General features: G+C 43.1%; 4 protein-coding genes and 1 long non-coding RNA gene across 7 annotated transcripts; 4 read left to right on the top strand and 1 right to left on the bottom strand.

Moving 5' to 3' along the window:
- Positions 1-30,404: 30,404 nt before the first annotated feature.
- On the top strand, positions 30,405-32,720 carry LOC142657029 (CARD- and ANK-domain containing inflammasome adapter protein-like). The gene has a single exon (XM_075832079.1). The coding sequence runs from the start codon at positions 30,405-30,407 to the stop codon at positions 32,718-32,720; it is 2,316 nt and encodes a 771-aa protein (XP_075688194.1).
- Positions 32,721-40,442: 7,722 nt separating this feature from the next.
- On the top strand, positions 40,443-43,041 carry LOC142657028 (uncharacterized). Its single transcript, XM_075832078.1, has 5 exons — positions 40,443-40,658; positions 40,902-40,942; positions 41,033-41,107; positions 41,633-41,831; positions 42,574-43,041. Exons 1-5 carry the CDS (start codon positions 40,592-40,594, stop codon positions 42,990-42,992), a joined length of 801 nt encoding a protein of 266 aa, XP_075688193.1. The 5' UTR covers positions 40,443-40,591; the 3' UTR covers positions 42,993-43,041.
- A 1,308-nt stretch (positions 43,042-44,349) lies between these two features.
- MYSM1 (Myb like, SWIRM and MPN domains 1) lies at positions 44,350-75,877 on the bottom strand. Of its 2 annotated transcripts, XM_075832696.1 has the most exons (20): positions 75,794-75,877; positions 74,566-74,644; positions 72,433-72,503; positions 69,623-69,700; positions 68,710-68,739; positions 66,576-66,654; positions 65,682-65,780; positions 64,361-65,013; positions 62,511-62,641; positions 62,322-62,425; positions 59,880-59,957; positions 59,198-59,280; positions 57,261-57,315; positions 56,540-56,590; positions 56,381-56,455; positions 50,953-51,141; positions 49,951-50,083; positions 48,998-49,103; positions 47,357-47,414; positions 44,350-45,604 (listed from the first exon to the last, which is right to left on the bottom strand). In XM_075832696.1, the coding sequence occupies exons 1-20, from the start codon at positions 75,847-75,849 to the stop codon at positions 45,458-45,460; spliced, it is 2,355 nt and encodes a 784-aa protein (XP_075688811.1). In that variant the 5' UTR covers positions 75,850-75,877; the 3' UTR covers positions 44,350-45,457. The 2 variants fall into 2 exon arrangements, with proteins under 2 accessions (XP_075688811.1, XP_075688812.1); XM_075832697.1 differs by lacking the exon at positions 74,566-74,644 and having other exon boundaries at positions 75,794-75,859.
- Positions 75,878-76,019: 142 nt separating this feature from the next.
- On the top strand, positions 76,020-135,174 carry OMA1 (OMA1 zinc metallopeptidase). 2 transcript variants are annotated; one of them, XM_075832698.1, is made up of 9 exons: positions 76,022-76,351; positions 83,959-84,378; positions 85,772-86,000; positions 90,869-91,042; positions 94,808-94,915; positions 100,920-101,048; positions 101,919-101,993; positions 121,683-121,832; positions 134,601-135,174. In XM_075832698.1, the coding sequence occupies exons 2-9, from the start codon at positions 83,969-83,971 to the stop codon at positions 134,790-134,792; spliced, it is 1,467 nt and encodes a 488-aa protein (XP_075688813.1). In that variant the 5' UTR covers positions 76,022-76,351; positions 83,959-83,968; the 3' UTR covers positions 134,793-135,174. The 2 variants fall into 2 exon arrangements, with proteins under 2 accessions (XP_075688814.1, XP_075688813.1); XM_075832699.1 differs by lacking the exon at positions 121,683-121,832 and having other exon boundaries at positions 76,020-76,351.
- Positions 114,310-120,171, top strand: LOC142657027 (uncharacterized). Its single transcript, XR_012849791.1, has 2 exons — positions 114,310-114,893; positions 118,656-120,171. It is a non-coding gene; the product is annotated as an uncharacterized LOC142657027 (long non-coding RNA).
- Positions 135,175-144,179: the final 9,005 nt, after the last annotated feature.

Genomic DNA, 144,179 nt, shown 5'->3' with positions numbered 1-144,179 from the left:
AACTACTATAATACTGCTCCTATATACAAGAATACAACTACTATAATACTGCCCCCTATATACAAGAATATAACTACTATAATACTGCTCCCTATATACAACAATATAACTACTATAATACTGCTCCTATATACAAGAATATAACTACTATAGTACTGCCCCTATGTACAAGAATATAACTACTATAATACTGCCCCTATATACAAGAATATAACTACTATAATACTGCTCCTATATACAAGAATATAACTACTATAATACTGCCCCTATATACAAGAATATAACTACTATAATACTGCCCCTATATACAAGAATATAACTACTATAATACTACTCCCTATATACAAGAATATAACTACTATAATACTGCCCCTATATACAAGAATATAACTACTATAATACTGCCCACTATATACAAGAATAGAACTACTATAATACTGCTCTTATATACAAGAATATAACTACTATAATACTGCTCCTATATACAAGAATATAACTACTATAATACTGCCCCCTATATACAAGAATATAACTACTATAATACTGCTCCTATATACAAGAATATAACTACTATAATGCTGCCCCCTATATACAAGAATATAACTACTATAATACTACCCACTATATACAAGAATATAACTACTATAATACTGCTCCTATAGACAAGAACAGAACTACTATAATACTGCTCCTATATACAAGAATAGAACTACTATAATACTGCTCCTATAGACAAGAATAGAACTACTATAATACTGCTCCTATATACAAGAATATAACTACTATAATACTGCTCCTATATACAAGAATAGAACTACTATAATACTGCCCCTATATACAAGAATATAACTACTATAATACTGCTCCTATATACAAGAATATAACTACAATAATACTGCTCCTATATACAAGAATATAGATACTATAATCCTGCCCTCATATACAAGAATATAACTACTATAATACTGCTCCTATATACAAGAATATAACTACTATAATACTGCTCCTATATACAAGAATATAACTACTATAATACTGCCCCTATATACAAGAATATAACTATTATAATCCTGCCCCTATATACAAGAATATAACTACTATACTACTGCCCCTATATACAAGAATAGAACTACTATAATACTGCCTCTATGTACAGGAATATAACTACTATAATCCTGCCCCTATATACAAGAATAGAACTACTATAATACTGCCTCTATGTACAAGAATATAACTACTATAATACTGCCCCCTATATACAAGAATATAACTACTATAATACTGCCCCTATATACAAGAATATAACTACTATAATACTGCCTCCTATATACAAGAATATAACTACTATAATACTGCTCCTATATACAAGAATATAACTACTATAATACTGCCCCTATATACAAGAATATAACTATTATAATCCTGCCCCTATATACAAGAATATAACTACTATACTACTGCCCCTATATACAAGAATAGAACTACTATAATACTGCCTCTATGTACAAGAATATAACTACTATAATCCTGCCCCTATATACAAGAATAGAACTACTATAATACTGCCTCCTATATACAAGAATATAACTACTATAATACTGCCCCCTATATACAAGAATATAACTACTATCATGCTGCCCCTATATACAAGAATATAACTACTATAATACTGCTCCAATATACAAGAATATAACTACTATAATACTGCTCCCTATATACAAGAATATAACTACTGTAATACTGCCCCTATATACAAGAATATAACTACTATAATACTGCCCCTATATACAAGAATATAACTACTATAATACTGCCCCCTATATACAAGAATATAACTACTATAATACTGCCCCTATATACAAGAATATAACTACTATAATACTGCCCCCTATATACAAGAATATAACTACTATAATGCTGCCCCCTATGTACAAAAATATAGATAATATACAGGCAGGAACAGTAATTCCCACAAGTTGTTGAACTTCTTAGTGAGATCTCAGTATTTCGTTGCTCCGCGCTTTGGCGTATATTCTGGTATTACCTTTCTTCTTGTGACTCAGGCGCTTTAGAGGTGAATCACAGGAAGTTTTTACAGGAAACATCTTTCATTCTTGTTTTGTTGGAGACTTGGTGGAATTTCAGTCATAGTAGAAATATGTGATGTTCTGATCTCGGGCTCATAAGTAGATTCTGCTGTATCACAATGTAGAACGCTGAAGCGCGGCCGGAATCTGAACGTATCGAAAGGGAATTTATAACATTCTTGGTGAAAACTTACAACTTCCTCACGTTATTGCTGCTGCATAAATAAGTTTCATTGTATTTGTTTCAAGATGACCACATTATATACACATCAATTACCGGTATTAGTCGTCGCCATTTTTAATATATGATGGGGGAAAAAATGGTCTGTTCCATATATCCCTGCGTCGCGTGCCCTATTAGGACAGATTAGATAATAGTGACCGATTTCTCCACTTGGGACCCCTTTCCCCTCTGTCTAGTATAGCGAAGAAGCAAGTCATGAACTTCAAAGGATACCATTGGTTTTATTGGGCAGCTCCTCGTGCTTCACCTTCTGTTATCCAGCTTTTTGAGAGTCCTGCATGGCATTTCAATATGGGAAGAGGGATGCCTTGATGCAAAAGTAGAGTAAAGTTCTAGAAAAGCTGGGTGACAACTCGTATAGGAACTGTAATGGGGGCCCCACTGGTTGTCATTTAGGGTTAATTTAGATGACTAATCTACATATGAGGCGTCACTGGGCCTGGTGTTTCAGATTGTACCAGAGGGGTTATTGAGGACAGGTCAAGAGGCAGCCCATGCAGTTGCTATGGGGTCCATGAAGAAAGGGGCTCAGGTGATGGTCCCGCTTTCCTTTCCATGGGTGGTGATCATGGCGACCTTCTTTCCTACAGGAAAGATGAAGGGTTATGAAACCCCCTTTAGGATTTGCTCTGAGCCCCCTCTGGCCCTATCAGATTACATTGGGAAGCGGCTTGACATTATGTTCACTTGTTTAAATCTAATGTAGAAAGTGTTAGGTCCCCTTTAAGTTAACCCTTTATGCTTCACCTTAGATTGTCTACATTGGCAACAACCTCTGTGCCAGGCCGAGGATCACCACACTCAACTTCCCGATTCCTTCCTCTTTGTGCGCACTCATCCTCACCCCCTCTTCCTCCCTCCCCATGGCACGTCCAGCTAACCACCAGATCATTTCCACAGCAGTTTTTCAAATTTCAACACCGGATGGAAAAAAATCAAATGGTAGTAATTCTTTTTAGTGTCCTGTTCTCTGAGAGCCGGGTTATAAACTGCGGGCTGCGATGCTATAAAGTTTACAGAACTTTCTCCAGGTCTCTTGCCCCAGTCCATTGCAATAAAGAGCCGGGTAATGCTGCCTGCAGCCTGCAGGGGGCGCTGTTAAGTTGTTTACTTGCAAATGGGAATTCTACTCCTGCCAAGAGTTTAAAATAATTTCCAGGGATCCTTAGCAGTAAGTAGATAGTGCTGGGCCTGACCTTAGAGCTGCGGACGGGGACAATGACGAGCTGCGATATCTGCTACGTTCTGGCCAGTATAAAAATTAGGACAAAAATGCTTAAAAAAAAAAAAAGTGCCGTCCCCCTTAAAAATAAATAAAAACAAAAAGAGCCCCCAGTACATGTAAGACATCCTTTGGTGACATCCTCCGGTGACATCCTCTGGTGACATCCTTTGGTGACATCCTCTGGTGACATCCTTTGGTGACATCCTTTGGTGACATCCTCCGGTGACATCCTCTGGTGACATCCTTTGGTGACATCCTCTGGTGACATCCTTTGGTGACATCCTATGGTGACATTCTCTGGTGACATCCTTTGGTGACATCCTATGGTGACATCCTATGGTGACATCTTCTGGTGACATCCTCCGGTGACATCCTCTGGTGACATCCTCTGGTGACATCCTTTGGTGACATCCTATGGTGACATTCTCTGGTGACATCCTTTGGTGACATCCTATGGTGACATCCTATGGTGACATCCTCTGGTGACATCCTATGGTGACATCCTATAGTGGCATCCTCTGGTGACATCCTATAGTGGCATCTTATGGTGACATCCTCTGGTGACATCCTCTGGTGACATCTTCCGGTGACATCCTCTGGTGACATCCTCCGGTGACATCCTCCGGTGACATCCTCTGGTGACATCCTATGGTGACATCCTATAGTGGCATCCTCTGGTGACATCCTATAGTGGCATCTTATGGTGACATCCTCTGGTGACATCCTCTGGTGACATCCTCTGGTGACATCCTCCGGTGACATCCTATGGTGACATCCTCTGGTGACATCGTCTGGTGACATCTTATGGTGACATCCTCTGGTGACATCCTTTGGTGACATCCTATGGTGACATCCTTTGGTGACATCCTCTGGTGACATCCTCCGGTGACATCCTCTGGTGACATCCTCTGGTGACATCCTATGGTGACATCCTCCGGTGACATCCTCCGGTGACATCCTATGGTGACATCCTCCGGTGACATCTTATGGTGACATCCTCTGGTGACATCCTTTGGTGACATCCTCTGGTGACATCCTCTGGTGACATCCTCTGGTGACATCCTCCGGTGACATCCTATGGTGACATCCTCCGGTGACATCTTATGGTGACATCCTCTGGTGACATCCTTTGGTGACATCCTTTGGTGACATCCTCTGGTGACATCCTCTGGTGACATCCTCTGGTGACATCCTCCGGTGACATCCTCCGGTGACATCCTATGGTGACATCCTCTGGTGACATCCTCTGGTGACATCCTTTGGTGACATCCTCTGGTGACATCCTATGGTGACATCCTTTGGTGACATCCTATGGTGACATCCTTTGGTGACATCCTCTGGTGACATCCTTTGGTGACATCCTTTGGTGACATCCTCTGGTGACATCCTCTGGTGACATCCTTTGGTGACATCCTATGGTGACATCCTTTGGTGACATCCTCTTGTGACATCCTCTGGTGACATCCTCCGGTGACATCCTCCGGTGACATCCTATAGTGGCATCCTCTGGTGACATCCTCCGGTGACATCCTATGGTGATCTTAGTTTGGTGCAGTGGAACTACAGGGTCGGGGTGTTGGGCCTGTAATAAAGATGGTAAATTATAACCGTATTACAGCCGCCCAATACCGTGATAAATACAGCTGCATAGCTTTTTCAGGGTCCTCCATGGCATGGTACCCAGCTGTTGGCCAGTTCTTAGGTCCTTTGATAAGGACCAGCGGTGTAGCAGTGAGTGCCTCGTGCCTCTCACGTGGTGATGTCTCTTTCACATGTCCCTGACGGCTCCTATTTACATAAATGGAAAGTTTTTGCAGACATGTTCTTCCTTGATGAACCCTCACCCCACTATGGCAGGACAGGGATGTTATATTCTACGTATACAGTATCTGATGCAGTCCTGATGAGGAGCAGAGCGCTGTTCACACAATGCAGCAACTCCCATCAGCCTCAGTGGAGCTCACAATCTAATCTCCACATCCCACCCGCACACCAGGGACAATTTCATAGGAAGTCAATTGAACTTATTATGTTTTTATTTGTGTGGTGAACCCAAAGGGGCGAACGAATCTTAGACCTAAAACTCCAGTGTTACCAAACATGAGGGACCCTAAAAACACAGAATACATTCTCATACGTGACAGCCTGTAAAACTTGCTGGTGGTCTTCATGAAATATGGTCCCTTTACCTCCTGGCCCTCTCCATGTTCAGATGGAGAAACAAGAACGGGTGGATGTAGCTAAAAGGGGCAGAGTTTAGCCTTGCTTGGTCTACATTGCAAGCAGAACAATACAGGGAGGTTTCTGCTACAGCAAGCTGCCTCCTGTCCTAAGATCTATCTATCATCTATCTATCTATCTATCTATCTATCTATCTATCTATCTATCTATCTCATATCTATCTATCTATCTATCTATCTATCTATCTATCTATCTATCTATCTATCTATCTATCGCATATCTATCTATCTATCTATCTATCTCATATCTATCTATCTATCTATCTATCTATCTATCTATCTATCTATCTATCTATCTATCTATCTATCTATCTATCTATCTATCTATCAATTCAATTCAATTCAATTCAATTCAATTCAATTCAAAGAAGCTTTATTGGCAGGACCAAATACATATTAGCATTGCCAAAGCAAGTAAGAAGTAAGGGAATGAGGGATAGGGACTGAGGGATTGGGGGATAGGGACACATCTAGGGTCGGGGTTATACAAGTCCATGGCATATCATGTCTCTCTCAGTCCATGGCATGCAGTGACATATTGTGCCGCTGTGCCCACTGTGGTTTCCTCTTCACACAGCAGGATGTAGAGTTTCTCTTCCTCTTCCATGGAGCTGAAGTCCGGTAAGAGATCAGAGAGTCTCCTGAAGTGAGTGTCCCTCACTGCTGAGTATTTGGAGCAGTGTAGCAGGAAGTGGGCCTCATCCTCCACGGCCTCCTGGTCGCACTGTTGGCACAGTCGGCTCTCCCTGGGCTTGTAGGTCTGTCTGTGGCGCCCGGATTCGATGAGCAGGTTGTGGGCGCTCAGTCTGTAGCGGCTCAGGATCTGTCTGTCTCTGGGGTTTGGCAGTTTCTCCAGATATGGCGCCAGTTTATATTCCCGCTGTAGACTCCGGTATATTGTCAGTTTCTGGGATGTCTTTATGTCGTTCCTCCAGTCACTGATATACTCCTCTTGGCCTTTGTTTATTGTCTTCTTGATTTCGGCTTTTGTGAGGCCGCGCTGGGTGACATTTTCTTCAGGCCGGGTCAGGGTGAGATGTTCTGGGGGGCCTGGTTTACCTGGGACCCCTTGGTGTAACAGGGCTTTATGGTGATAGGAACTTTGCCTGCTGCTGTGTAGATGGGCCCAGAATGATAGCGCCCTCTTCTGGATTGTGAGGTGTAGTGGGAATCTGCCCAGTTCTGCCCGACAGGCACTATTTGAGGTGCTCCGATGGACTTGGAGAAGGTGTTTGCAGAATTCTAGGTGGAAGATTTCTGTTGGGCTGGAATCCCACCTTGACCAGTCTGGGTATGTGTCCGGACCCCAGACTTCACTGGCATACAGGAGGATTGGGGAGATGATGGAGTCAAAGATTTTCAGCCAGACCGTCACTGGTGGTTTGAGATGATAGAGTTTTCGTCTGATGGCATAGAAGGTTTTGCACGCCTTGTCTTTCAGAATCTCTATGGCTTGTTTAAAGCTTCCTGATTGGTTGATTTCTAGGCCCAGGTAAGTGTACCTGTCGGTCGCTGTGATTGTGGCGTTATTTAGTGTGAAGGTCGGGTGCCTGGGGGATTTTGAGTTTCTCTTCTGGAACACCATGATGTTGGTTTTCTTTGCATTGATGGGTAGTGCCCACGTGGAGCTGAATTTTTCTAGGATTTGCAGGTTGTCTTGGAGACCTTTCTCGGTTGGTGATAGTAACAGAAGGTCATCTGCATACAGCAGGAATTTCACCTGGGTGTCATGGAGGGCGAGACCTGGTGCTGAGGAGGATTCCAGAGCTGTGGCCAGTTCATTGATGTAGATGTTGAAGAGCGTTGGACTGAGGCTGCGGCCTTGTCTGACTCCTCGGCTCTGCTGGAAATCAGCCGTTCTTCTCCCGTTCACCTTCACGCTGCATCTGTTCTCTGTGTAGGAGCTTCTGATGACGTCATAGGTTTTACCTCCTATTCCGCTCTCCAGCAGTTTCAGGAATAGGCCCGGGAGCCACACTGAGTCAAAGGCCTTCTTAAAGTCCACAAAACAGGCGTAAATCTTCCCATGCTTTGTATTGTGGACGTGGCTCTTGATGAGGCTGCGCAGGGTGTAGATGTGGTCAGTGGTGCGGTGGTTTGGCATGAACCCAGCTTGGCTTTGGTGGAGGACATTGTGCTGGGAGAGGAAGCTGAGGATTCTCTTATTCAGGATGCTGCTGAACAGTTTCCCCAGGTTGCTGCTGACACATATCCCTCGGTAGTTGGCCGGGTCGTACCTGTCCCCACTCTTGTGGATTGGTGTTATAAGGCCTTGGTTCCAGATTTGCGGGAAGTAGCCGGCACTCAGCACTATATTAAATAGTTTGACTATTGCGGCCTGTATTTCTGGCGGGCTGTGTTTTATCATTTCTGGTGAGATTCTGTCTAGGCCGCTGGATTTTTTACACCTTATGTCTGAGGTTCTCTCTGTTACTTCTTGCAGTGTTATTGGTGTATCCAGGGGGTTTTGAGAATCTTTAAGTGTTTCCTCCATCGCCTTCAATTTTGATATTATTTGTTTTTGTTCTTGGTTTTGTTCTTCTTTCGGGATATCTTTGTAGAGGTCCCTGAAATATTGGAGCCAGATGTTGCCATTTTGAATATGAAGGTTGTTTTTCTTGCAATTTTTGCCCATGTGTTTCCATAATTCCCAGAACGAGTTGTCATGGAGGGCATCTTGGAGTTGGGTAAGTTTGGTGGAGATGTGCCTTTGTTTTTTCTTTCGGAGGATGGTCTTGTATTGCCTCTGTATGTTGCTGTAGGCCTCCTTCAGACAGGTGTTGTTTGGGTCTCGGTGCTTCTTATTTGAGGCATTTCTTAGGGTCTTCCGTACTTCTTTGCACTCACGGTCAAACCAACCGTTAGGATGTATTTCTTGTGGCCTCTTGTAGTCACATCTTTTCAGGTCGGACCTCTCTGCCATGGTATAGAATATATTATTGAGGTCATTTACGGCCTGATTTACCCCTCCTGGGCTTGTCTCATACACCTTGTTGTAGAGGTTGTGAAGCATCTCCTGCACTTCTGGTCTGTTCATTGTCTCTTTATATTTTATAGTTGACGTTTTGGACCATTTATAAGATGGGGGCAGGTTGAAGAGGCCGGTTTGATGTGGTTTTTGTGCAGATGGTTTGGTTGTGGATTTGATGTATAGAAGTAATTGGTTGTGATCTGACAGGTGCGTTTGTGGAGTGACTATGAGTGCGCCAATGTTTGCGGGGTCCATGTCCGTGATGGCATAGTCTACTACACTGCTGCCTACATGGGAGTTTAGTGTATACCTTCCTAAAGAGTCTCCCTTGGTGCGGCCATTCAGTATGTGGAGTCCTAAGCTTCGACATAGATTCAGTAGTTTTTTCCCGCTTTTGTTGACGGTGCTGTCATAGCTGTTTCTCTCTTTCTGTAGGGAGTTATGACAGTCGGCCTCTGCTCCAAAGATGAAGATATTTCCATCATTGGTCAGGTAGTCTTTATCTCTCCCCGTTCTTGCATTGAGGTCTCCGTAGATGAGAACGCTGCCCAGGGTCTGGAAATGGGCGGCTTCCCTTTGTATAATCTCAAAGCTGTCTGGGTTGGAGTACGGGGACTCTGGCGGTGCGATGTACGTTGCGCAGAGATACATGTCAGACTGAGAGGTGAGGATGGAGCTGCCTATTCTTATCCAGATGTGGCTGTCTCCTCGCTTCACGGCTTTGATCTGCTCGTGGAGCTCCTCCTTGTACCAGACTAATATTCCTCCTGAACACCGACCCTGCTTGATGTGTTTATTTTTCAGGGCGGGGACAGAGATTTCCCTGTATCCAGTGGGCACCAGGGACTCATTCTCTGTCCTAGTCCATGTTTCCAGGAGGATTTGTATATCGATATTTTTCAGACTTTGGATGAAGTCTGGATCGTTAATTTTGCATCCAAAGGCTGAGGCGTTGAGGCCTTGAATATTCCAGCTGCTGATTATAAAGGACGTCATTGTGTGTCCATATACCTTGTAATGAGCGGCGCTGTGTAGGACGGGCTGGAGATGTGACTGTTGGATGTGTTGTAGATGTTCTCGTGTTGTACAGTCACATTAGTTTTTTACATAGAGTGCTGAGCAGGGTCTTTATCATCTCCATGTCTCTGCTCTGCGTGTCTCTGTGTGAGGCAGGGGGTTTCCTCCATGTCTCTGCTCTGCGTGTCTCTGTGTGAGGCAGGGTGTTTCCTCCATGTCTCTGCTCTGCGTGTCTCTCTGTGAGGCAGGGGATTTCCTCCATGTCTCTGCTCTGCGTGTCTCTGTGTGAGGCAGGGGGTTTCCTCCATGTCTCTGCTCTGCGTGTCTCTGTGTGAGGCAGGGTGTTTCCTCCATGTCTCTGCTCTGCGTGTCTCTGTGTGAGGCAGGGGGTTTCCTCCATGTCTCTGCTCTGCGTGTCTCTGTGTGAGGCAGGGGGTTTCCTCCATGTCTCTGCTCTGTGTGTCTCTGTGTGAGGCAGGGGGTTTCCTCCATGTCTCTGCTCTGTGTGTCTCTGTGTGAGGCAGGGGGTTTCCTCCATGTCTCTGCTCTGCGTGTCTCTGTGTGAGGCAGGGGGTTTTCTCCATGGCTTTTGCCTCTGTTGGTCTGACCTTGGGTAAAGGGGTTTTTCTCCTGGGTGTAGTGAGGTGTGTGGAGTTTGAGGTCTTTTCATTGTTAGTGATGTCTCCATGTTTTGGCTTTGGCTGGTGTGGGGTCCAGGTCTGGGGGGTCTGTTCAGCACAATGTCTTTCAGTTCTTTGGCCAGAAGGCTGACCCCTTGTTTGTTGAGGTGTTTGTCATCATACAGGTGGTGCTGCTCTATGGAGGGGTGTTGTGCCAGGCTGATGTTTGACATTGAGCTGATGTTCGCTGCCAGCTCTGTGTTGATGGCCTGGGTGATCTCGTTGGGTACATCTTTTCTTGGGAGCACGGATGATATAATTATTTTACTGTCAGGGAACTTTTGTTGTGCCGTCTTTGCTAGTTGGGTCAGTTGTTCTGCAATCTGCTGTTGCTGGTCTTGGAGGTTGTTTGTACCCGTGTGTATAATGAGATGGTTTGGATTGGTAAAATGTGGGTTATTGATGACTGATGTGACTTGTTGGATAGTTGCACAGTGAATTTTACTGACCCTTTTTCCTGGGAAGAGTCGCCGTGAATTAAGGTATTTGCCATTTGAGTCAATTATTAGGACAGTATCAGGACATTGTGACTTGCGGGTGGCTTGTCTGATGCTTGTGTCCTGGGTCCTGCTTGGTGGTGTTATGTGGTGCTGCTGTGGTTCTGTGCTGGAGGATTGGTTGGCGGTCGGCTTTGTACCCACTTGTATCGCTCTGTTTTCTCCTAGTTTGTTTTCATTAATTTCAGGAATATTTATTGGGTTTGGGTGATTTGATGTACTAGCGCCCTGGTCATTGGCGGTCCTTATGTCAGCGCTCTCCCTTGCTCCTAGACTTTGTGTTTGTGGTTTTAGATTTTCTATCTCTAATCTGAGCTTTGTATTTTCTTGTTGCAGCTCTCGGAGTGTACGTTGTATTTCCTGCAGAGCTGATGCATGTTCACACTTCAGTTTGTTTATCTCTTTAATTACTTGGTCATTTGTGTTTTTGTCACCGAGATTTCTTTGAAGTTCTTCTTTGAATTGTACAAAGTCTCTTTCTAATTGAGATAAACAGTCTCTGAGGGTGTCGGGTGAGGGGTGTGGGACATTGGGACATGGGGCAGCGGGGGTGTCGCTGGAGATTGTCTCTGTATGTCCATCTCTGGTCTGGGTTGCTGGAGTTTGTTGTTCTTTGTAAGTTTGGGCCTGGTCTTTAATATGATGAAAGATTTCTTGGAATTCCTCTAGCTTGTCCTCATTGCCTTGTATGAGAACGTTGCCGTTATTGTATAGACTTATGGTAAGAGTAATACTCCCATCATTTCCTGGGTCTTTTATTCTGATCTGTCGGCCCTTATTGATGCCACACTTTGATATGTCCTTATAGTGCTGGCACAGGGCTGTGTGCCAGGCGGAGCGGTGCTCAGTGTAGAATAATACATTTGTTTTCCTCTTGACTTCTTCTTTAGAGGTAAAGTCAGCAAAAAGTGTCTCTGGATTGTGTCTGATTGTGGCATGTTTTACTGCTTTCCTCGCTTGAATGCTCCTCTGCTCTTCGGAGTATGTGATCTCCAAGGTGCCTGACCCCCTGTTGTCTGAATCTTCTATCCCAAACTCCGTCTTATGGACATTTACTTTATTCTGCATTTCTTGTTCTAAGTTGTGATTTTCCATTTTTAGATAAATCCTTATATCTCTGGTGTTTTCTCTCTAGTTGGATTGTGTTGGTGTTGCAGGAAGTTCTTACCTTTTGGATGCTCAGTTCTCTGGACTCGGTCAGACTTGATGTTCTCTGCTGCAGTCTGTCCTCTAAGCAAAATTCTTGTTTTTTCTTTCAAATCTTTACATTTCTTATTTTTCATGAAGAACTTTTAGTCCTGCTTCCTCCTGTCTTCCATGGAGTCTGTATTATCCAGGTTATGCCTTACAGTTTGCTCATTACAAGGTATATATTGATGTAGACTCAGGAGCTCATGTTCAATGCTGCTTACTATCTATCTATCTATCTATCTATCTATCTATCTATCTATCTATCTATCTATCTATCTATCTATCTATCTATCTATCTATCTATCTATCTATCTATCTATCTATCTATAATCTAATCTATCTCATATCTATCTATCTATCTATCTATCTATCTATCTATCTATCTCATATCTATCTATCTATCTATCTATCTATCTATCTATCTATCTATCTATCTATCTATCTATCTATCTATCTATCTATCTATCTATCTCATATCTATCTATCTCATATCTATCTATCTATCTATCTATCTATCTATCTATCTATCTATCTATCTATCTATCTATCTATCTATCTATCTATCTATCTATCTATCGCATATCTATCTATCTATCTATCTATCTATCTATCTATCTATCTATCTATCTATCTATCTCATATCTATCTATCTATCTATCTATCTATCTATCTATCTATCTATCTATCTATCTCATATCTATCTATCTATCTATCTATCTATCTATCTATCTATCTATCTATCTATCTATCTATCTATCTATCTATCTATCTATCTCATATCTATCTATCTATCTATCTATCTATCTATCTATCTATCTATCTATCTATCTATCTATCTATCTATCTATCTATCTATCTATCTATCTATTTATCTATCTATCTCATATCTATCTATCTATCTATCTATCTATCTATCTATCTATCTATCTATCTATCTATCTATCTATCTATCTATCTATCTATTTATCTATCTATCTATCTATCTATCTATCTATCTATCTATCTATCTATCTATCTATCTATCTATCTATCTATCTATCTATCTATCTATCTATCTATCTATCTATCTATCTATCTCTCTCTCATATCTATCTATCTATCTATCTATCTATCTATCTATCTATCTATCTATCTATCTATCTATCTATCTATCTATCTATCTATCTATCTATCTATCTATCTATCTATCTATCTCTCTCATATCTATCTATCTATCTATCTATCTATCTATCTATCTATCTATCTATCTATCTATCTATCTATCTATCTATCTATCTATCTATCTATCTATAATCTAATCTATCTCATATCTATCTATCTATCTATCTATCTATCTATCTATCTATCTATCTATCTATCTATCTCATATCTATCTATCTATCTATCTATCTATCTATCTATCTATCTATCTATCTATCTATCTATCTATCTATCTATCTATCTATCTATCTATCTATCTATCTATCTATCTATCTATCTATAATCTAATCTATCTCATATCTATCTATCTATCTATCTATCTATCTATCTCATATCTATCTATCTATCTATCTATCTATCTATCTATCTATCTATCTATCTATCTATCTATCTATCTATCTATCTATCTATCTATCGCATATCTATCTATCTATCTATCTATCTATCTATCTATCTATCTATCTATCTATCTATCTATCTATCTATCTATCTATCTATCTATCTATCTATCTATCTATCTATCTATCTATCTCTCTCTCTCATATCTATCTATCTATCTATCTATCTATCTATCTATCTATCTATCTATCTATCTATCTATCTATCTATCTATCAATCTATCTATCTATCTATCTATCTATCTATCTATCTATCTATCTATCTATCTATCTATCTATCTATCTATCTATCTATCTCTCTCTCTCATATCTATCTATCTATCTATCTATCTATCTATCTATCTATCTATCTATCTATCTATCTATCTATCTATCTATCTATCTATCTATCTCTCTCATATCTATCTATCTATCTATCTATCTATCTATCTATCTATCTATCTATCTATCTATCTATCTATCTATCTATCTATCTATCTATCTATCTATCTATCATCTATCTCTTGTGCAGGGGTATTTTCCATTCAGGGTGCACATAATAAATGAACAGGTGATCGCTTCACTTTCAGGAAAGTTTATAGGGGGGGGGGGGGGTGAATGTAAAACTAAACATGAACATAAAGATTTTTCAGAATCAGCCACTTCATAAATCAGTCTGCGTTTCACCTGACAGCGCTGCGGGCTGCGCCAGGACATATACATGATATTGGCTTCATCTCTGATGTTCCCTCTTTGATCTCCGGCCCAAGTTACTAATTTGGCATTAACAATTTGGCAGCGGTGAAGCAGAATCCCTTTATTTTCCTGCATCTTTTATCTCGTTCCACATGGAGCCAAGAAAACTCCTACCACAGATGAGCAGGGAAACACGTTCTCAGGAGCGATGTTCCTTCAAGACAAAACCATATAGGAGAAGCTATATAGCTATAGCCGGCTTAAAGGGCCACTAACCCTGAAAACAGCAGCTTATAATAGTGCTGTAGTGATATAAGAGGAGCGGCTGATATCAGTCACACATATGATGTAATGTCTCTGGAGGATATAATAGTGCTGGAGTGATATAAGAGGAGCGGCTGATATCAGTCACACATATGATGTAATGTCTCTGGAGAATATAATAGTACTGGAGTGATATAAGAGGAGCGGCTGATATCAGTCACACATATGATGTAATGTCTCTGGAGGATATAATAGTGCTGGAGTGATATAAGAGGAGCGGCTGATATCAGTCACACATATGATGTAATGTCTCTGGAGGATATAATAGTACTGGAGTGATATAAGAGGAGCGGCTGATATCAGTCACATATGATGTAATGTCTCTGGAGGATATAATAGTGCTGGAGTGATATAAGAGGAGCGGCTGATATCAGTCACATATGATGTAATGTCTCTGGAGGATATAATAGTACTGGAGTGTTATAAGAGGAGCGGCTGATATCAGTCACACATATGATGTAATGTCTCTGGAGGATATAATAGTACTGGAGTGTTATAAGAGGAGCGGCTGATATCAGTCACACATATGATGTAATGTCTTTGGAGGATATAATAGTGCTGGAGTGTTATAAGAGGAGCGGCTGATATCAGTCACATATGATGTAATGTCTCTGGAGGATATAATAGTACTGGAGTGTTATAAGAGGAGCGGCTGATATCAGTCACATATGATGTAATGTCTCTGGAGGATATAATAGTACTGGAGTGATATAAGAGGAGCGGCTGATATCAGTCACATATGATGTAATGTCTCTGGAGAATATAATAGTGCTGGAGTGTTATAAGAGGAGCGGCTGATATCAGTCACATATGATGTAATGTCTCTGGAGAATATAATAGTGCTGGAGTGATATAAGAAGAGCGGCTGATATCAGTCACACATATGATGTAATGTCTCTGGAGGGTATAATAGTACTGGAGTGATATAAGAGGAGCGGCTGATATCAGTCACACATATGATGTAATGTCTCTGGAGGATATAATAGTACTGGAGTGATATAAGAGGAGCGGCTGATATCAGTCACACATAAGATGTAATGTCTCTGGAGGATATAATAGTGCTGGAGTGATATAAGAGGAGCGGCTGATATCAGTCACATATGATGTAATGTCTCTGGAGGATATAATAGTACTGGAGTGTTATAAGAGGAGCGGCTGATATCAGTCACACATATGATGTAATGTCTCTGGAGGATATAATAGTACTGGAGTGTTATAAGAGGAGCGGCTGATATCAGTCACACATATGATGTAATGTCTCTGGAGGATATAATAGTACTGGAGTGATATAAGAGGAGCGGCTGATATCAGTCACATATGATGTAATGTCTCTGGAGGATATAATAGTACTGGAGTGTTATAAGAGGAGCGGCTGATATCAGTCACACATATGATGTAATGTCTCTGGAGGATATAATAGTGCTGGAGTGATATAAGAGGAGCGGCTGATATAAGTCACATATATGATGTAATGTCTCTGGAGGACATAATAGTACTGGAGTGTTATAAGAGGAGCGGCTGATATCAGTCACATATGATGTAATGTCTCTGGAGGATATAATAGTGCTGGAGTTATATAAGAGGAGCGGCTGATATCAGTCACATATGATGTAATGTCTCTGGAGGATATAATAGTGCTGGAGTGTTATAAGAGGAGCGGCTGATATCAGTCACATATGATGTAATGTCTCTAGAGGATATAATAGTACTGGAGTGTTATAAGAGGAGCGGCTGATATCAGTCACATATGATGTAATGTCTCTGGAGGATATAATAGTACTGGAGTGATATAAGAGGAGCGGCTGATATCAGTCACACATATGATGTAATGTCTCTAGAGGATATAATAGTACTGGAGTGTTATAAGAGGAGCGGCAGATATCAGTCACACATATGATGTAATGTCTCTGGAGGATATAATAGTACTGGAGTGATATAAGAGGAGCGGCAGATATCAGTCACACCTATGATGTAATGTCTCTGGAGGATATAATAGTGCTGGAGTGATATAAGAGGAGCGGCTGATATCAGTCACATATGATGTAATGTCTCTGGAGGATATAATAGTGCTGGAGTGATATAAGAGGAGCGGCTGATATCAGTCACATATATGATGTAATGTCTCTGGAGGATATAATAGTGCTGGAGTGTTATAAGAGGAGCGGCTGATATCAGTCACATATGATGTAATGTCTCTGGAGGATATAATAGTACTGGAGTGATATAAGAGGAGCTGCTGATATCAGTCACATATGATGTAATGTCTCTGGAGGATATAATAGTACTGGAGTGATATAAGAGGAGCGGCTGATATCAGTCACACATATGATGTAATGTCTCTGGAGGATATAATAGTACTGGAGTGATATAAGAGGAGCGGCTGATATCAGTCACACATATGATGTAATGTCTCTGGAGGATATAATAGTACTGAAGTGATATAAGAGGAACGGCTGATATCAGTCACATATGATGTAATGTCTCTGGAGGATATAATAGTACTGGAGTGTTATAAGAGGAGCGGCTGATATCAGTCACACATATGATGTAATGTCTCTGGAGGATATAATAGTACTGGAGTGATATAAGAGGAGCGGCTGATATCAGTCACATATGATGTAATGTCTCTGGAAGATATAATAGTACTGGAGTGATATAAGAGGAGCGGCTGATATCAGTCACACATATGATGTAATGTCTCTGGAGGATATAATAGTACTGGAGTGTTATAAGAGGAGCGGCTGATATCAGTCACATATGATGTAATGTCTCTGGAGGATATAATAGTACTGGAGTGTTATAAGAGGAGCGGCTGATATCAGTCACATATGATGTAATGTCTCTGGAGGATATAATAGTGCTGGAGTGATATAAGAGGAGGGGCTGATATCAGTCACATATGATGTAATGTCTCTGGAGGATATAATAGTGCTGGAGTGTTATAAGAGGAGCGGCTGATATCAGTCACACATATGATGTAATGTCTCTGGAGGATATAATAGTGCTGGAGTGTTATAAGAGGAGCCGCTGATATCAGTCACACATATGATGTAATGTCTCTGGAGGATATAATAGTACTGGAGTGTTATAAGAGGAGCGGCTGATATCAGTCACATATGATGTAATGTCTCTGGAGGATATAATAGTGCTGGAGTGATATAAGAAGAGCGGCTGATATCAGTCACACATATGATGTAATGTCTCTGGAGGATATAATAGTACTGGAGTGATATAAGAGGAGCGGCTGATATCAGTCACATATGATGTAATGTCTCTGGAGAATATAATAGTGCTGGAGTGATATAAGAGGAGCGGCTGATATCAGTCACACATATGATGTAATGTCTCTGGAGGATATAATAGTGCTGGAGTGATATAAGAAGAGCGGCTGATATCAGTCACACATATGATGTAATGTCTCTGGAGGGTATAATAGTGCTGGAGTGATATAAGAGGAGCGACTGATATCAGTCACACATATGATGTAATGTCTCTGGAGGATATAATAGTACTGGAGTGATATAAGAGGAGCGGCTGATATCAGTCACACATAAGATGTAATGTCTCTGGAGGATATAATAGTGCTGGAGTGATATAAGAGGAGCGGCTGATATCAGTCACACATATGATGTAATGTCTCTGGAGGATATAATAGTGCTGGAGTGATATAAGAGAAGCGGCTGATATCAGTCACATATGATGTAATGTCTCTGGAAGATATAATAGTACTGGAGTGATATAAGAGGAGCGGCTGATATCAGTCACACATATGATGTAATGTCTCTGGAGGATATAATAGTACTGGAGTGATATAAGAGGAGCGGCTGATATCAGTCACATATGATGTAATGTCTCTGGAGGATATAATAGTACTGGAGTGTTATAAGAGGAGCGGCTGATATCAGTCACATATGATGTAATGTCTCTGGAGGATATAATAGTACTGGAGTGTTATAAGAGGAGCGGCTGATATCAGTCACATATGATGTAATGTCTCTGGAGGATATAATAGTGCTGGAGTGATATAAGAGGAGGGGCTGATATCAGTCACATATGATGTAATGTCTCTGGAGGATATAATAGTGCTGGAGTGATATAAGAGGAGCGGCTGATATCAGTCACACATATGATGTAATGTCTCTGGAGGATATAATAGTGCTGGAGTGTTATAAGAGGAGCGGCTGATATCAGTCACACATATGATGTAATGTCTCTGGAGGATATAATAGTACTGGAGTGTTATAAGAGGAGCGGCTGATATCAGTCACATATGATGTAATGTCTCTGGAGGATATAATAGTGCTGGAGTGATATAAGAGGAGCGGCTGATATCAGTCACACATATGATGTAATGTCTCTGGAGGATATAATAGTACTGGAGTGATATAAGAGGAGCGGCTGATATCAGTCACATATGATGTAATGTCTCTGGAGAATATAATAGTGCTGGAGTGATATAAGAAGAGCGGCTGATATCAGTCACACATATGATGTAATGTCTCTGGAGGGTATAATAGTGCTGGAGTGATATAAGAGGAGCGGCTGATATCAGTCACACATATGATGTAATGTCTCTGGAGGATATAATAGTACTGGAGTGATATAAGAGGAGCGGCTGATATCAGTCACACATAAGATGTAATGTCTCTGGAGGATATAATAGTGCTGGAGTGATATAAGAGGAGCGGCTGATATCAGTCACACATATGATGTAATGTCTCTGGAGGATATAATAGTGCTGGAGTGATATAAGAGAAGCGGCTGATATCAGTCACATATGATGTAATGTCTCTGGAGGATATAATAGTACTGGAGCGTTATAAGAGGAGCGGCTGATATCAGTCACTTATGATGTACTGTCTCTGGAGGATATAATAGTACTGGAGCGTTATAAGAGGAGCGGCTGATGTCACTCACACATATGATGTAATGTCTCTGGAGGATATAATAGTGCTGGAGTGATATAAGAGGAGCGGCTGATATCAGTCACACATATGATGTAATGTCTCTGGAGAATATAATAGTACTGGAGTGATATAAGAGGAGCGGCTGATATCAGTCACACATATGATGTAATGTCTCTGGAGGATATAATAGTGCTGGAGTGATATAAGAGGAGCGGCTGATATCAGTCACACATATGATGTAATGTCTCTGGAGGATATAATAGTACTGGAGTGATATAAGAGGAGCGGCTGATATCAGTCACATATGATGTAATGTCTCTGGAGGATATAATAGTGCTGGAGTGATATAAGAGGAGCGGCTGATATCAGTCACATATATGATGTAATGTCTCTGGAGGATATAATAGTACTGGAGTGTTATAAGAGGAGCGGCTGATATCAGTCACACATATGATGTAATGTCTCTGGAGGATATAATAGTACTGGAGTGTTATAAGAGGAGCGGCTGATATCAGTCACACATATGATGTAATGTCTCTGGAGGATATAATAGTACTGGAGTGTTATAAGAGGAGCGGCTGATATCAGTCACACATATGATGTAATGTCTTTGGAGGATATAATAGTGCTGGAGTGTTATAAGAGGAGCGGCTGATATCAGTAACATATGATGTAATGTCTCTGGAGGATATAATAGTACTGGAGTGTTATAAGAGGAGCGGCTGATATCAGTCACATATGATGTAATGTCTCTGGAGGATATAATAGTGCTGGAGTGATATAAGAGGAGCGGCTGATATCAGTCACACATATGATGTAATGTCTCTGGAGGATATAATAGTGCTGGAGTGATATAAGAGGAGCGGCTGATATCAGTCACACATATGATGTAATGTCTCTGGAGGATATAATAGTACTGGAGTGATATAAGAGGAGCGGCTGATATCAGTCACATATGATGTAATGTCTCTGGAGGATATAATAGTGCTGGAGTGATATAAGAGGAGCGGCTGATATCAGTCACATATGATGTAATGTCTCTGGAGGATATAATAGTACTGGAGTGTTATAAGAGGAGCGGCTGATATCAGTCACACATATGATGTAATGTCTCTGGAGGATATAATAGTACTGGAGTGTTATAAGAGGAGCGGCTGATATCAGTCACACATATGATGTAATGTCTTTGGAGGATATAATAGTGCTGGAGTGTTATAAGAGGAGCGGCTGATATCAGTAACATATGATGTAATGTCTCTGGAGGATATAATAGTACTGGAGTGTTATAAGAGGAGCGGCTGATATCAGTCACATATGATGTAATGTCTCTGGAGGATATAATAGTACTGGAGTGATATAAGAGGAGCGGCTGATATCAGTCACATATGATGTAATGTCTCTGGAGAATATAATAGTGCTGGAGTGTTATAAGAGGAGCGGCTGATATCAGTCACATATGATGTAATGTCTCTGGAGAATATAATAGTGCTGGAGTGATATAAGAAGAGCGGCTGATATCAGTCACACATATGATGTAATGTCTCTGGAGGGTATAATAGTACTGGAGTGATATAAGAGGAGCGGCTGATATCAGTCACACATATGATGTAATGTCTCTGGAGGATATAATAGTACTGGAGTGATATAAGAGGAGCGGCTGATATCAGTCACACATAAGATGTAATGTCTCTGGAGGATATAATAGTGCTGGAGTGATATAAGAGGAGCGGCTGATATCAGTCACATATGATGTAATGTCTCTGGAGGATATAATAGTACTGGAGTGTTATAAGAGGAGCGGCTGATATCAGTCACACATATGAAGTAATGTCTCTGGAGGATATAATAGTACTGGAGTGTTATAAGAGGAGCGGCTGATATCAGTCACACATATGATGTAATGTCTCTGGAGGATATAATAGTACTGGAGTGATATAAGAGGAGCGGCTGATATCAGTCACATATGATGTAATGTCTCTGGAGGATATAATAGTACTGGAGTGTTATAAGAGGAGCGGCTGATATCAGTCACACATATGATGTAATGTCTCTGGAGGATATAATAGTGCTGGAGTGATATAAGAGGAGCGGCTGATATCAGTCACATATATGATGTAATGTCTCTGGAGGACATAATAGTACTGGAGTGTTATAAGAGGAGCGGCTGATATCAGTCACATATGATGTAATGTCTCTGGAGGATATAATAGTGCTGGAGTTATATAAGAGGAGCGGCTGATATCAGTCACATATGATGTAATGTCTCTGGAGGATATAATAGTGCTGGAGTGTTATAAGAGGAGCGGCTGATATCAGTCACATATGATGTTATGTCTCTAGAGGATATAATAGTACTGGAGTGTTATAAGAGGAGCGGCTGATATCAGTCACATATGATGTAATGTCTCTGGAGGATATAATAGTACTGGAGTGATATAAGAGGAGCGGCTGATATCAGTCACACATATGATGTAATGTCTCTAGAGGATATAATAGTACTGGAGTGTTATAAGAGGAGCGGCAGATATCAGTCACACATATGATGTAATGTCTCTGGAGGATATAATAGTACTGGAGTGATATAAGAGGAGCGGCAGATATCAGTCACACCTATGATGTAATGTCTCTGGAGGATATAATAGTGCTGGAGTGATATAAGAGGAGCGGCTGATATCAGTCACATATGATGTAATGTCTCTGGAGGATATAATAGTGCTGGAGTGATATAAGAGGAGCGGCTGATATCAGTCACATATATGATGTAATGTCTCTGGAGGATATAATAGTGCTGGAGTGTTATAAGAGGAGCGGCTGATATCAGTCACATATGATGTAATGTCTCTGGAGGATATAATAGTACTGGAGTGATATAAGAGGAGCTGCTGATATCAGTCACATATGATGTAATGTCTCTGGAGGATATAAGGGCGGGTTCACACATGGCGGAATTTCACTTAAATTCCGCTGCGGACACTCCGCAGCGTTAATCCGCAGCGGAGCCGTTTCTCCATTGACTTTCACTTTAATTTAGCAGTGTTCGTTTACACGATGCGTACAATTCCGCTGCGGAGCATAGGCTGCGGAGCGGAATTTGGTGTCCGCAGCATGCTCTGTCTGTTGCGGAGCAGTGGCGGACTGGTTGCGGACTCATGGCGGAATTTCTCCATTGACTTCAATGGAGAGTCAAAATTCCGCAATGAAGTCCGCAGATCTTATGTGTGCTGCGGAGCGTATTGTTTTTACTACCATGACATTTCTTCATTCTGGCTGGACCTATGTATTTCTAGGTCTACAGCCAGACTGAGGAAGTCAATGGGGCTCCCGTAATGACGGGAGCGTTGCTAGGAGACGTCTGTAAATAGTCACTGTCCAGGGTGCTGAAAGAGTTACGCGATCGGCAGTAACTGTTTCTGCACCCGGGACAGTGACTACCGATCTCAATATACATGTATCTGTAAAAAAACATATAAGTTCATAATTACAGAGAACTCCCTGCTTCTGTCTCCAGTCCGGCCTCCCAGGATGACGTTTCAGTGTAAGTGACGGCTGCAGCCAATCACAGGCCAAGCACAGGCTGCAGCGGTCACATGGACTGGAGCGTCATCCAGGGAGGTCGGGCTGGATGCCGAAAGAGGGACGCGTCACCAAGACAACGGGCGGTAAGTATGAATTTCTTTGACTTTCACTAGGGAAAGTGCTGTCCCTTCTCTCTATCCTGCACTGAATAGGGAGAAGGGAAGCACTTTTCCTGCAGTCCGCAGCGGCCAGTCCGCATCAATTTTCTGCACATTTTGTGCAGATCCGCAGCCGTAATCCGCAACCCGGATTAGGTGCGGCATTGATGCGGACAGTTGCGGAGGAATTCCGCCATGTGTGGTCATGCCCTAATAGTACTGGAGTGATATAAGAGGAGCGGCTGATATCAGTCACACATATGATGTAATGTCTCTGGAGGATATAATAGTACTGGAGTGATATAAGAGGAACGGCTGATATCAGTCACATATGATGTAATGTCTCTGGAGGATATAATAGTACTGGAGTGATATAAGAGGAGCGGCTGATATCAGTCACACATATGATGTAATGTCTCTGGAGGATATAATAGTGCTGGAGTGATATAAGAGGAGCTGCTGATATCAGTCACATATATGATGTAATGTCTCTGGAGGATATAATAGTGCTGGAGTGATATAAGAGGAACGGCTGATATCAGTCACATATGATGTAATGTCTCTGGAGGATATAATAGTACTGGAGTGTTATAAGAGGAGCGGCTGATATCAGTCACACATATGATGTAATGTCTCTGGAGGATATAATAGTACTGGAGTGATATAAGAGGAGCGGCTGATATCAGTCACATATGATGTAATGTCTCTGGAAGATATAATAGTACTGGAGTGATATAAGAGGAGCGGCTGATATCAGTCACACATATGATGTAATGTCTCTGGAGGATATAATAGTGCTGTAGTGATATAAGAGGAGCGGCTGATATCAGTCACATATAATGTAATGTCTCTGGAGGATATAATAGTACTGGAGTGTTATAAGAGGAGCGGCTGATATCAGTCACATATGATGTAATGTCTCTGGAGGATATAATAGTACTGGAGTGTTATAAGAGGAGCGGCTGATATCAGTCACATATGATGTAATGTCTCTGGAGGATATAATAGTGCTGGAGTGATATAAGAGGAGGGGCTGATATCAGTCACATATGATGTAATGTCTCTGGAGGATATAATAGTGCTGGAGTGTTATAAGAGGAGCGGCTGATATCAGTCACACATATGATGTAATGTCTCTGGAGGATATAATAGTGCTGGAGTGTTATAAGAGGAGCCGCTGATATCAGTCACACATATGATGTAATGTCTCTGGAGGATATAATAGTACTGGAGTGTTATAAGAGGAGCGGCTGATATCAGTCACACATATGATGTAATGTCTCTGGAGGATAAAATAGTGCTGGAGTGATATAAGAAGAGCGGCTGATATCAGTCACACATATGATGTAATGTCTCTGGAGGATATAATAGTACTGGAGTGATATAAGAGGAGCGGCTGATATCAGTCACATATGATGTAATGTCTCTGGAGAATATAATAGTGCTGGAGTGATATAAGAAGAGCGGCTGATATCAGTCACACATATGATGTAATGTCTCTGGAGGATATAATAGTACTGGAGTGATATAAGAGGAGCGGCTGATATCAGTCACACATAAGATGTAATGTCTCTGGAGGATATAATAGTGCTGGAGTGATATAAGAGGAGCGGCTGATATCAGTCACACATATGATGTAATGTCTCTGGAGGATATAATAGTGCTGGAGTGATATAAGAGAAGCGGCTGATATCAGTCACATATGATGTAATGTCTCTGGAAGATATAATAGTACTGGAGTGATATAAGAGGAGCGGCTGATATCAGTCACACATATGATGTAATGTCTCTGGAGGATATAATAGTACTGGAGTGATATAAGAGGAGCGGCTGATATCAGTCACATATGATGTAATGTCTCTGGAGGATATAATAGTACTGGAGTGTTATAAGAGGAGCGGCTGATATCAGTCACATATGATGTAATGTCTCTGGAGGATATAATAGTACTGGAGTGTTATAAGAGGAGCGGCTGATATCAGTCACATATGATGTAATGTCTCTGGAGGATATAATAGTGCTGGAGTGATATAAGAGGAGGGGCTGATATCAGTCACATATGATGTAATGTCTCTGGAGGATATAATAGTGCTGGAGTGATATAAGAGGAGCGGCTGATATCAGTCACACATATGATGTAATGTCTCTGGAGGATATAATAGTGCTGGAGTGTTATAAGAGGAGCGGCTGATATCAGTCACACATATGATGTAATGTCTCTGGAGGATATAATAGTACTGGAGTGTTATAAGAGGAGCGGCTGATATCAGTCACATATGATGTAATGTCTCTGGAGGATATAATAGTGCTGGAGTGATATAAGAGGAGCGGCTGATATCAGTCACACATATGATCTAATGTCTCTGGAGGATATAATAGTACTGGAGTGATATAAGAGGAGCGGCTGATATCAGTCACATATGATGTAATGTCTCTGGAGAATATAATAGTGCTGGAGTGATATAAGAAGAGCGGCTGATATCAGTCACACATATGATGTAATGTCTCTGGAGGGTATAATAGTGCTGGAGTGATATAAGAGGAGCGGCTGATATCAGTCACACATATGATGTAATGTCTCTGGAGGATATAATAGTACTGGAGTGATATAAGAGGAGCGGCTGATATCAGTCACACATAAGATGTAATGTCTCTGGAGGATATAATAGTGCTGGAGTGATATAAGAGGAGCGGCTGATATCAGTCACACATATGATGTAATGTCTCTGGAGGATATAATAGTGCTGGAGTGATATAAGAGAAGCGGCTGATATCAGTCACATATGATGTAATGTCTCTGGAGGATATAATAGTACTGGAGCGTTATAAGAGGAGCGGCTGATATCAGTCACTTATGATGTACTGTCTCTGGAGGATATAATAGTACTGGAGCGTTATAAGAGGAGCGGCTGATATCACTCACACATATGATGTAATGTCTCTGGAGGATATAATAGTGCTGGAGTGTTATAAGAGGAGCGGCTGATATCAGTCACATATGATGTAATGTCTCTGGAGGATATAATAGTACTGGAGTGATATAAGAGGAGCGGCTGATATCAGTCACACATATGATGTAATGTCTCTGGAGGATATAATAGTACTGGAGTGTTATAAGAGAAGCGGCTGATATCAGTCACATATGATGTAATGTCTCTGGAGGATATAATAGTACTGGAGCGTTATAAGAGGAGCGGCTGATATCAGTCACATATGATGTAATGTCTCTGGAGGATATAATACGGTAGTACTGGAGCGTTATAAGAGGAGCGGCTGATATCACTCACACATATGATGTAATGTCTCTGGAGGATATAATAGTGCTGGAGTGTTATAAGAGGAGCGGCTGATATCAGTCACATATGATGTAATGTCTCTGGAGGATATAATAGTACTGGAGTGATATAAGAGGAGCGGCTGATATCAGTCACACATATGATGTAATGTCTCTGGAGGATATAATAGTACTGGAGCGTTATAAGAGGAGCGGCTGATATCAGTCACACATATGATGTAATGTCTCCGGAGGATATAATAGTGCTGGAGTGTTATAAGAGGAGCTGCTGATATCAGTCACATATGATGTAATGTCTCTGGAGGATATAATAGTGCTGGAGTGTTATAAGAGGAGCGGCTGATATCAGTCACACATATGATGTAATGTCTCTGGAGGATATAATAGTACTGGAGCGTTATAAGCGGAGCGGCTGATATCAGTCACATATGATGTAATGTCTCTGGAGGATATAATAGTACTGGAGTGATATAAGAGGAGCGGCTGATATCAGTCACATATGATGTAATGTCTCTGGAGGATATAATAGTACTGGAGTGATATAAGAGGAGCGGCTGATATCAGTCACATATGATGTAATGTCTCTGGAGGATATAATAGTATTGGAGTGTTATAAGAGGAGCGGCTGATATCAGTCACACATATGATGTAATGTCTCCGGAGGATATAATAGTGCTGGAGTGATATAAGAGGAGCGGCTGATATCAGTCACATATGATGTAATGTCTCTGGAGGATATAATAGTACTGGAGCGTTATAAGAGGAGCGGCTGATATCAGTCACACATATGATGTAATGTCTCCGGAGGATATAATAGTGCTGGAGTGTTATAAGAGGAGCGGCTGATATCAGTCACATATGATGTAATGTCTCTGGAGGATATAATAGTGCTGGAGTGTTATAAGAGGAGCGGCTGATATCAGTCACACATATGATGTAATGTCTCTGGAGGATATAATAGTACTGGAGCGTTATAAGCGGAGCGGCTGATATCAGTCACATATGATGTAATGTCTCTGGAGGATATAATAGTACTGGAGTGATATAAGAGGAGCGGCTGATATCAGTCACATATGATGTAATGTCTCTGGAGGATATAATAGTATTGGAGTGTTATAAGAGGAGCGGCTGATATCAGTCACACATATGATGTAATGTCTCCGGAGGATATAATAGTGCTGGAGTGATATAAGAGGAGCGGCTGATATCAGTCACATATGATGTAATGTCTCTGGAGGATAGAATAGTACTGGAGTGATATAAGAGGAGCGGCTGATATCAGTCACACATATGATGTAATGTCTCTGGAGGATATAATAGTATTGGAGTGATATAAGAGGAGCGGCTGATATCAGGCACACATATGATGTAATGTCTGGAGGATATAATAGTGCTGGAGTGTTATAAGAGGAGCGGCTGATATCAGTCACACATGATGTAATGTCTCTGGAGGATATAATAGTGCTGGAGTGATATAAGAGGAGCGGCTGATATCAGTCACATATGATGTAATGTCTCTGGAGGATAGAATAGTACTGGAGTGATATAAGAGGAGCGGCTGATATCAGTCACACATATGATATAATGTCTCTGGAGGATATAATAGTATTGGAGTGATATAAGAGGAGCGGCTGATATCAGGCACACATATGATGTAATGTCTGGAGGATATAATAGTGCTGGAGTGTTATAAGAGGAGCGGCTGTCATCAATGAGATGATATAAGATAGATAGTCATGTAGAAAGGGAGATCGCACATTGATAGTAATTTTCTCCACTGTATTTATTTTATACTGCGATCAGATTCTGTTAAGGAAGTGAAGGAAAATAGAATTCCTGGATCCATTAATCCTCTGCCCGAGGTAATAACAATAGACGTTTCTTGCTTTTTTCTGCAGCCACACCCTGCACGTTCCTACGAGCTGCAGCGCAAAAGAACGGGGCCAGGGCGTGCGTGACGCAGCGCTGCCATCTAGTGGTGGACTCTGAACACTGTGTATGAAGCAGTATAATGAATATTACTAAGACTAAGTTTACATCTAAAAACAGATCAGAGTAACGGATTATACAACGCAAATGTGAACTTAACCTAACAGAAGTGCCGAATCCATCAAATGAAGGACGCCAAAAAGGCAGCACTGAGATCCCCAGCAGAGGGCAGCACTGAGATCCCCAGCAGAGGGCAGCACTGAGATCCCCAGCAGAGGGCAGCACTGAGATCCCCAGCAGAGGGCAGCACCGAGATCCCCATCAGAGGGCAGCACTGAGATCCCCAGCAGCGGGCAGCACTGAGATCCCCAGAAGAGGGCAGCACTGAGATCCCCATCAGAGGGCAGCACTGACATCCCCAGCAGAGGGCAGCACTGACATCCCCAGCAGAGGGCAGCACTGAGATCCCCAGCAGAGGGCAGCACTGAGATCCCCAGCAGAGGGCAGCACCGAGATCCCCATCAGAGGGCAGCACTGAGATCCCCAGCAGCGGGCAGCACTGAGATCCCCAGAAGAGGGCAGCACTGAGATCCCCAGCAGAGGGCAGCACTGAGATCCCCATCAGAGGGCAGCACTGAGATCCCCAGCAGAGGGCAGCACTGAGATCCCCAGCAGAGGGCAGCACTGAGATCCCCAGCAGAGGGCAGCACTGAGATCCCCAGCAGAGGGCAGCACTGACATCCCCAGCAGAGGGCAGCACTGACATCCCCAGCAGAGGGTTGACAGCAAGTGACAACAAGAAGGAAAAACCTGGGCTATTACTGTCATCTCTCCCCCTGTACAGACTCCATAGACCTGAACGGAGACGATATGGAACTTTTCTTCATGTTATCACCCCTGTTAATAATGAGAGGGTATATGTGTTCTCTGTTGTGCTTAGGGGGGTATTTTTTTTTCTACTAAAGAGTGAGAAGATGAGTAGTTTCATATATAATCAGATTTTGTGTGGCTCTGGCTCTTCTTGTGTCAGACTTTTAGCCACAAACATGACTTTTTATGCCTTTTTTTTTTTTACAAAATTATGCAAAATTGCATGAAGGCGCCCATGTGTGTTAAGTGCTGGATGGCATTTTCACAATGTTTAAAGTGTTTACTTTCAGAAAATAGATGTTAATGGAGGTATAATAAGATTATTTATTTAATAATTCAGGTTTTATTTGCTTAATTCAAAAGTCTCAAAATTGTCCCGGCAGTAAAAAGGTTCAAATGGACTTTAGAAACTTGAAGGTGGCTATAAATGTTGAAGTTGCATTGTGTATATAAGTGGATATTCTGGTCTACACCCTGGTCCAGCCGTGGAGGTGTCTGCACTCACTTGTCAACAATCACATAATAGTTACAATATTTCCATACAAAAACTGTGCAAAAACTTTTTGGATAGTTTTTGCTGTTGATTTTTGTCATATCCCGGTTGGCATTTTTGTGGCGGGTTCCATTACACAGATCTTTGCTCTGTCACCGGACTCTCCCTCTGTCTCCCGTATATTTCAGCACCAGCCTAATCTCCGTCACTTATGTACACATATTACCTCCACCGGTTCGTTGTTGCGCTCGCAGCAACAGTCGCTAAGCTCTTATTGACTTGTTTGTTAATCCGGACAAACTGCTTTACTTCCTCCCAAGCACAAACAAAAGGCAACTAGTCCAACAAAGGACTCCGGAGCAATGTGTCTGATATGATTGCTGAGGCTCTGCTGCTTTTTGCTACAATGGCGTCTCGGACTCTCTCATGGTGTGAAGCTTCTCCACGTTCTATAAACAAGACCTGTGGAATCTAGAACCTGAGGACCATGAATGCTGCAAGTTCCGTTCTGTTCCCACCGATAACCACCCAAGGACACTTTATAAACCCTTATGCTGTCGACGTTCTGAAGACCAAGAAAGATGAACTCATCGAAGGCATCAAGAACCCAGAAGAGCTCGTCAAGCGCCTCATTGACCACGGAATCTTCTCAACGAATAAGAAAATGGTGATGTCCTACTACAAGACGAGGACGGAGAAGAATTCCCGGCTGGTGGACATCTTGTTATCTAAAGGTGAGAGAGCTTGTCGCCTCTTCTTCTACCCTTGTCTGAAGCAGATAGAGCCCAGGTTATACAACAGCATCAGAAGTTACGTCAACCATGTCAATGACACAGTTGGAGATGGGAGAAGGCAACTGGTGGGATATTTATCGGAAAGGGATAAGGAGGTCACTCAAGTTCCTGTCAATGAACCACCAGAAAAAATTTCACGTAAGGAGAATTTGCCCAAGAAAGTTAAAAAGGAGACTCAAAAGCCAAGTGTCCAGGTCAAGGAGAAGAAGAGACCTCGACCAGAGACTCCGAGGCAGAAGGCGGTTCAGTCACCTGTTGGGGTCTTTGATGCCGTCATGAAGGGCGACCTCTCCTTGTTGGAGTCGATTCTTAAAGATTCTGATGTCAATGCCTTAAATTCTTCTGGAGAAACTCTGTTACATGTAGCGGCTTCTAATGGACAAGTCCCAGTCATCACATTCTTGCTTTCAAAAGGTGCCAAAGTAGACGCCAAGGATGAAAAACGGAGGACGGCGCTGCATCGGGCGGCTGAGAATGGGCATACGGAGGCGGCAAGGGTTTTACTCCAAGCTGGAGCGAACATGTACGTCCTGGACAATGACTCTCAATCTCCTCTACACTTAGCAGCCGAGAACAATCACCACCATGTAGTAAAACTCTTCCTCCAAGAAGAAGGGAAACGCTACAAAAATAGGTCCAACTTTTTACACCTGGAGGCTTCCAAAGACAACAGCCGTCTGGTGGAGATTCTTGTGAAGAATGGCGCCAATGTGGACAGTACAGATGAAAAGCAGCAAACGGCCTTATACCATGCGGTGTCAGGTGGGCATGAAGCCACGGTCAAGGTGTTACTGGAGGCTGGCGCAAGTATTGACTCCGGCATCATCGATGTGGCGTTCAATACCAATAACGAATACATTTTTGGCCTCCTTCTACAATATTCCAAGGGGCTCTCCCCCGACACCATGATTTCCGCCATGTTTAAAGCCGTCAAGCTGAACCTTTTTGGAATAATCAAGGCTTTAATCGACAAGGGCACGGACGTGAATGCAAGGAATGACATCCAGTATACGCCTCTTCTCCTGGCGGCGGAGCTGGGCAAGTCAGAGGCGGCGCAAACTCTTATCGAGAAAGGGGCGCGAGTGGAGGATCGGACGCCAAACCTGAACACGGTTTTGCATCTGTCTGTTCAAGGGGGAGATGTTTCCACCATAAAACTTCTGCTCCGGAAAGGAATTAATGTTAATATTACAGGTCCGGGAGACCAAACGCCGCTTCACGTCGCCGCCTACCATAACAAACCGGAATTGAGCGATATTTTACTTTCAGCAGGTGCCAATGTGAACGCGGCCACCAAGGAGTCAGTGACACCTCTGCATCTTGCCAGCCAGAGGAACAATATTGACGTTGCCCAAAGTCTCATAAAAAACAAGGCCAACGTTAATGCCAAGGACAAGCAGTCGAGAACGCCGTTATATTTGGCAGCAGAAGGAGGGGGTCTTGCTCTGGTGCAGTTACTCCTCAATAATAAGGCAGACCCCAATGTCCCAGATAAAGATAAGAAGACCCCGCTCCACATTGCAGCCGCGGGAGGGAACTCGGAGGTGGTGGCGACTTTGCTGAGCGGCCAGGCCAGGTATGGGGTGAAGGACATGGATGGTTGTTCCCCCCTCCATTACGCCACCGTCTCTGGCAACACGGACATTGTCAAATCTTTGCTGAAAGCTGGAAAAAATAAAAACCTGGAAGATAAAAACGTCTGGAGGAAAACGCCGCTGCACCTCGCCGCCGAGCACGGACATAGTGACGTCATCCATCTGCTGTTAACCAGCGGCGCGGCCATAGACCCCCTGGATAATAACCGTGACACCCCGCTGCACTGCGCTTGTAAATCCGGCCATCTGAGCTCTGTTCAGACACTGGCGGGCTGGACCCAGGGGCAAAAAGCCAATTTACAGGCCACCAATAGTCTGAAGAAGACCCCACTACAGGTGGCAGAAGCCGGAAATACTGACAGTCACCAGCACATCGCAACATTGCTAAAAAAGAAAATGCTGATAATTAAATAGAAATAAATGTAATGAGCATAAGACGGTGTTCACACGTCACGGTCAACTTGTGATTTCTGCAAAATCGCGCTAAAAATCTCACGCTTTGACTGCAATGTTAAGGGACATGAGTAGGGATTTCTGGAGCTTCACTTGAAGGGACTTCATTATTTTATGTAACTAAAGCTTAGTCATAAAAAACGATGCAACTTTCTAATGCAATTTGTTATAATTTCTCAACATTTTCAAAATCTCTGCTTCCTGTCAGAGAATGGTAACATACTGGTTTACATTCAGAACTTGAAAACCAGTGCAGTCCTAATACTAATCACAGTTGAAGGTTTTGTTACAATTGTATCCAGTCTAGACCATCCTCTGTGAGCTAAAATATCTGGACTCCAGGCTGATAATTTACCTGCACTGATACATTGTAACAAACTCAGGACAGGAGAGGAATGTGTGCTGCTGATGTGTTTAGCTCACAGAGGATTGTCTAGACTAGCTACCATTTTAACAAACCCTCAGCTGTCAGCAAAACTAGGTATCCAGTCTATGTTCATTGACAGGAAACAGAGATCTTTAAAACGCAGAGTTTTGTGCTGCTGAAGTGTTTAGACTGGAAACAATTGTAACAAACTCTCAACTGCGAGAAGTATTAGGTCTATAGGGTTTTTTGCTTCTGGATGTAAACAAGTAGGTTCTCATTCACTGACAGCAAGCTGAAATTGTTAAAATGGTGAGAAATGGAAACACAAAGTATATCAGAAAGTTACGGAATTTCTCATTATACAATTATTAACCTGAAACCAGAAAACTTTTTAAAAGAAAATACTGATACGAAGTACAACAGGCAGCAGAGTTAGTAATATTCTTCACAGGCCGTCGTATAAACATTTTCTGACAACTAAAATGTTACAAAAAAAGTATCAAAACGTGTTCACTCTCTATGAGGCTGCCACTCAGCCGCCTCCGGCAGCCCCTTAGAGGATGACGCCGTGGCCGAGCATGCGCAGTACCGCTCCATTCATACGTGGCCACAAGGACGGGTATTTTAGCCCGTTCTCGGGATTGGTGGAGGCCCCAGAGGTCGGACCCCCACCGATCAGATATTTATCGCCTATCCTGTGCATAGACGATAAATATTGATTAAGAGAAAACCCCTTTAATTGAGAAAATCCCCAATAAATATAAACCCTTCAGTTGTGTTCTTCGTTCAAATCGTCGAATATTTTTTAACCATTCGTTAGATAGATCTGTTTCTGGAAAAGCTGGGTAATAACCAATACGACCGGCATAACATCTTACACTGGGGTTATCACCCAGCTTTCCCAGGCTCCAGAATGGCAATTCCTTCTTTATCTCTTGTGCCACAGTCATTTAATATAGTAGCGGCTTCCAGTATCTTTTGCACTGAGCATTATGTCACTATGCAATTTTTTTCATTCACCAAAAATATACTTTCATTTAAAGGATTATTACATCACATAAAGTTACGTGGTATCACTAGGACATGCCGTCACTTACTGATTGGTGGGGGTCTGAGAGACTGATCACTTTCTGTGACACGATTAACCTTTTAGTGGTTGGCATTTAATATGTTCATCAGAGCCTATTTGTGACCAGCAGGGGTCGCTGTCGCTATTGATGTTTCTAACAATTTCTCTTATGAAAGTGGCAACAGTGACACCTGCAGGTCACACCAAGTTATTACATGACATCAGCTGATTGATTCTCAATGTGGTAGAACATTTTGATATAAATCAGAGACAGTGTTTACAGCGATTATTATATTTTTATTGATATATTATACATTTATAATAAAGTTATATTAATATAAACACTGTGTGTCAATTATTTATTCATTAACCTGTAAGTGAATTTTATCATATTCACCACATATACTGATAAATATTTATTATTGTAACATTCACCTGCCAGATACATGCATTGCTAATATTAGAGGGAATTTCCAATACTCTCTAATCATTGGATTAATTGATAGAACGAATTGGTACTTAAATGAAAGTGAGAGATGTAGGAAGGTGCAGCATGGTGGACACTTGCCAGTCTGTACAATCTTCTATATGCTACAGACATCAGCAGCAAAAATCTATATCCTGTCCTGATAGTTTGTTACAATGTATCAGTGAAGGTAAAATGTTTCTGTCTGTAGTGCTTGTTGTTTAGCTCACAGAGGATTGTCAAGAACGAATGCAATTGTAACAAACCCTCAGACAGTCAGAAGGAGTCCCACCATGTTGTGTAGCAGCTTAGGCTGGGGGAATATTAGGGCTGTGTGGTTATTGAGATTTTGAACCCCCATCCACCTAGGAAATACATATTGCCCCTTTATTTCAGTCCCTGACAACCATGACTAGAAGTGATGGGTGACAACTCTGGATCTTCACATCTTCTGTTGCTAGGCAGCACCGTACTGGGGGCTATGAGCTGTAATTTTACTGTAGTGGGTGGGAGAAGGTCACATTGTCACTTCACTGGGGGCCATGATGTCACTTCACTGGGGGCCATGATGACATTGTACAGGGAAAGATGATGTCACTGTACCGAGAGAGCTGTGATTTTACTGCAATGGATGGAGGGTGTCACAATATCACTGTACTGGGGACCGTGATGTCACTGTGCTGAGGGCCATGATGTCATTGTGCAGGGGAGCATGATGTCACTGTGCAGGGGAGCATGATGTCACTGTGCAGGGGAGCATGATGTCACTGTGCAGGGAAGCATGATGTCACTGTGTAGGGAAGCATGATGTCACTGTGTAGGGGAGCATGATGTCACTGTGCTGAGGGCCATGATGTCACTGTGCAGGGAAGCATGATGTCACTGTGCAGGGAAGCATGATGTCACTGTGTAGGGAAGCATGATGTCACTGTGCAGGGGAGCATGATGTCACTGTGCAGGGAAGCATGATGTCACTGTGTAGGGAAGCATGATGTCACTGTGCAGGGGAGCATGATGTCACTGTGCAGGGAAGCATGATGTCACTGTGTAGGGAAGCATGATGTCACTGTGCAGGGGAGCATGATGTCACTGTGCAGGGAAGCATGATGTCACTGTGCAGGGAAGCATGATGTCACTGTGCAGGGAAGCATGATGTCACTGTGCGGGGAAGCATGATGTCACTGTGCAGGGAAGCATGATGTCACTGTGCAGGGGAGCATGATGTCACTGTGCAGGGAAGCATGATGTCACTGTGCAGGGGAGCATGATGTCACTGTGCAGGGGAGCATGATGTCACTGTGCTGAGGGCCATGATGTCACTGTGCAGGGAAGCATGATGTCACTGTGCAGGGAAGCATGATGTCACTGTGTAGGGGAGCATGATGTCACTGTGCTGAGGGCCATGATGTCACTGTGCAGGGAAGCATGATGTCACTGTGTAGGGAAGCATGATGTCACTGTGTAGGGAAGCATGATGTCACTGTGCAGGGGAGCATGATGTCACTGTGCAGGGAAGCATGATGTCACTGTGTAGGGAAGCATGATGTCACTGTGCAGGGGAGCATGATGTCACTGTGCAGGGGAGCATGATGTCACTGTGCAGGGAAGCATGATGTCACTGTGTGGGGAAGCATGATGTCACTGTGCAGGGGAGCATGATGTCACTGTGCAGGGAAGCATGATGTCACTGTGCAGGGGAGCATGATGTCACTGTGCAGGGGTGTATGATGTCACTGTGCTGAGGGCCATGATGTCACTGTGCAGGGAAGCATGATGTCACTGTGCAGGGAAGCATGATGTCACTGTGTAGGGAAGCATGATGTCACTGTGTAGGGGAGCATGATGTCACTGTGTAGGGAAGCATGATGTCACTGTGCAGGGGAGCATGATGTCACTGTGCAGGGAAGCATGATGTCACTGTGTAGGGAAGCATGATGTCACTGTGCAGGGGAGTATGATGTCACTGTGCTGAGGGCCATGATGTCACTGTGCAGGGAAGCATGATGTCACTGTGTAGGGAAGCATGATGTCACTGTGTAGGGAAGCATGATGTCACTGTGGAGGGAAGCATGATGTCACTGTGTAGGGGAGCATGATGTCACTGTGCTGAGGGCCATGATGTCACTGTGCAGGGAAGCATGATGTCACTGTGTAGGGAAGCATGATGTCACTGTGTAGGGAAGCATGATGTCACTGTGCAGGGGAGCATGATGTCACTGTGCAGGGAAGCATGATGTCACTGTGCAGGGGAGTATGATGTCACTGTGCTGAGGGCCATGATGTCACTGTGCAGGGAAGCATGATGTCACTGTGCAGGGGAGCATGATGTCACTGTGGAGGGAAGCATGATGTCACTGTGTAGGGAAGCATGATGTCACTGTGCAGGGAAGAATGATGTCACTGTGTAGGGAAGCATGATGTCACTGTGCAGGGAAGCATGATGTCACTGTGCGGGGAAGCATGATGTCACTGTGCAGGGAAGCATGATTTCACTGTGCAGGGGAGCATGATGTCACTGTGCAGGGAAGCATGATGTCACTGTGCAGGGGAGCATGATGTCACTGTGCTGAGGGCCATGATGTCACTGTGCAGGGAAGCATTATGTCACTGTGCAGGGAAGCATGATGTCACTGTGTAGGGAAGCATGATGTCACTGTGTAGGGGAGCATGATGTCACTGTGCTGAGGGCCATGATGTCACTGTGCAGGGAAGCATGATGTCACTGTGTAGGGAAGCATGATGTCACTGTGTAGGGAAGCATGATGTCACTGTGTAGGGAAGCATGATGTCACTGTGCAGGGGAGCATGATGTCACTGTGCAGGGAAGCATGATGTCACTGTGTAGGGAAGCATGATATCACTGTGCAGGGGAGCATGATGTCACTGTGCAGGGAAGCATGATGTCACTGTGTAGGGAAGCATGATGTCACTGTGCAGGGGAGCATGATGTCACTGTGCAGGGAAGCATGATGTCACTGTGCAGGGGAGCATGATGTCACTGTGCAGGGAAGCATGATGTCACTGTGCAGGGGAGCTTGATGTCACTGTGCAGGGGAGCATGATGTCACTGTGCTGAGGGCCATGATGTCACTGTGCAGGGAAGCATGATGTCACTGTGTAGGGGAGCATGATGTCACTGTGCTGAGGGCCATGATGTCACTGTGCAGGGAAGCATGATGTCACTGTGTAGGGAAGCATGATGTCACTGTGTAGGGAAGCATGATGTCACTGTGCAGGGGAGCATGATGTCACTGTGCAGGGAAGCATGATGTCACTGTGTAGGGAAGCATGATGTCACTGTGCAGGGGAGCATGATGTCACTGTGCAGGGGAGCATGATGTCACTGTGCAGGGAAGCATTATGTCACTGTGTAGGGAAGCATGATGTCACTGTGCGGGGAAGCATGATGTCACTGTGCGGGGAAGCATGATGTCACTGTGCAGGGGAGCATGATGTCACTGTGCAGGGAAGCATGATGTCACTGTGTAGGGAAGCATGATGTCACTGTGCAGGGGAGCATGATGTCACTGTGCAGGGAAGCATGATGTCACTGTGTAGGGAAGCATGATGTCACTGTGCAGGGAAGCATGATGTCACTGTGAGGGGAAGCATGATATCACTGTGCAGGAAAGCATGATGTCACTGTGCAGGGGAGCATGATGTCACTGTGCAGGGAAGCATGATGTCACTGTGCAGGGGAGCATGATGTCACTGTGCTGAGGGCCATGATGTCACTGTGCAGGGAAGCATGATGTCACTGTGCAGGGAAGCATGATGTCACTGTGTAGGGAAGCATGATGTCACTGTGTAGGGGAGCATGATGTCACTGTGCTGAGGGCCATGATGTCACTGTGCAGGGAAGCATGATGTCACTGTGTAGGGAAGCATGATGTCACTGTGTAGGGAAGCATGATGTCACTGTGCAGGGGAGCATGATGTCACTGTGCAGGGAAGCATGATGTCACTGTGTAGGGAAGCATGATGTCACTGTGCAGGGGAGAATGATGTCACTGTGCAGGGAAGCATGATGTCACTGTGTAGGGAAGCATGATGTCACTGTGCAGGGGAGCATGATGTCACTGTGCAGGGAAGCATGATGTCACTGTGTAGGGAAGCATGATGTCACTGTGTAGGGAAGCATGATGTCACTGTGCAGGGGAGCATGATGTCACTGTGCAGGGGAGCATGATGTCACTGTGTAGGGAAGCATGATGTCACTGTGCAGGGAAGCATGATGTCACTGTGTGGGGAAGCATGATGTCACTGTGCAGGGGAGCATGATGTCACTGTGCAGGGAAGCATGATGTCACTGTGCAGGGGAGCATGATGTCACTGTGCAGGGGAGCATGATGTCACTGTGTAGGGAAGCATGATGTCACTGTGTAGGGGAGCATGATGTCACTGTGCAGGGGAGCATGATGTCACTGTACTGGGGGCCATGATGTCATTGTACTAGGGACCATGATATTACTGTACTGGGCGACCATGATATTACTGTGCTGGGGGCCATGATGTCACTGTACTGGGTCAATGATGTCACTGCACTTGGGGCCATGATGTCACCGTACAGGGGGCCATGATATCACCGTACAGGGGGCCATGACGTCATCATACTGGGGGCCATGATGTCACTGTCCGTACTGGGGGCCATGATGTCATTTTCACTGTGATATTACTAGTCTCATCCCACACTGGAATGGCATTTGGTTGAGTATAGAATAATATCATTGTTTTCTTTCTCCATCACCCAGGTATTTCCATGTAGGATACAATGTAGTGAGGGCTTCTGTGTGGGGTAATACATCATGTGATTGGTGGGTGAGGTATTATATTGTATGATTGGAGGGTGAGGTATTATATCGTATGATTGGTGGGTGAGGTATTATATTGTATGATTGGAGGGTGAGGTATTATATCGTATGATTGGTGGGTGAGGTATTATATTGCATGATTGGAGTGTGAGGTATTATATCGTATGATTGGAGGGTGAGGTGTTATATCGTATGATTGGAGGGTGAGATATTATATTGTGTGATTGGAGGGTGAGGTGTTATATCGTATGATTGGAGGGTGAGGTATTATATCGTATGATTGGAGGGTGAGGTATTATATCCTATTATTGGAGGATGAGGTGTTATATTGTATGACTGGAGGGTGAGGGGTGAGGTATTATATTGTATTATTGGAGGGTGAGGTATTAAGGGTATGTTCACACGGCGGGGGTCCGTAACGGCTGAAATTACGGGGATGTTTCAGCCTGAAAACATCCCCGTAATTTCAGCCGTACCGGCATGTGCAGGCGCTTGAACGCCGCGTCAATTACGGCCGTAATTAGCGCTGCTATTCATTGGAGTCAATGAATAACGGCTCCAATTACGGCCAAAGAAGTGACAGGTCACTTCTTTGACGCGGGCGTCTATTTACGCGCCGTCATTTGACAGCGGCGCGTAAATATACGCCTCGTGTGAACAGACAAACGTCTGCCCATTGCTTTCAATGGGCAGATGTTTGTCAGCGCTATTGAGGCGCTATTTTCAGACGTAATTCGGGGCAAAAACGCCCGAATTACGTCCGTAAATAGGCCGTGTGAACATACCCTTATATTGTATGACTGGAGGGTGAGGTATTATATCGTATGATTGGAGGGTGAGGTGTTATATTGTATGACTGGAGGGTGAGGTATGTGATTGGATGATTGGAGGGTGAGGTATGTGATTGGATGATTGGAGGGTAGATATATTGTATCAGTATGAGGTGATACGTCTCATGATCGCGGGTAGATGCGTTCTTCGTATGTTTATTAACACTTGGCTCCGCCTTTTCGCTGCTGATTGGTGGAGAGGCCACCAACGCTATATGTAGTCAAGACAACGATCTCTCCGCCCATTTTATTTCATGTGACCGTCACGTGGCCGGAAAGGAAAGTAAACATGGCGAGAAACGAGGAGAAGCAGCTAGGGAGACTGAACCGACTGTGGCTGCAGAAGGAGAAGGAAGGTGAGAGAGGGGGGAGCGCAGCCCGGCCCGCCAGCTATGTCCTAGCCCCGGCCCGAGCCGCCACCCATGTCCTACCCCCGGCCCGAGCCGCCACCCATGTCCTACCCCCGGCCCGAGCCGCCACCCATGTCCTACCCCCGGCCCGAGCCGCCACCCATGTCCTAGCCCCGGACTGAGCCGCCGTACGTTTCCTACCCCCGGCCGCACACTGACTCCTCATCTCTGTGTTTATTTCCTGCACAGAGGGACGTGTGAGAGACATCTCGGGTGCCCGGCCGCGCCTGGTGAGTATAATCGGAAGGGGGTTCAGGCTGGTGAGTGTAGTCGGGGGGTCGCGGCACGGCTCCGTATACTGACACTCCTGTTCTGTGCAGGCCGCTCTACACACCGCCGCTGCTGTCAGGAGGTGGATCCCCAGCATCAAGACTGAGATGGAGTATTACCTGGAGGTCAGTCACCCCAATCATGTGACCCTTGCGCCCCCAGACATTGCAAAGATAATAGACGTTTCCTTAAAATTCACAATTTTCAAGAGCTTTGCTTGCTATCCGTGAATGGAAACATTATTGTTTACATCCAGAATATGAAAACCTTGACAGACCTAATACTTTTCGCAGCTGAGGGTTTGTTGCAGTTGTATCCAGTCTAGACAATCCTCTGTGAGCTAAATACATCAGCAGCACAAACCTCTGCCCTGTTCTGTTAGATGTAAACAAGAATTCTCCTATTCACTGACTTCAAGCAGAGATGTTAAAAATGATGAGGAATTGAAGCAAAGTATATTAGAAAGTTGCAGCGATCTCTATTATACACGGATTAAAGGAACGTTGCATAGGTGGAAATTATTAAATAGTTCGGGGTCTGACCAGTGACCACTACTGACTGCTAATATGCCCCCCCCCCATCTCATATTCTGTGGACCGCTGACTGATCTTCTCCCTGTGCGCTGACTGATCTGCTCGCTCTCCTTGCAGCAATCTCAGCTGATTCACTATTCAGACAGAAAAATTGAAGAATTCCAAGAGAAACTAGAAGCCCTGAAGAAAGAATATCAGAGTTACCTGTGGAAGTTACGCCGGTTGGATCCGTCCTGCAAGGAGCACCCATGGAAACCGCGGGGATACACGAGGAAGAGGACGGCCGACGGGAAGGCGCCATCGTGGGTGAAAACAGGTCTGTACCATTACAGCTCTCACAGGGGGTGTGGCCCAGCTTTCCCTGGCTGTATAACTAGACAGATCTGTACTCCGGGAAAGCTGGGTGATGCCCCTGTAGTGGCCGCCATATTGGTTGTCACCAGCTTCCCCTGAAAGGGCCGTGACTAAGAATCCCAAGTCCTTCTATTTACTGGAGATTTGTGGTCTTCTTAATAAAATAATTATTGTATAATGAAGCATTCTGCAACTTTCTAGTAGACTTTACTTCACTTCCTCACAATTTTCAACATCTCTGCATGCTGTCAGTAAATGCGAACAATCTTTTAACATTTAGAGGCTGAAAACCAAATACTTCTAACCGCTGTAGGGTTTGTTACAATTGTACCCAAGATAATCTTCTGTCAGCAAAAAAAAAAAGCCTGGACTCCAGACTGATACATTGTAACAAACTATCAGGACAGGGGAGAGATTTGTGCTGCTGATGTGTTATGCTCATAGAGGATTACCCTGACTGGATACATCTGTAACAAACCCTCAGCTGTCAGCAATACTACGTTTTCAGCCTCTGGATATAAACAGCTAAGGTTCATTAACAGGAAACAGAGATCTTGAAAATGATGACTTAATACGCCAAGTATATTAGAGAGTGACAGAAGACTTCATTATACGATGTTGTAGCTTTATATACATAAGACTGGACGATCCCTTCAGAGCCGGGGTGACCTGAACTTGTAGATGACCTTTGTTTTCATTCTAAGGTGGACACCCCAATGACGCGCTGCTCCCCACACCCGTCCTGTCTGACATCAATAAAGAGTGTAGTGACCCCGAGGAGGAGGAAGAAGAAGATGAAGATGAGAGGAGCTCCGGAACCAGAGATCGTGCTGCAGCGGTGCTGGACCTCGGCCGTGTCGACCCTCAAGTTCAAGATGCTCCTCTAGAGTTCAGTAACTTGAGGTCTCAGCCCAAACACGTCTGGCTGAGGTCGTCTTATAACACCGGGAGTGACACCACCAACAAACTGAAAGAGATTCTCCTGTCAAGCCATCCGGAGCAAGAGGGACTCAGTGCTGCAGGGAAAAGCATGGTGGACAGGACTGAAGATCAAACTGCTGGAAGGAGGAGCAAAGGGATCCCCGGCTTAGACTGTTACTCGTCTTCTGAGGAGGATGATTGACGTTCACATGGCCCGGGACCCTGTCATTTAGGGAATGTTCACAGGCAGCGGTTGTGATTTACAGTCGCCATGCAGAGGATTTACTGCGACTTTTCTCCTGGACTTTAATAGGGAAACAAAGTTCCAGAATTTACAAACCGCAATCATGTGACAGAGACCGATCCACTGAAAACCGCAGGAAGGAAAATAAAAAAGCAGAAATGGTAAAGGTTAAGGAGCGGCTGCACTTTCAGGAGACTTTTGATGTCATAGGGACATATCACCAGTTTGGGCGGGTGGGGGTCCGGGTGCCAAGACGAAGGTGCAAAAGTGCTCCGCTGAGCCCCCTATATCAAGGGGGAGCACCGATCACAACCGAAGGTGCCAGCTGAGCGCTTCTGCACCTTCGTTTCAGCAGCAGCGGCGGTCTTGGCACCCGGACCCTCCCCCACCCCCACCCAAACTTCTGTCTCTAACATATCAAGTTTGCTGAAAGTGCAATCACTCGAATTAAATTGTAAAAATCCTACACAAAGCTGCTCTATCTGCCAGAAGTTTGTTTTCATATTGGACAGCGTGTAGATCCAAATAACCATTCACATCAACATCCATACCCACAGCTGCCATTATACGAGCCGGTAAGATTGTGGACGTTGATGGTTTGGATCCGCTTGATGTCTTTATGAGAATGAACGAGGCAGGAAGTGTTGTCATGAGGACATAGGACCAGAGATGTGTTCGTTTGCATTTTATTTTCACATTGTCTCCCAAAAGTTAAAAAAAAGAATTTTTATTTTCCATAATTTTTTTTCTGCTGTTTGAGTGACCATTGCTGCTGCCACTGTGGCCTGACGATCACGTGATCAGTCACATGACCCCTGGAACCAAAAGACACAGTGGCAATAAGTGCTGCGTACGGGAAAATAGAAGTGATGAAAGCGGCCCCCGTCTTCTCTTCTGGGGGCCCAGCGGCCGGCCTAAAGGGGTTGTACAGGATTAGAAATATATGGCGGCTTTCTTCCAAAAACAGCGCCACACCTGTCCAGAGGCTGTGTGTGGTATTGCAATTGAGCCCCATTCACTTGACTGAGCTGTAATACCAGACCACCCACGTGGCGCTGTTTCTTGAAGCCGCCATGTTTTTCTATTCCTGTACAACCCCGCGGTGTTACCTGCGATGGCGCTGGTTTAGGCCTCGGGGCTGCTTTACAGCAGGCAGGTAAATTGCGCGGTTTAACCCCTTCTCTGTACTTAGTCAGTACGATGTAACGCTCCAAACGTCAGAGGGTCGGCATAGCTTCGCTTTCCTATGATTTAAAGGGATATGACCGCCAAACTGCCCACGATGATTACAGAATAAATCTATAGGAAATGTCTATTTTGATTTAATCAGCGGGCGACGTTACTAAATGACAGCGCCACTTCCTTTATTTACCGATATATAATAATTCAGAGGACGGGCGATATACAATATATATGGCGGGCAGGTCACAGGAGCGCGTCCGGTACAATCAGCCTCATTATTGTCGGCCCTAGAAAACATTGATGTGGGAACGTAGGAGGTTAGAATCCGCGCCATTCTTGTCTGTAGGCCGCGTCTGATACTATGAATGGGAGGAGCGCAGGTCCCGGGGGGCTGGAAGACCTTTGTATTGATCTCATACAACCCCCCCATAAAATCCAACTTCATTGAGTCACCGGGTTATATCATCATCGTCCTCGTGTCCCGCACTCGCTGTATGACCGCCCTATACATGATGGATCCCAGCGGACCCCAATAACTTACACTGTGGGGTTTGGAGTGTTAGAATATCACTTCTGGGGGTGCTGTATACGAGGTGATCAGTCTGTGGGTGCAGGATGTGCTGTAACATTATTTAGTAAATTTAGGGCAGCAGAAAACCCTCATGAGGCAGGATGCTGACGACGTCCTCCCCCCCCCACGCACGTGCTGCCGGCGTGTTCGGCCGTTTCCATTTCTTTTATGTTCTATAATGAAGACGGGCACATGCGAGACCATGTGATGTGCGGCCCTCCAGGGCCACATCTGAGGCCCCCATAATGTGGTGGATACCGCAGATAATATCTGGAGGACCATGAGCGACACGGACCAGAAGTCATAGGAAACGGAGCGGCCTGAGGACGGGCTTAAAGGGACGGTGTCTTTCTGAGAACCCGAGTCATTGTTTTTTTACATCCCCCCCCCCCTGTGATCCTGAGTGCATTTGTTGATCGCTCATATAATACTTCTGTATGGCCGTGCGTTATTTCAGTGTAACGCCTTTTTCAGGTAATATTGAGGGGCGCCCCCTGATTAGCCCCCATATGTGCCAGACTGGGGAGCGGCTCTTGTACTGGAGGTCGCTGCTGAGGATACAATCAGGACAGATCCTACATAAGGTGGTCCCGCGGGATCCCTGCCACAAGGAGCGACCCCAGGTCCCAGTCAATGATGAACTGTTCTTAAAGGGTTAATGTAAAGATCTTCACAGTCCCTCAGTCTCCCCCGGCTCGTTCCCGTTCTTTAGATTTGTATAACTGTTGAGGAAATAATCTTCGATCCGGCTCAGGAATTCATCCGCAAACGCTGTGCAGACCGAATTTACCAGCGTCCTCCTCAAACACGACAGGAGCTGCAAGAATGAAGGAGAGAAGGTTAAAATGAGAACATGAGTCTAGGACACGTCCCTGTAAACCTATGACAATAACCAAATTAGAATTTCCCTGTCATCCTAAACTTAGTCTTATACTCTAGTCACATCCAAAGCTGCACTTCGGAAAGCTGTGTGGAATCCATCAATAAACTGCCGGACAGCGAACAGCAATAAAGAAGTCGTATCACATTCTGGGAGACCTTTGTTTGCTGCAATGGACAATTGGTTCATAAGAAAACAAAATATTTTGTACTTTTAGGCCTAGAAAACAATTCACGTCCCTCCATCAGTACAGAACCGGAAGAGCTCTGCTACATGTGCGCTAAGAAAAACAAACACGATTAAATGCAGCTGTGGATGTGCTTGAGTATGAAGAATCAAAACATCCTCTGGACAAGGCAGTAGTAGATGGGAATTGTGAATGCAGCTCTGGATAGAACTGGAGTATGAGAAATCAGAGCACGCTCTATATACAGGCCAACAATAGCCTCGGAATTGTGATTGCAGCTCTGGTTGGGACTGCAGTATGATGCCTCAGAGCATGCTCTATATACAAACCACCAATAGCCTGGGAAGTGTGATTGCAGCTCTGGCTGTGACTGGAGTATGGTTCTCCTGTGGTGTAGATTGTATCTGGATGTTATTATGGGGGTTCTGAGTGTCACAGATATTTTTATATGTGAGAGATAATACTAGAGGAATGCCGGAGCGGGGGAGGCGACGCCGTCCACATCGGTTCCAGTATCTCGCGTCTCGGGATATTTCACCCCCCCCTGAACGTGTTTAACACTTTTGCTGCGGAGGACGAGTGTGAATGTTTGATGGCGGAGGCCTGGAAGGTCACATGACGGCTGCAGCTCGATCAGAGTTCTATCCCGACACAGTAACTTTCTATGTATTCAGTGGCATTCCCATAATCCAGCACCCAGTGATCCGGAAATCCACTAATCCGGCACAAAACAAAAACAGTCCTGGTCCGGAATAGCGGGAAATGATCTGATAGTCTGACACAGAGCGGCGAGGTGGGCACCTGTGTACGTCCCAGTCCTGGCACTCGCGCCCCCGCGCTGACCTATGGCACCTGACAGCAGCAGGGACACCACCGGCATCCAATAGTTTCGAATCTGATTCAGGCGTCACACGGATTAGTGGAATTTTCCTGTAAAGACTAAAGGTCCTGACTAGGAAGAACTAATGATATCTGTGGATCCTCCACCCGCATTATTTTTCAGAAAAATCGGATTCAGATGCGGCAGAATTGGAGCAGATTTTTTGTGCATTTTCCGCAGCAATTTACAGTACAATAAATGTAGCGGAAAAAAATCCACGAGGAAATCAGAGGATGCGGCGAATATCGAATCCACGGCGCGCCCGATCTGTTGTGGAAATGCTACAGGTTTCTGCAAATAGACAGGACCTGGATCTATTCTTTACACTGCAGGCTGAATCCCGAGAATGGTGAAAAATAGAAACAATGTTTAGAATACAAAGTCTTTATTTTATTTTAGACTCGGGGGGGGGGGGGGGGGGGGGACGGACGTCTCTTTCGGTGACTGCTGCATTAACCGGAATGTATTTAACATTTACGACGCTGGATAATCTAAAACAACACTAAGGCCCCATGCCCCTAATGTCACCCATCTTTCCCAGGATCAGATAGAAATAGAGAAGAGGGGGGCTTCTGTTATTGGGCTGAATTCCTGATTTCAGGGGGGGGGGCGGGACTCTCACCTTTTGTAAACAGGTCAGGTCGCAGTCTTGTCGGAAGCGTCTGGTCATCGGAACGCTGCTGCTCGTGAAAAAAAAAAAAAAAGCGTTAAATCCGTCTCGCGGCAGCCACCGGGGAACGGAATCCATCAGCGTTCACAACTAGTGAGATGAGACGTCTAATCCGATATCCCATCACAGGCCGCCGCTCCCACATCGATCCCGGTCCGGCCATCAATGTTCACAAGACGACGCGTTACCGGGAAAAATAATTAACCCACAAATGGAATTAGGATTCATTAACAGTCTGCAAATTAAGGGAGCGGAAAAAGAGAAAGTGGCGGCCGGGTGCCGGGGAAGCGCGAGCGGTCTATATCACTTTCACTGTAGCGCAAATCCTTTGTTCAGATGTGCCGGATATTTTTGCACGGATTTACCATGAATTGGCCAGGGACCTCACCCGGTTTGTGGCAAAGGTTGAAATGTGAAACTAAAATCTGCGATATAGTCTGCGTGCTGCGGGTTTGAAAATCTACAGTGGAAAAATTCGCTACGTGTAAATGGTGTCAACCCCATAACATGAACATTGTAACGGAAACTTGTTGTGGCCAAATACGCCAATCATCAACATACCCTTAGGGTGCGGTAAGAGAGACAGAGGGTTTCGGTAATCGGAGCCGCTGCACGGAGCTGTGGAGGACCCCGACACTAACAGTCACTGCAGGGCAAACATGCATTGAATGCCTCCCCAATAATAAAAAAAAAAAGTTGTCCCTAAGTTATAGATTTTTTTTTTTGCCAGTCCGAGACCTGCAACTGAGCGCAGCGCCGACTCGGGCGGCCCTGGGCTGTGCGAGCGGGGGCGGCCCTGGGCTGTGCGAGCGGGGGCGGCCCTGGGCTGTGCGAGCGGGGGCGGCCCTGGGCTGTGCGAGCGGGGGCGGCCCTGGGCTGTGCGAGCGGGGGCGGCCCTGGGCTGTGCGAGCGGGGGCGGCCCTGGGCTGTGCGAGCGGGGGCGGCCCTGGGCTGTGCGAGCGGGGGCGGCCCTGGGCTGTGCGAGCGGGGGCGGCCCTGGGCTGTGCGAGCGGGGGCGGCCCTGGGCTGTGCGAGCGGGGGCGGCCCTGGGCTGTGCGAGCGGGGGCGGCCCTGGGCTGTGCGAGCGGGGCCGGCCCTGGGCTATGCGAGCGGGGGCGGCCCTGGGCTATGCGAGCGGGGCCGGCCCTGGGCTATGCGAGCGGGGCCGGCCCTGGGCTATGCGAGCGGGGCCGGCCCTGGGCTATGCGAGCGGGGCCGGCCCTGGGCTATGCGAGCGGGGCCGGCCCTGGGCTATATGAACTTTTGCAACCTTTTCCTTTCTGCTGTAGATTGGGGGCAGCGTTCACACCTGGTGGACTTTTTTCTGATGTAAAATCCGCAGCAAAGTAGCAGGTGTGGATTTCGCAATATAGTCAAAATCTGCAGAGAAAACCCATGAGATTTCCGCACAGGAATCAGCAGGTTGTGGATTTTCAGCCGCGCAGCGCGCCCAGATGTCCGCGTGGAATTTTCCAGCTACACGTGGATGGGGTTTAAAAGCACGGCTGGTGATTTGCGGCGTGATAAATGGCGGTGATTTGCGGCGTGATAAATGGCGGTGATTTGCGGAGTGATAACGGCCGCGTCTCGTACCTGTGGGAATGCCGATACTTCTCAATGATCCATCTCGTCTTCTCAAACACAATTTCCCAGCGAGGTTCCCCGGGCCGATGTTCTACATCGAACCTGTACGGTTTCCCTTCAAGAAGAAAGACGTCCGTCAGTAAATGATGAGCGACCACAGTCCCGGTTCGTGTTTAATAGAGCGGAACATGACAGGTAGCAGTTATATTACAACTAGTCCCATAGTCTGGAGCAAACAAGAACTGATACCAGAGAGAAACAGCGGCTACTAAGTTTTAAAGGTGTTTTGCGATTTTTCTGCGGATAACGCTTTATATAACGGAAAGTGATGTAACTTTCTTAGAGCCTTGGTTTCAATACCGCACCATTTTAAGGATCTCTGCTTGCGTTCAGTGAATGTAAACAAAAGAAAACCGAGTGTCCCATCAGAGACATCCTCTTCCAGAACAAATCTGCTGTGGAAACAGCAGCGAGCAGGTCAATTTGCAAACATGGGACCCCTAACCTCCCCCCCCCCCCGTCCATGACATCCACAGCTCTAATAGAGTAGATGAACAGGGGCTGCGTTCATGAAACATCCCATTTAATCATTAATACCCACAGGCTAGAAACTTGTAGAGATCTAACAATTCTCACAGTTGAGGGTTTGTTACAGTTGCATCCAGTCGGCCAGAGCAATAGTTTGTTACAATGTATCAGTTCAGGTAAAATGTATTATTCTGGAGTCCAATCTAATTCATGTAAAGAGGATTGTCTAGACTGGATACGATTGTCTTCTCTATGAGAAATGTTAAGGATGTTTCCATTCAGTGATAGCATGCAGAGATCTTGAAAATGGTGACAAATGTAAGCAGAAAGTTTATTTTCTTATACAATGCTTACGCTTGATATTCGCTCGGTTACAATGACACTGTACAGAAGCGGTATTATAACCCCCGGAGCGGCTGTCACACAATACTTACTGTATGCGCCATCTTCACTGAGATCGTCACTTATCACCAGGCAGGAGAGCTGAGACTGGGGGAGGGGGTTACTGCGATTATACGGACTTATAATCATCCCCAAAAACTTTGCTCCACCCCGAGAAAAATAGCTCTGAATATGGAATAAAAGGACAAGAGATCAGAAAAAGAGGGACAGCAGTCCCCATGTACAAGAAGCACAAGGTCTGGAGAATCCCCCCCAAACAAGTTACCCCCAAATATACAGTGAAACTTTTGGCATCTACAGGAACATTAGATTGTGAGCTCTTCAGGTCGTTCAGCTTCTAATAATGCAAACAATCTCTGGACTGGCTGAAGGGAGATCTCCGAGGGGAACTGAATATATCGCACTTCATATCCCCCCCTCCCTCCAGTGAGACCCTCGTGCCGGCGTAAACTTTACAAATAAAGCGGTTTAGTCATAAAATGTGAGAATAATAAACCTTATTTTTTCTAGGACAATGTTTTCTAGTTCTTTGGATGCAACCTGCAGTGTAAAGAATGGAGCTTTTCATTTGGTTGTCATGGCTACATCCAGGATCTATAATCACAAATACAAGTTCTCTTGCAGTCTATGCTAGATATTCTAATATACCAGAAGTGGACCCCAAAATAATAGTTTGTGACGTCACCCAGGTCCTAACAGCCCACCTGGAGGGATTGTTCTAAAGGGGTTTACAGAAGTTCTACCCCCCCCCCCCCCTTGCCTTCCCCAAATCTGCCACTGAATAAACACTAAACTTCACACGTCATATAGTATGGACTAGAGAAGAAAGTGGATGTACATAAAGACAGGACCCTGGAAATCCTCCATTCTTTACACTGCAGGCTGCATTCAGAGAACGTGGAAATATTAATAGCTAGGTTTATATTACAAAATGACTTCTTTTTTATTCTCATGACTAAACAGCTCTATTTCTAGAAAGTTTGGACCCCCCCCTGAATATTTTTTTTTTTAATAAAGTCTTATTTATATCCCACCTGATACTTTGCCTGAGTGTCAATATCTCGGATTGAAGGGTTGGGGTCGAACGCTGGGTGGGAGTGGTACCATCCGATGACACTGAAGCCCCTCAGGTGCAGGGCCTCCGACGCCTGGGTCTGGGAGACTGGATCCATCTCACACTGAACTCCGGTGCTGAGGCTGTTACACGGCTCCGCCGCGCAGATCTGTGAACAGAGGGAGCGGCTGTGAGGACAAAACTACAAGAATCTGCTGAGATATCACACACCAAAAACGCAGTAATAGCCAATAGCAGGTGCCAGCATTTATCTTTTATCCTCCAGTCACAACCAAAGCTGCATTCAAATTGGAAACAGTCAACATTATGCAAACAGACCCCCTGACAGCTTACCGGAGATCTCACGTTCCCCTATACTTTTGTCCAGCACGTTGTAGGTGACATTACATTAAAGTGATTATGCCACGAGCTGCACAAGAAGAGCACCGCGCTGTACTGAAGCAGTAGGGGGCAGCAGTGAGATCTGAGGTCCTGCAGTGCACCAACCAAAAGGAATCCAGACGTCTGAATGCAGCTTTGGCTGTGTATGGAGGCATGTTATGATGTAACTTTCTTAACCCCTTCCCTCTTTAGCCACTTTTGACCTTCCTGACAGAGCCTCATTTTTCAAATCTGACATGTGTCACTTTATGTGGTAATAACTCCAGAATGCTTTCACCTATCCAAGCGATTCTGAGATTGTTTTCTCGTGACACATTGGACTTTATGTTACTGGCAAAATTTGCTCGATATGTTCAGTATTTAATTGTGAAAAACACCAAAATTTAGCGAAAAATTGCAAAAATTAGCATTTTTCTCAATTTAAATGTATCTGCTTGTAAGACAGGCAGTTATAATACACAAAATTGTTGCTAATTAACATCCCCCATATGTCTACTTTAGATTGGCATCGTTTTTTGAACATCCTTTTATTTTTCTATGACCTCACAAGGCTTAGAACTTTAGCAGCAATTTCTCACATTTTCAAGAAAATTTCAAAAGGCTATTTTTACAGGGGCCAGTTCAGTTGTGAAGTGGCTTTGAGGGCCTTATATATTAGAAACCCCAAAAAAGTCACCCCATTTTAAAAACTTCACCCCTCAAAGTATTCAAAACAGCATTTAGAAAATGTCTTAACCCTTTAAACATTTCACAGGAATTAAAGCAAAGTAGAGGTGAAATTTACAAATTTCATATTTTTCTGCAGAAATACATTTTTAATACAATTTTTTTTATAACACAGAAGGTTTTACCAGAGAAATGCAACTCAATATTTGTTGCCCAGTTTTTGCAGTTTTAGGAAATATCCCACATGTGGCCGTAGCGTGCTACTGGACTGAAGCACCGGCCTCAGAAGCAAAGGAGCACCTGGTGGATTTTGGGGCCTTATTTTTGTTAGAATATATTTTAGGCACCATGTCAGGTTTGAAGGGCTCTTGCGGTGCCAAAACAGTCAAAATCCCCCAAAAGTGACCCCATCTGGGAAACTAGACACCTCAAGGAAATTATCTAGGGGTACAGTGAGCATTTTGACCGCACAGGTTTTTTACAGAAATTATTAGAAGTAGGCCGTGAAAATTAAAATCAACATTTCTTCAAAGAAAATGTAGGTTTAGCGATTTTTTTTCTCATTTCCACAAGGACTAAAGGAGAAAAAGCACCGCAAAATTTGTAAAGCAATTTCTCCCGAGTAAAACAATACCCCACATGTGGTAATAACCGGTTGTTTGGAGACACGGCGAGGCTGAGAAGGGAAAGAGCGCCATTTGGCTTTTGGAGTTCACATTTAGCAGGAATGGTTTGCGGAGGCCATGTCACATTTACAAAGCCCCTGAGGGGACAAAACAGTGAAAACCCCAAACAAGTGACCCCATTTTGGAAACTATACCCCTTGAGGAAATTATCTAGGGGTATAGTGAGCATTTTGACCCCACAGGTTTTTTGCAGAAATTTTTGCAAGTAGGCTGTGAAAATGAAAATCTACATTTTTTCAAATAAAATGTAGGTTTAGCTAATTTTTTTTCATTTCCACAAGGACTAAAGGAGAAAAATCACCATAAAATTTGTAAAGAAATTTCTCCCGAGTAAAACAGTACCCCACATGTGGTAATAAACGGCTGTTTGGACACACGGCGTGGCTGAGAAGGGAAAGAGCGCCATTTGGCTTTTGGAACTCAAATTTAGCAGGAATGGTTTGCGGAGGCCATGTTACATTTACAAAGCCCCTGAGGGGACAAAACAGTGGAAACCCCCCACAAGTGACCCCATTTTGGAAACAACACCCATTGAGGAAATTATCTAGGGGTATAGTGAGCGATTTGACACCACAGTTTTTTTGCAGAAATTATTGGAAGTAGGCCCTGAAAATAATAATCTACATTTTTTCAAAGAAAATGTAGGTTTAGCTAATTTTTTCTCATTTCCAGAAGGACTAAAGGAGAAAAAGCACCACAAAATTTGTAAAGCAATTTCTCCCGAGTAAAACAATACCCCACATGTGGTAATAAACGGCTGTTTGGACACACGGCAGGGCTTAGAAGGGAAAGAGCACTATTTGACTTTTTGAGATCACATTTAGCAGGAATGATTTGCGGAGGCCAGGTCACATTTGCAAAGCCCCTGAGGGGACAAAACAATGAAAACGCCCAAAAAGGGACTCCATTTAGGAAACTACACCTCTTGAAGAATGCATCTAGGGGTGTAGTGAGCATTTTGACCCCACAGATGTTTCATAGAATTTATTAGAATTAGGCAGTGAAAATAAAAACAGTCCTTTTTCTTCAATAAGACGTAGCTTTAGCGCAAATTTTTTCATTTTCTCAACAAATAAAGGAAAAAAAGAACCCAACATTTGTAAAGCTATTTCTCCCGAGTACGGCAATACCCCATATGTGGTCATAAACTGCTGTTTGGGCAAACGGCAGGGCTCAGAAGGGAAGGACCGCCATTTGGAGTGCAGATGTTGCTGGATTGGTTTCTGGGCACCTGTGGGCCCAAAACAGTGGAAACCCCCCAGAAGTGACCCCATTTTGTAAACTACACCCCTCAATGCATTTACCAAGGGGTGTAGTAAGCATTTTAACCCTGCAGGTGTTTTGTAGAAATTAGTGTGCGCTCAATGTTGCAGAGTGAAAATGGGATTTTTTTCCATAGATATGCCAATATGTGGTGCCCGGCTTGTGCCACCATAACAAGACAGCTCTCTAATTATTATGCGGTGTTTCCCGGTTTTAGAAACACCCTACATGTGGCCCTAATCTTTTGTCTGGACATATGACAGGGCTCAGAAGTGAAGAGTACCATGCGGAGTGGAGGCCTAATTTGGCGATTTACAAAGTATTGGTTCACAACTGCAGAGGCTCAGATGTGAAATAATAAAAATAAACCCCTGATAAGTGACCCCATTATGGAACTGCACCCCTCAAGGCATTTATTAAGGGGTGTAGTGAGCATTTTCACCCCACAGGTCTTTTCCATAAATGAATGCGCTGCGGATGGTGCAAATTAAAAATTTATATTTTTCCCTAGATATGCCATTCAGTGGCAAATATGTCATGCCCAGCTTATGACGCTGGAGACACACACCACAAAAATTGTTAAAAGGGTTCTCACGGGTATGACGGTGCCATATATGTTGAAGGAAACTGCTGTTTGGGCACGCTGTAGGGTTCAGGGCCGAGGGAGCACCATTTGGCTTTTGGAGAGCGGATTTTGCTTGGTACTATATTTGTTTGAGTATTGCTGGTGTTTTATAATGTGGGGGTACATGTAAGCGGGGCGGAGTATATAAGGGGCATAGTCAGGTGGTATAAAAAAATAAAAATAATCCATAGATGTGTGTTACGCTGTGAAGCAATCCTTTCTGCACAGGCCGGTGTCGCACTGATAAATGGTGTCATTTCTTATCCCCCTTTTGGTCCACACTCCGCGCCTTTGTAGTTTGGGGAATTTTGCTGGGAAAGTATTATCCTGGTATAATACGGGCACCGTCGCTTCCATCGGATATGATTGGGCCCTCCCTTCCTGGTTCCCTAATTTTAGGTCCTTGATAAATCGCCTCTTGAAACAGAAGAAATGTTCCCCTCGGGCACAACTGCATATTTTTTTATTTCCTGACTTATTGGAGCCATAACTAATTTTATTTTTCATAGACGTAGCGGTATGAGGGCTGGTTTGTTGCGGGACGAGCTATAGTTTTTATAGGTACCATTTTTGGATACGTGCGACTTTTTGATCACTTTTTATTGTAATATTTGTAGGGCAAAGTGACTAAAAAACAGAAACTCTGGTAACGTTTTTTACGGGTTTTTTTTACGCTGTTCACCGCGTGCAATAAATAATATAATATTTTGATACCTCCGGTCGTTACGGTCGTGGCGATACCAAATACATATGGTTTATTATTATTTTTCAATAATAAAGGACTTGATAAGAGTAAAAGGGGGATTGTGTTTTATTTGATTACTTGAAACTTTTATTGTTTTCAAACTTTTATTTTTTGCACTTTTTTATACTTTTTTTACACTTTTTCTCAAGTCCCACTAGGGGACTTGAAGGTCCAACGGTCAGATTTTTTTTTTTCTAATACATTGCACTACCTATGTAGTGCAATGTATTAGATCTGTCAGTCATTCACTGACAGCAAGCCGTTTAGGCTTCGCCTCCCGGCGGGGCCTAAATCGGCTTCCGTAATGGCAGAGCAGGAGACCATTGTGTCTCCTGTTGCCATAACAGCAGTCGCCAGTCCCGATTGCCTGTCAGGGCTGGCGATCTGCTTGTAACCGCTACGATGCAGCAATCGCTTTCGATTGCTGCATCGAAGGGGTTAATGGCAGGGATCGGAGCTAGCTCCGGTTCCTGCCGTTACAGGTGGATGTCAGCTGTACAGTACAGCTGACTTCCACCGCTGATGACGCCGGATCAGCTCCTGACCCGGCGCCATCTTGCCGGCAGCTACGGAAGCCGATCAGGCTCCGCCGCCGGGCGGATCTTGACCGGCTTCGGTGCTAGGCAGACCGGGAGGCCAGTATTAGGCCTCCGGTTGCCATTGCAGCCACCGGAACCCCGGCAATTTCATTACTGGGGTTCCGATGAGCTGCAAACACCTTAAGTGCAGCGATCGCGTTTGAGCGCTGCACTTAAGGGGTTAATGGCGGGGATCGAAGCTAATTTCGGTCCCCGCCGTTACAGTCGGATGTCAGCTGTAAGATACAGCTGAGATCCGGTGATGATGGGACCGGCTCAGCTTCTGAGCCGGTGCCAAACGTTTGACGTACATGTACGGCAAGATGCGGGAAGTCAGTACTTTCCATGACGTACATGTACGGCAAATGTCGGGAAGGGGTTAAGCGGTCAGTAGTTGGATGGGGCACAGAGCAGGTTATGGAGGGATCATACAAGGGTCTCACCTCTATAACACGTTCAGATTCTGAATAACTTCCACCTAATAAGCCGATAACTTCCGCCATGGAGACGTGCGCGTGCTGTAAGAGAGATGTCCGTACATATTGGCGATTCTGTCCCATGTGACTCCAGCACCGGTACCGCACTATTCACGTATCACTTACCAAATCTAATATCAACATGGCTTCCGCTGACACCTTTACTCGAAACGGAGCCTACAACACAAGTGGTATAAAAAGGTCAAATCCCCAACTTCACTTCACACAGCCAAAGAGTTAAATGAATAAATGATAACATTCTGCTGCCACCACTAGGGGGAGCACACTACATACAGATTTATACAGATCCCAGTAAAAGGGGTCTCCGTATTGGACAATGCTACTTGTTGGAAAGTCCCTTGACAAGAAGTACTGTAGATTACAAAAAGTCTCCACCTGCTGGACACCCAGCGATCACCTAAAATCTGCAGGTAAACCAGGCAGTAAGTGCTCAATTTCCCTGCAGCGCCACCACAGGAGAAATGAAGTATCACACAGTGTCCATTCATATCAATGTGTTGTCTGTGTAATACAGGACAGGACAGGTCCTCCAGAGCGAGACGCTCTATGTAACCGCTCTCCACTCTGACCAAGAGATGAGGACCCGGAACAGAGGACCCCCCCCCCCTCTAATAACACAGAATACCTTAATAGGATGTATGGAGATGGGTTTTCTAAACTGGACAATCCCTTTAACAACAATTAATCTGCCTCCAGTAAGCGTGTTAGCTCCCTCTAGTGGCGCCTGTAGGTCGTAGCCATACAGCAATTATCGTGGGACAACAACAACTCCCCACATCCGACACACGCACTGACCAGTGCCGACACGAATATACAATGTTCTTACCGGTTTCTCCGCAGTAAAGTCAGAGCAGGGAATCAGCTGAAAAGGGTCAAAGGAGCTGCGAGATAAAGGACTGGTGTTAGAGGCAAGAAGTTCATTCACAAGACCCCTTATAAGCGGCACTAGTGGGGGACAGCACGCAGACCCTCTAAGCACAACCAACGTACAGGGGTCCAACATCCCTCCACTGGGAGCACGCTGATCACATGACCATGCGGAGAGCTCCATGCAAATTACAGAGGTACAGTACCCCCTTACAACAGCCAGACACAGTGCCAGCACTAGCGCCCCCCGCAGCAGTGCCACCACTAGCGCCCCCCGCAGCAGTGTCACCACTAGCGCCCCCCGCAGCAGTGCCACCACCAGCGCCCCCGGCAGCAGTGCCATCACCAGCGCCCCCGGCAGCAGTGCCAACACCAGCGCCCCCCGGCAGCAGTGCCACCACTAGCGCCCCCCGCAGCAGTGCCACCACTAGCGCCCCCCGCAGCAGTGCCACCACCAGCGCAGCGCCCCCGGCAGCAGTGCCACCACCAGCGCCCCCGGGCAGCAGTGCCACCACTAGCGCCCCCCGCAGCAGTGCCACCACTAGCGCCCCCCGCAGCAGTGCCACCACCAGCACCCCCGGCAGCAGTGCCACCACCAGCACCCCCCGGCAGCAGTGCCACCACTAGCGCCCCCCGCAGCAGTGCCACCACTAGCGCCCCCCGCAGCAGTGCCAGCACCAGCGCCCCCCGCAGCAGTGCCAGCACCAGCGCCCCCCGCAGCAGTGCCAGCACCAGCGCCCCCCGCAGCAGTGCCAGCACCAGCGCCCCCCGCAGCAGTGCCAGCACCAGCGCCCCCCATTTTTGGATTGACTTTTATGAACTCTTCTTTTATTTTTTTTTGGGGGGAGGGGGTATAAAAATGAACAGCAATTCCACCATAGTTCTATGCGGTTTAAATTTACGCTGTTCGGCGTAATTAACACGTCACCTTTATTCTGTGCGTCGGTACGATTCCGGCGATACCGCATGCGTGGAGGTTTTTTATGTTTTACGACTTTTGCACAATAAAAACTCTTGAACTAAAATGACTTGTTTTTGCCTCGTCGCTTTCCAAGAACCGTAATATTTTTATCTTTCCGTCAATGTGGTGATACGTGGGCTTGTATTTTGCCCGACGAGACGCAGTTTTCATTGGTACTTTTTTGGGGTTCACGGAACTTATTGATTAACTTTGATTATTACTATTCTGGGGGGCAATGGAAAAAATAGCAATTCCGCCATAGTTTTTGAGGTTTTTTTTTACGGCGTTCAATTTTACGAAATAAAAAACTACTTTTTAATGGAAACATTTTTTTTTTCTGTAATCTTTATTAATAATTTTTATTTCACTTTTATTGCTTATTTTTTCAGTCTCACTCTTTAGAGATCGCAGATATAATGGTCTGGTATATACTTAGTATATCAGAGCATTACTGACGGTCAGGGTAAAACTGACAGTCAGTCTATTAGGCCGTGCCTCTGGCACTTCCTAATAGGTATATAGCCAGGCCAGGCCTGGGGGGCTTTGTTAGGCCCCCGGCTGCCATGGTACCCCATCGGAGGCCGGCAATTTCATTTGCGGGCCGCCGATGGGAGAGACAGGGAGCTCCAACCCTCTGTAAACTACGTAAATGCTGCGGTTGCTAGTGACCGCAGCATTTAAGGGGTTAAACGGCTGCGATCAAAGTAAACTTCGATCACTACCGTTGGGGCAGGAGCCCGGCTGTCATCAGACAGCCGAGCACCCGCTCCAGCCTGCATGGGGCACCCGTGCAGGACTTAGATTAGGCTGCCATGAAAAGGCGACGACCCAGCCTAAGGCCCCTTATTGACGGCCGTGAAAAGGCGTATTGGTGGTCACTAAGGGGTTAATGTGTCTTACGCCCCTGCAGGACGCAGTACCGAATGTTTTCTCACCTCTTGGATGTTCTCGAGCCTTTGGGGCACTTTGACTGTTTGATCTTCTCACGTTTGATTGCTAGCTCTTCTGCCGAGAGATGCTGATACACAGAAAGGTGGTTTTATTACAGTTTATGTTCTCCTCAGGCATGATAAATTAACCCTGTAATGTACGGTTAGACTCCAGATCCACTCAGCACCCCACTGTATACTGTATTATCATGGAGTTCTATGTAGAACAGTATACAGTGAGCTCCCCCTAGTGGTGGCTGCAGTTAAACAGAATTTTATCATATATCTATGCAGGGGATTTGGAGCTCTGTATCAGCAAAGCAAAGCTCTGAAGATGTAATAAAAAATAAATCAGTCCAAAATTCTGGAACTAAAAACAACATGATTATAAAAAGCTGGAGATTTCCTTTAAAGGGATATTCCCATGTAATAAAGTGAAGGCATATGGATAGGATACGTCATCGCTTTCTGATCTGTGTGTCCGATTTCTGGGATCCCCTTACCGAATGAAGGGGCTGCAGGGCTCGAACGCTGTGGCCCCTACATTGTTCATTATCAGAATCGGTGGGGGTCTCGTGAAGTGATGGGTTATACTAGTGATGTCACTTTATAAGATGGGAGTACCCCTTTAAGCAAGAGTTACAATTTTACTACACATCATTAATTCATTCTGAAGGCATCCATCTACCTCAAAGGTCTGTCCTTCAAGATCTCTAGCGTCGCACCAGTTTCCCCAGGGGTCTCGGACGCGTCTTCGTCTGGTGCGCTAGTACAAAAAGCAACAGGACGGTTATTGAATGGAACGTTACGTAATTGCGATGTGTGAATAGAACATAAATGTATTTTTCTTTTGAGAAATTAGGTGAAACGAATAATAAAATATTAAGAAATAATTCTCCTTGCACTGATCATGCACTAGGGGGCGCTATAGCAGGGAGGTCAGGACCACTCTATTGTATAGGAAATCCCTTATCGATTGGTGACCGGCTATTGGCAATGGAAATATAGATTTAAGCTGCCATACAAAGGCCATACACTGGCGGTTTTCCGCGTGACTTGTCTTCCATGGTCGGTCTGTGATGGTTGTAGTTTGGACGCCGCCATAAAAAACTAAAAATCGCCGATCGAACTCTGCGATCGATCTCCGAGTGGATCTGTGGCCTGGTCTCTTATTGACAGGCCGCAGAGCTGTCGTTTAATATGAAGAACTTTCCAAGGATAACACCGACAACGACCGAAAATGATCTAAAATCGGCCCAAATCTCTATCGTATGGTCAATTTCACCCTCTTCACCGCCAGGACGTAACTATTACACCTTCAGACATGAGAGGGTTAAAGGGGTTTTCCACTTTTATGTAAATTAACTCTAATCTTGAAAAGTTCTGCAACTCTCGGATATAGTTTGTTTTTTAATTCCTCACCATTTTCAAGAACTCCGCTTGCTGTCGCTGAATGGGAAAAATGATTGTTTTACACCCATAGGCCGAAATGTCACCCTGTGCTATTACTGCTCACAGCTGAGGGTCTGTTACAATTGTGTCCAGTCTAGAGGTAAAACACATCAGCAGCACAAATCTCTCTCCTGGCTGCTAGTTCGTTACAATGTGTCAGTGCAGGTACAATGTATTAGCTTGGAATCCAGTCTGTTAAGCTTATAGATTATTGTCTAGACTGGATACAATTGTAACAATCTCTCAGCTGTGAGAAGTATTTGGACTGTACCTGATTTCAGACTCTGCATGCAAACATTCACTGACTCCAAGCAAAGATCTTGCTGTCCTTGTCCTGTGATGGACACAAAGGTGCATGGCTCGTTGCAAGACACAATTTTGAGAACTGTACTGTAACGAGCCGTGCACCTGTGTGACACATCACGTGACAGATTTTTTTGGAAATAAACAATAACGTTTGCTACTAAGTGACAGCAAGCAGAGATCTTGAAAACTGTAAGGAATTGAAACACAAAGTATATTAGAAAGTTGCAGAACGTTTCGCTTTACAACGTTTAACCTTTACATAAAAGTGGAAGCCCCCTTTAAATCTGCAGAATCTCTGTGAATAAGAGGAGTATCTATGGGGGAACTCCGCTGCCGTCCTGATGCGTATTTTACTTCTCGTTCCTGTTTGCAGAGTTTTAGGACGCAGTCCCTGTCCTGTGCAGTAATATGGCCGTCATTCCTGGCGCCTCCAGCTGGAAATCCTCCAGGTCCCATAAAAGGCACTTTTGGCTCCGCGGCCGATGATATAAATAAGAAATGTGTTTGTTCCCGAAGAAAAACGGTAAAATATTCTTTAATCTCCATTGATTTTGTGTGAAATTGCCTGAAACCGGCTTCATTTTCTCCATTTTTCACTCTCCCCGGAGCGGCATAAAAGGGCAGGAGTGAATTAATCTCCCCCGGCCGCCGCCGCCGCGCACGAGACAATATAAAACCGCGGAAAGCCATAAGAACGGCACTCAGAAAACAACGCTCTTTATAAGAATCTCCCGCCAAAACCGCAAGCTGCACTATTCATGAGATTTGTAATAAAAAAAAGAATAAAAAAACATTGAATCTTTTTGGCAGAGGAACAAGATGATCTTTATTCTAATATTATTCAGTCTCAAGAAATGAAATCTGCACAATCCCCTGTAAAGTGCCGGTTGTACGTCTGTATATAATAATCGACAACTCTGCAAATACGTTGTTTTACCGATCTCTAGTTGCATCATACCCTCTACTCCAGTCACATCCAAAGCTGCATTTACAGTTCTGTTCGTTTCCCATCTCACACTAAAAAAAGGATTTTTTTTACTTTGCTCTACTGAACTGGGAACGTTCTTGAGTAAGGCTATGTTCACATTGGCGTCAAAGCTTCCGTTTATAACAGATGCCATAACGCTGCGCTGAATCCGTTGCACAATGGATCCAAATGGCGACCGACGGACTCCCGTGGCTTATAATGGGGTCCCTGGAGGTTGCCATCATTTTGATGGTGGATTCTACACATCAAATGTGACGGAGGCGTTCAATCTTAACAGAGAAGAACGTTGCTGATTATACTCCAGTCACAGCCAGATCTGCATTCACAATTTTGACACAATGACAGACCACAGACATATATTGAACCCAGGATACTTCATCGTACCATAGACTGCAGACGATGAGCCAACTCATAGGCTTCCAAGGTGTCCTTCCCCATTTTCGACTTTGTTTTGTCGAGCGGTCGCGGCCGGTTGTAGACGGCTTGCTCTGGAAATGTGCAGAAAGTCGGGTGAGTGTTTGGTAAGGACGGGTGCAGGAATTACTTGGTACAACGTGACTTGTGCTGACCTACCGCAACCAAAATTAATGGCTCCAATTAACTCCAGGTACATGTGGATGCGCCCGATGCAGTTCACGTCGCCGCAGTTCTTCAGCCCCGGACGCACGGATGTTTTGTTTAAATAATTTGGCTTACAATTCCTCCTGTGAACGAGAAAGAAAGAAGGTGAAGCTCATCACCATCTACATCAATATCTACATCCTACCGGGCCTGAATATTTACATTTTATGTGCACGGTGATGTGAATATTGATGTGGACGGTGATGTGAACATTGATGTGGACGGTGATGTGAACATTGATGTGGACGGTGATGTGAACATTGATGTGGACGGTGATGTGAACATTGATGTGGACGGTGATGTGAACATTGATGTGGACGGTGATGTGAACATTGATGTGGACGGTGATGTGAACATTGATGTGGACGGTGAAGTGGACATTGATGTGGACGGTGATGTGGACGGTGATGTGAACATTGATGTGGACGGTGATGTGGACGGTGATGTGAACATTGATGTGGACGGTGAAGTGGACATTGATGTGGACGGTGATGCGAACATTGATGTGGACGGTGATGTGGACAGAGACGTGATAATTGATGTGGACAGAGACGTGATAATTGATGTGGACGGTCATGTGGATGGTGATGTGAATCTACACTGCTCCTGACTAGTCATCAGATCTCTCAGTAGTGCAGCCTCAGGCTTTGGGCCTGTAACTTCAAGCGATCAGATCTCCACATACAAGTGAGATATTAGAAATTGTTTTTTACATTTTCACTGTAAATAGGCAAGAAGGAACCTGTGACATAGGCAAGTATAACTCAACAAGGGTCTGCCTGGCCATGAGGTGGGAGCTACAGCCCGTCCTGGATACCGGCACAGACTAGACAATCCTCTGTCAGCTAAACAGCAGCGACTCCAGACTGATGCATTTTACTTGCACTGATACATTGTAACAAACTATCAGGACAGGAAAGAGATTTGTGCTGCTCACAGAGGATTGTCTAGACTGGACACAATTATAACAAACTCTCAGCTGTGAGCAGAGGGCTAGCAAAATCATAAACAGGGCCCCGTCCTACCACGTGCCATTTAGAATACTGATGTCTTCGTATGTGGTAGAGGAGCCTGTGGAGAACCAGAGAACATCTGCACCCCCTATAGCTACACCCCTGGCCGTGAGAAGTACAAAGTCATGAGAGGTTTTCAGCTTCCGGATGTGAACAAGAATATTCTCATTCACTGTCAGCAAGCAGAGGTCTTGAAATAGTAATAAAATTGAAGCACAAAGTATATTAGTAAAATGCAGAACTTCTTATGAAATAATGAAGCTTAAAAGGGGTTGCTCAGCTGCATTGAAGTGAATGAGGCTGAATTGCAATACCACATACAACCTGTGGACAGGTGTAGCGCTGTTTTTGGAAGAAAGCCGCCATATTTCTAATTCTGTACAACCGATTTTATTGATATATAACTGTAAACCCCTTTAATAGATAAAACAGTATCTGGGGAGATTGGTGCATGTAGAATCGCTACCCAGATAAGTTCTAGGGTAACAAATGTTTTGGGTGGAGTTACATTTTAAAGAAATTTCGTTAAAGGGAACCTGTCACGGTGAGCACGGTGCCCGATCTGCAGGTCATAGAGGAGCTGAAAAGGTTTATATAGATTTAAAGTTTTGTGGGCGGTCCTGCTCGGTGATTGACAGCTATACACTCATACAGGGAAGGCTGTCAATCATTCAATAGGACCGCCCACTGGACTCCGGAGCATAGAAAGAGATGATGTTTAAATGACTAAAAGTTAGGGTTCCCTCAGTGGTACGAAGCTGCATCTCTAGACCATTACTAGTACTTTACCATTGATCCAAGATGTAATTGCGGATCCTAAGATAACGCTCTGGAGTTTTCGCTGGTCGGCCCTCGAAAAATTCAGAGATCGCCTGCTTTTCTTCCTCGGAAATAAACTCTGTCTCTATTTCCATTTCCTGATCGGGAGGTTTGATCTCGTCCACTTCTTCCTGCTCACAGGGTGGGGGGGAAGGCAATGAAGAAGGGCAGACGTCCTGGTCGTGGGTGTTTGTAGGTGGAGTGACGGGACTGACCGCTTCCTCTTGGGGACTGGGGGCCGGAGTGTCGCTGTGAGTTGCATGGAGAGCGCAAGCATCATCTAGGTCCGTCAGCAGACACAGCTGGTCAGTCCTTGGTTCCTCCTCGTGTTGCTGCTGACTCTGCTCAGTGACGGAGGGACCGGGCTCCTCAGCTGGAGTCATTGATGGTTGGTGCAGGTCTCCATTATCCGTTAGCTCCTCCTCCATCTCATCCGTTATGTCGATCTCTTCGTCGTCTGATAACGTCTCGATCTTTACAGCGTTGAGGTTGGGGTCGGCTCGGCCTCGGAATACGGACAGTTCATCTCCCCTGGGGGACTCATTGTCGGGATCCTCTAGACGGAGCAGATGAAGAACTGCAGAACCCACCTTGGAATCCTTCTCTCCGTCTTCCACCTTACACTGTACAAACGGAACTGTATATTATTAAAGGGGTCTCCGCTATGGACAATCCCTACTTGTAAGAAGGCTCCCTTGACAATAAGCAGATCACAATGTGACCCCCCCCCCCAATCAGCTGCAATCTGTGGGGAAAGTAAGTGTTCAATTTCCCTGCAGCGCCCCCACAGGAGAAATGAAGTATTACAAAGTGCCCATTCATATCAATATGTTGTCTGTGTAATACAGGACGGGTCCTCCAGAGGGAGACGCTCTATGTAACCGCTCTCCACCCTGACCAAGAGATGAGGATCCTGAACAGAGGATCCCCCCCGCCCCCTCTATTAACCCAGAATTCTCTAATAGGGTGTATGGAAATAAGTTTTCTAAATTAGACAACAACTAACATTAAAGAAGAGGGGAGAGATGGAGAATTGGATGCAAAGTTCACAAACTTTCCTTAAAAAATGTTGGACACCATATTGCACAGGGGCAATGGATTGCCTAGGTCACGTTCTACACAGGTCGGTTCATACTTGCCTAGAGGGATACATATATGGATGACATTTACTGTCATTGCTCTGCCGGGCTCGTATGGATATAACTACATAGGATATACTCAGGCGTTTGTTAGCAGAAGTGGAACTGCCCCTTTAAGAATACATGCGTCTTATTATAGGGTAAGCGCGGACCTTATTCTTGTAGTGCTGCCTGGCGTAGCTCTTGACTTGCAGCACCGTGCGGCTCCCGATCAGTCTTGCAATACTTGTCCAACGTCGGCCATACTTGGCCTAAGAGGAGAAACGAAAATATAAACCGGATCAATGAAGAGACACAAATACAACTTGCCTTAGATTTTTAAAGGGAATCTGTCACCCCTATCAGAGCCTATGGAAGTCATGGAAAGGTCGTTCCCCCAAACGATGGACCCCCCCCCCCCCCCCCGTGTGTCAGCCAGCGTGGAGAGCAACTGCAAATGAAGCTCCTGAGCTGGGGACATGACATCACCCTCGATTACACCATTGCCCTTTTATTTGAATGGACGTCGTGCAACGCAAGTCAAAGGTCATGATGATAAAAAATGCAGATCTGATTTCAGGAATCTCGGAGAGCCGGGTGACAACCCTGAGGGAGCTGCAACAGCAGCAAAACTGGTCACCCAACTTTCCCAAAAACATCTGGAGAGTCACTCTTTAATTATGGCATAGGCGCGTCCGCTTCCTGGCTGCTGTGGCTGTGAGATGGAATAGATTTCCATGTGCCGGTTGTCAGGAACGTGTAGTCAGTGCTGCGTTAGTATCAAATGGACTGGTAGCGGACAGATCACAGAGACGGCTGGTGGTCAAATGACATAGACTGGTACCAGTCACCAGTCAGATCACACAGTATTGGTCAGATCACACAGTATTGGTCAGATCACACAGTATTGGTCAGATCACACAGACTGGCACGGGTCAGATCACAGACTAGTAGTGGTCGGGGCTGAACGTGCGATGCGCTGACGATAATAAATCCCGTAGATCATCTGGGGGGGGGGGCGTCACTTACAAAACAAATTCTAGGAAATAGGTCATAAGAACGCTCACCAGTCCCTGCTCAAACAGCGCTTTCTCCTCCGCAGTCCACTTCACGGAGCCGCTGCCGGGCTTAGACGGAGATCTGACCCTGAAAGGAGAAGCGACACATCCAGAGAACAGAAACGCACAGAGAAGTTACAATGTATATATATATGTAAAGTAAAACAAAAAGATTTTACCGCTCAGACGGCGCAGGAAAAGAAAAAATCCAATGAATACTCAATCAGAATACAGAGTCCTAGGCTTTCTGCAGGCGGATAAGTCCGCGGTGCAGGGTCGGTGCAGCCCGCTGTTCTGGTCCCTGTAGTTCCACAGTTACTGCTTGTCCTCCAACATCGACAATCCTGGCAGTGACCTAAAGCTCCAACAGGGAAGAAAAGCGGGACATAGTGCAGCACCTCCACACCGTCCAGTTCACAATTCTTTTATTCCATACTTACAAGAAGAACATAGTATCAAAAGGATAAAAACGGATAAAATCAGTGATGCACAAGCGGCACGCCAAACACTCGCGCCCGACCCTGGGTTTCGCCCTCCCGGCTTCCTCTGGGGCATCTGATTTTATCCTTTTGATACTAGGTTCTTCTTGTAAGTATGGAATAAAAGAAGCGTGAACTACACGGTGTGGAAGGTGCTGCACTATGTCCCGCTTTTTTTACATGTTGGAGTTTAAGGTCCTGTTCACACTGAATTTTTTTACCGTGGCAAAAACCGCGGCAAAAAATAGCATAAACTGCCTCTTATTGATTTCAATGGGAGGTGGAGGCGTTTTTTTCCCGCAAGCAAAAAAAAAACGCTCGCGGTAAAAAGAAGTGACATGCCCTATCTTGAGGCGTTTTCCAGCCTCAAAAACCCCATTGAAATCAATGGGAGACGGAAATAAATGCATTTTTTTTGCCACGATTTTTTTACGCATTTTTTGGCAAAAAACGCTCGCGGCTATTCCCTCTGTTGAAGAAATAGCTAAAAAATAAAAAAAAAAAAAAAAAAGCCTAAAAAAACACATCAAAAATCACGGAAAAAAGGCGTGGGGGGCAAAACCAAAAGCCAGAGCTGATTTTTCTAGGCAGAATTTTCTGCCTGCAAACAAACTCAGTGTGAACTGACCCTCAGGTTGCTGCCAGGATTGTCGATGTTGGAGGACAAGCAGTAACTGTGGAACTACAGGGACCAGAACAGCGGGCTGCACCGACACTGCACCGCGGACCTATCCGCCTGCAGAAAGACTAGGACTCTGTATTCTGATCGAGTACACATTGGATTTTTTTATATATACACACACACACACATGTCTTTCTGCAAGTTGTCAATGCCCCTCCCACTGAGGATCACTTACTTATGAAAACCAGTACAAAAGGAGACTGGGGACAAGCTGACACTTTTCAGATTTCTTTCTGAAGAGGTGTTATTTATCGTAGAATAAGAAGAAGTTCTGCAGCTTCCTAACATAATATTCCTACACCACAAGTTTATGTCGCGCAATTAGAGAAAATGTAATTATTACACATCCGTTCATGAACGCACTACAATTAAAAAGCACGACCAGAGACTTTCTAATGCACTTTATGTTTAAATTCTTCACCCTTTTCAAGATGCCGGCTTGCGGTCAGTGAATCTGAAAACCAGTCCTAACCTAAAACCTCACAGCTGAGGGTTTGTTATAATTGCATCTTGTCTAGACAAATCAGCAGCACAAATCTCTCTCCTGTCCTGATAGTTACAATTGTATCCAGTCTAGACAATCCTCTGTGAGCTAAACAGTCTGGACTCCAGACTGATACATTTTACCTGCAATGATACATTGTAACAAACTATCAGGACAGGATAGAGATTTGTGTTGATCTAATTAGCTCACAGTCTAGACTGGAGACAATAGTAACAAAGCCCCAGCTGTAAGAAGTATTAGGTCTGTACAGCTTTTCAGCCTTTGAATGTAAAACAAGCATGTTCCCATTCACTTGCAGCAAGCAGAAATCTTGAAAACGGTGAGGAAATGAGAAACAAAATATTTTAGAGATATGTTCAATATACAATGAATAAACTTTACTTAGGGGGAGGAGAACCCCTTTAATTGAAAGCCTTACATATTACCAGCGCTCATACAAGAACTACATGCGATCACGGAGTCTCTCTCGCTACTTACGGAACTCGCGTCACTTTCTTCTGCGGACTCCTGAAAGAGAGAACACACTGTATGTAACACAGAGCTGCCGATGATAAACCCGTGACATTATCCCTAGAGCAATCTGCTGGTAATAAAAGGGGTCTCCACTCTGGACAATCTCTACCTGTTAGAAGGTCCCTTGACAATAAGCAGATCACACAGCGTCCCCCTGCTGGGAACCCCAGAGATCAGTTGTGATCGGTGGGTAACCTGGCAGTAAGTGTTCAATTTCTCTGCAGCGCCACCAGAGGAGAAATTAAGTATTACACAGTGTCCATTCATATCAATGTGCTGTCTGTGTAATACAGGGCAGGTGCTCCAGAGAGAGAGAGAGAGATGCTCTATGTAACCGCTCTCCACCCTGACCTAGAGATGAGGATCCTGAACAGAGGACCCCCCGATATTACCTCATAATTCCCTAATAGGAGGTATGGAAATGGGTTTTCTAAACTGGACAATTCTTTAATTATCGTGACGGGGCGATTTCATAACATTTTAGTAATTTGAGGGCATCTGTACGCACAGTAGTAGCGAGAGCGGCAAAACCAAACGCAGTTTTACCGCGGTTTCTGTGCGTTTTTTGTCTGCGCTGCTTGTACATGTAAAAAAAATACAGGGCAATCTGCTTCACCTGTACAAACCAGGCAGCCAAAAACCGCATGGCTCTTAGCTGCGCCGTTCACCACCGCTACATTACAGGGCAGCCCGGCCGTCTCCATGATTTGGTTATAGACGTGCGACCGTGTAATTTATAAGGAGAATGTGGAGCTGTGGGGGTCATTGATCAGACTGTTCCAGAATCAGCTCCGGTTACCACTACCCCCTCCCGATCTCCCAGTTGCCCCCCGTCCCACTTGCTACAACATGAGGGATATCGGGGTCTGTACTGAACCTCTTGATGCCGGGTTTGTCTTCATCTTTAGCTTCAGACCAGAACTTGGCTGCGGGAGGTTTGTCAGAGAAATAATATCTGGCAGCAGCTAAGGAAGAATCGTAAGAAAAAAATGTAATACAACAACGCCGGCCGCAGCGCCGCGCAGTGATATCCCGCTAATCCGGAATCCGGTAATCCGTAGTCTGATAATTCGGCACAGAACTCGAACATGATGGAGAATTTTATAAGACCAGAAGCAGCAGACGGAGGAGAGAGGTTTTTTCTTTTGGTCGGAACACGTCTCTCATAACACAGGCGGACACATTTATTACACAACAGGACGGTGTAGACACAAAAGCCAAACCCTCACCCCCACCAACTGTGCGCTAATCATTTTATAAAAATAAGAAAAAAAAACTTTATTAACGTCACGAATATGAGGAATACATGTAATAATGTATTCACCGCGTACACAACAGACAATTGTGGGTTAAAAAGTGTCCATGGACGGCCATTAGCTAAAGTGTAACGAAAAAAAAATGCAATAATTGAGCTGCTATTTTGTCACTATGTGAATCCGGAACTCCTAGAAATCTTTTCACCTCAAAGTAACTTTTTTTGCTGCTTTTTTTTTTTCTTGTGAAACCGTCCACATCTATTTTCTCACACTTCCCGATTCTGGCAGTCGCTAGAGGCGTCTCTTACCGTGTGTGACGTTTGCCGGTACTGTATGTAATATTCAATCTGCCCGTAGGAAGGTCTCTGCCTCTATGTACCATACAGTCTCTATAGAGTATCAGGCAGCAGCAGAGAAGAGATTGTGAGGAGCTCTGCTGCCGACCGGTCTAGAATATGTGAGCGGAGCTTCACTAGAAGAAGCGCAGGTCTGGTGGCGGCTCCATGTCCCCTCGCTAGACCTGCGCTCCTTCTCCTAGTGAAGCGCCGGTCACATATTATAGACTGGACAGCGGCAGAGCTCATCACATTCTCTTCTCTGCCTGATACTCTATAGACCCAACCGTTTTTGCACCAAGAAATTTTTTTCAGGGAGGGGGGGGGGTGGAATTATGGTCAGTTCACACGTTGCGTGAATACTGAGCGCAAGAACTGCTCAGAAATTTACCTGCGATGCTGAGTTTTATTTTCAATTGTATTTGCGTAATCGCTGCTTATTTTACAGGTTTTCTCCATTGCATTCAATGAGGAGGTAAAACCCACAACAAACAGCAGTTGTTGCGTTTATTGCGGCAATTCCGCTGCAAATACGCAACTCAGAAAAAAAACTAAAAATATACTTACCCAGAAGTCTGTGTTCTTCCTGCAGCCCGTCCTACTGGGGTGACATTTCATCCCATGTGACCTCCGCTGCAGCCAATCACAGGCCGGTTAAATACTCAGTTTTCCACAGCGGACATTCTGAGCAAAAAACTGCACCACAGTTTGGTGCAGTTTTTCGCCCGAAATTCCCTGCGGCAATTGCGGTATTGGTCCGCAGCCGGTGGTTGGGGGATCACTGCTATAGAGGACTGTATAGAGGCAGAGACCTTCCTGACGCCGCCCGCTGGCAGCAGAGTCTTTACACCGACTATTCAAACGCTGCGGGGATCTCCGCTAGCAACAGCAGAAAGTCAAGAAATAAAGTGTAGTAGAAAAGTGTCAGAGGGGCCAAATAAAACACATCGAACACAAAAAGGAGCCCAAATTCATGAAATATATTCGTAATATCGGGAGGAAACCTCCACCTCCTATCTGGTCATTCATCAAATTCTCCAGAAAAGTAAAAAAAATATTTTCAACAAAAAAGGATCAGGTTACCCAATTCTGAAGGCCCCATGATGCACACGACCGTAGATTTAGTCCATAATTACGGACCCATTCGTTTCTATGGCCCTCCCGTATATTTACAGGAATGTGTCCGTGCCGTAGAAAGGCTCCGCAGATGATAGGACATGTAATATTTTTGTCTTTTTTGCGGGCCGTGCTCCTATACCTTATAATGGGAGCACAGCCCGCAAATGCGGGTGACAGTCCGCGGCCGGCTGCGCCCGTAACCACAGATCGTGTGCACGGGGCCTGAGACGGTTACAATATGGTTAACTAATGGCCGTCCATGGACACTTTTTAACCCGCAATTGTCTGTTTTGTCGGAGGTGAAAACATCAATTAAATATATTCCTCATATCAGTGTCATTAATAAAGTTTCTTTAATATACAATTAAATAATCCCTCTGATTCATTCTACAGTTTATACAATATTCGTACATACATTGCTTTCAAGATCTCGGCTTGCTGTCATTTAAGAAGGAACCATCAATGATTACTTCCAGGGGGATGACCAGCAGCTTATTTCCTGCAGGAAGAAAGGTTAAGGCATGTTCAAATCCAACATGTCCAATCCATCCCCCCTGACATCGGGGGAGAATCAGGACCCCCCCCCCCCCCCCATTCATCTAACGTGTACGCACACCTTCACAGCGCAGTTATCGGAGCAGCGTCTTGTAACGAGCCGTGCACCTGTGTGTTCATCACATGACCTGGATAGATTTTTATTCACTGGAAATAAACATTGAAGGTTTCCATTCACCAACAGTTAGCAGAGATCTTGAAAATCATGAAGAATTGATAAAAGAAACTTTTCATTACACTTATTTGCTGATACTGGAATCCCCTTTAACACTTTGTTTTGGAATATTTATTCAGAGACGTTCTATGACCGTCTGATATTCCGGACTCAGTTTCCTTTCAGAACTCAGTGACCGGAGAGAGAGCGAGGTTTACAGAACGTGAGCAGCCGGAAAAACTGCCGCCCCTTGTCAGGTAAAGGATACTCCTCTTCTAGCAGCATCTTCTCTATGGCGGCGCGGTTCTCATCACTGATTGTACTGTCCAGAGTCCACGGCTGTAGAACCAAAACAGATCAGAAAAGAATGGTCTCTGATTGTGTGTCAGTCTTTACTGCATCATTATATTCATGAAAAAGGAAGAACAGGATAAACAAAACTAGAAGACCCTCTAAGGTATTGAAGTGTCTCAGTGCGACGAATTGTGTAGGAACGCAGAACAAATAACTGTCCTCTGTATTATAGGAGCTCAGATAAACTGTGAGGAGAATGTAGGTCAACAACCTTGATGACTGTTTCTTGTTAGAGCCAGCAGAATAGTGATTGCAGCTCTGGAGTATAATACAGGATGCAACTCAGGATCAGTACAGGATAAGTAATGTAATGTACACAGTGACTCCACCAGCAGAATAGTGAGTGCAGCTCTGGAGTATAATACAGGATGTAACTCAGGATCAGTACAGGATAAGTAATGTATGTACACAGTGACTCCGCCAGCAGAATAGTGAGTGCAGCTCTGGAGTATAATACAGGATGTAACTCAGGAGCAGTACAGGATAAGTAATGTAATGTATGTACACAGTGACTCCACCAGCAGAATAGTGAGTGCAGCTCTGGAGTATAATACAGGATGTAACTCAGGATCAGTACAGGATATGTAATGTATGTACACAGTGACTCCACCAGCAGAATAGTGAGTGCAGCTCTGGAGTATAATACAGGATGTAACTCAGGATCAGTACAGGATAAGTAATGTATGTACACAGTGACTCCACCAGCAGAATAGTGAGTGCAGCTCTGGAGTATAATACAGGATGTAACTCAGGATCAGTGCAGGATAAGTAATGTAATGTATGTACACAGTGACTCCACCAGCAGAATAGTGAGTGCAGCTCTGGAGTATAATACAGGATGTAACTCAGGATCAGTGCAGGATAAGTAATGTAATGTATGTACACAGTGACTCCACCAGCAGAATAGTGAGTGCAGCTCTGGAGTATAATACAGGATGTAACTCAGGATCAGTACAGGATAAGTAATGTATGTACACAGTGACTCTACCAGCAGAATAGCGAGTGTAGCTCTGGAGTATAATACAGCATGTAACTCAGGATCAGTACAGGATAAGTAATGCAATGTATGTACACAGTGACTCCACCAGCAGAATAGTGAGTGCAGCTCTGGAGTATAATACAGGATAGAACTCAGGATCAGTACAGGATAAGTAATGTAATGTATGTACAGTGACTCCACCAGCAGAATAGTGAGTGCAGCTCTGGAGTATAATACAGGATGTAACTCAGGATCAGTACAGGATAAGTAATGTAATGTATGTACACAGTGACTCCACCAGCAGAATAGTGAGTGCAGCTCTGGAGTATAATACAGGATGTAACTCAGGATGAGTACAGAATAAGTAATGTAATGTATGTATATAGTGACTCCAGCAGCAGAATAGTGAGTGCAGCTCTGGAGTATAATACAGGATGTAACTCAGGATGAGTACAGAATAAGTAATGTAATGTATGTATATAGTGACTCCACCAGCAGAATAGTGAGTGCAGCTCTGGAGTATAATACAGGATGTAACTCAGGATCAGTACAGGATAAGTAATGTAATGTATGTACACAGTGACTCCACCAGCAGAATAGTGAGTGCAGCTCTGGAGTATAATACAGGATGTAACTCAGGATCAGTACAGGATAAGTAATGTAATGTATGTACACAGTGACTCTACCAGCAGAATAGTGAGCGCAGCTCTGGAGTATAATACAGGATGTAACTCAGGATCAGTACAGGATAAGTAATGTAATGTATGTACACAGTGACTCCACCAGCAGAATAGTGAGTGCAGCTCTGCAGTATAATACAGGATATAACTCAGGATCAGTACAGGATAAGTAATGTATGTACACAGTGACTCCACCAGCAGAATAGTGAGTGCAGCTCTGGAGTATAATACAGGATCAGTAATGTAATAATGTAGATTAATTCTATATATAAGCAGAATATTGGTTCTTATAAGTGGACAGAACATTTAAATACATATAAGTATAAAAGTGGAGATGCCCTTGAAATGCGCTCGGACACAGTAGACAAGGTGGAGCTCTGTTACTTACAGTCAGCATGTCTTCCCGTTTCCACACGGAGTCCAGGTAGTGATCGGGGGTGAATGGCGAGCTCTGGCTTTCGTACGTTCTGTAGAACACATATAGAGGAGGTCAGTGGAGCAGTCTCTGTATACAGCTCCCTGATCTACACCGACCGACCTGTTTACACACAGAAGCTGAAAACCCATCCTGACCTAATACTTCTCACAGCTGAGGGTTTGTTACAATTGAATCCAGTCTAGATAGTCCTCTGTGAGTTAAACAGCTTTGGCTCGAGACTGATACATTTTACCTGCACTGATACATTGCAACAAACTATCAGAACAGGAGAGAGAGTTGTGCTTTTGATGTATTTATCTCACAAAGGATTTTCTAGACTGATACATTGTAATAAAACCTCAGCTATGAGAAGTATTAGGTGTGTATGTTTTCAACTTCTGAATGTAGACAAAAATATTCCCATTCACTGACAGCAAACGGAGATCTTGAAAATGATGCGGAAATCAAACAAAGTCTGGTAGAAAGTTGCAGAACTCATTATTAAAAGACAAAGATGGGTCTACAACCGCTGAATATGGGGGCGCTCAGTCCTGTGCTCAGCCGCTTCCATATCTGCCGTAGATCGCGACATTTCTGTCAGACCGCCGCCGCTGATCTTTTAGGACATATTCAGTCCATTTGCCATAAAAAGAGTAAAAAAAAAAAAAAAAAAACAAAAAACTTTAAAATGTACAAACAAAAAAATATTTATAAAATACTTTAAAAAAAAAAAAAAACAATCAGCAACACGTGGGCGTGGCATAAAATGTAAGTGGAGCCCCGCCCACGTTTCACGCTTCGCACACGTCTGAGATTATTACTGGCAGGACTTTATTTTTTTCTTTACATTAATATTTGGTCGTGTAAAAAAAATGTTGTCCAAGAAAAAAATTATTCACAGGCGAATTGCAAACGAACCGCGACACCGCAGCGTATCCCTGATCTAATGAACACAGGAGGGCCAGACACGGACAGAATTTGATTGTAAGCTCTTCTGGCAAGATTTAATACACACAAAAGAAAAGAACCGGGGTAATCAGATATTAGATTGTCAGCTCCTTAGCCAAGACTCTATTATGTATCTAATAATATGAAATAATAAATGCCTATTAGATTGCAAGCTCTTCTGCCTCACACCCCTCCCCCCAATACTGCCAGTAGAACATCATATACAGTACAACGTGCTACAAGTCCTCACCCCCTGCAGGATTCAGTCACATCTCCCTCTATGTCCACATCCGTCTCCTCCGCCATGTTGTCTGCGGCTCAAACAGCCTTTGCCTGCGTCACCGGAACTACAGCCAATCAGCGTCTCCGGCAGCCACCTTAGTACACCCTCTACGCTTCCTTCCAGGCGTCATATTGAGCCTCCATAGGGTTATTTTCGCGTAGAAAAGCTAAATAGGCCATCTTTGTACACCCACTTGACTTCCTTTTCGTTAAAACCAGATCATTTCAGCACTCGGCTTCTCCTGGGGTGATGGTTTCGTATCTATATTCTAATGTATAATATTGAAAGTAAAATGTTTTACCTTGACCTAGATACTATCTAATAGAAACGGGTGCACCAAGATGGCAGTGACGTGATAACCTTGATCTCCGTGTGTTCTGCCCGTCCCGTCCCCCCAGGTTCTAGTGAGTCTGTTACCCTGGAGACTTCTCTGGGGACGTTTTATTAGTGGTGGACGGAGGGTAAATGGAAGGACTTGTCTGTGACAGGCCATGACCCCGACGTCTCCTTGGCTGCAGAGTTGTGGTGAGTAGGGGGTTGGGGTAACTGTGTGGGGAGTGTGACAATACCTGGCAGGGTGACCACACAAGCAGGAAGTGGCATCTGTGACAGTTGTAGAGGCAATGAAGTTGTGGAACTACAAACACCAGCATTCCCTGACAGTCTACACCATGCCCGGCTTATGGTAAAGTTGGCGCCGCAATCACTTCAGCAAGTGTGCCGCCATGTGAGTCTTGGCCATTTATTTTACTCCCAATAGGCGTAAAAAGAAATGCCAGTTCTATGTGAATAACGTTCAATCACTGTATAATAAACTTTCTAATCTACTTTGTAATACCATTCGGCACAGTTTTCAAGACCTCTGCTTGCTGTCAGACAATGTAACCATTGTTGTTTAGATGTGGAGTCTGAAAACCTGTCCTAATCTAATACTTCTCACAGCTAATAGTTTGTTACAGTTGTATCCAGTCTAGATATTCCTTTATGCGCTAAATACATCATAATCAGAAATCTGTGTACATACATTACATTATTATACTGTATTATACTCCAGAGCTGCACTCACTATTCTGCTGGTGGAGTCACTGTGTACATACATTACTTATCCTGTACTAATCCTGAGTTATATCCTGTATTATACTGCAGAGCTGCACTAACTATTCTGCTGGTGGAGTCACTGTGTACATACATTACATTACTTATCCTGCACTGATCCTGAGTTACATCCTGTATTATACTCCAGAGCTGCACTCACTATTCTGCTGGTGGAGTCACTGTGTACATACATTACATTACTTATCCTGCACTGATCCTGAGTTACATCCTGTATTATACTCCAGAGCTGCACTCACTATTCTGCTGGTGGAGTCACTGTGTACATACATTACTTATCCTGTACTGATCCTGAGTTATATCCTGTATTATACTCCAGAGCTGCACTCACTATTCTGCTGGTGGAGTCACTGTGTACATACATTGCATTACTTATCCTGTACTGATCCTGAGTTACATCCTGTATTATACTCCAGAGCTGCACTCACTATTCTGCTGGTGGAGTCACTGTGTACATACCTTACATTACTTATCCTGTACTGATCCTGAGTTATATCCTGTATTATACTCCAGAGCTGTACTCACTATTCTGCTGGTGGAGTCACTGTGCGCATACATTACATTACTTCTCCCGTACTGATCCTGAGTTACATCATGTATTATACTCCAGAGCTGCACTCACTATTCTGCTGGTGGAGTCACTGTGTACATACATTACATTACTTCTCCCGTACTGATCCTGAGTTACATCCTGTATTATATTCCAGAGCTGCACTCACTATTCTGCTGGTGGAGTCACTGTGTACATACATTACATTACTTATCCTGTACTGATCCTGAGTTATATCCTGTATTATACTCCAGAGCTGCACTCACTATTCTGCTGGTGGTCACTGTGTACATACATTACATTACTTCTCCTGTACTGATCCAGAGTTACATCCTGTATTATACTCCAGAGCTGCACTCACTATTCTGCTGGTGAAGTCACTGTGTACATACATGACATTACTTATCCTGTACTGATCCTGAGTTATATCCTGTATTATACTCCAGAGCTGCACTCACTATTCTGCTGGTGGAGTCACTGTGTACATACATTACTTATCCTGTACTGATCCTGAGTTATATCCTGTATCTTACTACAGAGCTGCACTCACTATTCTGCTGGTGGAGTCACTGTGTACATACATTACATTACTTCTCCTGTACTGATCCTGAGTTACATCCTGTATTATACTCCAGAGCTGCACTCACTATTCTGCTGGTGAAGTCACTGTGTACATACATTACTTATCCTGTACTGATCCTGAGCTGCATCCTGTATTATACTCCAGAGCTGCACTCGCTATTCTGCTGGTGGAGTCACTGTGTACATACATGACATTACTTATCCTGTACTGATCCTGAGTTACATCCTGTATTATACTCCAGAGCTGCACTCACTATTCTGCTGGTGGAGTCACTGTGTACATACATTACATTACTTATCCTGTACTGATCCTGAGTTACATCCTGTATTATACTCCAGAGCTGCACTCACTATTCTGCTGGTGGAGTCACTGTGTACATACATTACATTACTTATCCTGTACTGATCCTGAGTTACATCCTGTATTATACTCCAGAGCTGCACTCCCTATTCTGCTGGTGCAGTCACTGTATACATACATTACAGTACTAATCCTGAGTTACATCCTGTATTATACTCCAGAGCTGCACTCTCTATTCTGCTGGTGGTGTCACTGTGTACATACATTACATTACTTATCCTGTAGTGATCCTGAGTTACATCCTGTATTATACTCCAGAGCTGCACTCACTATTCTGCTGGTGGAGTCACTGTGTACATACATTACATTACTTATCCTGTAGTGATCCTGAGTTACATCCTGTATTATACTCCAGAGCTGCACTCACTATTCTGCTGGTGGAGTCACTGTGTACATACATTACATTACTTCTCCTGTACTGATCCTGAGTTATATCCTGTATTATACTCCAGAGCTGCACTCACTATTCTGCTGGTGGAGTCACTGTGTACATACATTACATTACTTCTCCTGTACTGATCCTGAGTTACATCCTGTATTATACTCCAGAGCTGCACTCACTATTCTGCTGGTGGAGTCACTGTGTACATACATTACATTACTTATCCTGTACTGATCCTGAGTTATATCCTGTATTATACTCCAGAGCTGCACTCACTATTCTGCTGGTGGAGTCACTGTGTACATACATTACATTACTTCTCCTGTACTGATCCTGAGTTACATCCTGTATTATACTCCAGAGCTGCACTCACTATTCTGCTGGTGAAGTCACTGTGTACATACATTACTTATCCTGTACTGATCCTGAGCTGCATCCTGTATTATACTCCAGAGCTGCACTCGCTATTCTGCTGGTGGAGTCACTGTGTACATACATTACATTACTTATCCTGTACTGATCCTGAGCTGCATCCTGTATAATACTCCAGAGCTGCACTCACTATTCTGCTGGTGGAGTCACTGTGTACATACATTACATTACTTATCCTGTACTGATCCTGAGTTACATCCTGTATTATACTCCAGAGCTGCACTCACTATTCTGCTGGTGGAGTCACTGTGTACATACATTACATTACTTATCCTGTACTGATCCTGAGTTACATTCTGTATTATACTCCAGAGCTGCACTCACTATTCTGCTGGTGCAGTCACTGTGTACATACATTACATTACTTATCCTGTACTAATCCTGAGTTACATCCTGTATTATACTCCAGAGCTGCACTCTCTATTCTGCTGGTGTTGTCACTGTGTACATACATTACATTACTTCTCCTGTACTGATCCTGAGTTACATCCTGTATTATATTCCAGAGCTGCACTCACTATTCTGCTGGTGAAGTCACGGTGTACATACATTACTTATCCTGTACTGATCCTGAGCTGCATCCTGTATTATACTCCAGAGCTGCACTCGCTATTCTGCTGGTGGAGTCACTGTGTACATACATTACATTACTTATCCTGTACTGATCCTGAGTTACATCCTGTATTATACTCCAGAGCTGCACTCACTATTCTGCTGGTGGAGTCACTGTGTACATACATTACATTACTTCTCCTGTACTGATCCTGAGTTACATCCTGTATTATACTCCAGAGCTGCACTCACTATTCTGCTGGTGGAGTCACTGTGTACATACATTACATTACTTCTCCTGTACTGATCCTGAGTTATATCCTGTATTATACTCCAGAGCTGCACTCACTATTCTGCTGGTGGAGTCACTGTGTACATACATTACATTACTTCTCCTGTACTGATCCTGAGTTACATCCTGTATTATACTCCAGAGCTGCACTCACTATTCTGCTGGTGGAGTCACTGTGTACATACATTACATTACTTATCCTGTACTGATCCTGAGTTATATCCTGTATTATACTCCAGAGCTGCACTCACTATTCTGCTGGTGGAGTCACTGTGTACATACATTACTTATCCTGTACTGATCCTGAGTTATATCCTATATTATACTCCAGAGCTGCACTCACTATTCTGCTGGTGGAGTCACTGTGTACATACATTACATTACTTCTCCTGTACTGATCCTGAGTTACATCCTGTATTATACTCCAGAGCTGCACTCACTATTCTGCTGGTGAAGTCACTGTGTACATACATTACTTATCCTGTACTGATCCTGAGCTGCATCCTGTATTATACTCCAGAGCTGCACTCGCTATTCTGCTGGTGGAGTCACTGTGTACATACATTACATTACTTATCCTGTACTGATCCTGAGCTGCATCCTGTATAATACTCCAGAGCTGCACTCACTATTGTGCTGGTGGAGTCACTGTGTACATACATTACATTACTTATCCTGTACTGATCCTGAGTTACATCCTGTATTATACTCCAGAGCTGCACTCACTATTCTGCTGGTGGAGTCACTGTGTACATACATTACATTACTTATCCTGTACTGATCCTGAGTTACATGCTGTATTATACTCCAGAGCTGCACTCACTATTCTGCTGGTGCAGTCACTGTGTACATACATTACATTACTTATCCTGTACTAATCCTGAGTTACATCCTGTATTATACTCCAGAGCTGCACTCACTATTCTGCTGGTGTTGTCACTGTGTACATACATTACATTACTTCTCCTGTACTGATCCTGAGTTACATCCTGTATTATATTCCAGAGCTGCACTCACTATTCTGCTGGTGAAGTCACGGTGTACATACATTACTTATCCTGTACTGATCCTGAGCTGCATCCTGTATTATACTCCAGAGCTGCACTCGCTATTCTGCTAGTGGAGTCACTGTGTACATACATTACATTACTTATCCTGTACTGATCCTGAGTTACATTCTGTATTATACTCCAGAGCTGCACTCACTATTCTGCTGGTGCAGTCACTGTGTACATACATTACATTACTTATCCTGTACTAATCCTGAGTTACATCCTGTATTATACTCCAGAGCTGCACTCACTATTCTGCTGGTGTTGTCACTGTGTACATACATTACATTACTTCTCCTGTACTGATCCTGAGTTACATCCTGTATTATATTCCAGAGCTGCACTCACTATTCTGCTGGTGAAGTCACGGTGTACATACATTACTTATCCTGTACTGATCCTGAGCTGCATCCTGTATTATACTCCAGAGCTGCACTCGCTATTCTGCTAGTGGAGTCACTGTGTACATACATTACATTACTTATCCTGTACTGATCCTGAGCTGCATCCTGTATTATACTCCAGAGCTGCACTCGCTATTCTGCTAGTGGAGTCACTGTGTACATACATTACATTACTTATCCTGTACTGATCCTGAGTTACATCCTGTATTATACTCCAGAGCTGCACTCACTATTCTGCTGGTGGAGTCACTGTGTACATACATTACATTACTTCTCCTGTACTGATCCTGAGTTACATCCTGTATTATACTCCAGAGCTGCACTCACTATTCTGCTGGTGGAGTCACTGTGTACATACATTACATTACTTCTCCTGTACTGATCCTGAGTTATATCCTGTATTATACTCCAGAGCTGCACTCACTATTCTGCTGGTGGAGTCACTGTGTACATACATTACATTACTTCTCCTGTACTGATCCTGAGTTACATCCTGTATTATACTCCAGAGCTGCACTCACTATTCTGCTGGTGGAGTCACTGTGTACATACATTACATTACTTATCCTGTACTGATCCTGAGTTATATCCTGTATTATACTCCAGAGCTGCACTCACTATTCTGCTGGTGGAGTCACTGTGTACATACATTACATTACTTATCCTGTACTGATCCTGAGTTATATCCTGTATTATACTCCAGAGCTGCACTCACTATTCTGCTGGTGGAGTCACTGTGTACATACATTACATTACTTCTCCTGTACTGATCCTGAGTTACATCCTGTATTATACTCCAGAGCTGCACTCACTATTCTGCTGGTGAAGTCACTGTGTACATACATTACTTATCCTGTACTGATCCTGAGCTGCATCCTGTATTATACTCCAGAGCTGCACTCGCTATTCTGCTGGTGGAGTCACTGTGTACATACATTACATTACTTATCCTGTACTGATCCTGAGCTGCATCCTGTATAATACTCCAGAGCTGCACTCACTATTGTGCTGGTGGAGTCACTGTGTACATACATTACATTACTTATCCTGTACTGATCCTGAGTTACATCCTGTATTATACTCCAGAGCTGCACTCACTATTCTGCTGGTGGAGTCACTGTGTACATACATTACATTACTTATCCTGTACTGATCCTGAGTTACATGCTGTATTATACTCCAGAGCTGCACTCACTATTCTGCTGTTGCAGTCACTGTGTACATACATTACATTACTTATCCTGTACTAATCCTGAGTTACATCCTGTATTATACTCCAGAGCTGCACTCACTATTCTGCTGGTGTTGTCACTGTGTACATACATTACATTACTTCTCCTGTACTGATCCTGAGTTACATCCTGTATTATATTCCAGAGCTGCACTCACTATTCTGCTGGTGAAGTCACGGTGTACATACATTACTTATCCTGTACTGATCCTGAGCTGCATCCTGTATTATACTCCAGAGCTGCACTCGCTATTCTGCTAGTGGAGTCACTGTGTACATACATTACATTACTTATCCTGTACTGATCCTGAGTTACATTCTGTATTATACTCCAGAGCTGCACTCACTATTCTGCTGGTTCAGTCACTGTGTACTTACATTACTTATCCTGTACTAATCCTGAGTTACATCCTGTATTATACTCCAGAGCTGCACTCTCTATTCTGCTGGTGGTGTCACTGTGTACATACATTACATTACTTATCCTGTAGTGATCCTGAGTTACATCCTGTATTATACTCCAGAGCTGCACTCACTATTCTGCTGGTGGAGTCACTGTGTACATACATTACATTACTTATCCTGTACTGATCCTGAGTTACGTCTTGCTGCATTATACTCCAGAGCTGCACTCACTATTTTACAGTCTTTAAAGCTAAAATATCCCCAGTATTCCCTTCTTGTTCAGTGTCTCCGTTCTAATAGGTGCTCAGTAAGCAGGTATGGTTTTGCCTGACATCAAGTTTGACTGTTATAAAACACAACCAGCAGACTTGTGAATGCAGCTCTGAATTATAAACTGTAAAATGATATTCAGATGTGACTCTTGCCGCTGATCCGTTTTGATACTGGTTGTTAAATGGCGTTTGATAACTGCGGGATATCGGCAATGATGGGAATGATTTTCTCTGTGGATAATGTGCGTGATTGTTGTAGATCTTGTTCCACGTGGAGATTCTCGTCTAATAACGGATTATATTCTACAAGTAACGATTCCTATAGGGAGATCAGATTCCCTGCAGGCGGTGGCACCAGAATAAAAGCTCTGACATTATATTACAGAATTGTTTATAAATCCATCCCATAATATAAACCTTATAATGGCTGCGCTTTACATGATACATTGTGTCGGACGCTATGGAAACATTGTAATCCTTCCGTTCATTTTTCCATCTTTATAGGGGGATTAGGATGGAGGCCGCCCGGATCCTGTGCATCTCCAGTCGGACGATCTGCTCCCTGAACAGACTAGTCTCTAGATTAACCCTTCGTAATGCATCAAATACAAGAAGGCAGAACAAGTCCCTGAAGACTGGACTATATCCTGCCGCGTCGGTGCTCGGCCGCTCCTTGACCTCGTCATTGTCCGCCATGCCCCCCGCAGGCTGCAGCACGGTGTATAGAGGCAACCATTGGCATACTAGTTATATACACACCTCAGGTGTCTGCTCAAGGAGCCCTCGGACTCTCACCATAGTACAGAACCCCCCCGGGGGCAGCAGATCCATCCGCACCTCCAGCCGCCTTCATGTCCTGTTACCGCCTCATATCTGGCTCCTCATCAAACCAGTGCAGAAACTGTTTGCGATCATCCTTGGCAGGTCAGGTATAAGCTGTTTTCTTTTATTTATTACACACGACTGGACAGGTCAACAAATTCTCTCCTGAAACACTCTGTGCTGCTGGAGGAGCCCGATCCTTTCTCTATGTAACTCCGTCTTTCACCTTGCACTAATCTCAATTCCCCTCCTCGCAATATGAAGCTGCTCCTGTCACATCAATACATGAGTTAACAGTTCAGCACACTAGTCTCCTGAAATACTCTGCGGTGCTGAGGTCCCCGTTTCGTCCACTATGTAACGTTCAGTCTCTGACCTCCCCCTGTCTCCATTTCCGTATTCACATCATGATGCTGCCCCTGTCACATATACACCTGTCCTGGCCCCACAAGAAGATACTGTTCTTTAGAAATACTCTGTGCTGCTGGGGGCTGCTTCTTTCTCTATGTATCTCTCAGTATTTGACGCACTTATCAGCACTCCCCTCCTCACAGTATGACACTGTCACATGTAGCCCTCTCATTAATATATACACACGAGTGGGCAGGTCAGCAAATTCCTTTCCTGAAATATTCTGTGCTGCTGGGAGATCCTGCTCTTTTCACTATGTAACTTTCAGTCTTTCACCTTACACTTCTCTCCACTCCCCTCCTCACACTGTCACATGAAGCCCTCTCCTCACTAATATCTACACATGACTGGACAGGTCACCCCCCCCCCCCACAAGATAAGCACACTCAATTCCTGAAATCCACTGTGCTGCTGTTGTCCCTGATCCTTCCACTATGTAACTTCTCAGTCTTTTTTTTCTCCACACATCATAACATTGCTCCCGTCACATTCAGATCTGTTCCCACCAGGGCCAACATCAAAGCACTACAGGTGGTACTACTGTCAGGAGCCTAAGCAAAGAAGGGGCCCGAACGCACCACCCACCCGCTACCTACCTAATTGTCACTTACACAATTAAAGTCCTTTATTTAATGGGCAAATCTGCTTCCCAACATGATGCCCTTCATTTCACATAAAGGCACAGACCCCGATTACTGTTCAGTCACCCCAGGGGCCACTAAGTCTATGATATGGGAGAGAGGGGCTGCAGATAGTTCTTATTATTCCTCTTCATTTCAATATCCGGGGCACTGATGGAGGTTGATGGACATAATAGGCAGTTTAGGACGGAGGAGCAGGTTTAGGCTCCTGGGCCCCAATGCAGAATTTGGAACAGCCCCCCCTATGTGCCATTTATAATAACAGTGTCTTCCTATTGGGGCCCTCAGACACCAGCGCCCGGGTGTAACTGCTACCTCTGCTCCCCTATAGCTACGCCCCTGATTTAGGAGCCCTGACCAGTTCACTGTATGGGGCTCATATATATATATATATATATATCACGTCCTGGTCCTCATCTCCTCCGTCTCTTGCTTTTTTCTAGGAGTTTGAGGAGATGGTGGAAATCTCTTCCAGCAAACAAGCGGCAGCTGTTCAAAGAGAGCGTGCGGCAGAATAAGTGGCGGCTGTCTCTCGGGGCCGGAGCGCTGGGATTTGTCATCATTCTCTTTTACTTCACCAATCTGGATGAGACTCCAATCACGGGGCGCAGCCGTCTCCTGGTGTTCAGGAAGGAGCACTACAACCTGCTCACCAGCCTGGAGTATGAGAGCGTGAGTATCACCCCGGACACTGGTCATCAAATGGGGGTCAAACTCTGGGAGCGGGAGACGCTTGTTGTAAACTCACCATCCTTTAAAAAATACATTAAGATCCCAGATCATTGCCGGTTTCTCTCTGGACCCTCATTTCTTGACAGTTTCTTCCTTTTCGGTGGTTAAATCCTCATCAATACATGATCATTGTTTATACAGCAGAAGTGTCGCTCTCACTATTGCTCCTGGTGATCGATTGACTGTAAAATATTAAGAAACTTTGAAAATACATTACTTATCTTATACTGCACTTGAGCCTAAATTATACTCCAGAGCTGCACTCACTGTAATGTATGTTCACAGTGACTTCACCAGCAGAATAGTGAGTGCAGCTCTGGAGTATAATACAGGATATAACTCAGGATCAGTACAGGATAAGTAATGTAATGTATGTACACAGTGACTCCACCAGCAGAATAGTGAGTGCAGCTCTGGAGTATAATACAGGATATAACTCAGGATCAGTACAGGATAAGTAATGTAATGTATGTACACAGTGACTCCACCAGCAGAATAGTGAGTGCAGCTCTGGAGTATAATACAGGATGTAACTCAGGATAAGTAATGTAATGTATGTGCACAGTGACTTCACCAACAGAATAGTGAGTGCAGCTCTGGTGTATAATACAAGATATAACTCAGGATCAGTATAGGATAAGTGATGTAATCTATGTACACAGTGACACCACCAGCAGAATAGTGAGTGCAGCTCTGGAGTATAATACAGGATGTAACTCCGGATAAGTACAGGATAAGTAATGTAATGTATGTACACAGTGACTCCACCAGCAGAATAGTGAGTGCAGCGCTGCAGTATAATACAAGATGTAACTCAGGACCAGTACAGGATAAGTAATGTAATGTATGTACACAGTGACTCCACCAGCAGAATAGTGAGTGCAGCTCTGCAGTATAATACAAGATGTAACTCAGGACCAGTACAGGATAAGTAATGTAATGTATGTACACAGTGACTCCACCAGCAGAATAGTGAGTACAGCTCTGCAGTATAATACAGGATATAACTCAGGATCAGTACAGGATAAGTAATGTAATGTATGTACACACTGACTCCACCAGCAGAATAGTGAGTGCAGCGCTGGAGTATAATACAGGATATAACTCAGGATCAGTACAGGATAAGTAATGTAATGTATGTACACAGTGACTCCACCAGCAGAATAGTGAGTGCAGTTCTGGAGTATAATATGGGATGTAACTCAGGATCAGTACAGGATAAGTAATTTAATGTATGTACACAGTGACTCCACCAGCAGAATAGTGAGTGCAGCGCTGGAGTATAATACAGGATATAACTCAGGATCAGTACAGGATAAGTAAGGTAATGTATGTACACACTGACTCCACCAGCAGAATAGTGAGTGCAGCTCTGGAGTATAATACAGGATGTAACTCAGGATCAGTACAGGATAAGTAATGTAATGTATGTACACAGTGACTCCACCAGCAGAATAGTGAGTGCAGCTCTGGAGTATAATATGGGATGTAACTCAGGATCAGTACAGGATAAGTAATTTAATGTATGTACACAGTGACTCCACCAGCAGAATAGTGAGTGCAGCGCTGGAGTATAATACAGGATATAACTCAGGATCAGTACAGGATAAGTAATGTAATGTATGTACACAGAGACTCCACCAGCAGAATAGTGAGTGCAGCTCTGCAGTATAATACAGGATGTAACTCAGGATCAGTACAGATAAGTAATGTAATGTATGTGCACAGTGACTCCACCAGCAGAATAGTGAGTGCAGCTCTGCAGTATAATACAGGATATAACTCAGGATCAGTACAGGATAAGTAATGTATGTACACAGTGACTCCACCAGCAGAATAGTGAGTGCAGCTCTGGAGTATAATACAGGATGTAACTCAGGATCAGTACAGATAAGTAATGTAATGTATGTACACAGTGACTCAATCAGCAGAATAGTGAGTGCAGCTCTGGAGTATAATACAGGATGTAACTCAGGATCAGTAGAAGTTAAGTAATGCCACCATTATGCCAGCTTACAGATGATTGCAACTTTGCTCTGCCATAGTGAATCTTCCAGTGTTATGACAGGGCACCACTTCGCATGGCACAGGGTACTACTACCCATGCTACAGGGCATCTTCCACGCAGCGTCTTCTAGCTCGAGCTTAGCGCTCACGTTTCCCTGAGTAGAGATGAATGACGCCGCCGTCTACTTAAGGAATAGAGAACGGATGTTATTTGCGCAGTTAAGTGCCAGCTGTGAACAATTCTGCTTGATGAAAAGCTAATGAATTTTGAGAGAACGACTTCAGTTAAAGGAGAGGAAAAAAAATACAATTTTTCAAGGCCAAACTAGCGATGTCAGCAGGACACTAATGCGGTAATAAAGACGCTGGAGATTTCTTTCGAACATTTTCTTGAATGATCCGGGAGATGAATCGTCTCGTTACAATCAGATACTCGTCACTATAATAAGACAATACAAAGCTGCCGCTCCCCTCTAAGAAAGATCAGACTATTATAGTCCTTATAATAGTAGAGTGGGTGCGTTATATAGAGCTATGAAGCCTGCAGATAGACCATGTACTCAGCACCCAGCTTTCCTGGAGTTCTGAATGGCACATGTGCCTATTCATAGAGATGTAGTAGGGAATATATCCCAATATAAACAGGAATACCTGCCATTCAGTAGTCTGGAAAAGCTGGGTTACAAGCCTTGTGAGAGCTATAATGGCTGCCATATTGTTTGTAACACAGCTTTCCTAGAGTTCTGAATGGCTCATGTGCCTAGTCAAACAGTGATATAATACCAGTGGATATTTTGCTACGTAACTAGGAAGATCTGCCATTGAGTAGTTTGGGAAAGCTGGGTGACCAGCCTTGAGAGCTACAATTGTTGTTATTATTTTGGTTTTCACCCAGCTTTCCTAGAGCCCTGAATGGCACACATGCCTAGTCTTATAGGGATATGGAAACAGTGATCATATTCCTACATGACTAGGAAGATTTACCATTCAGTAGTCTTGGGAATCTGGGTGACAAGCTCTGTAAAAGAGCTTAGAGGCCGCCATAATGGTTGTCACACAGCTTTCCTAGAGTCCTGAATGACACATCTGCCATGTCATGCAGTGATACAGCAGCAGAGATATATTCCAATATAAACAGGAAGATCTGCCATTCAGTAGTCTGGTAGAGCTGGGTGGAAGCCCTTTGAAAGAAGGGTAGGTGGTCTTATTGATAGTCACCCAACTTTCCCAGAAACAGATGTGACTAAGAAAAAGATGGCTGGAATTCTGTGCAATGTATAGAAAGTTTTTGAGTTTTTATCTCTCATCATTATACTGCTTATTATGGTGCAGGACGTGTTCGCTGCTCTCCGCTGTATCTGCGCCTGCGCCGCACACGTCAAGACGTTTCTCTTTATGTCGGGTTCTGGTTTGTACAATGTCTCCTGCTGTGTATTCCAATAAATGGCAGCGGGGGAGCGCTAAGAACTCGTCGTGCTCGACGCGCAAAAACGTTATTTACGGACAGCTGGTAAATAACCGCAATGTCTCTGCGAAATAATTCTGTCATCATGAGAAGATGCCGGTAATGATGTCGTGGAGCTGTCACAAAATATATAAAGATATCTACCAAGGAGATGGATATCAGAGAGACAGAAGATTATAGATGGATAGATAGATGGATGGATAGATGGATGGATAGATGGATGGATAGATGGATGGATAGATGGATAGATGGATAGATGGATGGATAGATGGATGGATGGATGGATGGATGGATGGATGGATGGATTGATTTGGATGGATGGATGGATGGATGGATGGATGGATGGATGGATGGATGGATTTGGATCCATGGATGGATGGATGGATGGATTTGGATCCATGGATGGATGGATGGATTGATTTGGATCCATGGATGGATGGATGGATTGATTTGGATCCATGGATGGATGGATGGATTGATTTGGATCCATGGATGGATGGATGGATTGATTTGGATCCATGGATGGATGGATGGATTGATTTGGATCCATGGATGGATGGATGGATGGATGGATTGATTTGGATCCATGGATGGATGGATTTGGATCCAGCAGCACCGGTATAGTGTGGGTGCAAGCCCAAGGGAGCAGACCAAGATCCCAATTTTATACAATGCAAAAAAATAGGCAGCACTCTGTTATTTTTAGGTGAAAAAAGGTGGGTGCTTTATTGCCCCATGTGCAACGTTTCAGCTCCTTCCCCTGGGGCTTTGGATTGCTGCCTATTTTTTGCATTGTATAGATAGATATGAGATTGTTGTGTGGAATCAGGTATATAATAAGAAACCACACTGGAACGGATGACTGAAATATTTTTCTGGTGTTTTCCTTATTTTGGGGTAAAATGCTCCATGTGTCAGTTTTACGTGTAGGTTCTGTGTTGTCTATGGTATGTGGGTGATTGAATGGCCGTCTCGGGCCGCGCTTCCTCATTGTGTCATTGAATTCTCCTTCTGTTCTGTCTTTCCGCAGAGTATGGAGAACGCTGCAGATTATCTCCCGCACCCAACAATAAAACCAATTATTTCTCATTCTTCTTCTTTTCTCTCCGTATGACAGAATACATTGCAGCGGGTTTCTCCAAGCGCAGCAAATCTGCCGTCCCCCATGTTGGCTCCTCGAGATAGCCGGACTCAGACGGCCCTTGTCGCCTTTCTAGGGTCTCCGCTGGTTCATGGTCTCCAGCCCCCCGTGCAGAGCAGATCGGACATTACATGTAGCATGTGCTGAGCCGTCACCTTCAGATCTTCTACATTCTCTTGTGTTTCCTTCTTGCAGCTGATTGAGGAGTATAAGGACGTCCTGCTCCCCGCAGAGGACGGACGTTATCAACTTGTACAGAGGATTGTCGACCACCTTATCGCCTGCAACCGCGACCTCCCCGAGGTGTCCAAGATCCAGTGGGCCGTGCACGTAGTGGACAAGCCAGAGGTCAATGCTTTCGTGCTGCCGGTGAGACGTGTACAATTCTCCCCTCGGGCGGTAGCGTCCAATTTGTGGCTCTCCAGCTGTGCAAAACCACAACTCCCAGCATTCCCAGCCGGCCTGTGGCTATCATGGCATGCTGAGATCTGTAGTTCTGCAAAAGGTAGAAAGCTGTAGGTTGGGGACCGTTGTGTTAGGACATATGGAGGTAATAAAAGGGGCCCCTACTATCAGCCAGAGTTCAGAGCCGGATTGGAGATCTGGGCACCATTGATTTCTATGGCCGATATGTAATTTTGTTGCAAAGAGTAATTATCAGATGTCAAGCAGCTGATTTTGTGGGGTCCCAGCATGATCAGATATTATCTCAGGGGGTCCTGCTTTATTATAGGGACTGACCACAGTGCATCACCGCTTTAAAGGGTTATCCCCATCTCATAGGATCGCTAGTATATGCCATAAGTTTCTGATCGCCGGGGATCTGACCTCTGGCACCCTCACCGATCTTGAGAATGAAGGGGCCGCTCCTCTGGTATAACATTGCGGCTCCTTCAAAGTGGTCTCTGCACAGCGGCGCTTCTTACCATTCACTTGCATGTGGCTGGGCTGCAGTTCCCTGCAGCGCCACAGGGCGCCGCTGTGCAGGGAATACTTTTAAGGGGCCGTATTGCTAAACCAGGGCTGCGGCACCGTCATCCTGGATATGGGTGGGGGTACCAGAGGTCGGACCGCCACCAATCAGAAAGAAATGGCATATCCTAGTGATCCTATGACCTAGGAAAACCCCAGTAACCAAACTATTTGCAGTGAAGTTAAAACCGTGGACAGGTATCCGTTTGTGTGGTCAAAAAAATGTCCAATTTAATCTCTTCAAGGTTGATCAAATTTATATTAAGCGTGGTTGGATGATGACCGCATCCCGTAACATCATTTTACATATTATACTCCAGTTACATCCAGAGCTGCGTTCAGAATTTTTCTAGTCACCCCTTCAAAACCTTCAGCACTGTGCACACAGACAAAACCTTGACAGCATAGCCGAGTTCCATCATCAACATTACTCAGGTAGGACATGCTGAGAGTAGTTGTTTTGCAATAGCTGGAGAGCCACAGGTTGCCGTAGAAGAATATAAACTGAGAGACCTCTTAAGGTAGAACTCCGGTCATCACCAATATGACATTGATGACCCTCAGGACTGTCTGTGAAGATCGGGATTGATCATGTAGAATAGAGATGTCTAAAAATCTCAATTTTTACATTGTGTTCTCCCATAATGCATCATTTTCCACTAATATTTTGTGATGCTTTTACACTCTGGGCGGAGCTTAGTTGACACAGAACTGTGTACACTTGCCAACTAATGCCTGTGCAGGGAATATAAAATGACATAGAGGGGTGGAGTCTTGACACCTAGTGTGGGAAAATATGTGTCATGGAAATACCGGCTTCAATATAGAAGAAATACAGAGAATACAAGGAGCACAAAACCCAGATCTTGCCTGTCTCTTCATGCAGTTATGTTCCAGACTGCCAGCTCTATTCATTTTTATTAAAACACCAGTGGCGGGGAAGTAAGCTACTTCCTTCCCCATTGAAAAACAAGGCATTCTGGGAAGTGTAGTTCAATGTTGACGTCATCATCTTATATTAAGCTAGAAATGAGGGTGAAGTCTGGGGTCTGTCTGACGTTACTGATGGACAAATATCCGGTCACTGATACCAGATTGCGTGGAGCATGTCTCTGCACAGTGAGGGGGATGGGAGGGGGGGGGGGGTTCTCTCACACTTCAAGGGGTCGGCCACTTTAGGAAAATCTTAAGAAAACATGAATTTAATTAAACTTCCAAATATTTCTTTATCAGAAGTTCTGCACTGGTTCCACTTGTTCAAAAGTCGCGCCCCATTGTTATGACAACCATATCGCCGCTCTCGTCTGTAGTATGGCTGCAGGTATTTCCCCAACTGTAGGCAACTGGGTGACCATATGGGTCAGTTCACACGTTGCGTAAATACTGCATTTTTTTCGCAACGGAATTCCTTGCTGAAAATCGGCAGCAAATACAGTAAGAACAAATCTCTTCCACACGCTGCGTAAATGATGAGCGGAAAAAAACGCTCCGAAATCTACCTGCGGTGCGGAATTCTATTCCACAGCATGTCAATTGTATTTGCGTAAATGGCGCTTATTTGTTACTGGATTTCCCCATTGAATTCAATGGGGAGGTAAAACCCGCGACAAATAGCAGTTGTTGCGTTTTTTTAGCGGCGGGTTCGCAGCGATTCCGCCTCAAAAAATGCAACACAGAATATAAAGAATAAAAAAATCTTATACTTACCCAGAAGTCTGTGTTCCTCCATCCAGCGCGGCCTCCTGGGGTGATGTTCGATCCCATGTGACCGCTGCAGCCAATCACAGGCTGTATTGGCGGTCGCATGGGATGAAACGTCATCCCAGGAGGCTGCTCTGCTACTAGGCCGGCTGAATTCTGCAGTTTTCCGCAGCGGACATTCCAGGCGAAAAACTGCACCACAGTTTGGTGAGGTTTTTCACCCGGAACTCCCTGCGGCGCACATGGCGGATAAGAAAAAATCGCTACTTACCGTGACTCACATTCCCGTAGCGTGCCGTTTATTGACATAGACTTAGGGGTGTTTTTGTTTACTTCTGAGCAGCGTTCATTAGGCTCCTCCCTGTTGCTCCCGTGTAGTTCCCCGCTCCTGCTCGTCACCGTCCAACACCGCGGTCGCCATATAGTAAATTTCGATCGCTACCGTTGGAACAGGAGCCCGGCTGTCATTAGGCATGCACGGGTCACCAGTGCAGGACTTCGATTAGGCTGCCGTGAAAAGGCGGCGGCCCAGCCTAAGGCCCCTTATTGACCCCCGTGAAAAGGCGTATTGGTGGTCACTAAGGGGTTAGCTGCCATGGGGAGCTAGTATGGTCCTCTAAAGTTTGTGCACCCCTGGGAGGTCGGGCTTTGCTCTTTCCACTGAGCATCTTCTAAAAAACCCGATGCATGAGCATCGTAAATAACATTACGTCTCACAAAAACAAGAGGGGAATTTTTTTTATTTTTTTTATTCGAAAATTTATTGCACGTCCAAATTTGAGGATGGATGAGGTTAGCGGCTTCATTGAAGATCAGAGAATGCGGTCACTGAAGCACGGAGGGAATCGCTGCTAGAATCTTAATTCCTGGAGCAGCGGAGGGTTAACATGGAGTAATTAGTTTTTCTGCACATCCAGGTTAGTTCTGAGCTGCTCCACGTCCTTCGACACAAATTCCTTATACAGGTCAAGGCTAAAGGGCATCAGTCATTCAGGGAGGCCCCTTTAAGTTAAAGGGGTTTTCCGGGACCTAAATATTGATGACCTATCATAGGATAGGTCTTGAATATTTGATCAGTGGGGGTCCGACTCCCAGCACCTCTGCCAATCATCAGAATGAAGAGGCCGCAGCGCTCCTCTTTGCTGCTTACACAGGCACAGCGCCCCATTGTTCTGCTGATCTGCGGGGGTCCCGGCAGTCATTACCCCACGATCAATATTAAAGTCCTTGAAAACCCTCTTAATGCTTCTGCAAGACAGAGGGGACCTGGTGGGGGCATTTGCACCCTGTAAATGGCCCCTATTTATCATTGGACATAGCTCATTCTTCTCCCCTCGCCCAATCAGATTCATCGCGAGTTGTCACATGTAAGTAATTTCCCAATCAATTGCTGCCAATCGTTGTATGTCACATGTCACGGTCATCATTCGGAGTTGTGACGTCTTCTGGTTTGTCTTGCAGAACGGTCAGGTGTTTATGTTCACGGGAATGCTGAACGCCGTGGCGGACATTAACCAGCTCTCATTTATTTTGGGTCACGAGCTCGCCCACGCCATTCTTGAACATACAGTAAGAACAAAGATGTAAAAGAAAATGTACCCTCTGTTATTTTGCTCTACATGAAAGTGCATGAAATATTCAGTTATGTATCAATCCTTTATTTGTACTAATTTGTATCGATTTTGAGCTAATTGTCATATATTATTCTTCATTCACACCAAAAGTGAAATTATTTTAACCTGTATAACTATCATCTGAGCTCCCACAATGCACTGCTGTCTAGTAACCGGAATCCAGCAAAATGTTCTATTTGAATGCAGAAAAATAATAAAACTTCAAGATGATAGATACTATAATACTGCCCCCTATATACAAGAATATAACTACTATAATACTGCTCCTATATACAAGAATATAACTACTATAATACTGCCCCTATATACAAGAATATAGCTACTATAATACTGCCTCCTATATACAAGAATATAACTACTATAATACTGCCTCCTATATACAAGAATATAACTACTATAATACTGCACCCTATATACAAGAATATAACTACTATAATACTGCCCCCTATATACAAGAATATAACTACTATAATACTGCCTCCTATATACAAGAATATAACTACTATAATACTGCCCCCTATATACAAGACTATAACTACTATAATACTGCCCTCTATATACAAGAATATAACTACTATAATACTGCCTCCTATATACAAGAATATAACTACTATAATACTGCACCCTATATACAAGAATATAACTACTATAATACTGCCACTATATACAAGAATATAACTACTATAATACTGCCCCCTATATACAAGAATATAACTACTATAATACTGCCCCTATATACAAGAATATAACTACTATAATAGTGCCCCTATATACAAGAATATAACTACTATAATACTGCTCCTATGTACAAGAATATAACCACTATAATACTGCTCCTATATACAAGAATATAACTACTACAATACTGCCTGTATATACAAGAATATAACTACTATAATACTGCCCCTATTTACAAGAATATAACTACTACAATACTGCCTGTATATACAAGAATATAACTACTATAATACTGCCCCTATATACAAGAATATAACTACTATAATACTGCCCCTATATACAAGAATATAACTACTATAATACTGCTCCTATATACAAGAATATAACTACTATAATACTGCTCCTATATACAAGAATATAACTACTATAATACTGCCCCCTATATACAAGAATATAACTACTATAATACTGCTCCTATATACAAGAATATAACTACTATAATACTGCCCCTATATACAAGAATATAACTACTATAATACTGCCCCCTATATACAAGAATATAACTACTATAATACTGCCCCTATATACAAGAATATAACTACTATAATACTGCCCCCTATATACAAGAATATAACTACTATAATACTGCCCCTATATACAAGAATATAACTACTATAATACTGCCCCCTATATACAAGAATATAACTACTATAATACTACCCCTATATACAATAATATTACTACTATAATACTGCCCCCTATATACAAGAATATAACTACTATAATACTGCCCCTATATACAAGAATATAACTACTATAATACTGCTCCTATATACAAGAGTATAACTACTATAATACTGCCCCTATATACAAGAATATAACTACTATAATACTGCCCCTATATACAAGAATATAACTACTATAATACTGTCTCCTATATACAAGAATATAACTACTTTAATACTGCCCCAATATACAAGAATATAACTACTACAATACTGTCCCCTATATACAAGAATATAACTACTATAATACTGCCCCCTATATACAAGAATATAACTACTATAATACTGCTCCTATATACAAGAGTATAACTACTATAATACTGCCCCTATATACAAGAATATAACTACTATAATACTGCCCCTATATACAAGAATATAACTACTATAATACTGCCCTTATATACAAGAATATAACTACTATAATACTGCTCCCCTATATACAAGAATATAACTACTATAATACTGCCTCCTATATACAAGAATATAACTACTATAATACTGCCCCCTATATACAAGAATATAATTACTATAATACTGCCACCTATATACAAGAATATAGCTACTATAATACTGCCCCTATATACAAGAATATAACTACTATAATACTGCTCCTATATACAAGAATATAACTACTATAATACTGCCCCTATATACAAGAATATAACTACTATACTACTCCCCCCTATATACAAGAATATAGCTACTATAATACTGCCCCTATATACAAGAATATAACTACTATAATACTGCCCCTATATACAAGAATATAACTACTATAATACTGCCCCTATATACAAGAATATAACTACTATAATACTGCCCCTATATACAAGAATATAACTTCTATAATACTGCTCTTATATACAAGAATATAACTACTATAATATTGCTCCCTATATACAAGAATATAACTACTATAATACTGCCCCTATATACAAGAATATAACTACTATAATACTGCTCCCTATATACAAGAATATTACTACTATAATCCTGCTCCCTATATACAAGAATATGACTACTATAATACTGCTCCCTATATACAAGAATATGACTACTATAATACTGCCCCCTATATACAAGAATATGACTACTATAATACTGCTCCTATATACAAGAATATAACTACTATAATACTGCCTCCTATATACAAGAATATAACTACTATAATACTGCCTCTATATACAAGAATATAACTACTATAATACTGCTCCCATATACAAGAATATAACTACTATAATACTGCCCCTATATACAAGAATATAACTACTATAATACTGCCCCCTATATACAAGTATATAACTACTATAATACTGCCCCTATATACAAGAATATAACTACTATAATACTGCTCATATATACAAGAATATAACTACTATAATACTGCCCCTATATACAAGAATATAACTACTATAATACTGCCCCCTATATACAAGAATATAACCACTATAATACTACTCCTATATACAAGAATATAACTACTATAATACTGCTCCTATATACAAGAATATAACTACTATAATACTGCTCCTATATACAAGAATATAACTACTATAATACTGCCCCTATATACAAAAATATAACTACTATAATACTGCCTCCTATATACAAGAATATAACTACTATAATGCTGCCCCCTATATACAAGAATATAACTACTATAATACTGCCCCTATATACAAGAATATAACTACTATAATACTGCTCCCTATATACAAGAATATAACTACTATAATACTGCCCCTATATACAAGAATATAACTACTATAATACTGCCCCTATATACAAGAATATAACTACTATAATACTGCTCCCTATATACAAGAATATAACTACTATAATACTGCTCCCTATATACAAGAATATAACTACTGTAATACTGCCTCCTATATACAAGAATATAACTACTATAATCCTGCCCCCTATATACAAGAATATAACTACTATAATACTGCCGCCCTATATACAAGAATATAACTACTATATTACTGCCCCTATATACAAGAATATAACTACTATAATACTGCTCCCTATATACAAGAATATAACTACTATAATACTGCCTCCTATATACAAGAATATAACTACTGTAATACTGCCTCCTATATACAAGAATATAACTACTATAATACTGCTCCTATATACAAGAATATAACTACTATAATACTGACCCCTATATACAAGAATATAACTACTATAATACTGGCACCTATATACAAGAATATAACTACTACAATACTGCCCCCTATGTAAAAAAAAATATAAATACATTTATGTATCTAGAATTCTGAACTCTATTGTGTATGGAGCTTTGGGGGATGGGATTGGCTGGAGATTGCTGCGTTGAGACTCCTCGTATCGGCGGTGGCTATGAAACCGTAATTGGATCCTTTTATAGTGATGATATATATTCTCGCTGTCTGGTTTAGGCCAGTGGTGAATTATGAAGCGGCTGCAGATCAATACTTGTGATTTCCTCCTTCGGCTGAGCAGGGTCTGTCCCGGTCTGCTATCTGCCTGCAGGGTGTTAATGGTCAGAGTTTTGAGGGGTGGGGCATTAACGTTCTTGGGACGATCTTTAATGGTCTGTAGGTATTTATGTCGCCTCGTGGACGCTGACAGAACGATTGTAACCATAAAAGACGATGACGAGAGGAAACGCGGCCGGGCTTCGATCCGTAGAGAGATGTTTAGCTCTGCGTTCGTGTTAATGCGTTTTATTACGGAGGCAGCTGGCACTAGATTGCTGTGTAGCTAAAGTAAACTGCTCGGGCCTGATGAGAGCCGACCCGCACCACACTAGCCGAGCTGAGGTGTCCGTAGCATTGTCATCCAGATCCCATGCCCTTAGGACAACACTTCTCTACATGTCAGAGCTTTATAAAGAACTACTAAATAATTATCATCAAAGCTCCTAGAAGGGGTTGTCACTCAACTTTCCTAGAGTCCTGAATGGCACATTTGCCTAGATTAGATAAAAAATGGTGTATGTATTATACTTCAGAGCTGCATTACGCTTAGTTGTGAGCTGTGTCTGGTGACAAACAACAAACTTGCTGACTATTTCTAACAGTCAGCGGAATAGTGAGTGCAGCTCTGGAGTATAATACAGGATGTAACTCAGGATCAGTACAGGATAAGTAATGTAATGTATGTACACAGAGACTTCATCAGCAGAATAGTGAGTGCAGCTCTGGAGTATAATACAGGATATAACTCCGGATCAGTACAGGATAAGTAATGTAATGTATGTACACAGTGACTACACCAGCAGAATAGTGAGTGCAGCTCTGGAGTATAATACAGGATGTAACTCAGGATCAGTACAGGATAAGTAATGTAATATATGTACACAGTGACTGCACCAGCAGAATAGGGAGTGCAGCTCTGGAGTATAATACAGGATATAACTCAGGATCAGTACAGGATAAGTAATGTAATGTATGTACACAGTGACTCCACTAGCAGAATAGTGAGTGCAGCTCTGGAGTATAATACAGGATGTAACTCAGGATCAGTACAGGATAAGTAATGTAATATATGTACACAGTGACTCCACTAGCAGAATAGTGAATGCAGCTCTGGAGTATAATACAGGATGTAACTCAGGATCAGTACAGGATAAGTAATGTAATGTATGTACACAGTGACCACTAGCAGAATAGTGAGTGCAGCTCTGGAGTATAATACAGGATATAACTCAGGATCAGTACAGGATAAGTAATGTAATGTATGTACACAGTGACTCCACCTGCAGAATAGTGAGTGCAGCTCTGGAGTATAATAGAGACTGTATCTCAGGATCAGTACAGGATAAGTAATGTAATGTATGTACACAGTGACTCCACCTGCAGAATAGTGAGTGCAGCTCTGGAGTATAATAGAGACTGTATCTCAGGATCAGTACAGGATAAGTAATGTAATGTATGTACACAGTGACTCCACCTGCAGAATAGTGAGTGCAGCTCTGGAGTATAATACAGGATGTAACTCAGGATCAGTACAGGGTAAGTAATGTAATGTATGTACACAGTGACTCCACCAGCAGAATAGTGAGTGCAGCTCTGGAGTATAATACAGGATGTAACTCAGGATCAGTACAGGATAAGTAATGTAATGTATGTACACAGTGACTCCACCTGCAGAATAGTGAGTGCAGCTCTGGAGTATAATACAGGATGTAACTCAGCATCTGTATAGGATAAGTAATGTTTGTACACAGTGACTCCACCTGCAGAATAGTGAGTGCAGCTCTGGAGTATAATACAGGATGTAACTCAGCATCTGTATAGGATAAGTAATGTTTGTACACAGTGACCACTTCTTATGTAGATTATGTTTGTGTATAAATTATTAACTAATATTTCAAGGTGAATATACGGTTTAAGTATAAATGCTATTCTACAAATGTGGCAGCTAATAATGTGATATTTCTGGATTCTTTATTCTGTTCTCGCTCACGTCTTTTTCTTGCAGGCAGAGAAGGCCAGTGTCAGCCATTTTTTGGACTTTCTCTTCCTCATATCCTTAACCATGATTTGGGCTATCTGCCCCATGGACAGCCTCGCTATTGTCGGTCAGTGGGTTCAGTCCAAACTGCGAGAGGTGAGGGCAAAACCTTATGAGCTAGGATCACCTATGGATTCATAGAACATATCCGTCACTCACAGCCACTAGTCTCGCAGTAGCTGCTGTTTTGTAGTGACCGTAGGGGATCCCACCAATAAAATATTTATGTAATATCTTATAGATATGTCTTAAAAAAAATATTGTGTTCTCCTAATTTGCATGGGAAGTAAGTACAAGGTATTGACTCATTATGGCCACTAGGGGGAGTAACATGTCTATCAATAACTAATTAATCCAGTTCCGCAGCTGCTGAGCCTGGTAGTTTATAATAAGTAGCGTCCAATCTCTCTGTTATTTTGACGGATTATTAATGGGTTTTCCCAGAATTCTTTTTGTTTATTTATTTGTTTTTATTATGTATTGAAAAAATCCTTTCTCCCCTCCCCCTGACCTCAGAACTGAGCACCCGCTGCGTTTAAACATTGAAGGGACTCCCATACATTGCACAGAAAGGGTGTCCTCGCTGAGGACATGTACAGTCTGAAACCCAGCAGATCTAATACTTCTCATAGCTGATGGTCTTCTACCATTGCACTGATACATTGTAACAAACTATCAGGACAGGAGAGAAATTTCTGCTGCTGATGTGTTTGGCTCACATAGGTTTGTCTGGACTAGAACCAATGGTAATCAGTATTAAGTCACGACGTGATTTCTGACTTTGGATGTGAAATAGAATGCTCCCATTCACTGACCGTAAGCAGAGATCTTAAAAATGCAGAGGTATAGAAGCACAGAATATATTAGAAAGTTGGGGAACATAATACAATGATTATCCTTTATTTACATATAGCTGGAAAACCCAATTTATCCAAAATGTGACGTCTGATATCTCCCCTGTCCTAGTTTCTGTTCGAGAGGCCGTACAGCCGGACATTGGAGGCCGAAGCAGATAAAGTTGGACTTGAGCTTGCTGCAAAGGTAAAAAAAACATAGGGAGAGAGACATGTGGTAAATATACTGATCATTATAATGTATGCAGCTCTCCTGTCTGCACTGATATAATCATACAAGGAGAAGTCCAGTCATAAGAGTAGAATATTAGTGGTGCAGCAGTATAGCAGTTATATTCTTATACATAGGGGGCAGTATTATAGTAGTTATATTCTTGTATATAGGAGCAGTATTATAGTAGTTATATTCTTGTATATAGCGGCAGTATTATAGTAGTTATATTCTTGTATATAGCGGCAGTATTATAGTAGTTATATTCTTGTATATAGGGGGCAGTATTATAGTAGTTATATTCTTGTATATAGGGGGCAGTATTATATTAGTTATATTCTTGTATATAGGGGCAGTATTATAGCAGTTATATTCTTATACATAGGGGGCAGTATTATAGTAGTTATATTCTTGTATATAGCGGCAGTATTATAGTAGTTATATTCTTGTATATAGGGGCAGTATTATAGTAGTTATATTCTTGTACATAGGGGGCAGTATTATAGTAGTTATATTCTTGTATATAGGGAGCAGTATTATAGTAGTTATATTCCTGTATATAGGGGGCAGTATTATAGTAGTTATATTCTTGTATATAGGGGGCAGTATTATAGTAGTTATATTCTTGTATATAGGGAGCAGTATTATAGTAGTTATATTCCTGTATATAGGGGGCAGTATTACAGTAGTTATATTCTTGTATATAGGAGCAGTATTATAGTAGTTATATTCTTGTATATAGGGGCAGTATTATAGTAGTTATATTCTTGTATATAGGGGGCAGTATTATAGTAGTTATATTCCTGTATATAGGGGGCAGTATTATAGTAGTTATATTCTTGTATATAGGAGCAGTATTATAGTAGTTATATTCTTGTATATAGGAGCAGTATTATAGTAGTTATATTCTTGTATATAGGGGCAGTATTATAGTAGTTATATTCTAGTATATAGGGGCAGTATTATAGCCGTTATATTCTTGTATATAGGAGCAGTATTATAGTAGTTATATTCTTGTATATAGGGGGCAGTATTATAGTAGTTATATTCTTGTATATAGGGAGCAGTATTATAGTAGTTATATTCTTGTATATAGGGGTAGTATTATAGTAGTTATATTCATGTATATAGGGGCAGTATTATAGTAGTTATATTCCTGTATATAGGGGGCAGTATTATAGTAGTTATATTCTTGTATATAGGAGCAGTATTATAGTAATTATATTCTTGTATATAGGGGGCAGTATTATAGAAGTTATATTCTTATACATAGGGGGCAGTATTATAGTAGTTATATTCTTGTATATAGGGGGCAGTATTATAGTAGTTATATTCTTGTATATAGGGGGCAGTATTATAGTAGTTATATTCTTGTATATAGGGGGCAGTATTATAGTAGTTCTATTCTTGTATATAGGGGCAGTATTATAATGGTTATATTCTTGTATATAGGGGGCAGTATTATAGTAGTGATATTCTTGTATATAGGGGCAGTATTATAGTAGTTATATTCTTGTATATAGGGAGTAGTATTATAGTAGTTATATTCTTGTATATAGGGGACAGTATTATAGTAGTTATATTCTTGTATATAGGGCAGTATTATTGTAGTTATATTCTTGTATATAGGAGGCAGTATTATAGTAGTTATATTCTTGTATACAGGAGCAGTATTATAGTAGTTATATTCTTGTATATAGGGGCAGTATTATAGTAGTTATATTCTTGTATATAGGGGCAGTATTATAGTAGATATATTCTTGTATATAGGGGGCAGTATTATAGTAGTTATATTCTTGTATATAGGAGGCAGTATTATAGTAGATATATTCTTGTATATAGGGGGCAGTATTATAGTAGTTATATTCTTGTATATAGGAGCAGTATTATAGTAGTTATATTCTTTTATATAGGGGGCAGTATTATAGTAGTTATATTCTTGTATATGGGAGGCATTATTATAGTAGTTATATTCTTGTATATAGGAGCAGTATTATAGTAGTTATATTCTTGTATATAGGAGCAGTATTATAGTAGTTATATTCTTGTATATAGGGGGCAGTATTATAGTAGTTATATTCTTGTATATAGGAGGCAGTATTATAGTAGTTATATTCTTGTATATAGGGGGCAGTATTATAGTAGTTATATTCTTGTATATAGGAGGCAGTATTATAGTAGTTATATTCTTGTATATAGGAGCAGTATTATAGTAGTTATATTCTTGTATATAGGGGGCAGTATTATAGTAGTTATATTCTTGTATATAGGGGCAGTATTATAGTAGATATATTCTTGTATATAGGGGGCAGGATTATAGTAGTTATATTCTTGTATATAGGAGCAGTATTATAGTAGTTATATTCTTGTATATAGGAGCAGTATTATAGTAGTTATATTCTTGTATATAGGGGGCAGTATTATAGTAGTTATATTCTTGTATATAGGAGGCAGTATTATAGTAGTTATATTCTTGTATATAGGGGCAGTATTATAGTAGTTATATTCTTGTATATAGGAGGCAGTATTATAGTAGTTATATTCTTGTATATAGGAGCAGTATTATAGTAGTTATATTCTTGTATATAGGGGGCAGTATTATAGTAGTTATATTCTTGTATATAGGGGCAGTATTATAGTAGATATATTCTTGTATATAGGGGGCAGTATTATAGTAGTTATATTCTTGTATATAGGAGCAGTATTATAGTAGTTATATTCTTGTATATAGGAGCAGTATTATAGTAGTTATATTCTTGTATATAGGGGGCAGTATTATAGTAGTTATATTCTTGTATATAGGGGCAGTATTATAGTAGTTATATTCTTGTATATAGGGGGCAGTATTATAGTAGTTATATTCTTGTATATAGGGGCAGTATTATAGTAGATATATTCTTGTATATAGGGGCAGTATTATAGTAGTAATATTCCTGTATATAGGGGGCAGTATTATAGTAGTTATATTCTTGTATATAGGAGCAGTATTATAGTAATTATATTCTTGTATATAGGGGGCAGTATTATAGAAGTTATATTCTTATACATAGGGGGCAGTATTATAGTAGTTATATTCTTGTATATAGGGGCAGTATTATAGTAGTTATATTCTTGTATATAGGGGCAGTATTATAGTAGTTATATTCTTGTATATAGGGGGCAGTATTATAGTAGTTATATTTTTGTATATAGGTGGCAGTATTATAGTAGTTATATTCTTGTATATAGGGGCAGTATTATAGTAGTTATATTCTTGTATATAGGGGCAGTGTTATAGTAGTTATATTCTTGTATATAGGGGCAGTATTATAGTAGTTATATTCTTGTATATAGGGGGCAGTATTATAGTAGTTATATTCTTGTATATAGGGGCAGTATTATAGTAGTTATATTCTTGTATATAGGGGCAGTATTATAGTAGTTATATTCTTGTATATAGGGAGCAGTATTATAGTAGTTATATTCTTGTATATAGGGGGCAGTATTATAGTAGTTATATTCTTGTATATAGAGGGCAGTATTATAGTAGTTATATTCTTGTATATAGGGAGCAGTATTATAGTAGTTATATTCTTGTATATAGGAGCAGTATTATAGTAATTATATTCTTGTATATAGGGGGCAGTATTATAGAAGTTATATTCTTATACATAGGGGGCAGTATTATAGTAGTTATATTCTTGTATATAGGGGCAGTATTATAATGGTTATATTCTTGTATATAGGGGGCAGTATTATAGTAGTTATATTCTTGTATATAGGGGGCAGTATTATAGTAGTTATATTCTTGTATATAGGGGCAGTATTATAATGGTTATATTCTTGTATATAGGGGGCAGTATTATAGTAGTTATATTCTTGTATATAGGGGCAGTATTATAGTAGTTATATTCTTGTATATAGGGGCAGTATTATAGTAGTTATATTCTTGTATATAGGGAGCAGTATTATAGTAGTTATATTCTTGTATATAGCAGTATTATAGTAGTTATATTCTTGTATATAGGAACAGTATTATAGTAGTTATATTCTTGTATATAGGGGACAGTATTATAGTAGTTATATTCTTGTATATAGGGCAGTATTATTGTAGTTCTATTCTTGTATATAGGAGGCAGTATTATAGTAGTTATATTCTTGTATACAGGAGCAGTATTATAGTAGTTATATTCTTGTATATAGGGGGCAGTATTATAGTAGTTATATTCTTGTATATAGGGGCAGTATTATAGTAGATATATTCTTGTATATAGGGGGCAGTATTATAGTAGTTATATTCTTGTATATAGGAGGCAGTATTATAGTAGATATATTCTTGTATATAGGGGGCAGTATTATAGTAGTTATATTCTTGTATATAGGAGCAGTATTATAGTAGTTATATTCTTTTATATAGGGGGCAGTATTATAGTAGTTATATTCTTGTATATGGGAGGCATTATTATAGTAGTTATATTCTTGTATATAGGAGCAGTATTATAGTAGTTATATTCTTGTATATAGGGGGCAGTATTATAGTAGTTATATTCTTGTATATAGGGGGCAGTATTATAGTAGTTATATTCTTGTATATAGGAGCAGTATTATAGTAGTTATATTCTTGTATATAGGGGGCAGTATTATAGTAGTTATATTCTTGTATATAGGAGCAGTATTATAGTAGTTATATTCTTGTATATAGGGGGCAGTATTATAGTAGTTATATTCTTGTATATAGGGGCAGTATTATAGTAGATATATTCTTGTATATAGGGGGCAGTATTATAGTAGTTATATTCTTGTATATAGGAGCAGTATTATAGTAGTTATATTCTTGTATATAGGGGGCAGTATTATAGTAGTTATATTCTTGTATATAGGAGGCAGTATTATAGTAGTTATATTCTTGTATATAGGAGCAGTATTATAGTAGTTATATTCTTGTATATAGGCGGCAGTATTATAGTAGTTATATTCTTGTATATAGGGGGCAGTATTATAATGGTTATATTCTTGTATATAGGGGGCAGTATTATAGTAGTTATATTCTTGTATATAGGGGCAGTATTATAGTAGTTATATTCTTGTATATAGGGAGTAGTATTATAGTAGTTATATTCTTGTATATAGGGGACAGTATTATAGTAGTTATATTCTTGTATATAGGGCAGTATTATTGTAGTTATATTCTTGTATATAGGAGGCAGTATTATAGTAGTTATATTCTTGTATACAGGAGCAGTATTATAGTAGTTATATTCTTGTATATAGGGGGCAGTATTATAGTAGTTATATTCTTGTATATAGGGGCAGTATTATAGTAGATATATTCTTGTATATAGGGGGCAGTATTATAGTAGTTATATTCTTGTATATAGGAGGCAGTATTATAGTAGATATATTCTTGTATATAGGGGGCAGTATTATAGTAGTTATATTCTTGTATATAGGAGCAGTATTATAGTAGTTATATTCTTGTATATAGGGGGCAGTATTATAGTAGTTATATTCTTGTATATAGGAGGCATTATTATAGTAGTTATATTCTTGTATATAGGAGCAGTATTATAGTAGTTATATTCTTGTATATAGGGGGCAGTATTATAGTAGTTATATTCTTGTATATAGGAGGCAGTATTATAGTAGTTATATTCTTGTATATAGGGGGCAGTATTATAGTAGTTATATTCTTGTATATAGGAGGCAGTATTATAGTAGTTATATTCTTGTATATAGGAGGCAGTATTATAGTAGTTATATTCTTGTATATAGGAGCAGTATTATAGTAGTTATATTCTTGTATATAGGGGGCAGTATTATAGTAGTTATATTCTTGTATATAGGGGCAGTATTATAGTAGATATATTCTTGTATATAGGGGGCAGTATTATAGTAGTTATATTCTTGTATATAGGAGCAGTATTATAGTAGTTATATTCTTGTATATAGGGGGCAGTATTATAGTAGTTATATTCTTGTATATAGGAGGCAGTATTATAGTAGTTATATTCTTGTATATAGGAGCAGTATTATAGTAGTTATATTCTTGTATATAGGGGGCAGTATTATAGTAGTTATATTCTTGTATATAGGGGGCAGTATTATAGTAGTTATATTCTTGTATATAGGAGGCAGTATTATAGTAGTTATATTCTTGTATGTAGGAGCAGTATTATAGTAGTTATATTCTTGTATATAGGGGGCAGTATTATAGTAGTTATATTCTTGTATATAGGAGGCAGTATTGTAGTAGTTATATTCTTGTATATAGGGGGCAGTATTATAGTAGTTATATTCTTGTATATAGGAGGCAGTATTATAGTAGTTATATTCTTGTATATAGGAGCAGTATTATAGTAGTTATATTCTTGTATATAGGGGGCAGTATTATAGTAGTTATATTCTTGTATATAGGGGCAGTATTATAGTAGATATATTCTTGTATATAGGGGGCAGTATTATAGTAGTTATATTCTTGTATATAGGAGCAGTATTATAGTAGTTATATTCTTGTATATAGGGGGCAGTATTATAGTAGTTATATTCTTGTATATAGGAGGCAGTATTATAGTAGTTATATTCTTGTATATAGGAGCAGTATTATAGTAGTTATATTCTTGTATATAGGGGGCAGTATTATAGTAGTTATATTCTTGTATATAGGGGGCAGTATTATAGTAGTTATATTCTTGTATATAGGAGGCAGTATTATAGTAGTTATATTCTTGTATATAGGAGCAGTATTATAGTAGTTATATTCTTGTATATAGGGGGCAGTATTATAGTAGTTATATTCTTGTATATAGGAGGCAGTATTGTAGTAGTTATATTCTTGTATATAGGGGGCAGTATTATAGTAGTTATATTCTTGTATATAGGAGGCAGTATTATAGTAGTTATATTCTTGTATATAGGAGCAGTATTATAGTAGTTATATTCTTGTATATAGGGGGCAGTATTATAGTAGTTATATTCTTGTATATAGGGGCAGTATTATAGTAGATATATTCTTGTATATAGGGGGCAGTATTATAGTAGTTATATTCTTGTATATAGGAGCAGTATTATAGTAGTTATATTCTTGTATATAGGGGGCAGTATTATGGTAGTTATATTCTTGTATATAGGAGGCAGTATTATAGTAGTTATATTCTTGTATATAAGAGCAGTATTATAGTAGTTATATTCTTATCTATAGGGGCAGTATTATAGTAGTTATATTCTTGTATATAGGAGCAGTATTATAGTAGTTATATTCTTGTATATAGGAGCAGTATTATAGTAGTTATATTCTTGTATATAGGGGGCAGTATTATAGTAGTTATATTCTTGTATATAGGGGCAGTATTATAGTAGTTATATTCTTGTATATAGGGGTAGTATTATAGTAGTTATATTCTTGTATATAGTGGCAGTATTATAGTAGTTATATTCTTGTATATAGGGGGCAGTATTATAGTAGTTATATTCTTGTATATAGGAGGCAGTATTATAGTAGTTATATTCTTGTATATAGGGGTAGTATTATAGTAGTTATATTCTTGTATATAGGGGTAGTATTATAGTAGTTATATTCTTGTATATAGTAGCAGTATTATAGTAGTTATATTCTTGTATATAGGGGGCAGTATTATAGTAGTTATATTCTTGTATATAGGGGCAGTATTATAGTAGTTATATTCTTGTATATAGGGGGCAGTATTATAGTAGTTATATTCTTGTATATAGAGGCAGTATTATAGTAGTTATATTCTTGTATATAGGGGGCAGTATTATAGTAGTTATATTCTTGTATATAGAGGCAGTATTATAGTAGTTATATTCTTGTATATAGGGGGCAGTATTATAGTAGTTATATTCTTGTATATAGGGGGCAGTATTATAGTAGTTTTATTCTTGTATATAGAGGCAGTATTATAGTAGTTATATTCTTATATATAGGGGGCAGTATTATAGTAGTTATATTCTTGTATATAGGGGCAGTATTATAGTAGTTATATTCTTGTATATAGGGGCAGTATTCTAGTAGTTATATTCTTGTACATAGGGTGCAGTATTATAGTAGTTATATTCTTGTATATAGGGGACAGTATTATAGTAGTTATATTCTTGTATATAGGGGACAGTATTATAGTAGTTATATTCTTGTATATAGGAGCAGTATTATAGTAGTTATATTCTTGTATATAGGAGCAGTATTATAGTAGTTATATTCTTGTATATAGGGTGCAGTATTATAGTAGTTATATTATTGTATATAGGGGCAGTATTCTAGTAGTTATATTCTTGTACATAGGGTGCAGTATTATAGTAGTTATATTCTTGTATATAGGGGGCAGTATTATAGTAGTTATATTCTTGTATATAGGAGGCAGTATTATAGTAGTTATATTCTTGTATATAGGGGGCAGTATTATAGTAGTTATATTCTTGTATATAGCGGGCAGTATTATAGTAGTTATATTCTTGTATATAGGAGGCAGTATTATAGTAGTTATATTGTTGTATATAGGGAGCAGTATTATAGTAGTTATATTCTTGTATATAGGGGGCAGTATTATAGTAGTTATATTCTTGTATATACGGGGCAGTATTATAGTAGTTATATTCTTGTATATAGAGAGCAGTATTATAGTAGTTATATTCTTGTATATAGGGGCAGTATTATAGTAGTTATATTCTTGTATATAGGGGCAGTATTATAGTAGTTATATTCTTGTATATAGGGGGCAGTATTATAGTAGTTATATTCTTGTATATAGGAGCAGTATTATAGTAGTTATATTCCTGTATATAGGGGGAAGTATTATAGTAGTTATATTCTTGTATACAGGAGCAGTATTATAGTAGTTATATTCTTGTATATAGGGTGCAGTATTATAGTAGTTATATTATTGTATATAGGGGCAGTATTCTAGTAGTTATATTCTTGTACATAGGGTGCAGTATTATAGTAGTTATATTCTTGTATATAGGGGGCAGTATTATAGTAGTAATATTCTCACTACTGGAATCTTGTGATGGGTCAGATGCCCAGTATTATAGAGCCTTGTTAATAAAAGTTAGCTCGCTCTTTAAGATAAACGGTAGATGATGGGACCCAGGGAGCTGAATTGCACACAAAATGTAATATATTTCGATGATGTGATTTTAAGGGGACACAACGCAGTGAAACTGGTGGCAGCGTACTACTTATTGCGGTGAATTATACGCCTGTACAAAATGACGGGCAGAGACCGCTTGATAATTTGTTAGCTCGACAGCTCGTCTGACTGGGATGATGATGTACATACTGCTGCGGAGTAACCTCCTTTGTCTGGAAGCTTGTACACATGCAAATATCTCCTCTGCTTTGAATAACAGATTTCATTCCCACGAGCTTCCTCCCGTGTAATCATCTCATGCACTGCATGCTTGGAAGTCGGCCTTGGAAATGTCAAGTCGCAAGGTGGTTGTGTACAGGATTCACATTTATGGCGAGGCTTTGATGTCATCGCTGCCACTAGATACAATATTCTCAAAGAGAAGCAATGAACAGTCACTCAAACCGTGCAGAATGTTCAGTATCTGGATGTTGCTTTATTTCTTCACAGTCGGCGCCATCTAGTGGCTGTTATTCAAATGGACTTGTAAATGGCGGAGAACAGAGAGAATTTACCTTTATTGGGGTTTTATATAAAATGAAAAATTCTGCAACTTTCTAATATACTTTTGTGTTTACATTTTTCAACATTTTTAAGATCTCTGTTTGCTGTCATTGAATTATATGTCTTGTTACATCCATCGTCAACACATCACCTGGACAAGTCTATCTCCTGCCCGTCTAGTTTGCTGCGATGTGTCATTCTGAAGTCCAGGCTGATTAGGTCACAGAAGGATAATCTAGACTGGATACAATTGTAGCAAACTCCCAGTTCTCAAAAGCGTTCGGTCTGTGCAAGTTTTCAGTGTAAATTAGCGTGTTCTCTATCACTGACAACAAACAGTGATGTTGAACTGGAAAAAAAGTAATACAATTTTGCGGAATAGAAAAGTCTGAGTTATGTAAATCATTTTAACATTTAGATTGTGTATTTCTGAGGAATGTTGGTTTTCTGCATAGGTTATTGATGGTGGGTGACCACAATTATTACAGCGCGTTAGGGGATTTCCATCCAGCTTTTTACAGATGCCGAACGCATTATAAATTTTTCTTCATCTCCTTTACCATGATGCCTTTGTTGTAGTGTCAGTCTACACTGTAGCTCTGGCATTCTATTCATGAATATGGCTGCTATTTGTAACTACACAGGGGGATGTCACAAGAGCGCTACAAAAAGATTAGTGATTACAAAGATGATTCTTATACTCCAAGGGAACGTTCATTTCAGTCAACCAGTTTTTCATCCCACAATAACAGCCATTGAATAGTCAGAGATGGCCGCCTACATTAAAAACCTGCTTCGTTAGAATATTTAGTTTGTAATTATATATTTTCAGGGTGTTTATTTTTAGGTCATGGTACCACTGCATCCACCACTAGGGGGAGCTTACTGAAGGCAGTTTTAGTATTGAGTCTGTAAATCTGTATATAGTGAGCTCCCCCTGGTGGTGGCTGCAGGGAGACATAATTTTATCATGTAACTCTATGGGAGCTGTACATATCTATATGTTGAGCTCCCCCTAGTGGTGGCTGCAGTCAGCAGAATGTTATCATGTAACTCTATGGGAGCTTTATATTTCTGTATGTAGTGAGCTCCCCTGGTGGTGGCTGCAGGCAGCAGAATGTTATCATGTAACTCTATGGGAGCTGTATATATCTATATGTAGTGAGCTCCCCCTAGTGGTGGCTGCAAACAGTAGAATCTTACCATTTAACTATATGAGAGCTTTATATTTCTGTATGTAGTGAGCTCCCCCTAGTGGTGGCTGCAGGCAGTAGAATCTTACCATGTAACTCTATGGGAGCGGTAGTGAGCTCCCCCTAGTGGTGACTGCAGGCTTCAGAATGTTCATGTAACTCTATGGGAGCTTTATATTTCTGTATGTGGTGAGCTCCCTCTAGTGGCAGCTGCAGGGAGACATCATTTTATCATTAAACTCTATGGCTGGGTGAAGGGAATAAGAGAATTAGAAGCTCTGACCCCTATAGAGATATATAATGAAGTTAATCAGCACAGATTTTTTTTATCCAATTTCGGTGGTGACCTCATGTAGCGTCTCATTGTGAACGTCGCGTGACGTCACGATATGCCATGCCCATGTTATGTTATGCAACCAGGGCTATTGTGCATTAAATCATTCCTCTGCCAGCAGCCAAAGCCGCCGTTGTATAAACATACCCTCTAAATCTCATATACTCCTTATATATGGGCACCACCACCTCCTGAAAACCCATGTAAAGTCTAAAGATTACACATTCGTGTCCGGGGCACATACAAAAGTTTAGGGTTGCAGAGAATTTAAAGGGCCCCTGAGCATATGCAAGTCACACATATAGATATAAATGTCTCATAGATAGAAATATGTAACATATGGTAGTGATTATGGGGGAGAGAGTTTTCTCGGCTTCTACACTACAGTCACAGGCTCTGCCCTGTCTGCAATGGCTGATAACAGGGAAAATAGATTGCATTTAGTTGCACAGGAAATAGAGTAGACAGAGTTTAGGTGTAGTGTGCCTTTAAATTTCACACATGTCTGATTCTGTTCTGCCTTAATTTGAAGATCCTTCAATCTCTGCATCTGCAACTTCCAGGATCTGGTGCCCGGTGGTCAGTTAAGATGCGGCTCTGGATGTTTTTCCCTTACATGTTCTGTCTGTATCCATGAGCCGTTCATATGTATATACAGTATGTGCGTATACTTCTTAAAGTGGACCCGCATCTTTTAATTGTCTCTATATTCACCACACGTATAATCCATCAACTTTGTAATATATCTTCATTACCTGTTTTCACTTATTATGCAATCCATTACCCGAAAACAGTCAACAAGCTGCTGTTGATGGATCTGTTATTATGATGTGTCAATATATAAATACATAATGGTGCCCTGGTATGAATGGGTTGTGCGTCTGAATTTATTAACACCTTAAGGCTGGGTTCACATGTCGTGATCGAAATTCGCTGTGTAATGCTTCATTTCTCCTGTGGTGGCGCTGCAGGGAAATTGAACACTTACTGACCGATTTCCCCACAGATCACAGCTGATCGCTGGTGGTCCCAGCAGGCAGATACTTTGTGATCAACTTATCATCAAGTGACCTTTCTATCAAGTAGGGATTGTCCAAAGTGGAGAACTCCTTTAATTAAACTATTCGGATGGTAATGAATTGTTGAGTATTTAATACCTGTTCTGTGTTTTCCACTTTTTTGTTTTTTCTTTTAGTTTTGTATTTGTCCTGCGGGGTAGAAACAAATATTTGCTTGTGCCTGGAAACGATCAACAAGTAGCTGTTGATGGATCCGCCATTCTTATAATGTGTTCCTATTTAGTATTTGGTGTATAGTGGGGGTGCAGTCACATGTGGAAGATTTAGTTGCAGAAATGTCAGTTCCATCTGAATAGAACTTAGAGAAATCCCTTCACCTGCTGCAGAAAAAACGTCAATCAGATGAATGGAATTAATTTTCAGCCGCAGAAATGCCTCCAATAAAATCTGCCGCATGTGACTTCACCCGAAATGGGCAATGGGTCTGATTAGCTCGTTCACACTAAGCTGAGCTTTTCCAGGAATTCACAAAAACCTAATCAAATAATCAAAAAATTATATAGTCCATCATTATCAGCAAACCTGCTTGTTGACTGTTTCCACAAAACTTTTTTTTTTTTTTTTTTCTGCAATACCCATAAGGGAAAACCACAAGAAAGATGATGAAGAGCGGTGACAAAATGCTTGAATATTCTTCATTAAAGGTGAAGCTTCACTTTTATAGGCCAAATATTACAAATGCTGAAAAAAACTAATAAAAATGTTCCCATGATAATTGTTTATACAGTTATTCCAGGAGATTCTCATTGTTCCAGCTTGGCTTACTGTGCATCCTGAGCCTCCTGCTTCATGAATACTATGCCAGGATTACAGTAAAGACTGACATCTACATAAACAATGAAAGAGGAGTGGCGCGACTCCCGCAAAATAATGGCTGAAAGCGACAACCACGTTTATGAGGCTTTAATGTGCTCAGCGGTTGTCACTTCCCTTCCCCCACTCCTCAAAGTGCATTATTCAGTAGGGGGCGACAGTGAGCACAGGTGAATGCCCCCCCACGGTGAAGAGAATATGAAATCTTTGCTTCATTGTGAGGCAGTCGTTGTCTAGTCCGTGCCCTCTACCTCTTTCCTCCGTTTGGCGGCCGTCTAGCGAGCTGAATTTTGTCCGACAGTCGAACAGTTAATTCCATTTTTCCTGCGCAAAAAGAGCGGTCGTCTGGGCTTAGAACGGACTCAACTACTCAAGGAACCTCCAGGGAGCGAGACGGTCGTCTTCTCTTCTCAGAAATCGCGCTCGCTGTCATTGGATGGTCTCAGTTGCCGGGTTCAATCTGCTGAGCTCCTCTCAGCCCACATGTACCTGCGCCGTCTACGCTTCTCCGAACGCAGCCGCCGCCGCCGCAGAGTGATCTTTAAATGACCTACTTCACTCAATCACTCCAGAAATCTATTTTAAAAGTCACGTCTTTATCCTACTTTCCTTGGCAGACTTTGTGCAGTTGGCAATTAACTTTTTTCTTTTTTTTGCCTTTTATCCTCTTTTCGGCGGAATTTGCTTTTTTTTTTTTTCTTTTTTCAAGTTAATCTGATTCACAAGCAAAACGCGGAGAATTTAGATGAATGTTTTTAATGGGACATGTCGTTCTATTCCTTTCTCCTGCTGCTCTGTGTCAGTCTTCACTGTCTTTCTATTCATGAACCAGGATGCAGGATGAACATAATTCTACATTATTTTTTTTTACCCCTCCCCCCCCTATTTGAGAATAGTACACATAAATGAAACACACAGTTTTGATCTGTAGGCAATGCTGCAATGGTTGTGGCCTCTGGGAATATCCCTTTAAATCTTGCCGTTGCTCTGATAAATGACTGATAGCCGCTTCTGTCATCCTCCTGTATTGCACCAAGGTTTATTCATCGCTCTGGCGTATGATGCCATTATTTTTTTAAGGACAGTCCGAGCAGTATTACGTGACAATGTATCACTCTTAAATGTGTGGCTGTCGCAGTAAATCGTGGCTGCCGTCTGTGCGGCGTTTCTTAAAACCATCTCTATTTCTCCTTCTGCTCGTTAAGTTTTAACAAGGACAGTAAAAGGTCGGGTTATGACAGCTGCCAGTCTTCACTTTATGAGGAGAACACGTTTTTTTATTTTTTGCTGCCACGTTATGTCTCTTTAAAAAAAAAAAAAAAGTGGAGCTGAAAAAAATAAATAAAAAAAAATAAAAATAAATAAATAATATATATATATATACCCTAGCAAAATGGTGTGTGACTCGTCCACTTCTGTCGAGAATTTGGTGGTTTCTTCGTCCTATATATTCCCGTGGACAGGCGATGTTTGTCACCCAGCTTTCCTAGTGTCCTGAATGGCGGTTCTGGGCGGCTTTGGAGTGATGCATTCTTTCATAATTTTCATGGATGATTTCAAACGCATCTCTTCGAATAGAAAAAATGACAATTTGTCTAAATGTCAACGTAACGCACTGAAGGAACTTCAAGGTTTTGAGGATGTTATCTATAAGGCGGCGGACAAGGGTGGGAACATCGTGATATGGCCAACCGATAAATATGAAAGGGAGGCCTATAGGCAATTGAGGGACAAAGATACCTATCAAAGGTTGGCATTTAACCCAGTGGGTAAATTTTCAGTTGAACTATCTAAAGTTCTGAATCTGGCCTTTGAGAAAGGTTTAATTCCTAAAAACATACTTACTGGCCTCACGGTTCAATGTCCAAGGATACCTACGCTGTATTTTCTGCCGAAGGTCCACAAAAATATGACAGATCCCCCAGGACGCCCTATAGTCTCAGGGATTGGGGGACTCTGTGACCCGGTCTGTAGATTTATTGACCATTACCTCAAACCCCTGGTGGAATGTTTACCATCCCATGTCAGGGATACAACAGATGTTTTGAGGAGGATAGATGGTGTTGCCCTTGATGCGGATACTTTTCTAGTTACAGCTGACATTGAATCGCTGTACACCAGCATTCGACATGATGCTGTGCGCCTCTTTCTGGGGATGAGCAATTGGGACGGCCCTACCTGTGAACTGGTTGTGGAACTACTGGAATACGTCCTGATGCATAATTTTTTTGTTTTTAAGGACGTATTTTATTTACAGAAGCGAGGCACTGCCATGGGTGCGGCGTGCGCGCCGTCATATGCAAACCTGTTTCTCGGTCTTTGGGAGAGGCAGGTTTTCCTTGGTGACGGCGCGCGCGCCGCTGACCATGTGCAGTGCTGGATGCGCTATATAGATGATGTCCTCTTTTTTTGGCAGGGGACGGAGACTGAGCTCATACATTTTATGCAGGGTCTTAATGCTAATGATTTGAACATTAAATTGACCTATGTTTTTGATAAACATCGGGTTGAGTTTTTGGACATCAGTATTGAGGTGGATAGCATGGGATGTCTTCAGACTGATGTGTTTCGAAAGAAGACATCCGTCAATTCCTTGTTACATGCCACCTCTGCCCACAGCCAGTCCACGATTGGGGCCGTCCCTATTGGCCAATTCTTGAGAATGAGGCGCATCTGCTCTTCAGACGGTAACTTTGAGAGGCAATCAAGAGATTTAGAGGAGAGATTCCGAGACAGGGGATATAGCCACAGAAGTATTAAGAAGGGCAAAAACTACAGATCGTAATTCCATTCTGCACCCACCAATTAAGAATACCATTAATAAGAGTGAAGATAATAACATCCGCTATATTACCACATATAACAACCAATGGCAAGCGATGAGAGTGGTGCTGGAAAAACATTGGCCAATTCTGCATTCAGAACCCGCTTTTGTCGATAAATTATCTCTAAAACCACAAATGACGGCACGTAGAAGTATGAATTTAAAAGACATGCTGGTGAAAAGCCACTACGTGCCAAAAGAACTTAATGTATTTTCATCAAGAAACCCTAGACAAGGTTGTTACCCATGCGGCGACTGTGTGGCGTGCACAAATATGGTCCGTACATCTATTTTTTCCTCTATGACTGAGAATAGAGAGTTTAAGATCCGTCACTATATATCTTGCAGCACAACGAATGTCATATATTATGCTACATGCGGCTGCTCGAAGGTATATATTGGTCTGACATCCAGACAATTACGGATCAGAATTAGAGAACATGTGCGCGACATAGTCGCTGCTAGGGATATTGAAGATCTCACACTGCTCAAAACAATCCCCAAACATTTTAAAACCTATCATGCAGGTGATCCAAAATCATTTAAAGCATGGGGGATAGACAGGGTGATCTGTGGTATCAGAGGTGGGGACGTCAAGAAATTGTTAGCTCAGAGGGAGTGCAAGTGGATTATCACCCTTGGAACAATGGCCCCTGTTGGTCTGAATGAGACACTTAGCTTTGCGTCCTTCCTATAATTCTCCTACCATTTTTTAAATTTTGTGTGTTTATACTGTATGTCTATTAATTTTTAATTTTTCCTCTTCTAGTCTTCCACTTTTGCCGTGTCTGATCATATACATTTATACTGACCTGAGATCGATATTTGAGGCATCTGTCAAGAGTGTTGCGGGACTCCAATCTTTGTTGTACGGATCTGTTTGGAGTCGTATTAAACGTCTCTATACGCTGTGGGACATTCTATTACACTTTATAATAACGTTTTTTATTTATTCTTCACTATTATATTTATTATTTTTTTATTTTATTTTTATTTTTTATTTTTTATTTTTTATTCACTGTTATTACAAATAATCACATTATGTATGTTCTATTCAAATGTCGTAGGATTGATATATTTTTTGGAGTAAATATATAATGTCACTGTTTAGTCAGTTACAATATATCCCCCTCCTCGCGGTGGGGGCGTCTTTCACTGTTGTTGTTTTTCAGCATCGTATGCTGTTAACATAACATTATTATGTTAGTTTATTAGGGATTTATTTCTGTGCACTTTCAGTTTATTAATTTATTTATATGAAATGATAAATATTTATTTATTTGATTTCTATATTGTATTTGTTTATCACTGCGTTTATGGTTGTCACTTGTCACTATTCCCTTCCCCCCTCCGGGGGTTTTTGATATATTACATAGTCTTCCTTAATTTTTGTCCCACTAGAAATGTATATAACAGAGTATCTTTTATTTATTTTATTTATTTTTCCGGAGCATTAAAATCTGTTTCAATTTGGAACTTACCCTGGGTGTCTCATTCTATGAGTGTTTGTACCGGCCCTGCCTGTCAGGCGCGTCACCGCTGGCTTTAGCTCTGTCTGTTTGTTCTCTTCTGCGCATGCGTGGTTTCCGGAGCCGCGCGTGCGCAGTGGGAGCTCGGCTCTCAGGTGCGTGAGTCTCGCGGTGTCTTAGCCTGACAGGCACGGCCGGGGAGATCCCATTGGTCAAATCCTAACAGCTGATCGGATTGCTCAAGCATATTTAAAGTGGAAGGCTTTAGTTGAAGTTAGTATACCCCTTTTGAAAAAGCCATCCACGCGAAACGCGCGTCGGGGTCTCTCTGTACTCTGGAAGATACTGAACTACAGGAACCATATGGGTTAGTAACACTCTATGCTGTGCTGTACATATTTACCTGCTCCTTTCTTGTGGCGATAATATTCTGGGAAGACTTTGTCTATTTTTGTGAGGATTCTTTGAGAGCACATACTGTTTTGCTCAGTTTGGAATCCATTCACAATATTTACCTTCGTTTACTTTTGTGACTCTGGCTGTATGTATGCTGGTACTTACTTACATTTACATACCCTGACTTTTATACCTAGTACTACTTTTTTGTATTCTCTGCCTTAGTCCTAGTTAGTATTTGCTATCTGTTAGTTAAGCTCTTCCCTCCTGCAACTGCCATACAAGGAGCGGTTCCTTTAGGTTCATCCTCATCACTTGGGAGGTGTACAGTCTTCAGATTTGTAGTCTTTTTTAACTCTATGTATTTTGTATTGTCCAATAAAAATTATTTTTCTATGCCATTGGCAAATTGTATTACAATAGTGCATGACTCCTGTTTCTAGTGTTTTTCACTCTTAAATGTGTGGCTGTCGCAGTAAATCGTGGCTGCCGTCTGTGCGGCGTTTCTTAAAACCATCTCTATTTCTCCTTCTGCTCGTTAAGTTTTAACAAGGACAGTAAAAGGTCGGGTTATGACAGCTGCCAGTCTTCACTTTATGAGGAGAACACGTTTTTTTATTTTTTGCTGCCACGTTATGTCTCTTTAAAAAAAAAAAAAAAGTGGAGCTGAAAAAAATAAATAAAAAAAAATAAAAATAAATAAATAATATATATATATATATATACCCTAGCAAAATGGTGTGTGACTCGTCCACTTCTGTCGAGAATTTGGTGGTTTCTTCGTCCTATATATTCCCGTGGACAGGCGATGTTTGTCACCCAGCTTTCCTAGTGTCCTGAATGGCGGTTCTGGGCGGCTTTGGAGTGATGCATTCTTTCATAATTTTCATGGATGTGATTTCTAAATAGCCCAGTTTCTCCATTACAGTTTATAGAGGGGTTGTCTACCAGCTTTCCCAGAGCCCTGAATGGCAAAAAGACAGGGATACATAGATATATGTTCTTATTACTGTATAACAAGGCAGATTTGCCATTCAGGGCTCCAGGAAAGCTGGATGACAACTTTTATTTTCCCAAGTTATTAAAGGGTAACTAAACTTTTGACATGTCACAGTGACATATCAGAAGTTATGATCGGTGGAGGTCTGAGCACTGGGACACTCACCGATCACTAAAAGAATCGGCAGAAGCGCTAAGGTGAACGCTGTGCCGCTTCGTTTCTGATCGGCTTTTCTCGGAAAGTTGAGTGAGCGGTGTATAGGCCCATAGACTTTCTATTGAGTTCGTACACCGCTCGCTTGGCTTTCTGAGGTAATTCGATCAGAAACTGAGCGGTACAGCGCCCACCCGAGTGCTTGTGCCTATTTTTATTTTAGCGATCCGTGGGGGTCTCGGTGCTCGGACCCTCACCGATCAAAACTTCTGACATGTATCTACGTTATGTGAAACGTTTTTCAAAAGTTTAGTTACCCAAAAGTTTAAAAAAAGTTTATTTCAAAGATAGCGCCACACCAGTCTACAGGTTGTGTATGGTATTGCAGCTCAGCTCTGTTTTAGTAAATGCTGCTGAGCTGCAATACCATGCACAACCTGCAGGTAGGCATGGAGCTGTTTTTAAAAGAAAGACGCCATGTTTTCCTAATCCTGGATAACTTCTGTAAATTGTCTTCTTCTGGATATAATTGAAACAAACCCTCAGCTGTGAGAAGTATTAGGACTGTACTGGTTTTCAGCTTCTGGATACGGAAAAGACTGTTCCCATTCAGTGACAGCAAGCAGATGGAAACACAAAGTATATTAGAAGTTGCAGAACTGTTCATCGTACATTGATACAGGTTTCATGACTGGATGATTTTAATTCTCAGATCTCATTATTATTATTTTTTTTAATATACAATGTAATAATCCGGTAATATCCCCTCCCCCCTCAGGCCTGCGTGGATGTGAGAGCCAGCTCCGTCTTCTGGAAACAGATGGAAGTCACGGAGACCCTGGGAGGGCTGCCCCGCGTCCCGGAATGGCTCTCCACCCATCCATCACATGAGAACCGAGCGGAGCATCTGGACAGACTCATCCCGAAGGTCGGTGGAATGAAATTCAATGTTTTGCCTAATCCAAAAATCGGGGCAATATAGGGGGCGCTAATGAGTACCTCGGATGACACACATGTTAAATGACTAAAGAGGGGCCACCAATATGGGATTAGTGGGTGTTTAACCCGACAGTCAGCGGACAGAACCCGTTTACTACCGTTACAACGCAGCGCAGCTCTTACTCGTGTGGATGTGTCTGGTACTGCAATTGGTTCCACGGTCAGGCAAGTGCCGCACCAACAGTTGGCATCAGCTGTTTTTCATCTAGAATATTGAAGGATCAGTCCGCTCCCCCGCTGTGGTTCTGGCGGCGCTGGCACTAGAGCGGGTACCCAGGGCAGGACGGTTGGTGTCAGTCATGTGGCCGTCTAGTACTTCTATGTGCCCCCGTCTGCGCTGTGTGCTCCCTGTGATCACTGTTACAGAATTGTTTCTACAATGTTGCAATTTGTGGCTGTTCTCTCCATGACACATATTTTCCCATGCTCCCAAACAGGTGTCAGAGTGGTGGGGACCTCTCTATGAAGGATTGGAAGTGGGGATGATGATGGATAAGGGCTAGGTCCTCGCTGCCACCCAGAGAAGCACCCACTTTAACCCCTTATTGCAGTTTACATCGGGCGAGTGTAGTACTTCCCACGCCCCGGCATCCTGTTATGGCGCGGTATCCGATCATGTTGGCGTTGCCGGTATAGAAAGTACAAGGCGTCATCACGCAGCTGCACTGACACAAATATGAAGACGCTCTACATTTCTGAAATGCTGTTGTGCTATCCTGAAGGGGTTAATTTTTCTGCAGCGTTTTGATTTCTCGTAGCGATTGAACGTGGACGCTGTTTTATTTCCCGCCTCCGGTTGGGGCTCGGACATTTTTTTTTTCCCCCTTTATCAGTCGTGCAGGATATCAGTAGAGACATTTCCTGCACATTGTGACGCTGCCGCTGCTGCGTTCCAGCAAGTCTCCGCAGCCAACACAGCCGGAAACTGCGCCGCTCCCCGTCCTGATCACAGATCTCCTATCTGCGCTGGCGGCACGGCCCTGGCATCTCAGCCGTGGCACACTGACTCGTGTCTTCCAGGAGACACCCGGCCATCTCCGCACTCCGGCCAAGTGTTCGTGTTTTCCCAGCTAATGTATCCAGGGGCAGCACTCCCAAATATTAAAAGGGGCCGCGCGCTCTCCACTCTGCTGTGCGGGGACACAATGGGTTTCTTATCAATTTAAGTTCAGTGATTTCTTTATTTCTAGATAAATTTTATACAACTGTCTGGGGAACATTGCATTATGGGGGAGGGGGGGGATTTGCTGCATTTTTGCATATGAATATTTTTTAAAGGGCCAGTGGTTAATAAACGTAATTTTTTTTACATTTTTTTTTTTTTTTTTTTTAAAGGCATAGGCACAGTTTGTAGTTCTGCTTTCAAAGCCCAAATTCACTCTAAAACGGAAAATACAGGGCTGTCTGCAGATAACTCACTTCAACCCACCCTTATGGGGACCGGTATAGTGGGGTCCCCTCAACCTAGAGCTCTCTGTTGGGGGGAAAAGATAGTCACAAATTTTCAAAAATGTCAAAATATACAGAGCTGCTATTTTGTTGGCGGATTTATTTCTAAAGCCGTCCTACAATGTGAGGGTTCTGCAAACAGCTCCTCATATCTGAGCTTCCTGGACACCGGTGTGATTGTGACATGGGGAGGTTTTGACTTGTTGTGCAATAAATCCGCCTATGAGACATTTTAAATACATTAGATACTGAGGTTTTTAAAGTGTTCCTTTTTCTCTAGTCACATCCAGAGCTGCATTCAGAATTCTTCTGGCTGCTGCTTAGCAGGGCCAGTTAACTCTTTGCTGGCAGATGAAACACTCTAAGCATAGTTGAGATCCTATAATGTGTTGTGCTCCAGTGCAGTCCATTCTGGGAGACTGCTATATAGTGCGGGAGGTGTAATCGCTGCATCTCCCAGGCGCACGCCGGCGCTTTATGGTCCATACAGACACTGAAGCAGCAGGGATAAACTAGTTCTTCAGGCCTGAGAGCTAACAGGAAGCCAGTAAAATTGTGACTGGAGTAAAAATATATATTTGTGTTCAATTATTTCCCTTCTTTCAAAATCACTGCTTGCTGTCAGTGAATAAGAATATGCACGTTATGATTCTTTATACCCTAAAGATTTTCTTCACAATTCGCCGTTTTCCAGCTATGTGTAGATTACAGCGGTGATTGTATGTTTCTGTATGTTTTCTTTATTATGTCCGTATTTTCGCCTTCTAGGATCTCAAGTTGTAATTTTATCTCTTCAGTCTCCGCTAAGAAACCTCCAGAATCCCGGCAGCGAGCATAATAACAGATATTTGCGTTGCCGTCTTTGCTTCCACAATCAGTTGTTCTTTCTCTCGGCGCGGCAGGCAAACAGCCTAATAATAAAATACACAAGCATATCGTTCCTTTGAGTGGTTTTCCTTGTGGCTGAGCCGAGTAATGTCTGTGAATACAGATATAATTGGATGTACATGTGGATCCGCTTCAATTGATCTGACTAAGTCCGTACACTTGTGATGCGGGCACATGGTAATCGCTTCCCTTGCAGATGCCGGTAATCTCTGCGGCTGCAGACTGTCACACTCCTTCCACTCTGCTACACTAAATATGCAGAAACTTTCATGCTTCACTTACATTAAAAAGGTTCATAGTCGAAATTTCAATACCGGTTATTATATGATTCATCCTTAATGGAGGGAAATCATTGCTTCATTGCTGCGTTGCCCCTGCCTGGCAATGTCCTTGTCTTCTAATATTGGTCATTTGCACAGGACCGCTTGACGGTAGATCGGCTCCCCAGGCTCCTCCCCCTTATTCGGACTCATTCCCCTCCGTCTATATGGGGCAGGTATATGAAAGTCTCTTCTTTCTTTCACTGGTGGTTTAGTTGCTTGTAGCTTTATAATCGTTCTATCATTGCTGAATATAATCAGCTTTCCATTCAATGACTTCCTGCTGAGGTTCTGCTTGGGCACAGCAGCCAATCTGAACAAGCAGAGCTGCAGTGTAAAGCAACATGGGACAGAACTGCAGTCTGTCCTTGAATATTCCCGATCAATGATACACCCTACACCTGGCTGCACCTCTGCATTGCTACTCTGTTCCCTATATATCATATAGAAACAATTTTGGATGGAAACCCCAGTGTAGATTGATCTCTCCCCCACCAACTGTTGTTCACATTGCTATTAGGACATTCCGAGTTAAGGTAGGGGTCCCTCGTTAAGGAGCTTAGTTGACCGCTATTGCAAATAGCTGCAAAGTGCAGCCTTTGCTTTGGAGGACCTGACATATTTTGCATTACATGGTCAGTTGGCCGTCAGTTCTCCTGTGTGGTGTAGTATAGAGGATCTGTCAGCTCTCCTGTGTGGAGTAGTATAGAGGATCTGTCAGCTCTCCTGTGTAGTGTAGTATAGAGGAGCTGTCGGCTCTCCTGTGTGGTGTAGTATAGAGGATCTGTCAGCTCTCCTGTGTGGTGTAGTATAGAGGAGCTGTCAGTTCTCCTGTGTGGTGTAGTATAGAGGAGCTGTCAGTTCTCCTGTATGGTGTAGTATAGAGGAGCTGTCGGCTCTCCTGTGTGGTGTAGTATAGAGGAGCTGTCAGCTCTCCTGTGTGGTGTAGTATAGAGGAGCTGTCAGTTCTCCTGTGTGGTATAGTATAGAGGAGCAGTCAGCTCTCCTGTGTGGTGTAGTATAGAGGATCTGTCAGCTCTCCTGTGTGGTGTAGTATAGAGGATCTGTCAGCTCTCCTGTGTGGAGTAGAATAGAGGATCTGTCAGCTCTCCTGTGTAGTGTAGTATAGAGGAGCTGTCGGCTCTCCTGTGTGGTGTAGTATAGAGGAGCTGTCAGCTCTCCTGTGTGGTGTAGTATGGAGGAGCTGTCAGTTCTCCTGTGTGGTGTAGTATAGAGGATCTGTCAGCTCTCCTGTGTGGTGTAGTATAGAGGAGCTGTCAGCTCTGCTGTGTGGTGTAGTATAGAGGAGCAGTCAGCTCTCCTGTGTGGTGTAGTATAGAGGAGCCGTCAGTTCTCCTGTGTGGTGTAGTATAAAGGATCTGTCAGCTCTCCTGTGTGGTGTAGTATAGAGGATCTGTCAGCTCTCCTGTGTAGTATAGAGGAGCTGTCGGCTCTCCTGTGTGGTGTAGTATAGAGGATCTGTCAGCTCTCCTGTGTGGTGTAGTATAGAGGAGCTGTCAGTTCTCCTGTGTGGTGTAGTATAGAGGAGCTGTCAGCTCTCCTGTGTGGTGTAGTATAGAGGATCTGTCACTTCTCCTGTGTAATGTAGTATACAGGATCTGTCAGTTCTCCTGTGTGGAGTAGTATAGAGGATCTGTTAGCTCTCCTGTGTGGTGTAGTATAGAGGATCTGTCAGTTCTCCTGTGTGGTGTAGTATAGAGGATCTGTCAGCTCTCCTGTGTGGTGTAGTATAGAGGAGCTGTCGGCTCTCCTGTGTGGTGTAGTATAGAGGATCTGTCGGTTCTCCTGTGTTGTGTAGTATAGAGGAGCTGTCAGTTCTCCTGTGTGGTGTAGTATAGAGGAGCTGTCAGCTCTCCTGTGTGGGGTAGTATAGAGGAGCTGTCAGCTCTCCTGTGTGGTGTAGTATAGAGGATCTGTCAGTTCTCCTGTGTGGTGTAGTATAGAGGATCTGTCAGTTCTCCTGTGGGGTGTAGTATAGAGGAGCTGTCAGCTCTCCTGTGTGGTGTAGTATAGAGGAGCTGTCAGCTCTCCTGTGTGGTGTAGTATAGAGGAGCTGTCAGTTCTCCTGTGTAGTATAGAGGAGCTGTCAGCTCTCCTGTGGGGTGTAGTATAGATGAGCTGTCAGTTCTCCTGTGTGGTGTAGTATAAAGGATCTGTCAGCTCTCCTGTGTGGTGTAGTATAGAGGATCTGTCGGTTCTCCTGTGTTGTGTAGTATAGAGGATCTGTCAGTTCTCCAGTGTGGTGTAGTATAGAGGAGCTGTCAGTTCTCCTGTGTGGTGTAGTATAGAGGATCTGTCAGCTCTCCTGTGGGGTGTAGTATAGAGGATCTGTCAGCTCTCCTGTGTGGTGTAGTATAGAGGATCTGTCAGTTCTCCTGTGTGGTGTAGTATAGAGGATCTGTCGGCTCTCCTGTGTGGTGTAGTATAGAGGAGCTGTCAGTTCTCCTGTATGGTGTAGTATAGAGGAGCTGTCGGCTCTCCTGTGTGGTGTAGTATAGAGGGCTGTCAGCTCTCCTGTGTGGTGTAGTATAGAGGAGCTGTCAGCTCTCCTGTGTGGTGTAGTATAGAGGAGCTGTCAGTTCTCCTGTGTGGTGTAGTATAGAGGAGCTGTCAGTTCTCCTGTGTGGTGTAGTATAGAGGAGCTGTCTGCTCTCCTGTGGGGTGTAGTATAGAGGATCTGTCAGTTCTCCTGTGTGGTGTAGTATAGAGGAGCTGTCTGCTCTCCTGTGTTGTGTAGTATAGAGGATCTGTCGGCTCTCCTGTGTGGTGTAGTATAGAGGAGCTGTCAGTTCTCCTGTATGGTGTAGTATAGAGGAGCTGTCGGCTCTCCTGTGTGGTGTAGTATAGAGGGCTGTCAGCTCTCCTGTGTGGTGTAGTATAGAGGAGCTGTCAGTTCTCCTGTGTGGTGTAGTATAGAGGAGCTGTCAGTTCTCCTGTGTGGTGTAGTATAGAGGAGCTGTCTGCTCTCCTGTGGGGTGTAGTATAGAGGATCTGTCAGTTCTCCTGTGTGGTGTAGTATAGAGGAGCTGTCTGCTCTCCTGTGTGGTGTAGTATAGAGGATCTGTTAGCTCTCCTGTGTGGTGTAGTATAGAGGAGCTGTCAGCTCTCCTGTGTGGTGTAGTATAGAGGAGCTGTCAGCTCTCCTGTGTGGTGCAGTATAGAGGAGCTGTCAGCTCTCCTGTGTGGTGCAGTATAGAGGATCTGTCAGCTCTCCTGTGTAGTGTAGTATAGAGGATCTGTCAGTTCCTCTGTGTGGTGCAGTATAGAGGAGCTGTCAGCTCTCCTGTGTGGTGTAGTATAGAGGAGCTGTCAGCTCTCCTGTGTGGTGTAGTATAGAGGATCTCTCAGCTCTCCTGTGTGGTGTAGTATAGAGGAGCTGTCAGCTCTCCTGTGTGGTGTAGTATAGAGGATCTGTCAGCTCTCCTGTGTGGTGTAGTATAGAGGAGCTCTCCTGTGTGGTGTAGTATAGAGGATCTGTCATCTCTCCTGTGTGGTGTAGTATAGAGGATCTCTCAGCTCTCCTGTGTGGTGTAGTATAGAGGAGCTGTCAGCTCTCCTGTGTGGTGTAGTATAGAGGATCTGTCAGCTCTCCTGTGTGGTGTAGTATAGAGGAGCTGTCAGCTCTCCTGTGTGGTGTAGTATAGAGGAGCTGTCAGTTCTCCTGTGTGGTGTAGTATAGAGGAGCTGTCAGCTCTCCTGTGTGGTGTAGTATAGACGATCTGTCAGTTCTCCTGTGTGGTGTAGTATAGAGGAGCTGTCAGCTCTCCTGTGGGGTGTAGTATAGAGGATCTGTCAGTTCTCCTGTGTGGTGTAGTATAGAGGAGCTGTCTGCTCTCCTGTGTGGTGTAGTATAGAGGATCTGTTAGCTCTCCTGTGTGGTGTAGTATAGAGGAGCTGTCAGCTCTCCTGTGTGGTGCAGTATAGAGGATCTGTCAGCTCTCCTGTGTAGTGTAGTATAGAGGATCTGTCAGTTCCTCTGTGTGGTGCAGTATAGAGGATCTGTCAGCTCTCCTGTGTGGTGTAGTATAGAGGAGCTGTCAGCTCTCCTGTGTGGTGTAGTATAGAGGAGCTGTCAGCTCTCCTGTGTGGTGTAGTATAGAGGAGCTGTCAGCTCTCCTGTGTGGTGTAGTATAGAGGATCTGTCAGCTCTCCTGTGTGGTGTAGTATAGAGGATCTGTCCGCTCTCCTGTGTGGTGTAGTATAGAGGAGCTGTCAGCTCTCCTGTGTGGTGTAGTATAGAGGAGCTGTCAGCTCTCCTGTGTGGTGTAGTATAGAGGATCTGTCAGCTCTCCTGTGTGGTGTAGTATAGAGGAGCTGTCAGTTCTCCTGTGTGATGTAGTATAGAGGATCTGTCAGCTCTGCTGTGTGGTGTAGTATAGAGGATCTGTCAGCTCTGCTGTGTGGTGTAGTATAGAGGATCTGTCAGTTCTCCTGTGTGGTGTAGTATAGAGGATCTGTCAGTTCTCCTGTGTGGTGTAGTATAGAGGATCTGTCAGCTCTCCTGTGTGGTGTAGTATAGAGGATCTGTTAGCTCTCCTGTGTGGTGTAGTATAGAGGAGCTGTCAGCTCTCCTGTGTGGAGTAGTATAGAGGAGCTGTCAGTTCTCCTGTGTGGTGTAGTATAGAGGAGCTGTCAGCTCTCCTGTGTGGAGTAGTATAGAGGAGCTGTCAGTTCTCCTGTGTGGTGTAGTATAGAGGATCTGTCCGCTCTCCTGTGTGTGGTGTAGTATAGAGGAGCTGTCAGCTCTCCTGTGTGGTGTAGTATAGAGGAGCTGTCTGCTCTCCTGTGTGGTGTAGTATAGAGGAGCTGTCAGCTCTCCTGTGTGGTGTAGTATAGAGGAGCTGTCAGCTCTCCTGTGTGGTGTAGTATAGAGGAGCTGTCAGCTCTCCTGTGTGGTGTATAGAGTATTTTATTGGATGGTGTCCGACTGTGTAGGGTCATGCCCTATTGACATGGGGAATGCGAACACCTAGTTGTCATTTAACTTATTTATACATTTCCAGGAGGAATAACCGAGGAAACGCACAATACAGAGTTTTTAAAAACGATGCTGTTATTTCATGGGGATTAAAGATCCTTTTTTTTTTATTGTTAAAAATTGTATTAAGCCTCCGTTTGTTCTTTATATCTTTTTTTGGGAAAGCTGGGTGACAAGTAATATGAATGTTATTGGTGCTCCCATAGGAGTTCTGCTTTTCCAGCTTCCCACATGACACCTCTCTAGTTATGGCGTGATAAGAAGTGGGGGGTGCTGTATAACTAGGCAGATTGACATTCGGGGGTCTAGGAAAGCTGGGTGCTGACCCCTGTGTGAAATGCCTCGGCAGCTTCTGATTAAACATCTCTAAGTCTTTTATACAGAGACATTTTTGTCTCCCAGGACAGATCTTTATTTCAGTTTCTCGGACATAGTGGGGTCTTCTCCGCTTGGTCTTCCCGCTCGTTGCCGCCCGCCGTGTCACATCCATCACATCTCGCGGCGGGATCTCTGGTCACATATTGAAGTCCCGGGCGGAAGGTTCTGCATCTTTAATGTTCAGGCTTCTCGCTATTATTTAAACATAGATCCGTCTCTTGGCAACTACTGAGCTCCCAAAATAGTTTTTGGAAAGACGTTTTCAGAGGCTGCGTCTTCCCGGCACACGGTCGGATCTCCGAATTTTCCATCGAATATTTTGTATGTGTCTAAATGTGATGTTTTCTGCTGTGCGCTGAATAGAGTAACTAAATTGCAGCAATGTAACGAACACTTCTGCGATGCCCATGAGGCAGTGTTCACATCCTGCAGCCATGTCCCCATACACACTGTGCCATAGTTAGTTGAATATTTTTGGAGGATTTTTTTTTCCAGATCTCTGTTTGCTGTCAGTGAATGGGAGCATTTTTTTTCTACATCCAGAGGCGAGAAATAGACCACGCAGATCTTATTCTTCTCCCAGCTGAGGGTTTGTTACAATGTATCAGGGTAGGCAGTCCTCTGTGAACTCCGACCCATCAGCTATTGATGGTCTATCCTGAAGATAGGCCATCAATTTTTCGGGGCTGGAAAACCATCCATTTTTTTCTACCTCCAACACAAGTGCAAGGATCTGAGCGACTGTGACAAGGACCAAATTGTGATGTCTAGGAAACTGGGTCTTATCATCAACAAAATGGTCGGTCTTGTGGGGTGTTCCCGGCCTTGTGGGGTGTTCCCGGCCTTGTGGGGTGTTCCCGGCCTTGTGCGGTGTTCCCGGCCTTGTGGGGTGTTCCCGGCCTTGTGGGGTGTTCCCGGTCTTGTGCGGTGTTCCCGGTATACAGTGGTCAGTACCTAACAAAAGTGCTCCGAGGAAGGATAACTGGTGACAGGGTCATGGGCCCAAGACGTGCTGGGGAGGGGAGGCTAGCCCGTCTGGCCCGACCCCACAGAAGAACTTCTGTACCAGAAATTACTGATAACGCGCTGCAGGATGACGCCCCCGCCGCGCTGCAGACATTGTACAGGAATGATGAGGAACATGATAAATATTTCAAGGTGTTGTCTCCAAATTCCCCAGATCTCAATCCGATGGATCATCTGTGGGATGTGCTGGAAATCAAGTCCGATCGATGGAGGCCGCACCTTACAGGATCAGCGTCTAACATCATAGTGTCCGAGACCACAGGAACCTTCAGACGTCTTGTAGAGTCCGTGCCCCGACGGGTCACAGCTGTGCGGGCGGCACAAGGGCGACTACACAATATTAGGCCGGTGCTTTATGTTCTGACTGATCGGTGTATATCCGTATAGTAAATATGTATCCAAAACAAATAAAAGACCATGCATGAAAATAAACATCCACAATATGCAGACGCCGCTTATCTCCCCTCTATATCGGCCGCGTACAGGGATCGTCAGAGCTGTCATAGGGGCGCGGTATCTGGCCGCAGAACATGCAGCGTGACATTTACTGGACGGGGTGAAGGAGCGGATTCCCGGAGAGATGTGACTGGTTGTGTAATGTGGCGTTACCGTAACCCCCCACCCCTCCCCCTCTCCTGCCGCCTGCAGGGCCATTAGTAGTAAATTGTATGTTTAAGGCGACACCGGAGCCTCCAGGGATTGCAAATTGGGAAGATTACATTTGTGCCTGATCCCGAGGACGTCTGGTCACATTTTACTACTCGCATTATATGTTTTCCTGATTAACGCTCTGAATGTTTATTAAACAGCATTAATATCCCCTATAACTGCCCCATCGGCTGCCGCAGGCGGCGGAATAATCCTGGATCCTCGGTCGGCGGCTGCAGCGAAGCGACAGAACATTGAAGGACATTTTCTGGTTTTGTATGACCGGGATGATTTCACAGCTCATTTCTTCTCTGAAATCTCCCATCGCTGATTCATCTGTCATTGGAACTCTTTAAAAAAAATTCACATTCTGCCGCTTAAACTATTAAACGCTCAGTAAGTAACAACTCCGGCTGCAGCTCCGGGAACGTCTCCACCCCGTGTTACCATCCGTATACCCATCCATATACCCATGAATACAAGAGCGTAGACTGCGGTGTGTGTGGAGCGGCGGGGGGGGGGGGGGGGGGTGTATCGCATATATTTGCATTGTGCTGTTTACCACTTCATATAGTGCTGAGTAAATATTTTGCTGTAATGATCTGTAGTTACATCTTGTCTTAGACTCTAGTCACATCCAGAGCTGCATTCAGAATTCTTCAGGTTACAGGAGATCACTGCTGCCCCCTGTTGGTGCATTTCCTGTATTGATCATAGTCTGCAGTGGTCCATAATGGTAGATGTAGTGCTTCCGCTGGATTGCAGGATCTCACTATCGTCCCCATACACCTCTCCTATGGCAGTGTGTATAGAGTGGGGGATGTAGCGCATTTATTTGCATCGTCGTTTCTGACCAGGATGTATATAATATGTCATGAATTTAAAGTCTTGTCGCTAGAATATAATCTGAAATCCCAGAATCTCCGTTTTCAAATGAAACCAAGATCAAAGATCTAGGTGGAGTATTCGGGGCGCAGCACTCGTTTGAAGTCCGGGCTCTGGATTACTGCCTTGTTCTGTGTCTGTGAAGGGGAGGAGGTGGGAGGGGGAGCCGCAAGTGAGAGCAGGAAGAAAGATCCCAGCCTGTTACTGTCACCACCCCCTGTACAGTCCGCAGTGACCCCAGTGGAGCAGCTTGAGGAGATGGGTAGTTGTATATTATTACCCCCTGGGCCTCATCGGGACCTTTGTCGACCCCATGACTCGGATGTTTACCGACATCTGGATCGTGGAGATTTTTGGTTTCTTCAGTTCCGTTGATTTTATAAAGATCTCTGCAGGTAGACGGGGACATAAGTGTCCTGTATGATCTCTGCAGGTAGACGGGGACATAAGTGTCCTGTATGATCTCTGCAGGTAGACGGGGACATAAGTGTCCTGTATGATCTCTGCAGGTAGACGGGGACATAAGTGTCCTGTATGATCTCTGCAGGTAGACGGGGACATAAGTGTCCTGTATGATCTCTGCAGGTAGACGGGGACATAAGTGTCCTGTATGATCTCTGCAGGTAGACGGGGACATAAGTGTCCTGTATGATCTCTGCAGGTAGACGGGGACATAAGTGTCCTGTATGATCTCTGCAGGTAGACGGGGACATAAGTGTCCTGTATGATCTCTGCAGGTAGACGGGGACATAAGTATCCTGTATGATCTCTGCAGGTAGACGGGGACATAAGTGTCCTGTATGATCTCTGCAGGTAGACGGGGACATAAGTGTCCTGTATGATCTCTGCAGGTAGACGGGGACATAAGTGTCCTGTATGATCTCTGCACCTCTTTTACTTTCATCTTTAGGGGGTTTTGTGGGTCTCGGGCTCTGCTCTGGGTCAGACTTTTAGCCACAAACAGAAGTTTTTATGCATTTTTTACAAAACATTCCACTTTGATGCAAAATTGCATGAAGGTGCTCATGAGTATAAAGTGCTGGGTGGCATTTTGACAATGTGGCAGGTGTCTTCCAGAAGATACATGGGTATGGGTGTATAATATGAATATGATCAATATAGAATTTAGGTTTTATTTGTGTATGTCAAAAGCGTGAACATTCTGGTTAAATCGACATATAAAGCTGCGTAAATACTTGACTTATCTTGTACTGATCTTTAGTTGTGTCATGTCTTAGTCAAATCCAAAGCTGCGTTCAGAATTCTGCTGGTTACTTGTTAACTTTCAGAGATATTCTATATCACCGCTGACCCCTGCTGGTTCAGTGTCTGTAAAGCGCATAGTCTGCTGTAGCGCATTGTGGGAGATGTAATACTTCCACTAGGGCACAGGATCTCGCTGTCGCACCCATACTCTGGTTGCAGTGTGTATAGAGCGGGGTGCACTGTTTTTTTATTTGCCTGTTGTAGTTTGTCTGTAACGTTGAGTAAATATTTTGCTTGTGTACAGATCTTGAGTCACATGTCTTATACTCTGTTCACATCCAGAGCTGTATTCAGATTTCTGCTGGTTACTTGTTACTAAATATCATCTATCTCTGCTACCCCCTGCTGGTTCAGTGTCTGTGAAGAGCAGGCTGCTGCGGTGCATTGCGGGAGGTGTAGTGTTTCTACTAGGCTGCAGGATCTCAATGTCGCCTCCTGCTGGTTCAGTGCTGGCTATGGTTTGGTGCATTTTGGGAGAAATGGTGTTTATGCAAGATACTGTCCTCTAGACTGATGGGAAAAATAAACTCCATGCCCCACAATGCAAGGCACTAAAGTTGCAGCCCAAAGCTGATGTGACTGCTCTGCAAAAGCTTTAATACGTTATTTGTCTGGTTTTGTTGTGATTAGTGATCCCTTAAAAGAATTCAGAAGCAGCAAAAACTCTGTGTGTGAACATCTCCTTAGGTACAAGTCTGGCAGCGCACAATGCTACTAGATTTCATGTAGCAGAATTGTGAATGCAGCTCTGGTGGTGACCATAAAGATTAGAAATTGCCCTTTTTTTTTTTTTTTTTTTTTTCTGCCTAAAGAAACCTTTTACTTTTTTATTTTTCAGGCCATTAAACTGAGAGAATCCTGTAACTGCCCAGATCTCTCCTCCGTTGACCCCAGATTAATTTTCGAGCTGAGCGTGAAGCATCTTCTCCAGAACCACAGCGACTCCGAAAACAAAGTCATAACCGGCGCCATCAAACCTCTCCGGGTGGATGACCGAGTCCCAGTGATGGCTGCAGTCAGGGGAGCGTAGCGGAGCGTTTGTCATGTCACAATGGGATACTCTGGGGGTAATTAATTTCATAATATATCTTTATAGGGGTTGAAGCTGAGTTTTTCTGATACAGAGCTACAAATCCCCTGCTCCTCTTCACACAGCTATAGTGGAGTTAAATGATAAAATTATATCTGCCTATATTCACCACTAGGTGGAGCTCTCAGCATACTGAACTTGTCTGCAAAAAGCTCATTAACTCCCCCTAGTGGTGGCTACGAGCAGCCAGAACTTTATTATTTAACTTCACTATATTTGTGGGAAGTGAAGAGAGGGCACTTGGAGCTTTGTATCAACAAATCTACGACCCCCTATATAGATATATAATTAATCAGCACAGATATTAGATTAAAAAGAAAAAGAAAAACAATAATATGATTTGTGGAGCACCATGACCAGAGACCCCCACCATGACCAGAGACCCTCATCTTTCACTGGAACTAAATGGCTTCTATAAACCTAGTAAATACAGGGACTCTTTACCTTCAAAAGGTTTTAGTTGCAGATCTTTGTATTTTCTAGAACAGTGACCCCCGATGCAGTCTGTGGAAATCTAGTGAAATCAGAGCTGCGCGGCCCCTTCGGATCAAAGGGGGATGGGTTGGTCTCACTTCAGAAACCTCCACCTGTAAAATCCCCTGATTATCTCAATGACCAATCACAGATGTTAAAGAGGCTGTCACCAGATTATAAGTGCCCTATGTCCTACATAATGTGATCGGCGCTGTAATGTAGATAACAGCAGTGGTTTTTATTTTGAAAAAACAATCATTTTTGAGCAAGTTATGAACAATTTTAGATTTATGCTAATTAGTTTCTTAATGACCAACTGGGCGTGTTTTACCTTTTGACCAAGTGGGCGTTGTAAAGAGAAGTGAATGACGCTGACCAATCAGTGACCAATCAGCATCATGCACTCCTCTCCATTCATGTATTCAGCACATAGTGATTTCGTGAGATCACGCTGTGCTGTCACATATTCCCACATTAACTTTACTGAAGTGTTTTGAGAGTGAATAGACATCGCCTCCAGCCAGGACGTGATGTCTATTCACACTCCCGACACTTGCCTAAAGTTTTTTTGGGATTTACGGCTTATTTACACGAACGTGTAATACGCATGATTTTCACGCGCCTCGCACGGACCTATATTAGTCTATGGGGACGTGCAGACAGTCCGTGATTTTTGCGCAGCGTGTGTCCGCTGCGTAAAACTCACGACATGCACTATAACTTGCTCAAAAATGATCGTTATTCAAACTAAAAACCACTGTTATCTACATTACAGCGCCGATCAGATTATATAGGAGACCGGGCGCTTATAATCTGGTGACAGAGACGCTTTAAAATCTGCACACGCGCTTTAGCATCTGTGACCTCGTCGTCATAAATTGTATAGAATTGGATTCGCAGGGTTGGGAGTTTTTTCAATTTTCGAAAATCTTTTTGAAATTTTTCTATGTTCATCGTGAGTTCAGTTGAATATGTTTTTATTTTATGGACAGTTTTGTTACAATGTAACGCTCAAGTTCAAGCTGTTATTTTTCTTGCTGCGTTTATCCAGAAAATGAAAAAATAAAACCAAAAGCTACAGATAGTACCAGTCTTAAAGGGGGTTTCCTGGTTTTATAATAAATGTGAATCCTAGTAGACCATTCTCTGTCTCCTCCAGACTGATACATTTTACCTGCACTGATACATTGTAGCAAACTATCAGGGCAAGAAAGAGACTTGTGCTTCTGATGTGTTTACCTCGCAGGGGATTGTCTAGACTCGATACAAGTGTAACAAACTCTCAGCTGTGAGAAGTATTAGGTCTGTGGAGGTTTTCAGGCTTTGGTTGTAAAGAAGAAGGTTCCCGATCAGCAGATCGCACCGCTGGGCCCTCAGAAAATGGTCCGTCCATAGTTCGCAGCTCTCTCAGCGCTTTACTTTTTCTGTGTCCATCCTTACAAAAAACTTCAAAGGAATATGTGGGCGCGTTGCACATGACAACCAATCCGCTCACAGCTAAAACACGGAAGCGTCATGTGGATCGGTTGTTATGGGCAACCAGAGTTCCCATTAATTCTCAGGCTACAGGACGTCACACGTCCCTGCTTGTTCAGAGCTGTCTGTACAGAGCACCGTGCGTTGTGGTGCATTATGGGATCCAAGTCTGATGTAGAAACAAACCAACTACATTTGCAGTGCTCCTCAGCGATGTGGAAGTCCGTCATACGAGTGGTGTAAGAAGCAGCCAGCAAAATTCTTGAGGCAGCTTTGGATGTGACTTGAGTACTTTAATATTCTTTTAAATTTGGCCATTTAAAGGGACAGTAGTGAAGGTGGTCGCCACATAAAACCATAAGCTGACATGTTTGTAGGTATTTTATGAGCCACAAATCGTATAAAACATTTCATATTCTCTGCTAGTAAATATTACAATGAAGTCAAATACGTCCGACGTGTCAAATGTCGATTTTCTAGAGAATTCAATGATTGCTCAATGTATCATTATTAATATTTCTATTATAATTATTATTATTCATCTGCTGCATTGTTCTATTCATATGTGGACCCCAACAGATGCCTAAATAATGCGGAACTAGTGGGTGTAATTGAGCTCACTAAGTGGCCCCTATAAGCGCCCATCAGGGGCCACACATGCCTCTCCTCACAGGTATTCATGATACCCATGTCTGAGCAGTACGACATACCTCCCAACAATTGAATCCCCATTCGTGGGCCCCGATCCACCCAGGAACCCCCCACAAAATCTCCCAGAAATGCCCACACTGGAGCAGATTTGCATAAGCCCCACCCTCTTTAAAGTTCATTTACGGGACAATGACATGAAAAACAGGACAGTACGGTGTTTGGGGACAGGATCATCTCTTTCTGGCCCCCTGATTTGCCCTTTTGGGGGGGGGGGGGCATTTCAATTGTACCCACTAGTGCAACTTATTATTGGGATTTAACCCAACCAATTCATTCAAAGAGAATTTCCCTCTAAAATTTGAAATCCCTCCAGTCTTCTAATGTCAACTTATAAATAAATAAATTTGTCTCTTTCTGGGAAAGCTGGGTTATAACCAATATGGCCGCCGTGGAGGATTTTGCTCGGCTTTCACAGTCCTAAAGAAGAAATACACCTAGCTATGGGAGTGGGGCATGTATTACTGATAATAAGCAAATCTGCTATTCAGGGGTCTGGGAAAGCTGGGTGACAACCCCTATGGGAGCTGTAATGGTGGCCCCTATATGAAGAGCTGTAAGACAGGCGTCTCGTCCTTACAGGAGCTCCACCGTCAGCCAGTCACCAACATAGTTTTTTTGCATGTGTGTCACCCAGCTTTCCCAGAAACAGATACAACTCAGAAAAAGTTTTTATATTTAAAGGGTGTTGCCCTTTAAAAGGGTTTTCCAGGAATACATATTAATGGCCTATGCATGGGACCCCCACATGATCATTTTAATGGGGCAGAGCTGCATCTAGGGACACGCGGCTGTGCCCCGAAAACCATCGAAGGAGAACTGCTGATCAGTGGGGGTTCAAGGGGCCACGAATGAAGGTACCACGACCCTACGATGAGCGCTGAGACCCCCCATTGTGCCCGCTACTGCAGCTCAGCCCCATTGAAGTGCTGATTGGTGGGGTCCCAGGGGTCGGACCTCCATCGATGGCCAATACTAAGGAGAGATCATCGGTGGATATTCCAAGAGAGGGAACAGTAAAAATAAATGGCCCCCAAAAATAAAACCTGCGTCGCAGCATGAATCCTCGGCAGTGAACGCACGCGGCAGATTGACGTTATTCGCCGTCTTATCTTCAGATGTGCGAGAAAGCGCAGAACGCCCCCTATACGCCTTTAAGGTTCAAAGAGAAAGCGGAAACGTATTCAGCACCCGTGTGTAATCCCACGGCGACTCGTTAAAGCCGAGCATCAGATCCGACAACATGACTGATCGTCGCAGAACCCCGATGCGTATCGCCCATCCGCGGAAGCCATTAATAATGATTTTGCCGCTCTGTAGCTCAGAACACCTGTTACAAAAGAGATTTCTATTTGATCAGGAAATGGCGCTTCAATATTCATGAGGAGAAGGTTTCATGAATATTCAGGAGGATTGTGGGTAATGAATTCCGTCGTCCTGTCGTGGACCTTCGTTACGCTGCAAACACTTCACACAAGGTTACGCGTGCGGGGGAGAAGCGCGGAAAGTTCCAGACCAATTACCGTGACGATCGAGTGAGGAAGAAATACAAAGTCGCGAGCCGCAGACTGAGCGCAGACCACGCTGGGATAGCAAAACTACAACTCCCAGCATGCCGGCAGTCCGTGTATGTTTATTTTTGTTGTTGTTTTGTTTTTTAACCCCTCGAAAGCCACAGGTTGGAGATCACTGCTCTAAACTTGCTTAACCCCTTAATGACCAGGCCATTTTGTGCGTTCATGCATTCCAAGAGTCGTAACTTTTTTTTTTTATTCCGTCGACATCGCCGTATAAGGGCTTGTTTTTTGCGGGACGAGTTGTATTTTGTAATTGTACCATTTTTAGATGCTTATAATATATCGATTAACTTTTATTAACTTTATTTTAGGAGAGAATTGAAAATAAGCAGCTATTCCAGCATTGATTTTCACGTTATAAATTTACGCCGTTTACTATGCAGCGTAAATAACATGTCAACTTTATTCTACGGGTCGGCACGATTACGGGGATACCAAATATGTAAAGGTTTTATAGGTTTTCCGTTTTCGCAATAAAAACCCTTTTAGAAAAAAATTACTTGTTTTTGCATCGCCGCGTTCCAAGAGCCGTAACTTTTTATTTTTCCGTCCATTTGGCCGCATGTGGGCTTGGTTTTTGCGGGCCAATGTGTAGTTTTCATTAGTACTATTTTGGGGTGCATGGGACTTATAGATGAACTTTTATTTAATTTCTTATGGGGGGAATGGGAGAAAAGAGAGAATTTTGCCATGTTTTTTTTGGACGCCGTTCATTCGGCGGTTTAATTAATGTGTTCATTTTATTGTTCAAGTCGTTACGATCGCGGGGATACCATATATGTGTGTGTGTTATTTGTTTTGACACTTTTACTAAATAAAACCACTTTTTGGGCAAAAAAGTTTTATTTTATTTTGACTGTAATTATTATTTTATTTTTTTCACAAACTTTATTTAACTGCTTTTAAATTAATTTATTTTTTAGTCCCACCAGGGGACTTCACCATGTGATCTGCTGATCGCAAATATAATGCTGACAGGCAATCTATTAGGCCGTGCCTCCGGCTTCGATTCCGGCGGTTGGGGCTGGAGCCAGGCTGTGTATAACAGCCGCGGTCCGGCCGCTGATCGCATGTGTACACTGGCAGTGCCCGCGCGATCAGAGGACGGATATATCCGTACTTCGTCGTAAAGGGGTTAAAGGCGTTCCTTAAATTTTGACTTTTGTAAAGAGGACGACGATTTTTTTAGACGTTTAGCCACATCTGTTACTTCGCCCTAGCCCTGTCCATACACTCCTTTTGAGCCCCAAACACTTCAATCACACAGTAATAATGCCCCACACAGTGGTGATACCTCCTTAGTGCCCCCACAAATTATCATGCCTCCATAGTGGCACCGCACAGTATTATTTCCCCATATTGCCCCCTATACTATATTCGGCACCCATAGTTCCCCCACACAGTATCATGCCCTTATGGTGCCCTAACAATGCCCTCATAGTTTCTCCACAGAGTATAATTTCCCCATTGTGCCACCACACAATCATGTCCACATAGTGCCCCTCACACTATATCATGAACTTATGTTGCCCTCCACACAGTATAATGTTCCCATAGTGCCCCCCTATGAACAGTATAATGTCCCCAGACATTATAATTCCCCAAAGTGCCCCCCCACAGTATAATGCCCATAGTGTCCACACACATCATGCCCCATAGAGCCTCCGCAAACACACAGTATAATGCCCTATAGTGCCTGAACATCGTATAATACCCCTATAGTACCTCCATACACACATTGTATAATGCCCCCACAAACAGTATAGTGCCCCCCCCAGTATAATGTTCCCATAGTACCCTTTTTGGTACACAGTAGTAATGCCCCCACACCGTAATGATACCTCCCTAGTGCCTCTCCACACAGTATAATATCCCCATATTGCCCTCCACAGTATATTCTTCCCATAGTGCCCCGCAAAGAGACAGTATATTACCCTCATAGTGCCCCCCACAGTATAATCTCCCCATAGTGCCCCCCACAATATAATCTCCCCATAGTGCCCCCCACAGTATAATCTCCCCATAGTGCCCCCCACAATATAATCTCCCCATAGTGCCCCCCACACAGACAGTATAATCCCCCGGAATCCGGGACTGGATCGGAGATGGATGGGGGGCATGCTTTAAGGGGTTGTCTCATGAATACTATTAGGGTATATGAACATTATAGAGGGGGGTCCTACGCTCAGGTTCCCCCTCTTCAAGCCGAGCGGCTCTGGGTATACATCTGAATGGCCGCCATATAATACTGCATTTCCCCCGACAAAATCAGCTGTTAACCTGAGTTTTCAAAAGCGGGATCCAGGCCGATCAGATGATCGCCCCAGGGGCCCGGTTCTAAAAGGGGGTGTCCTAGATGAAATAACAACCCCTTCAAGTAGCAGTTCCCTAAGATATAGTGATATATTTATTGTGTTACAACAACGTGGCCGGACACCCCCGAGAATGTCAAGATTCTGATACTAATATTAGGGATTTGATATGTTATAATAATGACTCGGCGTCCCCCCTGCCTGTACAGTAGGGGGCACAGCACCCCCATCCCCCACATACCCCAGAAGTGACTAGAAGGGTAAAGCATCCGGCAGAGGAGTCTGACGTGTGGGGAGATGAATGGCCGGCTGAGTCTCTGGGCATCGTCCGTGGCCACATCTTGTGCTCTGCAGCTAATTATATAAAGATTCAATGCAAGGAGCAGATCCATCACACTTTACTGCTACTGGAGTGTTGCAAAGTTTGACAAGCGTGCGGAGTTTACACAAGTCCAGCACTTAAATGAAAATGTTTCGGGGGATTTTTTTATTTATTTTCGCAGTCAGGAGTGACGCCATGTTTTACAATGATGGATGAAGACTCGGGGAAGATTTCATGTGAAACGTTTACCAATGCAAAGCAAACAAAGCGGCTCCGAGGGCATAAACGAAGTACACCTGACGGTGGAAATCCAAACGACAGCATTATATACATATTACATAACACCGGGAGAGTATACGACATGTAATCCACTCTCCCTACCACCATACCTCCCAACATTCAAGTATCACAAAGAGGGGCAACCGATGCGGCGTGTGCAGCGACTTGCAACAATTTTAAATTGTAAGCCACGCCTCTAGTCCCACCCAATCCCCGCCCATACACACCCGATTCAGCCCACACAGTATCATGCTCTCATAGGGCCTCCCACACAGCATAATACCAAATAGCTGCCCCCACACAATATAATGCCCTCATAGCTGCCACCACACAATATAATGCCCTCATAGCTGCCACCATACAGTATAATGCCCCCTTAGCTGCAAATATACAGTATAATGCCCCATAGATGCACCCATACAGTGTAAAGCCAACACAGATTCTCCCATGCAGTATAATGCCCATACAGATGCCTCCATGCATTATAATGCCCAAACAAATTATTCTATACAGCATAATGCCCCATAGCTGCCCCATACAGTATAATGCCCCCATAGTTGCCCATTAGTGCTAGTGCCCTTCTAAATAGTGACACAGTGCCCATGTAGATAGGGTCCATATACATCGTGCCACAGTGTCCATGTAGATAGCGCAAACTCCCCCGCCCCCCCCCACACCTCTGTGGATAGTGCCGTTGCAGAGGCCGGGGATTCCGCTCCTAGAGGGAAGCCCTGACGTCACAATCCATATATGGTCAGTGGCTACTCCTTGAGCGGAATCCCCGTTGCCGACTCTGGCCGGGGATTTTGCTCAAGGAGGAGCCCCTGACATCAATGTCCATGGACAGCGACCTCAGGCATTTCCTCTAGGAGCGTAATCCCCAGCCAGATCATCGGCAACAGGGATTCCGCTCAAGCAGTAGCCACTAATTCTGAAGCAGGGAACCATCAACTCCTTGCTTCAGAATTAGTTCAGAGCAGAGGGAGCTCTCCCTCTCACCGCGGACTACCCACGCATAACGCTACTTAAAGCGTTGTGCTCGGGGAAGCCCTTGACGGTACTGTCCATATATGGACAGTGACTTCAGTGGCTACTCCTTGAGTGGAACCCCGTTGCCGAGTCTGGCTGGGGATTCCGCTCCAGGAGTAGCCACTGACGTCACTATCCGTATACGGACAGTAACGTCAAGGGCTTCCACGGCCACGGGACTGTCCCGCTGAATCCGGGGAGGTATGCCTACCAAACATGAACATTCTCCTACCCACATATATATATATATATATATATATATATATATATATATATATATATATATATATATATATTCAGTGAAGGAAATAAGTATTTGATCCCCTGCTGATTTTGTAAGTTTGCCCACTGTCAAAGTCATGAACAGTCTAGAATTTTTAGGCTAGGTTAATTTTACCAGTGAGAGATAGATTATATTAAAAAAAAAACAGAAAATCACATAGTCAAAATGATATATATTTATTTGCATTGTGCACAGAGAAATAAGTATGTGACCCCCTACCAACCATTAAGAGTTCAGCCTCCTCCAGACCAGTTACACGCTCCAAATCAACTTGGTGCCTGCATTATAGACAGCTCTTACATGGTCACCTGTATAAAAGACTCCTGTCCACAGACTCAATGAATCAGTCTGACTCTAAGGGCAGATACAGACGGACATTGCGTTTTTGCGCGCGTAAACAACGCAGCGTTTTGCGCGCGCAAAAACCATTTGACAGCTGCGTGTGTCATCCGTGTATGATGCGCGGCTGCGTGATTTTCGCGCAGCCGCCATCATAGAGATGAGGCTAGTCGACGCCCGTCACTGTCCAAGATGCTGAAAGAGCTAATTCTTTCAGCACCCTCGACAGTGAATGGCGAACACAATATCGAAAAACCTGTTGAAAAAAAAGAAAAAGTTCGTACTTACCGAGAACTTCCCGGCCGTTGCCTTGGTGACGCGTCCTTGGTGACGCGTCCTTGGTGACGCGCCTCTCGACATCAGGCCCCACCTCCCTGGATGACGCGCCAGTCCATGTGACCGCTGCAGCCTGTGCTTGGCCTGTGATTGGCTGGAGCTGTCACTTGGACTGAATTGTCATCCCGGGAGGTCAGACTGGAGGAAGAAGCCGGGAGTTATCGGTAAGTCAGAACTTCGTTTTTTTTTCTA

This window comes from Rhinoderma darwinii, chromosome 7 (assembly GCF_050947455.1).
Source record: "Rhinoderma darwinii isolate aRhiDar2 chromosome 7, aRhiDar2.hap1, whole genome shotgun sequence".
NCBI classification, from domain to species: domain Eukaryota; kingdom Metazoa; phylum Chordata; class Amphibia; order Anura; family Rhinodermatidae; genus Rhinoderma; species Rhinoderma darwinii.
This window is presented reverse-complemented; position numbering and strand designations above follow the sequence as displayed.

Coding starts and splice junctions, on each gene's coding strand:
- OMA1 (XM_075832698.1), top strand. CDS start 83,969: ATGGAGGCCGCCCGGATCCTGTGCATCTCCAGTCGGACGATCTGCTCC. Junction 84,379..85,771: donor TTTGCGATCATCCTTGGCAG/GTCAGGTATAAG, acceptor GCTTTTTTCTAG/GAGTTTGAGGAGATGGTGGA. Junction 101,994..121,682: donor GACTTGAGCTTGCTGCAAAG/GTAAAAAAAACA, acceptor CTCCCCCCTCAG/GCCTGCGTGGATGTGAGAGC.
- LOC142657028 (XM_075832078.1), top strand. CDS start 40,592: ATGGCGAGAAACGAGGAGAAGCAGCTAGGGAGACTGAACCGACTGTGG. Junction 41,108..41,632: donor AGATGGAGTATTACCTGGAG/GTCAGTCACCCC, acceptor CTCTCCTTGCAG/CAATCTCAGCTGATTCACTA. Junction 41,832..42,573: donor GCCATCGTGGGTGAAAACAG/GTCTGTACCATT, acceptor TTTCATTCTAAG/GTGGACACCCCAATGACGCG.
- LOC142657029 (XM_075832079.1), top strand. CDS start 30,405: ATGAATGCTGCAAGTTCCGTTCTGTTCCCACCGATAACCACCCAAGGA.
- MYSM1 (XM_075832696.1), bottom strand. CDS start 75,849: ATGGCGGAGGAGACGGATGTGGACATAGAGGGAGATGTGACTGAATCC. Junction 62,642..64,360: donor AATTACATCTTGGATCAATG/GTAAAGTACTAG, acceptor TCTCGTTCACAG/GAGGAATTGTAAGCCAAATT. Junction 47,415..48,997: donor AAGTATCGGCATTCCCACAG/GTACGAGACGCG, acceptor TTTCACGAGCAG/CAGCGTTCCGATGACCAGAC.